Source organism: Panthera pardus, unplaced genomic scaffold, assembly GCF_024362965.1.
Source record: "Panthera pardus isolate Hobbes unplaced genomic scaffold, ASM2436296v1 HiC_scaffold_13, whole genome shotgun sequence".
Lineage (NCBI taxonomy): Eukaryota > Metazoa > Chordata > Mammalia > Carnivora > Felidae > Panthera > Panthera pardus.
In genome coordinates, this window is record NW_026526688.1 from 162,958,690 (window position 1) to 163,102,868 (window position 144,179).

The 144,179-nt window shown below is 44.7% G+C and overlaps 1 protein-coding gene across 1 annotated transcript; it reads left to right on the forward strand.

Moving 5' to 3' along the window:
- Nucleotides 1-4,535: 4,535 nt before the first annotated feature.
- Nucleotides 4,536-66,604, forward strand: USP46 (ubiquitin specific peptidase 46). Its single transcript, XM_019470065.2, has 9 exons — nucleotides 4,536-4,707; nucleotides 29,091-29,171; nucleotides 32,425-32,638; nucleotides 34,069-34,298; nucleotides 47,411-47,487; nucleotides 55,949-56,032; nucleotides 58,090-58,287; nucleotides 61,438-61,516; nucleotides 62,789-66,604. Exons 1-9 carry the CDS (start codon nucleotides 4,672-4,674, stop codon nucleotides 62,888-62,890), a joined length of 1,101 nt encoding a protein of 366 aa, XP_019325610.1. The 5' UTR covers nucleotides 4,536-4,671; the 3' UTR covers nucleotides 62,891-66,604.
- Nucleotides 66,605-144,179: the final 77,575 nt, after the last annotated feature.

Genomic DNA, 144,179 nt, shown 5'->3' on the forward strand with positions numbered 1-144,179 from the left:
AGGTGAAGAAACTTACCCAATGTCATACAGCCAATGCCATACAATGTCCAGGCAGTCTGGATTCAGGGCTCATTTTTTTTTTTAATTTTTTTTTTTAACGTTTATTTTTGAGACAGAGAGAGACAAAGCATGAACGGGGGAGGGTCAGAGAGAGGGAGACACAGAATCTGGAACAGGTTCCAGGCTCTGAGCTGTCAGCCCAGAGCCCGACGCGGGGCTCGAACTCACGGACCGCGAGATCATGACCTGAGCCGAAGTCGAACGCTTAACCGACTGAGCCACCCAGGCGCCCCAAGGGGTCATTTTTTTTAGCCACCCATTCTACTGCCTCCATGCTGTGTGCTATACAGCAAAGACATATTTACAAATATGAGGTCCATGAAGGGAAGATGGATAGTGCTATAAGGACATGTAACAGGGCATCTCAATTTTTCTTGTCTTATCTGAAGGCTGAGTAGTGGTTGTTTTTGAAAATTTTAAAATTTTATTTTTAGATAAAGAGAGTGAGAGAGCACGAGAGGGGATAGAGGGGGAGAGGGAGAGAGAATTCCAAGCAGGCTCCAAGCTCAGTGGCCGAGCCCCATTTGGGGCTCCATCCCATGGTCCTGGGATCATGACCTGAGCCAAAATCAACAGTGGGAGGCTCAACCGAGTGAGTGGCCCAGGCACCCCTGAGGGCTCAGTAGTGTTAACCAAGCAAAAAGGGGAAGTGGGAGAGGGAAAGACATGAAACTGGTCACAACGGAGGGGAGACTATGGAACCACCTGGATATAGTGTGGTTCATTGGTAGCGGTAGTGGGTGGGAGGAAGGGATCTGGAAGGCCTCATGGAGGAGGCAGATCTGAAGGAAGACCTTGAAATATTGGTTTAGTTTGTAGGGCAGGGAAGAAAAGGAAACATGAATTCAGATTGAACCTAATTAATTTGGGGGACAGGAAGACACTGGTTTTTAGGATTCTTTCAGTTGCGAATAGCAGACACTCAATTTAAACTGGCCCAAGAAAGCAATGGCTTTACTAGCCTAAGTTGCTGAATAGTCCAGATTATAGATCTAGCAGCAAGTAGATAAAGATGTTGTTAGGATCTCTCTTACATTCCTCAGTTCCATTTTTCTACATTGGCTTCAGTCTCAGGCATGGAAATATGGAAGCTCTAGACTTTATCCTATCAGTTCAGCAAACTCAGGAAGGGGAGCCCTTATTTTTCCAAAGGCCCGGGGTAGACTCTCATTGGCTCCGCATATATTACATTCTCCTTGTTGAACCAATCACTGTGGCTGGGCCATGAGGCGCTCTCATTGGCCAGCCCTGGATCATGTGCTTTCCTCTGGAGCCAGGGGGCAGGGGCAGCCACACGTGAACCTTAGGTTCTGAAAATGAGAAAGTTTCCCGAAGTAGAATCTAGAAGCTGGACAGGTAAACACTGGGAATGGCACCACAAGTGATTGGCTGGAGCAGTGCTCCTCACACTTCATTTATTTAAAAAAAAATTTTTTTTTTAATGTTTATTTATTTTTGAGAGAGAGGGAGACACAGAATCTGAAGCAGGTTGCATGCTCCGAGCTGTCAGCACAGAGCCTGTCGCGGGGCTCGAACTCACCAACCGGGAGATCATGACTTGAGCAGAAGTTGGACACTTAACCGACTGAGTCACCCAGGCACCCCATCTCCTTGCACTTTATATGAAGAGTCTCATTTAGTAGGTCTGGGATGGGAACCTAGAGTCTACACTTCTTTCTAACAGCCTCCCAGGTGAGACTAGTGCTATTGGTTTATGGACCACACTTTGTGGAGCAGGGCCATACGATCTGGAGTGACTGCCTCCCTCAAATTTACTTAGACTGTTTAGGACTAGCCTGTATCCCATCCTTCCATTTGCCCACTCTCCTGTTTTAACTCCATACCTTCATATTGGCTGGCCTATATGTGAAATGCTTTTCCTCAAATTTCTCTCATTAATTTGTCAACATTTTTATGACTTTACCTCTATCACCTCCAAATGTCTCCTCGATGAGTGACGCTGAGGTTAGGATTCTTCTTCAACTGATGCCTTTTCCAATTTAGACCTGTGAACACTAACCTTGTGGCAGTATAAAAATACATTTAATTATTCATGAGTCTGACAAGATCTGCGGTGTTCATTGATCTGTTGTGTATGTAATTCACTGCCTGAGTTTCAATCTGGGTGTTTGTCTATATCGAACACTTCGGTTTTAGGCTATAGGCTGTTAAAAGGCATGCAAAAGATCCTTGGAACTTGCTGATACAGCACTCAGTAACCGGATGATGTTCAATGCTCATTATGTCATTGGTGTTTTCAATCCTCTGGCCTTTGCAATCCACTGTGCCGATGTTGGCAGAAATAATGCCTCTAGTATGGTATAAAATTTCCATATCATTTAAGGCTTTGGATTAATGCCTTTAGAATGGAATGTCTGTGAAATTGAGTCCTGAGGCCTGAGTTTTAGCCTCAAGTGTGCTTCGTGCACTTATTTTGTGACTTCCTCCAAGCCTTCAAACCTCTTTAGGCCTTTTACCCAACTGGCCATATTGGGTGTCTTGTGGTCCTCTTCTCTCCCATGGTGCTCTGCCAGCTTTTCAGACCTGCTTCATCTGTAACACGTGGGTGACACCATGGCGGTAGGATACTTGACCCTCTGAGTCTTATTTTACCCACCTGCAAGAGGCAATAATAATCATCTGATAGCTATGGTGGTGACTGACGGCCATGACTGCATGGAAGATCATGGCTGATGATGGTACGACGTCATGGTCGGCTATTGCCATCATCAGGATCCGTTTGGAAACAAGATGCTGCCAGGATGACTTAACATAAGCAGGAATATTATTCCTTAAATCCACTGAAATATACAGAGCGGGGGGAGGGGGGGCGCCTGGGTGGCTCAGCTGGTTAAGCATCTGACTTCATCTCAGCTCAGGTCATGATGTCACCACTTTTGAGTCCAACCCCAATGTCCGGCTCTGCCCTGACAGCCTGGAACCTGCTTGGGATTCTGATTCTCCCTCTTTTTCTCTCAAAATAAATAAATAAATAAATAAACTTAAAAGGAAAAAAAAAAAAAAGAGAACTAAACAGAGCCAACAGGATCCCACAGAACTTCAGGCAGCAGTTGTCCGTGTTCTATTTCCACCTCAAGTCCTCGAGATCCCAGCCCTCAATGCTCTCATCCCTGGCAGCGAAACACTACGGAAATAATGGAGGTTTGGAGGCATGGTATTTTGCCAGTATGTCAGCCTTGGTTAGTAAAAAGCTACCTTCAATTGTATTCGTTTCTCTTCTAATTCGATCTGTCATTAAAATACATCGGTTTCAGAATTATCACGGGTTCCACCTCTGTAACTTCTCTGTTGAAAGCACTGAACTGCAACTTTGTAGAATTGTTTCACTCATTCGGAAAGCGGCTCCCCCATTATAGGCGAACAAATCGTCTAAGCGGTGTAGATCCGCATTTTGAGCCATCAGCCACGACCTTTTATGCCGGAAAGGAAAGGAGGCAGCACCCTCACCAAAGCCCAAAGAGGCTGCGTGCCCGAGAGGTCTGTGTTTCCTGAAGATGCGTAAAAGTTTGGTTCCCATTCTATCCGTATTCAAATCGCTCCTTGGGCAGTCTCTAGTCCTCGGCCAGAACCCAGACTTCTCTTTTGTACCTGCTAATGTCACAAATTGCCCGAGCGCGCCGTGGCTGGCCTCCGCCCAGCCCCAGATTCTTGTCCCCTCCCGGCGCCTTTTACCAGGCGGCCGGCCCGCTGCCGGCCAGGGCTTTCCAACAACCCCATGACCTGACCCCATTTACTTCTTGGGTCCCCGCCGGTGCCATCTGGCTGGAACCATGGGGAGAAACCAACAGTTGGACGTGGTCATCCCTGCCCCTGGCTTTCTCCACTCGCCCCAAATGAAAAACCCGGGGCTGTTGGGGGGGGGGGGGGGGGACGAGCGGCAGGAAGGAAAAAGCGAAGACGGGAGACGGCCCCGGGTCCCCGCCGGCCCTCTAGGCAGCCCCCGCCTCCCCGGCCCTCGGACCGCGGGAGGCGCGGCCCCTCCAGGCGCCCAGCGCCCAAGGCGGTCCCCGGTTCCCCGCGGGCCCCGGACGGCCGCCCCCGCGCCGGAGTCAGCCCGGGGGACCCGCGCGGTGTGGTTGCTGCAGCCACGCGAGCCAGGGCCTGGCCGTGCGCTCCAGCCCAGAGAGGGGGAAGCAGGAAATAAAGAGGCCACGAGAAAGGCCGGGCCGGGTGGCCGGGGACGCGGGCGGGCGGGGAAGCGGCGCGGGCGCGGCGGGGGCCGGGGCCGGGCGCGCGGCGGGAGCGCTCGGAGCGCGGGCTGCACGCGGCGCGCTCGGGCCGCCCCTCCTCCCCGCGCCGCCGGCCGCGGCCCAGGCTCCCTCGCTCCGCCACTCCCCGCCCCTCCGCTCTCCCTCCCGCCTCCCCGCCTTCCCCGCCCTCCCCGCCTCCTCCTCCTCCTCCCCCTCCTCCTCCTCCTCCTCCTCCCTCCCGGCCTCCCTCTCCCAGCCAAACTGCTAGCCGGACCCCAGGCCGCCTCCCCGCAGCCGCCGCCGCCCCGCCGCCCGGCCTCCCCGCGAGCGCTCCACCATGGACAGTCCTGTTTTCACCTTATAAAGATGGCGGTGCGGGATCGCTGCAACCTTTAGACTAATGACTGTCCGAAACATCGCCTCCATCTGTAATATGGTGAGTGGCGGCCACCGCCGCCTCGGGGGTCGCGCCCGAGGCGCGACGAGGCGAAGAAAGGGAAGCCCGAGCCGCACACCCGCGGGGCGCCGGGGTGGGGGCGGGGGCGGGGGGGGGCGCGCCGGGGTCCGTGCGGCGCGGCCAGAAGTTCCCGGCCCCTGCTCTCGGCGGGCGGGCCGCAGCCCCCGGGGCGGCCGCGGGGGAGGGGCCCGATCCCCCGCCCCCCTCCCAGCCCGGGGACCCGGGAGCTCGCCCGCGGGTGCCCGGCCGCGCCGCCGTGCCTCCGCCCTCGGGCTGCGGTGGAGGCGTCGGGGGGGGGGGGGGGGGTTGGGGGTTGGGGGGATATGCCGGGGATCGGAGGCACCCATCCTGCCCTTGCGGTAGATAAAGCCCTGCCGGTCTCCCTGACCGCCCTCATCTCATTTTGAGTTCACTCCTTCAACTGTATTTAAAATTCACTTTGCAAAGGCAGCCGGTTGTATCTGGAGAAATTTGAAATGCAATAAAGCTGTAAAGAAGTGCAGAATTGTAGGTACAGAAGTGAACTTCTACCTGGTTGGGAAAGCACGGTAATTTGTGGTGGATGCCTCAATTTCCCCACCTGTGAAGGAGGGTCAAGGTTATTGGCGGTAACGCGTGGAGGCCCAGAGGGTGGGGCGGTCTTTGGGCCTGGAGGAGGTCTCCAGGGTTATCCTGCCAGATGCACTGCCAGACCCAGTAGAGGCTGGTGAGCAGGGGCGCAGGGCAGCAAGGGGACGCCATTGGGCTCTGGTGGGGCTGGGTCCATGATGTGGTGCTCACTTTAACTTGGGTTTCTCCCTTGGCTCTCCCTACCTTTTCAGTTTCTGTGGGAACAGCCTCCAGCCCTTTGGGTGCCCAGGGTGCGTCCTGCTGGCACCCCCCACTTGTCAGAGCTTTGCGAAGCCTCAGCTTGACCCCTGGCATAAAGCATTGCCCTCCTGTGCAGGGTGAGAGACTGTGCTTTGCTTCCATTCTCCAGGGTCCCCTTCCCTTCCATCAAAGCGTCTCACCCCCCCCCCCCCCCCCCAAGCTGGAACATGTGTTCTTTTAATGCCAGTTGGGGGAGAACCTCCCTTGAAGCTAATAATACAGGCCCCTAAAGGGAATCTGAGAAGGCTTGATTGAGAAGCCTTGGGGTAAGGTGATCTGGCTACCCTGCCCCCGTCACACAGCTTTTTAAATCTTCTGTCCCACATTCTCCTACAAGATTAACACATGGTCAAGGAGCATTACGGAGCCCTGGGTTGTTAGCTCAGGACCCACTGGCCCTGGCTTCGGTTTTCAGCACCGTTGGACGTCGCTGCTGCCTTGGCCAGCAGAGCAAAGGCTGGGGCTTCCCAGAGTGATAGCTGCAAAGGTATTGGCGCAGGACCAGTTAGATGTGGTGGGTGGCCCCTGAAGCCGTTCCATTTCCTCCCTTTTCCTTCCTTCTCCACGCAGAGATGGGTCTCCTGCTCCTTCCTGTCTAGTGGCATTAACGTTGCTTGGTGCAGTGGAAAGGTGATGCCTTTCTTCTCTGTTTCTCTCTCTGCGAAGACCAGTTCCTGAGGGGAACTGTGAAACCAGAGCAGCTCTAATACTCTCTCGTGCTTGCTGTGTGGCCTCGGGCTTACAGGGCAGTGAGGCATGGTCCCAGCCCTTGGTGGCGTTCCTCTCCTGCTTGGATATGGTGACACCTCTCTGTATTGAAGTAGGCTGGGAACTTGAGAGCTTACATGTCCCAAGAGGAAGCCAGCCTCCAGCTTTCCTCCCTCCCCCCGCCCCTCCGTGCTGCTGGGGCTTCTTGGCACACCTGGGTGGAATGTCACAACCAGTTTCCAGTAAAACTCAGGGAGGCGGACTGCAGGGAGGACGTGAGAGGTGCAGGCCAGTACTGTGTCTGGAGAGTTGACACCGTAAGTGCAAACAAAGGCATCAGGGTTAGCATCATCACCCGGGTGAAATGAGGATCCGGTAATTCCTAAAAAAAGGATTTTTCCGCTCCTGTTTAGACACTGTCTTGAGCGAGTGCAAGTCCTGGCTCTAACATGTACCCGTTTTTTGTCCTTGAATGAGTTGCTGTCTTCCTTATCTAGCAAAAGGGGATGACAGTGGCTCCTACCTCATCAGGCGTTGTATTAAATGAGCTCCTGCACTACACGGCCTGGTACCTGGCAAGTCCTCAGTGAGGGGCAGCTGCTATTATTAAGCTCTTTGTCGCTATTATGGCACCTTCCAATGGTTTAAAAGACCAATGAAGATGATGCGTTCTTGGACCTGGTGGAAGCAGCCACTACTGTAAACGAGCCCCAGGATCATTTATGCAAACCAAGCCGAGAGACTGTATGGGAAGGCTGGGATGGGAGTCCTTTACCCCGCCCCTTGTAAAAGGCTGCTCAGATCACCCCTGTCCCTCCCAGTCTTCCTTCCCACGCGAAAAGGCTTGCTGATGAGGCGGCTGCTGTCTTTTCACCTGGCCGCACGTACCTTTGCACCGGATCCCCCTTTAAATTCTTCACGATTATGAATTGTTTCCAGGTAGGTGTTGTCTGAATCTCTCTTCACTATTTAGCTTCTCTCTGGGGCTCTGACTGGTCTTTTCCACTCCGAACGTGGCTAGGTCCTCGCTGGTTTGAGTAGTTGTAGTAAGAGCAAGTGGCAGCTTCATTTTTTTTTTTTTTTTTTTTTTTTTTTTTTTAGCAGGTCGTTTGGCATATTTTAAACAGGCTGATGTGTCTAGAAAGGGTGTTAAAAGATACCATCCATCCAGGTAAGACTTGAACAAGCCAAAACCTAGCACTGAAAAGTAGATTTGTTTCCTCTACCAGACAAGAAAGGACCCAACAGAGCAGAAACTAAACTTGGAGCAAATCCTTTATGTGATTGAGAAATGATCACCTTCTCTTTCCCCCCCGCACTTCTCATGCCGGTTTTAGATACAGGCGTTCTGGAGAATATCCGCACCCCTCTGCCTGTCTCCTTGCCCGCTGAAATTTTATTGTCTCTTGCAAGTTTCATGCTAGTTCCTATTTGTTTTCCTTTTACTTCCATGTGAACTCCTGCCGTAGTGATTCTTGATCAGCTTGCTTGTGTCAGCTTCGCCACACCGCGCATCTGGTTCAGAGAGAGTAAAGCTTGTTTGGCTGGTGTGTTGTAATTTTGAAAATGTACTAGCTGCTGCCAAGCATGAGGAAATGTCCCTCGTTGATAATCCTCTGATTTTTATCCAGATCAATGGATTTAACTTCCTGTGTATTTTTATGGCTCTACGAATGGAAAGGTTTGGTGTGGGTTTGTTTTTTTTTTTTTTTTTTTTCCTGTTTTCAGTTTGAAGAGCTTGAGAAATTTTTCTAAAGAGGAAGCATTTGTTAGGAGAAACCAAATGTGCCCTCTAGAAATGGGACTTGTACCGATGCAAATTGGTCTGAATCATTGAATCTTCATTTGTTGGGAGCGCTCTAAGATGTACCATAGAGAAAATGCTGTGTGTCAAATAGACTACAGTTTCGTTCGCATAAGCAGCCATTTGTTGAGGACCTGCTATGTTTGGGTTGGCATAAACTATGTGTTGGTGCTTCATGAATGAGGGGAGTCCCTATCCCCACAGAGCTCAGCAATTTCGTATTTTGTGGGCATAACATTGGTAAAGATGAAACAATTTGCATACGGTGTGGTATCTGCACAGATGAACGTTGAACAGAATCTCAGAAGCAATACAAAGAAAAGGCTGATGAACACAGCAGGATGTTTCTTTAACGTAATTTGCATTTGACCAAAGTTGGGTTATTTTTTATTTTATAGTAGCGTAGCTTAGACCTGGCATCTGTTCCATGGCTGTCTCTTTTTTTAGGCATGAGTCTAAGGGTGCCTTTGGACAAGTTGTCGTATTTCTTGGGACCTTAGTCTTTCTCACCTTGTAAAACTCATACACTTTTTGGGGTTGTCCAAAGCTTCTCAGTGAACGGTATTTCTTAGAGTCTTTATAAAAAATCTCCATCTCCTAATTGGTTAGCAACCATTTGAGGACCGAACCAGCTTATTTAAAACTGTGTGGAATTTACCACATATTAGCATTTTTGTATTCATTCAACAGTCCCAGGATATTATTGGACACCATAGTGAGTGCCGTATTTGAATTGTTTTGAATAAATGAAGTCACCTTGTTATGAAGGGAAAGTAAATTGAGTAGCAATTTGGAACAGAGCTAGAGAATTTTATAGAGATCATTTTATCTTGCTAAGTCAATTGCCTGAGGCAGTATTTTGAGACTAGTTGGAAAAAATTTTTTAAACTATTCAAAAAGTATGTACATCTTATGATATGGGAGAAGACATAACTTATCTCTTCCTCTAGTACTGTTACTGTCGTTTCCCCTTCCCAAAGAGAATTGGAGACTCAGTTTAATGTATCAGCTAGGGGTCTTTAAAGTCATGTGTGAGGGTCTACTCCGATAGTGGTCAGAGTTTAGAAATTGCGGGGTGGGGTGGGGTGGGGTGGGCTGAGGTTTAAAAAAAATTCTCATCTTCTGGCCTCTTGGTCTAGTATGTAGATGTTTGTGTTGGATCAGTACCTGACAATTAGGCCTATAGATTTTTCTCTGTTTTTTCTTGGATTCCTATATGAAAACAAACTTGAATGCCAATATTTAGTTAGCGTTATAGATTATAATATTATTTTCTAAATATCAACTTTGTGTTCCAGTTCACCCACAGAATAAAACCTGTTTTTTCTTTTAATGTTTATTTTGAAAGAGAGAACATGAGTGGGAGAGAGGCAGGAAGGGGGTGGGGGAGAGAGAGAGAATCTCAAGCAGGCTCTGTGCTATCAGCACAGAGCCCAACGTGGGGCCTGAACCCACAAACTCGAGATCATAACCTGAGCCGAAATCAAGAGTCGGTCGCATAACTGACTAAGCCACCCAGCCGCCTCCAAACCTATTTATTTTTTAACTAATGTGGAATTTGGGTATTTGGGGTTGTAATTGAAAGTATTTTTCAATTTTGATTCTCTTAGCAATTAAGAGAAATCTATAGTCACGTTTCCTTTTTCCCCAGCTTGTTTGTTTGAATGACTTCAGGCTTTATAATCGTGTTCAATTCTGTGGTATCAAAAGGTGTCTCTGGGTGGTTTTATCTCTAGCCTTCTCATGGAGCTAGCCCAAAGCAAACAGACTGGAAGAGTTTGGTGTATTTTAGTCTAGTTAGTGCTCTGGACCAAATATTTTAATGCAAATTAAATTGCAATTGTGGTGAAACCAATGCTAATCTAAGGGTTTGAAAGGCCTTGCTGATCTTTTAAGAGAAAAAGCCACTCCAACATGAACAAGCAGATACTTTTTTGAGACAAATAAATTCTGTATCAACAATCAAACCTGGCATTAAAGGCTTTTTAGAATGTTTGTGTTCGGAGATTGTTGCCAAGAATTTTGGGTATGTCATAAGTCCTCTACATGAGATGTTAGTTACTACAGTTTTAAGAATGGTTATTTGTGCTGGATATTTTTAAGAGCGTGTGGATGGAAACCTTGTTGGTTCCCAAAGCTTCACGTTTCACCTGTCGGTCCATTCTTCTCCCGCCCGTCCAGTTTTCATGCCACTTGCAGAGCCTGAAAATGCTTTAAAGTTGTTCAGACTTGGGACTCTTTTTCTGGGTGCTTACCTGGGTGGTAAATTTCAGGCACACAGAAAAATACGGAGAATACTAGAGTGAATGCCCGTGTGTTTCCATCCACCACCCAGTGAAGAAATAAAATATAAATACAGGCGAACCCTTCCTCATTTCACTCCCCCCTGCTCCAGATGGTGACCACTCTTCTGCATTTGGTGTTTATCCCCCGTTTGTATACTTTTACTAGATACGTGTATGTTCATCAACCACATGTAGTGTCACTTCCTCATGTTTTAAACATGCTCCCTGATAGTGAGATTGCTTTTGTTTTAAACTCTGATTTCGAGGGGCGCCTGGGTGGCTCAGTCAGTTAAGCGTCCGAGTTCTGCTCAGGTCGTGATCTCGCGGTTTGTGAGTTCAAGCCCCGTGTCGGGCTCCGTGCTGACAGAGCAGAGCCTGGAGCCTGCTTCAGATTCTGTGTCTCCCTCTCTCTCTGCCCTTCCCTAACTCGTGCTCTTTCTCTCAAAAATAAATAAACATTAAAAACAAAACAAACAAAAAAAATAAACTCTGATTTCGAGATTCATCCATTAAAGTCTACGTGATTCTAGGTTATTAACTGCTCTCCATGCGTATGCTACAATATACTCACTTTATTGTTGATAAGCACTTGGCTTTACACTTTTCTGTGTTTGTCGTGACATTTTGAACTTGTCTCCCTGTGCATATGTTTGAAGTTTCTCTGTGGCATATACGTAGAAGAGAGATTGCTGGGTCAAAGGAAATGGGCATCTTCAACTCTTAATATATTGCCTGGTTGCTCTCCAAAGCAGTCGTGCCGATTTGCATTCCAACCAGCAGCGCTGGGGAGCGCCAGCGGCTGCACGTGCTTTCAAACACCCGACATTGTCAGACTTGATGTTTTGCCAGTCTGAAGTGGGATCTTTGTGGTTTAAAATGTGCACTTTCCTGTTTACTAATGAGGCTGGACATCTTTTCGTGTGTTTATTGTGCTGGGTTGTTTTTCATCCAGCGACTCCGGGGCAGTTTTCCAGGGCTTGAAAGTCAGGATTGCATTGGTTTTGTCTGAAAATAGGGAAAGGGAGGATGCAGGGGGAAAGTGGGGAGACCAGAGAACAAGTTGAGAACGGTACCGGTGAAGTGGAAGATACAGGTTGACGGAATGATAGAAAGGGGCTGAAGACTTGCAGCGACAAGACTACAGACTAGAAGGGAGAAGATACGTTGAGTGTTGAGAGTAAATTCGTGATACGTCGCCGGTGAGAACGACAGCGAGGCTGGACTTACAGAGTTTTCCTGTTTACCCAGTTGCTTTCGGAAGTTCTTTTAGAAAGGCAGTGTATTTCTCTGGAAACAGTGCTGCCGTGAACGTGCTCACGCCTGTCTTCTTTGCACACGTGCCTTCGTTTCTCCAGGATGTAGGCCTCGAAAGGAAAGTGCTGCTCTCGGAGTGTGCCCATCCGGGGCTTTACTAGGTGTCGCCAGATTGCTCCCCAAGGTGGTTGCATGAAATGGAGCTTTTTGGATGTGTAGCTTCTGGGGCCCTAGTCTCAGAGTTTGTGACTGTACAGAGGTGTAGGTAGGTCCGCGGTGGGTTTTAATCACCCGCGAGTTTTTTAAGTGCCACCGCTGATTCTGAGGAACATCCCAAGCTTAGACACCAGGGTGTTAGATTGGCGGCTCCTCAAGGTTATCTTCTTCACCGGCATTCAGCGCAGTGCCTGGCACATACGTGCCAGAGGCTCAACCAATGATTCCTGGCTGATCGAATGAAGAGCTGGAGCCTGGGAGAATGGGAGAATTGCCTCGGAGGGAGGTAGTGCTCCTCGGATTTCGGATTCCGTCGTCCACCGGAATTCACTGGTGAGCTTGTTAAAATGCAGATTCTGATTCAGGAGGCCTCTAGTGGGGCCTAGATTTTGCATTTCTAGCGTGGCCAGATTGTCCTGGTTTGGGAAGCACACGTAGAACGGCAAGTCCCCGGGGAAAAAAAGAAAAAAAAAAAAATTTTTTTTTTTTTTTTCTAAAGTGAGGAGTTTGGGATTCGGAATCCTGCTTGGTAAATTTCAAAGCCTGTCTCCTCATCTCTTGATAACACAAAAAGGCAGGTGATAAAGTACCTTTCTCACAGCATTCTGGGGAAGAATCAAAGACGATCTTGCTGCCTATGGAAGCATTTTGTGAACTGCGATGCCCTCACACATTCTACTTTTCATAATTATTCTCGTTCTTTTAGGGAATTAATGTTTCCCTCAGGTTACCCAAAGCACAAAGCTGTTGTTAAAAGAAGTTGAACGGCTTTAGGGAAAGCAGCTGATAAGTTCAGGTAGTTTATAGATACACTGAAAACCACAAAGGATAACACACTGACGTCTGAGAATCACTGGTTTGATGGAATTCTGCTCTCATTTGACCTGCTGTCTACGTTTAGTGGGCATTTTGGGAGGAGTGGAGTTGGGGGAAGGAGGTCAGGCAAAGAGCAGAGGCAAAATTCACCTTGTGTGGTTCTGACTGCGGTGCTGGGATGTGGGGTTCCCTCTTCACTGGTTTGTGGTAAGGGGAGGAACGGGACTAGAGAGAGGCCCAGAACTCTCTCCCACTCAGCTCTGCACTGTAGCAGGTGATAGGACAGTAGGGAGGCTCTCTAGTTTATTTCCCCAAGTCAGACACTTCTTACAGTGAGAGGGGGATGCTCTAAATAGCTATTAGGCATTAATTGATTTACTGTAGGTGTAATCAAAGCTATTCAGGGCAAACCAGGCCTTGTGGTCAACCCAGGGTTAAGCCACCAAAGGACACTGTCATTTAAATGCAGCATTTCAGGGTGCTTTATTTATTGGGGATACCGCCTCATCCACCTGAGAAGAGGCAGTGTGGTGTAGAGAGAGGAGGGCAAATAACAAATAAAATAAAAGGGACATTCAGAGCTAGTGGGTATTGTATGCTGCAGTTTTTTTTTGTTTTTATTCCCAGTCTTCACTGTATCTTTTTTTTTTTTAATGTTTATTTATTTTTGAGAGAGAAAGAGAGAGCGAGAGAGGCGGTGGGGAGGGGCAGAGAGAGAGGGAGACACAGAATCCAAAGCAGGCTCCAGGCTCTGAGCTGTCAGCACAGAGCCCGACGCGGGGCTTGAACTCACAAACTGCGAGATCATGACCAGAGCTGAAGACAGACGCTTACCAATTGAGCCACCTGGGCACCCCTTCACTGTATCTTTGAACCACTTGAATTTAGTAGTAGTTTTCCTTGAATCTGTCCAACTTTTAATTTGGTCTCATTCTGTGCTAAGACATCTGTGAAGTAATGGGTTTGGTGAGCTAGTTATATGCTTTTGTAATGCATATCAGAAACATAATCACTATAGATACAAATATCAGATCATTATGTTGTACACCTGAAACTAATTTAATGCTGTATGTCGATTATACCTCAATAAAAAATGCATAATTGCTAGAGTTAAAAGTGTTCATAGTTGTGCCACCTAAGATTATCTAACCTCCCACTGGGATTCATGGTTCCTAGTTTGGGAGGCATTGGCTCAGATAAGAGGTTCTTTATGGTGGTTCAAATAACCGACTATTGGAGGAACACTTGTGGTTTTGTTGTTGTTGTTGTTTGTTTGTTTGTTTTTTAAGTAATCGCCATGCCCAATGTGGGTCTCCAACTTATGACCCCAAGATCAAGAGTCCCATGCCCTACCGACTGAGCCAGCCAGGCGCCTCTGGAGGAATACTGTTACAGTGGTTTGTAGGTTACAGGTTGGCGAGCTTCCTTGGGGGGCAGGTTAACAAGTGGAGTAGATCTGGTTGGGGTTTCCACACTGTTGGTGGTTGAGTGTGAGAGTTGCCAATGCTCCCCTTTCAGAGACTCTGCTTGTCACCCATAATGTTGGTGGCAAGAGAACTTCCCTCCCTGTGGTATTGTGGGGCTGAAATGGACTCATTAATGTCTGGTGCTTAGCCCAGAGCCTGACCATTTTACTACTCTTGCCTTCTAGTGCCCCTGTTTTTCCCACTAGCACTGCAGTCCAAAGGATGGAGTGGAGATTGCCTTGGGATCTGAAGTCTCAGGTTCCAGTCTTGATCCTGCCACTTTGTAGCTTTCCTAACATGGGCAGGTGACTTAGACCTCTTTGGGTTTGCACACTGCAATCTAGCACGGCTTCCAGTCAGAGACTGGACTTGTGGGGAAAGCCGGGAGGGGACAAAAGGAGGAAGAAGCTGTGATTTCCCACTGAAAGGTCCTGGGGAGGCACAGTGCAGGCAAAACTTTTGTAATCATCGGTCAGGATACAATGTTTTTCCCTTTCCTGATAATGAGAGCGCGTCATCTAGTCAAAGACTTTTCATCACCTAATAAGTGTCTAACATACCCTCTTGTACTACCTGGCATCTGCAGTTAGGTGTTCCTACCTGAGAAATACATAAGTAACTGAGCTCAGTTTCTTTTTAAAAAAAATTTTTTTTTTAAGTTTTTAAAAAGGTAATATGAGTTCCTATGGTAGAAATTTCAAATTGTACAAAAGGATATATCTTGAAAATATAGCCAGCACCCAGTTGTTATAACTGGCCTGATTAATATTTGCAGTTTCTTCTGCTTCCATTCAGACGTATCCTATGCATATACAAACGAATATGTTTATATTTCTCTCATAGTTTTTATTTTTATTTAAAAAATTTTTTTCAATGTTTATTTATTTTTGAGACTGAGCGAGAGCATGAATGGGGGAGGGTCAGAGAGAGAGGGAGACACAGAATCTGAAGCAGGCTCCAGGCTCTGAGCTGTCAGAACAGAGCCCGACATGGGGCTCGAACTCGTGGACCATGAGATCATGACCCGAGCTGAAGTCGGACACTTAACCGCATGAGTGACCCAGGCCCCCCCCCTTTTTTTTTTTTAATTTTTTTTTAACTTTTATTTATTTTTGAGACAGAGCATGAACGGGGGAGGGTCAGAGAGAGAGAGTATTTTTGTTTTTTAAAAAATGTTTATTTATTTAGAGAAGAGAGAGAGAGAAGGGGCAGGGGAGGGACAGAGAGGAAGAGAGAGAACCCCAAGGGGACTGACTGTGCTGAGCGCGGAGCTGATGCGGGGCTCAGCCCCACGACCTGGAGTTCATGACCTGAGCCGAAATCAAGAGTCGGGCGGTCAACCAACCGACTGAGCCACCCAGGCGCCTCTATATTTCTCTCATAGTTTTTAAAAACACAGGTAGTACCTCCGGCATATACTGATCTATCCTGATCTGCCCCTTGCTTTTATGCCTTGAAGGTGGGTCTGTGCTAGTAGTAAGTGAAGAGCATCCTCATTCTTTTTTAATGGCTACAGAGTATTCAGTTGCTTGAATGTATTGGATTCACTTAAGCACTAATGGGCATAAAGGTAGTTTTCCACCCTTTGGTTTTTACAAACAAGGCTATAGGGAACGTATATCCTTATGTCCATAAATCATTTTACATGTGTGGGAATATAGCTGTCGGCTTACTTCTCAGAAATGGATTTGCATTTGTAACTTTGACGGATTCTGCCAAATTGCCCTCCACCAGCAATATGTGCGACTCTCGTTACCCACAGCCTTGCCAAAGCAGTGTGCTATCCAGAAACCTTTTGATCCTTGCCAGTCAGGGGAAAAATGGAGTCTTAGTATATTTTTAGTTTGCGTCTCTCTTGTTAGAAGTGAGCTTGAGCAGCTATTCACACGTTCAAGAAAACCAGCTCAATTTCATTTAACTGTTTTGTTGTTGGCAATTACTTTCGAAGTCTGTAGAGAAGGACCAGTTTTATTTTTATTTTCAATCTGTGGCAGACTGATATTTTTATAAAATACAATAAAAAAGAATTATTAGCCAAACAGAGTTAAAAACTCCAAAGATACATAAGCACACAAACCCCTATTTTTTTTAATGTTTATTTATTTTTGAGAGACAGAGCACGAGTAGGGGAGGAGCAGAGAGAGAGGGAGATACAGAATCTGAAGCAGGCTTCAGGCTCTGAGCTGTCAGCCCAGAGCCCTATGCAGGGCTCGAATTCACCAACCATGAGATCATGACCTGAGCCGAAGTCGGACACTTAACTGACTAGGCCACCCACGCGCCCTCAAAACCCCTATTTTTTATGATTAACTTGACAGATACAGAATTACTCTATCCATTCATTATATCTGTTTTTACTTTCTGAACTTAGCTCATGGCACTATCAACACTTTGGGTAATATTGCTGTAAAGAACTCCTGTCGTTTCTTTTTTTCCATTGCAGCCCTGTTTGGGGATGAGAGAAGAGAGCACAGAATTCTATATTTTATGTTTCACAATCAGTACTAGATGTTTTCGCTCCATTAGAGTAGAATATCTCTGGTGGTGCAGTACTGATCCAGAAGGGCAGGGTGCCATGCAAACCCATCGGGTACCTTAACCCCTTCGGTTCTCCCAGGCTGTAACATGGAATACTGGTGTCCTGGTTTTTCACTGGATGAAGACCTTGAACTTGAACTACTAGACAGGGTTGGGTGGAGCTCAAAATCACCCGATTAGTCCAATTTGCAGAGTTGACCTCTATGACCTGGGATTTTGCCAGTATCCCATGCCATTCATGCTGCTTTTCTAGGAAGTGATGGGAGGGGTTCCTGGGTGAAGTAAGAGCTTAAGAGACCTCATAATCAAGGTGGCACATTGGTGGCTTTGCAGAACGTTGGATTGGGGATGAGTTTCTCTTCTAGCACACTGAGTTAGTGACTGTGGGTGAAATTTCCTTTTTCTCCCCCTTCAGCCAGAATATAGACACAGACCAGTATCTTTTGTTCTGCTTTTGAGTTGAAATTTTATCTTTGCATGAGGACTTTGTTGCGCTGTCTCTAGGCATGCGGAGAGCTATTTTACAAACCAGAGTCTCTAGCTGCTCTTTAATGTCCCTTCCTGTGATGACTTGGGATCATTATGTATCCCAGGGTCATCTTTCTTCAGTAGCAGACGTTTTTGTTTTGTTGTGTCATGATCATTAAATTAAATCCTGTTGAGATGTTTTTCTGCGTGTTTCCCCCTACCCAATATCATAGAGGGCATGGAAATGTCATGCTATCGTGGTGCAGAATGAAGATGTGTTCTCACTGCCTTCCGTGGATGATGGCTCCCGGGGAAAGCCGGCAGAGGTCCGGGAGGCGGGTTAGTGCTCGTGCCAGGAGTTGGGGCTGCAGCGTGTCAGGATTTAGGTCGTGGGTTCACAGCAGACCTCTGCTTCATACTAACACCTGACCTTGGCGAGTTCCTTAACCCCCCACTAACCACATTTCCCTCACCTATGAAATGTGGTCCCCGGGAGTGGTTTACCTGGAAGGAGAGTTTGGTTCAGTGTTGCTCACTGGGCCTGGGTGACCTGTCTGCTCTCTAAGCAGAGAGGTGTTGCGTAGTCGGTGGTTAGCGTTCGATGGTTAGGTGATGAGGTGATGTGTGACCAAGGGCCAGAGAGCACGTGCTCAGGAACAGCTCTGGCTCCCTGCCTAGTCCCTATAATCTGCAGCTATGGAATTATGAAAAATACAAATGAAAAGATCATCTCCCTTGCCTGGGGGTCAGGAGTTTGGGCTCTGAATCTGAACGGCCTATGTTCAAGTTCTGTCTCCTTTACAGACTGAGTGAAGGTGGGCAAGTTCCCTCCATTTCTTCATAAGTAGAACAGGGGTAATAAACATAATCTGGCTTGGGCTAGTGGACAAAATTAAGTGAATATATAGACATGAAGTTTCTGAATGAGTGGCACCTACCACTTACTCTTCCCCATTTGCCAAATTTATTCAATTAGCAAATTTATTTAAGTGCCTTTTATATGCCAGGTGCTCTGCTAGGTGCTGGCAAAGGAATCAGATGTAATAAGAGTCTGTTCTTGTCGAGTTTATGGTCTAGTGTAGAGATTAGCAAGCTTTTCGGTAAAAGGCTCCATGGTAAATATCTTGGGCTTTCTGGGCCATAATGTCTTTGTCACAACTACTCTACTATCATATTGTGAAAGTAGCTACAATAAGTAAATGGATGACTGTGTCTGTGTTCCAATAAAACTTTATTTACAAAAGCAGTTGTGCCAGATTTGGTCCATTGATCATCACTTGTCAACCTGTGGTTCAGTGGGAAAACATGTTAAGTAAGCACAAATATGTTATCAGAAGTCTTGATAGGTTTTATAAAATGGAAATCTCACAGGATTACATAAGAAAAAGGTCAAGAAAGGTAGCTTTGAAGAAGTGACATTGAAGCAAAATGGTAGGAAGGTAGCCAAAGGAAGAAAGGGCAGCTGCAGCAGGCATAGCTCTAGTGGCCAGTTTTAAACTTGCCACACCAGTTGTTAGCTAAGAGGCTCAGAATTACAGCCTGCATTTCTGTCTTTTGGAGCACATTGGATATTTTGAAGTTTTCTTTGAATTAAAACAGAAATGGGTGTCTGACTTTGGCTCAGGTCATGATCTCACGGCTTGTGGGTTTGAGCCCTGCATCGGTCTCTGCGCTGACAGCTGAGAGCCTGGAGCCTGCTTCCAGTTCTGTGTCTCCCTCTCTGTCTGCCCCTCCCCCACGCATGCTCTGTCTCTTTCTCAAAAACAGGTAAACATTAAAAAAAAATTTAAACAGAAATGGGAAATTTCCCCTGAAATATAATTCATGCCACTTGTCTTCCCCTTCCCACCTCCCTAACTCCTGTTATAATCTTAACACTGAGAGATGAGCTGTATTAATATATTAACACATTTTGGGGCACCTGGAGCATGTGACTCTTGATCTCAGGCTTGTGAGTTTGAGCCCTACATTGGGTGTAGAGATTACTTTAAAAAACTCTAAAAAAAGGGGCGCCTGGGTGGCTCAGTCGGTTAAACGTCCGACTTCAGCTCAGGTCATGATCTCGCGGTCCGTGAGTTCGAGCCCCGCGTCGGGCTCTGTGCTGACAGCTCAGAGCCTGGAGCCTGCTTCTGTTTATGTGTCTCCCTTTCTCTCTGCCCCTCCCCCATTCGCGCTCTGTCTCTGTCTCAAAAATAAATAAATGTTAAAAAAAAAAAACTCTAAAAAAAAAAAAGGTGTAAAAAAAGGTGTGTGTGTGTATATATACACATATATAAGAGATCTATATAAAGTATATATACAAGGTATACATATATACATATAAGGTATATATACACATATAAAAGATATGTCTGTATATATAAACAAACACATTTTGTTATGCATTCTTCTGGTAGGTTATTTTCTCTATGCAGGTGTTTTCATTATATTGTCAGTATCTAAAAATTCAGAAGTTAGAGTAGTAAGATTGCACATTATTTCATTATTAGGTATAAAACGTTTTACCCCTTAGAACTCATTTTTACTTTTTGATGTAGTTTTTCTCTTTTTGCCTGGTTAAACTTAAGATTCTTTTCTTTTCCTATTTGGCTAAAGATTCACAGACCTTAAAACCATTTTGGGAAAAAAAATCTGTTTTCTTATTGACTACATCCTGAGTTTTTCCCGATTTCCAACCTCAATTGTACATTTCCTTTAATTTTTTTTTTTTTAACGTTTATTTATTTTTGAGACAGAGAGAGACAGAGCATGAATGGGGGAGGGCCAGAGAGAGAGGGAGATGCAGAATCTGAAGCAGGCTCCAGGCTCTGAGCTGTCAACACAGAGCCCGACCGACATGGGGCTGGAACTCACAGAGCGGGAGATCATGACCTGAGCCAAAGTCGGACGCTTAACTGACTGAGCCACCCAGGCACCCCTGTACATTTCCTTTAGACGGGTTGTAGCATCTTACAGTATTACGTAGAGATTTTACGGAAAAGGGCACGTATGTTGCTCACTGTGGACTATTTGAAGGGGTGCCTCAGAGTTAGGGGTTTGTCTGTACAACTTTGTGACCCCGTCAAGTTTTCTCTTTCTGCCATTCTGGGATTCCGAGGGGACTCTGCCTGCATGAGAGTCATTGCAGTCCAGTGTTTAGGAGCATACTGGTGTGAGTTAAACCCAGTTCTGTTCCTTGACTGTGTGAACTTGGATCAAGTTACTTACCTTCTCTGGGTCCCAGTTTTCTTCTCTTTAAAATGGGAACAATCGTGGCATTAACCTCATGGAGTTAAATTTAGAGGATTAGAGGAGTAAAATGAGTAAAATACACATCAGGTCCTTGGAGCAGTGACTGCAGTAGGGAGGATGATTTGTGTTATCCGTTGTTATTATTACTAGTTACAGCTGGGGAACCAGTGGCCCTATTCCTCCTTAACCATCCTTGAATTCTGGCAAGTGGCTCCTGACTCATCCTGAGATCTTGGGCTGTATCACTTCATTTTTGTTTCACCCTCTGTGTAAGGCTGTAGGAGTGACTTTAATCAACAGAAGTCAGGGAAACCTAGTTTTTTTGAAATCTAGTTCTTTATGTACTTTTGTACTTGGAAAACTTACTTGATAAGTAGAATAGCCTTTTGAACATAGACCTAAAAGTATGTCTTTGGCAACAACATTATCTTCTTCTGTCACATATTTTATTTTATTTTAAAAAATTTTTTAATGTTTACTTATTATTGAGAGACAGAGAGAGACAGAGCACAGCTGGGGGAGGGACAGAGAGAGGGAGACAGAAACCGAAGCAGGCTCCAGGCTCTGAGCTGTCAGCACAGAGCCCGACGCGGGGCTCGAACTCACAAACTGGGAGATCACGACCTGAGCCAAGTCGGGTGCTTAACCGACTGAGCCACCCAGGAGCCCCTCCTGTCACATACTTTAATTCCGGCTTTATAACTGATGACTTATTCTGTGTATACTTGGAGATTTTTACATGTTCTCTTTGGCCTTTTTTGTGTGTGGCCCTTCTTTACTTTGTAAAAACTTGAAAGAGAGGTTGCCTAACCCAGGATGCCGACAAATGGGCTGTCCTGGGGTTATCTTGGCCAAGTAGGCTTACTTCTCTGGGCCTTGAGTTTTTTCATCTGTGAAATGGGTCTAGATGATCTCCAAGGGCTCTTCCTGGTCTCTGTGGCTTTTGTTCAGGCGCTCCCATAGTCTGGCAATATTCTCATTAGCTTTTATAGACCTTGCAGTGCTGCTGTTCTGAGTATACCATCCTCCTGAGCAAGATTCTATCTCCTTTTTGTCCCCCACTGGAAGAAGTCCTAATATGCTTTCCTTATAAACTGCCTTTAAAATCACTTTAAAAAGAAATGCCTTTCTATATCCATCTATGCATTTACGATTCATCCTTCCCGGTGGCGGTGGTTGTTTATTTGGTGGTTCTGTAGCCCCCCCTCGGCAGGCACAGGATTGCTCTCAGAAGTGCTCTGAAGAGCTAACATTACAGTCTTCTTGTTGGAACTTGTCCCAGTTCAGATTCTATTTTTAATAAAGTGTGGTGCATTGTTTTTCAAAGGTTACCAAATTTTTTACTGATGGAAATAAGATCTTTATGTTTCTATACCTCCAGACCCTGTGATTTACCACCATTGATAAGTTCTTTTGTTCAGCATCTGGTCATGGAGTAATTATTCTCAGTGCCTCCCACTTGCCTTTTGTGCCTGTGGGCTGGGTGCTAGCAGTGGGAGCGTAGGCGTTGGGATTTGTAGTGTACCTTGCAATTTGCATGGTGCTGATGACATTCCCAGTTTTGCTTGATTCTCCCTGTTACCCTGAGTAGTGGGTTGGCCCGATTCCAGCTCCTCCCCCACCCACACCCTCCCCAGCCAGGAAACCAAGGCCAAGAGACAAGAGTGACCAAAACCAAAGGCAAATTCACACTGGGAGGAAAAAATGGCCAAATACAGTCTGAATTGTGTGCTGTGGGCTCGAGATAACTGGTCTGCAGGATATTAGTTTGCTAATTTTCACTAACTTTCTTTTTTTTCTTTTAAAATTTTTTTTCAATGTTTATTTTTGAGAGAAAGAGACAGAGTGTGAGTGGGGGAGGGTCAGAGAGAGAAGGAGACATAGACTCTGAAGCAGGATCCAGGCTCTGACTTGTCAGCACAGAGCCTGATGTGGGGCTTGAACTCACAAACCATGAGATCATGACCTGGGCCTAAGTCAGACACTTAACCGACTGAGCCACCCAGGCGCCCCCATTAACTTTCTTTAATGACAAAAATAACAATGCCCAGTGTAAAAAGGGTGAATAGTTGGGAAGAGAACACGAAAAGCCCCTTGGTGGCCTCCTCAGTTCCCAGCCCTGCTCCTAGACCCTGGTGACTAGTGTTCATAATTTCCCAAGTATTCTTGAAGGGGTTTCTATTAGAATGTAGGCACGGAGGGGTGCCTGGGTGGCTCGGTTGAGCATCTGACTTTTGATTTCATGATCGTGAAATCAAATCAGGTCAAATCGGGACATGATCTCTCAGTTTGTGGGTTTGAGCTTCACGTCGGGCTCTGCGCTGACAGTGGGAGCCTGCTTCGGATCCTCTCTGTGCCTCCCTCGCTCAGGCACGCACATGTGTTCTCTGCCTCTCTCTCTCGTTAACAAAAAAGAAAAAATGTAGGCATTAAACACAGGCCTGGTCTGCGTGTGCTGTGTGCCTCAGATATAAGTGCTGGGCACAAAGCAGGGCTCGGTGTCCGTTGATTAAATGAGTGGCATCTCCAGCATCATCCTGCACATTGTCACTCGCCAGCACGTTTCTACAGATTTTCATAGCGGGACTTGTATGGCAACTTTACTTCTTTAAATAGCTGCATGGTATTCCATTGTATGGATTACTATAGCTTTTTAACCAGTTCAAGCTGTTTCTAACTTTTTCTGTCACAAACCTTGCTCTGAGGGCCCTCTGAGACATTGACTGAGGGCCCTCTGGGAACAACATTGGTTGTTCCCCCGGTATCCATTTTTCAGTTCTTTTTTTTTTTTTTTTTTTTTTTTTTTAACGTTTTTTATTTATTTTTGGGACAGAGAGAGACAGACAGAGCATGAACGGGGGAGGGGCAGAGAGAGAGGGAGACACAGAATCAGAAGCAGGCTCCAGGCTCCGAGCCATCAGCCCAGAGCCCGACGCGGGGCTCGAACTCACGGACCGCGAGATCGTGACCTGGCTGAAGTCGGACGCTCAACCGACTGCGCCACCCAGGCGCCCCTGTTTTTTGTTTTTTAATGTTTACTTATTTTTGAGAGAGAGGAAGAGAGAGAGAGAGAGAGAGACCGAGCAGAGGAGGGACAGAGAGAGAGAAGGGGACAGAGGGTCCAAAGTAGCCTCTGCACTGACAGCAGACAGCCCGATGCAGGGCTTGAACTCACAAGCCGTGAGATCATGGCCTGAGCCGAAGTCAGACTCTCAAACGACTGAGCCACCCAGGCACCCATTTTCCATTTCTGATGTTAGCTGGTCATGGCCACTCACACCTGCCAAGTCCCCTTGAAGTAGGTACGGATACCATACAGGGTCCCCGGGTGGGGGGTGGAGGTTGTGTGGGCGAAGTTTCCTATTGCTGCTGTAAAAAATTACCACAGACTTCAGAGCTTCATTTGAAGCTCCAGAAGTCAAAAATCCTAAAGTCAAGGTTCGGGCTAGCAGCACACCTTCTAGAGGCTCTAGGAGAGAATGCGTTTCCTTGCCTTTTCCAGTTTCTAGAGGCTGCCTACATTCCATCGCCCAGGAACTCTCGGAACTCTGCTTCTGTTGTCATGTCTTCTCACTGACTCTTGCCTCTCACCTCCCTCTCCTGAGGACCCTCCCTTGTGGTTACACTGGGCCCACCCAGATAATCCAGTGTGATGTCCCCATCTCAAGATCCTTACATTAACTGTACCTGCACAGTCCCTTTTGCCGTGTAAGGTAACAGATTCACAGATTCCAGGGATCAGAGTGTGGAGGGGCCATTATTCTTTCTGTCACAGGGACTACCAGAGCCTGGGGGTAGTCAGTGAAGAATGCCCTGAGAAGGATGATGGGGTACAGCCAGGTGAAGAAGCTGAGGAAGAACCTTCAGGTGGTGAGTGGGATGGAATTTGAGGTGTCCTGATCTGTATGAGGAATGGAACGAAAGGCTGTTGTGACAGCCAAGTGTACAAGGGAGTGGGTGGTGAGAGGTGACGCTGGAGACAGCAGGGGAAGTCACTGGAGGGTTTTAGAGTAGCTTTGTATTTACAAAGAACACTTGTGCTGCCATGATGACGGTGGGGTTAGAGGTGGGTATGGAGGGTGTTGGAGGCCACATAGGAGGCTGTCGTAATTCAGGTGAGAGATGCTGGGGGCCTTGCCTTGCTCGTGGCAGAAGATGAAAGAGAAGCGGATGGCTCTGAGAGATTGAAACCACAGACATGGTAGTGGGTGGGTCGGGCAAGACCCCCAGGCTAGACCAAGCGTCGGCCAAGAAGGTGGCAGCATTGTCATTTGTGGGGAAACACCAGGAAAGTGTTGGAATTGGGGGGAAAGAGAAGGGAATGCTCTAATTTGGAGTAGATTGATTTTGAGGGCCTATGAGACAAACCAGTGGAAATGTCAATATTCATCCAGTCTGAATGAGCTCAGAAGTTTTCTGGAATGAAGATGAAATTGGAAATGGTAGCTGCTGATTGATGCCACATGAGTGGTTATTGCCTGGACCCTACAGAGAGGCATGGAGAAGAGGGGAGAGGGCCTCAGTGCTTGTAGAAAGTCCAGGGTAGCTAAAAGCGCCCTCTGTAGTTGGCAATGTTTCGAGCTCATCAGGGGTGAAGTGGCGATAGAATCCAGATGAAGAAATGTGGAGGTGAAGAAACAGAAGAATCTTAAAGAGTATTATGGAAAACTTCCAAAAATTGTATTAGCTTCCTATTGCTGCTATAAGAAATTAGGATTGACTTAGTGCCTTAAACAACACAAATTTATTGTCTTATAGTTCCGGAGGTCAAAGACCTGAAATTGGCCTCCCGGAGCTAACATATAGGATGTATAAGTTTGAGTTCTTCCTGGAGGCTCCAGCAGAGACTGTTTCTTGCCTTTTCCAGCTTCTGGAGGTTGCGTGTGCTCCTTGGCTCCTGGTCCCCTTCCTTCATCTTCAGAACTAGCAAGGGCCAGTTGAGTCCTTCACACATGGCATCACTCTGATCTGTCGGTCTGCGTGTTTCCCACTTTTAAAGATGCTTGTGATAACATTGGGCCCGCCAAGATAATCTGGGACAGTCCTCCTATTTTTTTTTTTTTAATGTTTATTTATTTTTGAGACAGAGAGAGACAGAGCATGAACGGGGGAGGGTCAGAGAGAGGGAGACACAGAATCTGAAACGGGCTCCAGGCTCTGAGCTGTCAGCACAGAGCCCGACGTGGGGCTCGAACTCACGGACTGCGAGATCATGACCTGAGCCGAAGTTGGCCGCTTAACCGACTGAGCCACCCAGGCGCCCCCAGTCCTCCTATTTTAAGGTCAACTCATAAGCAAATTAATCCCATCTACAAGCTGAATTTTCCTTAGCCACGTAAGGTAATGTATTCACAAGTTCTGGGGATTAGGACATAGATATCTTTGGGGGATCATTACTCTGCCAGTACACATGTATGTTAACGTATAAACAGAATAGTATAACGAGCCCCATGTACCCAGCACTCAGCTTCAACAACACAGCATGTCCTCACTTCTCCCCACCTCACCACTGGTTATTTAAAATAAATCTTAGAAGTTATCTGACTCATCTGTAGATGTTTCAGAATAGAGTTCTTTAAAGAAGTTGAGCTTTCATGGGACAGTGATGAGGGGGAGGTCACTGGGGAGATGTGTGGGAGAGTGTGCACGTGTGCGTTTTTAGTGGGGGAGGCAGTTAGGCATGCTAAATTCTTCACTTTGACATTTGCAGCACTGGGCAGAAATCACATCATGTTAACACCCTCTACAGGGCCCTGTAGTAGGCATGTTAAATTCTGACGGGAAGGATCTAACAGTGGAGGAGAGACGGGCTTGGACAAGAGACGTGTCCGTCATTAACAGAGGGAGGCATGTAGGTTTGAAGGTTTGGGAATGAGAGTTCCTCTCTGCTGGTTTAATTTAATCCAATTAAAAAAAATGTTCCCCTATTGAGTAGGAAGCCAGTGAGTGGGGCAGAGGGGAACTAGGGGATGTTGAAGATTTGAGGAGCTCCAGGAAAGTTGGAAACAGTCACTGTGGAGAGAATGAGTGCACTGAAGAGACATTATTGGAGGCGGGACATGTTCGGGGCCTGCTTGGTGAATTCAAGTGAGTCCAGCCGGCATCGTTGTGGGACTTCTTCCGTTAGCATTGCACGTCTCTATGGGTGTATGTTCAGAGATGGCGGACCATTTGGCTCCTACTGGCTTAGTTTTTTGCCAGGTGGTGTGACCAGAGGACAGGGTTTTTAAGAGCAATTGAAGTCATGCTCCCTGGGCTCTATGCTGAATAAGAAAGAAGAGGCATGACAGGATTAGGTGGGGTGAATGTAGCCATGGTGCTGGGATGCTTAAGGAAGCTGGCAGGCAGAGGGGAGCCTGGATTGACTGTAGGGTGGTGACCAGGTCCAGAGGAGCTGGAGTGGAGTGGAATAAAAAGCCAGCTGGTAAAGAGGACATCCAGTTACCGAGAGAGCAGGCTGTGGGAATGCTCCTCCATGGGGGTATTGAGATGACCCCGGATGACAGCAGGAGGCCGAGGGGAGGGTGAGGTCGGCTGTGAATGGAGGTCAGCCAAGAAAAGGAGATGGGAAGGGCCTTGCACAGACCTGAGAGGTGTGGACCTCAGGAGGGCAGGTGTTTAGCACAGGTTATTCCTCTTAAACATTGCCCTCCGTTTGGGTAATCACCTCCCCAACTCTCTCCCTCCAGTGGGAAAATATTAAGTTAGATAGAAAAAAGCAGACTCGATCCAAGAATTCCTAAATAGCGAAAATCATGGATTAACTTGAATATATGGCTACCTCATAAAGAGAGATTTAATGAGCTCTGTCTCCATGTGCTATACTTTTATATCTGAAATTCCTCCCGGGCTCTAAGCCATATATTCTAATGTTGCTTCAGATATGGCCGTGGGTGTATTTAATATGCATTATTTATATTGATTTATGATTGGGATGTGGCTTTTTTGAAAAATTTTAGTGGTTTTTGTCTATACCATAAAATCCTGCTGTAATATTATAACTGCTGTTTAAAAGACTCAGCCTTGTATATGGCGTCGCTTATTGTGAAAGGTGATGAAAACCGCGCGCAGCGCACGAGAAGACAGTGAAACTATCAAATATGCACAAATGACCACTGAGCTCAAAGTCTCAGCTGACAGGAAAGGGAATTTAGATTGGTGGGCTGTATAATGGACCTAGAAAACACATGAAAACAGGATGTTATGATAAGGGAATAGAATTGGCCATTTCTGCTGCAGTCCCGTTTGCTCAAAATTGGGTTATTTTACATTTACCATTTTCTTGCTGACAAGTGACCATTTTTGTCTGGTTCTCAGTCCACCTTTTGGCCATTTCTTCCCATGACAGGAGATGCCAATTATATGGATCAAGAATAGATATTAGCAGCAGATTCATTTTTTTTAGAAAGCACAACGGTGTCTCTTCCTGTCTCCCAGATCTTTGAGATTCTCTGAATGGAGTCCTCTGATGGCCTGAGAACGAGAGAAGGCTATAGAATGATGACAGAGCCACAGGTATATGTGGAGCCTGATCCTCGCACCCCAAACAGCTTACCTTGTCAGACTGGACTTCCGTCACTTTTCCTAATTGCAGCGGGCCCGTCTGGGCCTTCCGGGAGAAATGGGTGTCATGTCGCTAGTGGCCACTTTGCCCTTAGCGGTGCGTTCGATTGCCCTGCATAGCATTTGGTTAAGCTCAGGGGCTCCCAAGCCTGACTCCTGGGTTCAAGTCCTAGCTCTGCCGCTTACTGCCTGTGGTTCTTGGGCAGATTTTTAATCATTGTAAACTTCATGCTCCTATCCGTTAAGTAGGCGTTGTAACAGTACTTACCTCTAGGATTGTTGTGAGAATGAATAGCGCGGTCCCTGGCTCTTAATAGGAGTACCCAGTAACTTCTCATCATCACGTTGGAGCTTTCAACTTGGGTTCACATGGCTTACCAATCTGATGCATTTGGGAAGGGTTTTAAAGTATATCGTTCCATTATTCACAGTATTCCTTGGACGTTTCACTTTCCCAGTTAAGGCATTTCTCTGAGCGCCACATTTAAAGCTTCAACTATGTACACTCCCCCCCCCCCCGCCCCCCACCTTCATTTCTCTCCTCCCTGAGGTCCACACCCTCATTTCCTGATTTGTTGTTCATCACTGCGCTTACCGCCTTCCTGTATACTGTCCATTGTATTTGCTTTTTCTTTCTGGCTGTCTTCACTAAAATGTGAGCTCCGTGAGTGTGGGCTTCCTTGTCTGTTTTGTTCACTGTTAAATTGTCACTGCCTGGAATAGTACCTGGCACATAGTGGGCGTGCAGTAAATCGTTATCAGAATGAAGACGTTGACTTTGAGAGTGGTGATATGATTCTCTACACCACCAAGTATTATAAAAGCTGCTGGGCTTACAATGTTTTATTCACAAGCTCTTAATGATAATTTGCTTATTTGCCTATCTCAAACCAACTTTACTAATAGAAGATCATCGAAGTCAGGTAGAATGGGTTTGAAGGGATGATTACATTGGATGAAGAGAAGAATAAGGCTGACATTATTAATTCCTTTACCGACTTACTTCTGACACTTTTTTTTCCCAGCACAAACAGCACTAACCACCACGAGGGTGAGAGAGATGCTGATCTCAATAGTGGACTCTCTTAAGAGTCTATTGTCCATTTTATGTACAATAGAAACTTTGTTATTTTTCTCTTTCAGGGCACCAATGCCTCTGCTCTGGAAAAAGACATTGGTCCAGAGCAGTTTCCAATCAATGAACACTATTTTGGATTGGTCAATGTAAGTATATAAAGATGTCTTATTTTTATCAAATGTTTTAGAGTACTTGAAGCAACTCCATGGCAGTTTCTCTTATTACCAATTTTTTTTTTTTTTTCAACGTTTATTTATTTTTGGGACAGAGAGAGACAGAGCATGAACGGGGGAGGGACAGAGAGAGAGGGAGACACAGAATCGGAAACAGGCTCCAGGCTCTGAGCCATCAGCCCAGAGCCTGACGCGGGGCTCGAACTCACGGACCGTGAGATCGTGACCTGGCTGAAGTCGGACGCTTAACCGACTGCGCCACCCAGGCGCCCCATCTTATTACCAATTTTTAAATAATTGTTCATGTGCCCTAGTTCCTAGAGATGGCAGGTGTTGGGGAGGAGAAATTTAGTTCAGTTTTTCAAAGTGTCAGTTGTCCCAGAAAAAAGGGTTTAATTACTGCATTGTTGGGTCACATTCTTACTTTTTTCCCCGGTGCTCATGAGATTTCCTTTGTAACTTTTGGAATAATTTTATTAGCCTTTATGGCCAAATCTGCTTGTATCATGTGGGTGAGCTGGTCTTTGGCCAGTCTCTGTTTCAGTATGCATGAGTACAGAGTTTTAAAAGTGTTACCAGCTCATCACCAGGAACTGTTTAACAATCAAACTTGATGCTGGTACTGAAAGCAGGGGTGGATTGTGGGGGGGGGAAGACTGGGACCAATTTATCTCCCAATTCCTGGGCCTTGTCTTATCTGTGCTCAGCAATGCTGCCTTGCATGTGACCACACTTAGGCTCTGCTTCCTTGATGAGTTGGTTATGACTAAGTCGTTAGGCGATGTTATCCAATACCCTTGTGAGCTTTCTTCCTCACCTGATCCGTCCCCTCTGGGGTAAAGGTTTTCCACCTCATAAGCACCTGGTTTTCTGGTACAACCGCTCTGAGCAGAATCTGTCAGTACCCAGGTGTAACAGCTAGTAATTTCCACTGGGGAAGCCAGAAGTATTCTCAGTGAACAAATGCCCCTTGTGGCATAATGGAAAGAACACTGGCTTTGAAGTAATATAGCCCTGAATTCTGCCTGTGCTGCTCACTAGCTGTGTGATCTAGAGCAAGTCACTGGGCCTCTTTGAGCCTCCATTTCTCCATCTGTAAATTGGACACCATAATAATATCTTTCTCTTGGGTTATAATGAAGGATCAGTGAGCAAGCTCCTACTGAAGACCCTGACACAAGGCTGAGGCACATTGTGGACACTCCGTAAACGTTAATTCCTTTTCCTTCCCAGAGTCATCCACTGGATCGGGGCCAAGTATTACTAAAGGGTGTCTAGGCAAAGGCGGATACACTGAGTCAAAGAGAAAAGGATGGAAGAAGGAAGGCTAAAGTACTAGAATATAGGGCATTCTGTTGGCGAAATACGGACTTCCAATTTAAAATGTTTTTTTTTTTAACATTTATTTATTTTTGAGAGACAGAGAGAGACAGTGTGAACAGGGGAGGGGCAGAGAGAGAGGAAGACACAGAATCTGAAGTAGGCTCCAGACACTAAGTTGGCAGCACAGAGCCCGACGCGGGGCCCAAACCCAAGAGCCGTGAGATCATGACCTGAGCCGAAGTTGGACACTCAACCGACTGAGCCACCCAGGCGCCCCTGGACTTCTAATTTTAATACAGTTTTTTTAGCCATTATGCACAGGCCTCTGCTGAGCTCTATGAAGATAGTTGTTCAAGTTGTGGAAAATTCTGCCCTGGCTAGGGAAAATACAAACGAGGAAAAAAAGAATTAAGTCCATTTCCTAGTTTGTGGAAGCATTGTGAGATTACATTTATTAATAGCTTCGTTTATGTTCACTTCAAATGGTAATTCATGAAAGTTCCAGCTTCTCTTTAAAAAGAGGTTTGTCTCCTATTACATAATTATGTCAAAGTAGATTAAAATATGTAAAAATAGGAAATGTTCTCTCTTAGCATACGTAGAAATGTCACATTAAGTATGGCGGAGCATCTGTCTCACCCTTGGGAAAATGACACACAAGCCAACAACCAATCTTGAGAAGATGTTCATGTTCTATTTTAATCTTACAAAGGATTTTGAGATCTATGTTATTAATCTTGTGGTTTCTTTAGATTTTTCCCTTTTTATTTTCCTCTCTGTGAAGATTCCTAAAGTGATAGTCTGGGCTGTGTTCTTCCACAGAGTTGGTGTCACAGTCTGTTGAAAACCACTGAGATGATGACTTTTCCCTTCTTTAATCATAATCTGAGTATCCGTGGTTTTTGAGAGGAACAGAATATTAGGGTGTGAGTCCTAATGTGATTGTAGGAGACCAGGAACTGAGTGCCGTTGTGTTGGGACACTTACCATCATGGCAGAAGAAAGACTGAGGGTGACTCAGGAGTTGGAGGGGAAGAAGCTGGTGGGATGACCTAGGGAGGCACCTCTTTGCCCCATTGCTCTGGAGTAAGTGAGGACATGGGGTCTGAAGCAATGCGCAGGGGTGCCAGAATCTTGGGAGAGTAAGACTAAAACAAGTCCCCATGTAGATGAGGCTGCTTCAGCTGACCAACTGGTTCTTTTTCTTGGATTCTTTCTGATTTGGATTTTTATTTTCCACCATAGGAGTTTAGATATGTCGTAATGTGGCCTCTCTTATTTATTTAATTATTGTTACTTTTCAGTGTTTATTTATTTGGAGAGAGAGAGAGGCATACAAGTGTGAGTGGGGTACGGGTAGCAAGAGAGGGAGACACAGAATCCGGAGCAGGCTCCAGGATCTGAGCTGTTAGCCCAGCACCTGATGCAGGCGCTCGCACCTATGAACCATGAGATTATGACCTGAGCTGAGGCTGGTCGCTCTACTTACTGACTGAGCCACCCAGGCACCCCCTACAACATGGCCTCTCTTATTTAGCCAGCTACTTTCCTTCGTCACCATATTATGTCAAGTTTTCTTCTTTTCTTTTTAAGCACCAGAAGCTCCCCTTAGATTTTTTTTTGTTTTTTTTTTTAATTAAGGCTGAGAGCTTCTTATCTATTTTGGGGACTTTCATGGGCTAGAGAGGCACCAGGCTGATATAAACCTGTATTCGTTTCCCTGTTGCTCAGGTAGTCACTGGTGTGTGTTTAGAGTGGTTTGCTGGTTTTCTAACATGGCGAGCAGGCCTCCGATACTGGGAAATCTGGGCTGGCTCCTGGAGGGTGGGCTTCTCCCTCTTCCCACCGGAGGTGGCGCGTCTCCAGACCATGAACTTGAACCATCCCTGTTGTCCTTTGTCAGTTCGGAAACACGTGCTACTGTAACTCCGTGCTTCAGGCATTATACTTCTGTCGGCCGTTCCGGGAGAATGTGTTGGCATACAAGGCCCAGCAAAAAAAGAAGGAAAACTTACTGACGTGCCTGGCAGACCTTTTCCACAGCATTGCCACGCAGAAGAAGAAGGTTGGCGTGATCCCACCAAAGAAGTTCATTTCGAGGCTGAGAAAAGAGAATGGTGAGTAATGTGTTTGAAGGTCCGAAAAAAGGAGTATTCATAGTTCTGTGTATCCTCAAAATGTACCTCCCCTCTTGCTTTTTTTCATGGGAAAATGGTCTGGCCAACTACTCATAAAGGCAGATATAATTCTCCTTTTCCACCACGTATACGTAAAATAAGACTGGATAAAAAATATGCTTACAAATTCGGATTTATCATTTCGTTTTGGAATGGTCTTTTTATTTGCCGTGCATCAGGAGGGGCTTTTTTCTGGATAGGACCCATGTAAGAGAAAACTTGCCCAAGGCAGCCTTCTAGGCCGGCACACTGATTGGAATAAATAAGTTGATGCAGTAATTGAATAAAATGGTACTCTTATAAAGTTGTCGTAAGTGATTAAAATAAATGTATATTCTCTAATTGGAGACTCTGCTCTTTTAAAAATAATACCTCTGATTTTTATGCCTGAGACAATTGAAGGATATTAAGTTGATATCTGTATACTATAAAAATGCCCGGCTGTCACCTGATTTTTTTTGTCTTCTGATTTTTTTTGTTTTGTTTTGTTTTTTGGGTTTTTTTTTTTTTTTTTTGGTTTTTTTTGGGGGGCGGGGAGTGGTGGTGGGGACTAGGTTATTCCAGAAGATTTGCATTGGTAATTTCTATGACTAGAAATAGTTGGTATGGCAACTTGTGTTTATCCTAGATTTCAGCCTTACTCCAACAGACTTGCACAGTTAATCAGATGTTTGTTTTATAAAGTCTCATTTAATTTGATTGCTGTCTCTTAACGTTGTTGTAGTTTATACGTGCCAGAATAAAAATAATGTGAGCAGGAGGCAGAGCGCCCCCGAGTCTTGTCGCGAACGTGATTAATAACGAAGTTTCACAGCTGCATTCGTCTCTTGATTGTCCCTACGGCAGGGAACAGCAGTAGGCTTCTGGAATCACTCGTATTTGGTTTCAGAACACTATCAGATAGAAACATATATCCCTCATCTCCCATATGTGTTTCGTTTAAGCTGCTTCCAGTCTGGTCCAGGGCTTAATATGATCTTTGGGAAGAGACCCCTTTCGCTCTAGATAAAAACCAAAATGAATAATTGATCATTGGTGGTCACATCATATTAAATATTGATATTTTATCAGGGAGCTTATCAAATAATTTCTTGGGTTTTTTTTTTGTAGAACAAATAAAAATTTTGGTAGCTTTTTATATACATGATGACTTTTAGGAGACATGGGAAATTTAGTTCTTGGTGGGTGGTGAGAAAAATGAACAAGATTCTTTTAAAATGTACCCATTAAAGTTGGAAAATAGAGATGAATATATGTGATACCTGTCCACTGGACATTTCAATATAGAACTGAAGCGTGGTGTGTAAAATGGAGCATCGTGTTTGCTTTTCAAGAACCAGAGACTGAAACGATGACCTTCTCTTTTCCAGATCTCTTTGATAACTACATGCAGCAGGATGCTCACGAGTTTCTAAATTATTTGCTAAACACTATTGCGGACATCCTGCAGGAAGAGAAGAAACAGGAAAAACAAAATGGAAAATTAAAAAATGGCAACATGAATGAACCTGCAGAGAATAATAAACCAGAACTCACCTGGGTCCATGAGATTTTTCAGGGAACGCTCACCAATGAAACTCGATGCTTAAACTGTGAAACTGTGAGCATTATGAGGGCTTTCATGTAATTCGCTTGTGCGTATTTGTACAGGCCGTGGTGTGTGTGAGTGCATTGTCTGTGAGTGTAAGCACCTGGCACTTGTCTTCAGGATATGCAGACAGTTCTATTTATGTATATGAGCAAACTTGTGGAAGCGTGTCTCCATCCAAGATGTCTCAGCTGTGGCTAAAGTAGACTGATGAGGGAAAATCTCAAAACTTGGATGTCTTTGGATCATGGGCAGATTAAGGGTGCACATATTGAACAAACTAAGGGTGCACAAATTAAGGGTGCCAATTAAGGGTTAAACTAGACTTCCACCAGTTACCTTGAAAAGATTTTGCTCGTGCGGAGGTCATGTGAGGCTTAGAACAGACCATCCCTCCAACTTGAAAGGAATCAGCTATGGGATGGTGAACTTGAAGTTGGAAGTCGGACTCGGCTTCTGATCCTGCTGCAGTTAGCTGGGTGTCTTTGGGGCGGGTCCCTCACAGCACTGTTGCAAGGGCTGGGTGGGTTCATCTGTCTGGAGGAGTCTGGCACATGGTGGGCACTTACTGTTAGTTGAATTTGAAGTCATGGTCTCCGGAGTGCGACTCAGGATGTCACATTTGCTTGGTATATTTGACTTAACTCTATGAATGGTCTCATAATTGGGAAGTGAAAAGCCCAGCTCTAGAGCCGGGCTGCTGAGTTTGTATGCTGGTTCTGCCATTCCTCAGTTATGGGACCCTGGGCGTATTATTCAGCCTCTCTATCTTCACTCTCCTCATCTGTAAATTGGGGACGATGAGAGCACCTATGTCATAGGGTTGCGTGGGAGGGTGAAATGAGTTAACAGTTGGAAAGCACATAGGGCCATGCTTGGCATGTAGCAAATATGCCATAAATGTCAGCTGTTATTATTTACTATAACTGCTAACAACGTAGAAGGCCTCCGAGTTCGTTAGGAATCTCAGAGTTTCTTCACATCATATGAAAAATTCTGTAGGATTCTGCATTTTTCTGGGGGGAGAGAGAGAGTCGCTCTCATTAGTTTTTGCTAAGGGGCTAGGACCCAGAAATGGTTAAAAAATGTGGATTTAAGTGGGAGGTTCTTTGGTTTTTTTTGGCAGTCTTTCTTCTGTCCTTTTAAATAATTTTTGAATCAACATTCTGATCTGTTCATTGTAGAAACAACTAGAAAGCATAGCTAAGCAAAAAGAGAAAAGAGACTAAAAGTTACCAGTGATCTCCCTACCCAGAGATGATAAATTTGTAACATTTTCTAAAAATTGTGATCACATTTGCCCAGAGAGAACCACTTGAACATTTTGAGATACATCCTGCCAAAACGTTTTCTACACATACTTTTCTATCTAGAGATCTTTCCTCCCTCCCTTTCTCCTTCTGTCCCTTTATATTTTATATTCCAGTACAATCCAAATGAATACGGAAGTAGAATAGTAGAGTAAATCCCATATGAGTATTACTATGATTGTTAACACGTCGGCCTGTCTTGATCATTTCTTGTTTCATGCCTCCCCTACTCCCCCCCGACCCTTGCCAAACTGGTCATTTTAAAGCAAATCTCAGATAACATATCACTTCCTTTGTAGTTCCTTTACTACTTTGTTACAGATCCCTAGAAGGTAAGAAAAAACATTTTAAACAAAAGTACAATACCGTTATCACACCTAAAAAGAATTCCTTTAAATCATTATTAACTTAGTGTTTAAGTTTCTCAGTTTATGTCTCTGTCTTTTTTTTTTTTTTAAAGCAGTTGGTTAATTCACATCAGGATCCAAATGTCCACACACTGCATTTAGCCAGTATGTGTCTCAATCTATAAATTACCACCCACTGTTCCCCTTCCTTCCTTCTTTCCTTGCAATTTAGTTGTTGAAGAAATCAGGTTTGTCTTGTAGAATTTCCCACATTCTGGAAGCATCCTGGGGTGTTAACAGGTACGGGAAAATGGCAGTAGGTTTCTACCATCCTATTCTTTGTTCTTATTTAACCCTCCTATTTTATATTCCTTTTTCTTCCTTCTGTTCTTTTATATCAATGAATTCTTCTTCCCCACCCCACCCCCCCTTCTGCATCTTTTGTATTGTTAGTTTTAACTTCTCTTAGAGGTTACTCTGGACTCCATGATATACATCTTTGCCTTAATTTTTTACCACTTTCCCAACATGGCTAGAACCTGTGGCATACTTCATTCCCTTTTCCTTCTTTTGTGTTACTGTTTTCTGATGAACTCATGAATTTTAGCATTTTACGTGTTTTAATCCATTGCGGTTTTTTATTCTTCTTGGTAATGTATTTTTAGAATACCTTCATGTCTTTTAAACATCAAAATTAGAGCTATATTGTAAATATTATAATCTGCAGATGTATAGTCTGTTTCTTTCCTTCTTCCCTCTTTTTAATAAGGGAGGATTCCTTGGTACCATCGTCACCTTACCTCTCGTATCTGTTCTGTCATCAGGTTCTGTCTGTTGTATCTCTTTTTTCTTTCTTTTTTTTTTAAAGTTTATTCTGAGAGAGAGAGAGAGAGAGAGTGGGTGAGCAGGGGAGGGGCAGAGAGAGGGGGAGAGAGAGAATCCCAAGCATGCTCCGTACTGTCAGCACAGAGCGTTGTATTATTATTATTTAATTTTGATTTTATCTTATTTATGTAAGTAAATGTATTTATTTATTTATTTATTTTTTAACGTTTATTTTTGAGAGACATCGGGGGGCGGGGTGCAGAGAGGCAGGGGGACAGAGGACCTGAAGCAGGGCTCTATGCTGACAGCGGAGAGCCCGGTGCGGTGCTCGAACTCACGAACCATGAGATCATGACCTGAGTCGAAATCAGATGCTCATCTGACTGACCAGCCAGGAGCCCCAAAATGTTTATTTATTTTTGAGAGAGAGAGAGAAAGACAGAGCATGAGCAGGGGATGGGTAGAGAGAGAGGGAGACACAGAATCTGAAGCAGGCTCCAGGCTCTGAGCTGTCAGCACAGATCCCGACTCAGGGCTCAAACCCACGAACTGTGAGATCATGACCTGAGCCAAAGTCAGACGTACAACCAGCTGAGCCACCCAGGCACTGCTCTTTTTAATCCTCTACTTCTCTCAGCCCCCACTATCACACCCTGGCTCAGGCCCCCTCAGCTCTTGGCAGGCGGTCTCAGTTAAATTGCAGTAACTTCCTATTGGGATTTTCTGCCTTTTCTCTTGCCTCCTGCATGTTACTGTCCTACTAACCTATAGCAGTCTATCGGTGCTTTGAGTGTTTGGTAGAACTTGCAACTTACTTTTGCATCCCTAAAATGTATCATTCCATTTGGCTTTTTTTTTTTTTTTTTTTATCTTGATATGAATGAAATCATACAATATGTATTCTTTTGTGTACTGTTTTTTGGTTTTGCATTGTTGTATCCCTGGTAAGATTCTTTTGTGTTGTTGCAGGATTCTTTAGTTCATTCATTTTCATCACCATATAGTATTCATTCCATTGTATGAATATACCACACACCACACACTTTACTAATTCATTTCACTCTTGGTGGATATTTGGTTGTTTCCAATTTGGGGCAACTCTGAACAATGCTGCTGTGAACCTTACAGTACATATAATCTAGTGGACGTAAATCTCTCTCTCTCTCTCTCTCTCTCTCTCTCTCTCTCTCTCCCTCTCCCTCCCCCCCTCCCCCTCTCTCTCTCTCCCTCCCCCCCTCCCCCTCTCTCCCTCCACACACACACACACACACACACACACACACACACACACGTATATGTATGTATATATCTATGTATTAATCATACGGTATGCTAATCAGAAAATGTTAAATCCCCAAAATGGTTGTACCATTTTACACATCCAGTATATGACCATTCTCCTTTCTCCACATTCTTGTCTATATCTACTATCCTTTGAGAGAGCCTTCCTTAGATGGCTTCACTTTGGATAATACAGTGACTTTGTAGCTGAATACTCTTTTATTACCCTCCCCACCCCACCCCCCCCCCCAACCCACCTCACATCTGCTATGTAAAGTCACAGATACTGAGGATATAATGAGAGCCTTGCCTTTCTGGAACTTTCAACATGGAAGACAGGCATTAATAACAAAATAAATAATTAGTTTTGCAATTAAGATTATAAAATGCTGTGAAGGAGAAGTACCAGATACTCTGCGAACTTATGCTACATGAACCAGAACAGTGGGGCATCGCATGTCTTCATTTAGCCGAGAGGCCTGCAGCAGACAGTGTGGCTGGTCTGGTCCTTTTGGTTATCTTTGAAATTCACACGGTTACTAAATCTATCTTGTGGAAAACTAAGTGAGAGTTTTCAGGAAGGCTCAGATAATAGGCTTAGTCACATTTGTAGTTTCTTTTTTTTCTTTTTGTCTGTGAACAGTTATTTGAGCCCAACAAATGCAAATACCGCACTCTCAGACATTTGTATGGCAGTAACTATCACTTAGCCTGTTATTTCCTAAAGGGTTACCATAGATGTGATGCCTATGCCCAAAGATACCCTTCAGAACTTTTGGGTGATGGGTGCCTGGGTGGCTCAGTCGGTTGGGCGTCTGACTTTGGCTCAGGTCATGATCTCACGGTTTGTGGCTTCAAGCCCTTTGACGGGCTCTGTGATGACAGCTCAGAGCCTGGAGCCTGCTTTGGATTCTGTGCCTCCCTCTCTCCCACTGTTCCTCCCCTGCTCGCACTGTGAGTCTCTCTCTCTCAAAGGTAAATAAAGATTAAAAAACAAATTAAAAAAAAATTTGGGGTGAGATCAAATTTGTTTGGGATAATGGGATTCTAATTATACAACCATTATACTTGGTGGAAGTGAATGTGAATGTGTGAGTGTATCGTTTTGTTTTGTTTTGTTTTGTTTTTGTGTGAGTGTATCTTTATGGAGGATGGCACACTCTGAAAAACCTGTGTTTTTTAAAAAGGGATTCGATTTGTGGGAGGAGTTTTCTGTGGAGTTCCTTAGGTGGTCACCTTCATTTCATAGATCCTTTAACTGGATGGGATCCTAGGAGTCATCTAATCCTTCCCTACCAGTGCCCGAGTCCCTTCTGTGACATCCTAGCCAGTTGGTCACCAGCATCTGCTTGGACTCTGTCCAGAGAAGGGGAACTCAATCTTCCCAGCAGTGCATTCCATTTTTAGAAAGCTTTAATTGTTAGAAAAGCCCTCTACTTTCTAAGAAAATACAAAGCCTGCAGGCTTTTTTGTGTGTGTGTGTGTGTGTCGTGGTCATCGTGTCGTAGTCGTCATCGTTGTAAAATGTCGAGGACTTAGTGTAAAAGAAGACCTAACATTTAAGTTTTCCTTCACTGGCTGAGAAATAGGGGGCAGCCTTTGAGTCAGGTCCTCTGCCCAAGGCAAGCAGCCTTTAGATGGTGCTTGAGTCACATTTGTGAAATCTCACAGTGGGATTCAACTGCACTAGATCCTAAGCGGCAAATGAGCCCCTGGGGGAGCAGGGAGGGAGCCTTGCCATTGTAGCCACCTCAGCCAATTGTGCAAAAAACTCTTTGTGTGGGCTTTCATGCTTTTAGAAAACAGTGATTGTTTTTTTTCTTGGTCTTACCCTTTGTGAATGTTGCTTGTGATTGCAGTGCAAAATGTCAACTGCGAGATTTATGGAGACAAATAGTTTCCCTCTTCAATAGACTTGGAGAAACTGTTTTAAGGGGGGTAATTCAGTGCAGACTTTCCCAGATAACCTTGATCTAGGCACTTCAGAATTGCAGCATGGGGATTTTCCAGCCTAGTCTCAGTGCTCCTTTGGTTGTCCTTTGCTTGGTTTATAAGATTTGCTGGGCCATTTGGAGCTTAATTTTGTTGGTGTTAATTTCCCCCCTTTCCATTTAAGCTGGGGTTTTGCTTTGCAAACTGGTGGTTTTTAGTGCTTCTCGGGGGCTTTAAGGCACATTTATATCTGTCGCTGGAGCCAAAAGGGTGTCTAAAGAACTGCTTTATTAAGTACCAATTGTACGGCTCCTTCTTGCTTATTTGCAGAGGTTAACACTGATTCAGTAGAGCTTCTGAGCTCCTCTGTAAGAGGAGGAGTTGGGGTGGGTGGTGCAGCCAGGTGACATCACTCACTGGTGCTTCTGAGTCCCTCAGGTGGGCTTTTGTTACCACTTTTCCTAAGCCCACTGCTTTGGCACTGCTCTAAGGTAGCACATCTTCAGTTCCTGGCCGATGGGCGTCGAATAGCCCCCTGGCCTTTTCCAACAGGCCAAGGAGAGGCATCTGGGGACTCGAAGCACATTTGAATATGATGTTAATTACTTAGAGCCCTTGGAAAGCTCCTAATTTATATGTATACCTTATATATTAATTTGTTTTATGAATTGATTTGTGATTTGTTAAAACGAAGAGCAGGTAGGGTCACTTAATTTTCCTAGATACCTTTTCAACTAGTTTTTGGGGGAACTCCATGCCCAGAACTAGGGGAGAAGAAAGGAGAAGAAGATGTAGCCTGTGCTTGCTGAGAGTATTGGAGCCTTAGTGACATATATGTTTCCTTGGAGACAAGCTGTATTTTCACTTAGACCACAATGAGATCCTTGTGTGTGGGAAGAAAATGGTTTCATTATCTGGCAGCTTTCTGGGAAGATAGAAAGGGAAAAAAAAAAAATTGCTTGATCACCCATTGCTTTTGAGTATGTCAGTCTGAGTCAGAGGGAAGAAGAATCCTGATGGAAGTGGTTTAGAGCCATTTTTTCATATTCCCCACGGGGATGATCTACCTGAGCAGTGCTTTCTGACACTGTAAATTCTGGAAGCAGGTTACACTGGGAATTGGGAAAGTTACAGTAAGCTTCTTAATTTCTCTAATCAGGCTTGTACCTTTCTCCGCTCCCTAAAATAATTAAGTAGAGAAAAGATTGGCATCCAGCAGGAAACCATGTTTCTTTGTTTTTGCCCCCTTCAAATAAAAGCTTTCTTAGAACCTGATCCTCCCTCTCTAAATGATGTATGATTTCAGTTAGCCGCAAATCTGTTTATTTTCTCCCAGACAAGGACCATTTAGGTTTAAAAAGTTTTACTAATTAAAAAAAAAAATGCAATACCTATGGATTATTATTATTATTTATTTATTTTTTGCAAATCATACACAGGCATGTTTAAAATGAAAATCATTTATAATTCTGTTTTCCAGATGCCACTATTGGCATTTAGATATCTTTCCACTTGTTCAGTTATATATTCATTCATTTAGTGAATATTTATTGGGTAATAAATATAAATATTACCCAATAAATATTTATTGGGTAATAAATGCTGGAAATTATTTTAAGTACTAGGGATATAGCATTTAAAACAAGCTGAAAAGATAGTCCCTGCTCTTTTGTTTACTAAGATGCACATTTAAACCTGTACATTTCCCTTTACTGCTTTAGCTAGATCCCACAAATTCTGATTTTTCTTTGTCATTAGTTGAGAATATTTTCTAATTTCTCTTGTGCTTTTTTCCCTTTGATCCATACATTACTTAGAAATGTGCTGTTTAACTTGCAATTATTTAGAATTTTCCTGGACACCTTCATTTTATTGATTCAAAACTCAATTCTCTGTGGTTAACGGGAAGATAGCCTGTGTCATTTCAGTCTTTTAAAATTAATGTGACATGTTTTGTATCCTAACACATGGTCTATCCTAGTAAATGTACCTGAAAACGAGTCTCTCAACCTTGGAACTATTACTATTTAAAGTCAGATAACTCTTTGGGTGCTACCCTGTGTATCATGGGATGTTTAACAGCATCCCTGGCTTCTACCTGCCAGATGCCAGTAGCATTCCCCAAGATGTGACAGTGGAAATGTGTCCAGATGTTGCCAAGTGTTCCCGGGAAGGAAAAGTTTCCCTTGCTGAGAACTACTGGGTTGAACAGGATATAGATATTGCAGTTATTGGATACATTATTCACATAACAGAGTTCTTCACATTTTCTATGATTTTTCTTGATTTTCCCGACTAACCTTTCTATCAGCTGCTGAGAAAAGGGGTTTAAAATATCTATGATTATGGGGTTATTTTATTTCTTCCTCTAATTCTGTCAGCTTTTGCTTCATAAGTCTTTTACTTTTTAAAAAACTTTATTGAGGTATAACATGTGCCATAAAGTTCATCCATTCAGTAATTTTTAAAGTAATTTGGTGAGTTGGGGTACCTGGGTGGCTCATTCGGTTGAGCATCCGACTTTGGCTCAGGTCATGATCTCGCGGTCCGTGAGTTCAAGAGCCTCGTCAGGCTCTGTGCTGACAGCTCGGAACCTGGAGCCTGTTTCAGATTCTGTGTCTCCCTCTCTCTCTGCCCCTCCCCCACTCATGCTCCGTCTCTGTCAAAAATATATAAACATTAAAAAAATTTTTTTTTTAAGTAATTTGGTGAGTTGTGCAGCTATCATCATAATCTGGTTTTAAAGCATTTCTGTCACACTAGTAAGATCCCTTGTGTACCCAGCAATTAATCTCTGTTGCAAGCCCCAGGCCACCACTAATGTTTAATGTAATTATTGGTGTGGTTGGGTTTGGGGCTCCCATTTTATTATTTGTTTTCCATTTATCTCCCCTCAGTTTTTTATTCTTCTGTTCCTCCTCTGCTTTTTTTTCTTTTTAATTTTTTTTTTTTTTTTTAACATTTACTTATTTTTGAGACAGAGAGAGACACAGCATGAACGGGGGAGGGGCAGAGAGAGAGGGAGACACAGAATCGGAAGCAGGCTCCAGGCTCTGAATCATCAGCCCAGAGCCCGACGCGGGGCTCGAACTCACGGACCGCGAGATCGTGACCTGAGCTGAAGTCGGAAGCTTAACCGACTGAGCCCCCCAGGCGCCCCCCTCCTCTGCTTTTAAAAAAAAAGTATTTTAATACATGTATATGTTGAGTATATGTACATATACTCATATGTTCATATATGCTTATATGAACAATTCCATTTTAATCTTCCTCTTAGTGTGCACTTGTGTGTGTATTATGGTTTGGTTGTTTCTCTAGAGATTACAATATATAATCTTTACTTTTCACAGTCCACTTACGACTAATAATGTCACTGTGCACATAAAACATAGCTTGTTACTGTACAGGCATATGCCTTCCGCCTACCCCCACCATACCTTGTCCTTATGCTGTAGTTGTTATATGTTTTACATTTATGCACATTATAAACCCCACAGGGCAATGTCAAAATTAGTATATATTTTTTTAATGTTTATTTTTGAGAGAGAGAGGGAGCGGACAAGGGACAGAGAGAGGGAGACAGAAAATCTGAAGCCGGCTCTGCGCTGAGAGCAGAGAGCCCGACGTGGGGCTTGAACTCATGAACTGCGAGGTCACGACCTGAGCTGAGGTCGGACGCTTAACTGAATGGAGCCCCCCAGGCGCCCCCAAAATTATTGATGCTCTTCACTCTGTCTTGAGGCTCTGGATTTCCATCTGGTATCATCTCCCTTCGGCCTGAAGAACTTCCTTTAGCCTTTGTTGCAGTGCAGGTCTGTAAATAATGAATTCTCTTTGTTTTACCTTCATTCTTGAAAGATCTGTTTTTGGACTCTTAAGAGTTCTGCGTTGACAGTTTTTTCTTTTAGCACGTTAAAGATGTTGTTCCACTGTCTCTGGCCTCCGTAATATCTGATGAGAGAGCAGCTTCCAATTGAATCATTATTTTGTAATGTGTCATCTTTCTCTAGATGTTTTTAAGATTTGCTTTTTACCTTTGGCTTGTAATGGTTTGACTGGGATGTGCCTTGGCTGGCCTTCTCTGTATTTATCCTACGTGGTCTTTGTTGAGCATCTTGAGTCTATAAATGTATATCTTTTACCCAGTCAGGAAATATTTAGCCATTATTTTTTAAATAGCTTTTCTGCCCTATTCTCTCTCCTTCCTTCTGGGACTCCAGTTATATGTATGATATTTTCTAACAGTTCTCTGAGTATCTGTTAATTTTTTATTCCAATCTACTTTTTCTTTATTCTTCTCATTGGGTAATTTTCATTGATTTGTCTTCAAATCCACTTTTTCTTTCTTCTGTCATCTCCGGTTCATTGTTAGGTCCATCTCACATATTAATTTTTCAGTTCTGGAATTTCCATTTGATTCCTTTTTTTTCTTATTTCTCTGCTGAGATGTCTTGGTTTTTTTCGTTCATTGTGAGTATATTTTACTTTACTGAGGATAGTTAGAAGAGCTTCTTAAAAATTCTTATCTGCTAAAAAAAAATTCTTGTCTGCTAATTTTAACATCTGCGTCATCTAAGGATCGGTGTTAGTTGTCTTAAGAATGTCTCCCATTTTCCTGGTTCTTCACACACATTGTAAGTTTGAGTGATATCTAGGACACTAAGGATGTAAAATTTGAGAGTCCTTGGGTTCTATTATTTTTTCTTCAGTGATTATCGTGTTTCTTGAACTTCAGCAGGCAGTTTTTCTTGGTTGGACTCCAACTACCGATCTGTTTCTTACAGCCACTTGAATCTTGGGTCAGCCCTTTTGTCTGTAGCCGAGTTGCTGAGAGTGTATCCTGTGCATAATGTGCTCAGGAGTCAGGCAGAGATGAGGACAGACAGAGTCGGGGATACCTTCCCAGACTCATTCCCTTCTTGCCAGTAGACATGGCTTCCCAGATTCAGTTTTCTGGTTCCAAAACCAAACAGACTGCATTTGTTTCCCAGATAAAGGCTGTGAAACCATAAGGTTATTGTATACAACTGTCTTCCTTCAGGTACGGACTTCCCTGTGTTTACTCTCTTAACACTTTCAGGTAGCTTCTTTTATTTATAGTTCTCTGAGCTTTATATAGTTTTCTGGAGGAGCGTTGAAATCATAAGATTTTAGTCATTACTAGAGCCAGTCTTGAACTTTCATTTTAGTGAGGGAGAGTCAGACAATAAAAAAAAAATACAAATAAAACATTTATAATGTGAAGCAGTTGTATCAGTTATCTATTGCTTTGTTACAAACCACCCCAAAACTGAGACTTGAATCAACTCTTGTTCATTGTAATTCATTCAACTGTGGGTTGGCTGAGGGTCACCTGATCTAGGCTGGACCTGGCTGAACCCGGGTATTTCTGTTTCAGCTGACTCACTTGTATGTCTACAGGCTAGCTACACGTTTTGTTCTAGCCTGGTCTTGTCTGGGGCACCTTAGTGAGAACGGCTCTCTTCCATGGGTCAGTCTCTCATCTTCTTCCTGGGGATGGTGGGCTACCCTGGGCTTATCTTTCTTATGGCGCTGACAGAAATGAAGTGAGTGATTTCATAAGTCCTTGTTCAGGCTTCTGCTCATAACGTGTCCTCTAATATCCCACTGGCCAAAGCATTCAGATGGCTGAACTCAGAATCAAGGATAGGGAAGCTTGTCTCTTGATGGGAGGATCTGTAAAGTCATATGGCGAAGAAGCCAGTATAGGCAGTGGTGAAGATCTGGGGCTTTTTATGCATCCTACCGTAGCAGTAACAAGTGCCATTAAAAAACAAAGGGGGGGGGGCAGAATGACGTAGTGTGTGTATATGTAGAAGGGCATGTATATGTGTGTAGATGTATATGTGCCTTTTTTATACAAAATTGGAATTAGCCTATAGATGGTAGTATAGCCTACTTATTCATTTAATGTGGTACGCACCATGCAGTAAACCTTTCCCAGCTCTTAGACCATGTTAGGCCATTTATAGTTTTTATACCCCTCTCTGACTTAGTGACTGCTTTCCTTTTTTTTTTTTTTTTTTTTTTTGTAAGTTTATTTATTTATTTTGAGAGAGAAGGAGCACAAGCACGGGAGGGGCAGAGATAGAGAGGGAGACAGACTCCCAAACAGGTTCCGTGCAGTCAGCGTAGAGCCTGACGTGGGGCTTGAACTCCTGAACCGTGAGATCATGACCTGAGCCGAAATCAAGAGTTGGACACTTAACCAACTAAGCCACTCAGGTGCCCCGACTTTTACTTTTGAAAGCACTTTATGTGTGTTGTTTTATCCTTTCGACAGCCCTATGAGATTGATATTCTTACTGTCCCCACTTTACAGATGAGGAAACTGAGCTACACCGAGGCTAAGTGGCCTTAAGTCATCCACTGCATGGTGGCAGAGACAGGATATGGAACTGGAAAGTTCATATCTTGCCTCAATACCCTTCCTTGTGTATACTAATGGAAATATAAAAGAGTGTGCCCACACTCTGAATATTTCTGTAGAGAATGGCCTAGCGGTAGAGTGTTGGGTCATAGGGTAAATGCCACACTTAAAGGAGTGTTTTCTCATTTGGTTGCCAATTGGCGGAACACTTCAAGGTTGTTGCTGAGCTAGTTTGCTCCTCCCACTGCAGAGAGTAAAATGCCAGGCTGCCAGTGAACTTCTGGCAAGTGCAAGCACTTACTCGGTGAGCTTGGATAGTACGAGAGCCAAGATCGGTGTGGTGTGAACCGTAGGGGCTGACAAACAGCTGGGCCAGGGAGCCAGCCCCTGAGAGCAGGCCGCAGCACGGGGCCCGTGTGAGCCAGGGCCCCCGGCCAGCTCCGGGCCCAGCTGTTACCACAGACAGCACAGGGCTCTGCAAATGATGGCCACTTCCCAAGCTGAGAGACAGGTGCACGTGCCGTTAGTGTGACTGTCCAGCCCGGCTCACACTAGGCTCCCTGGCCGCAGACACAGTTTGGATGACGAGGTGCAGGAGCGAGTGATTTCAAGGGATTGGCAGTTAAGCGCAGACAGCGTCACGAAGAGGTGACCCTCTGAGCCGGGGGTTTTCAAAGTCTCTTGTCCTTTCTCCATTTCCGTTTTTATCATTGTGCCAGTCTTGGCCATGCGGGTGTTTATTTGATAACTTCCTACTTTGAAATGATGGGGAAAATGAATAGAGAGGAAGAGACATCTGGTTGAGTGTTCCCTGCTAAAAGTTCTAGATCAAAGCTGGAATGGGACCGTGGGTAAATTGAGAATTTGCGATTTTCTCTAGGTCGTCTTCAGCGTAGCTGGTTGCCAGCGACTGTACAAAACCGTACGTGGCTGTTTCTGCAGTCGTGGGGTTTGGTTGCCTAGGAGCATTCAAAATTTTATCTATGTCTATTATGTATTTTCTACCTAATACTTTTTTTTTTTCTTATTTTGCTTCAGGTTAGTAGCAAAGATGAAGATTTTCTTGACCTCTCTGTCGATGTGGAGCAGAATACATCTATTACCCACTGTCTGAGGTAACCTCATGAATTCTGACTGTGATCTGAGATTTGGATCAGACCGGTAAATAAGTGGGGGGGAGGGGGGGGAGCGGGGAATCCTGTATTTGCTCAGGAGGTAATCTTCCTTTCTGTTAAACCCATATAATCCTATTATTTTCTGTTTCTTCTTTCCCAAGAGAGATTAAAAATAAATATATGTGGTCTAGAGAAGGATCCTGCTCAGAAGAAAGAGGATCAAGTGGAAGTCATTAGTCATTAAGTTTAAAAATAAGTTTTAGTCTTTAACACAGATGTGGGCTTTCGGCTTTCATCAGTTTCTCTCTCTCTCCTCTTTGTCTCCTTGACACAATCACACAATTAATAAATGCTGCACATACCTACCGTTACCCTTTTTTTTGTTTTTGTTTTTGTAAGCTAATATTAAAAATTATGTACTTTTGAGCGGAGACCCGGTGAGGGGAACTGCCTCTCCTCCACCTTTCGGCATTCTGTGGAGATCTTTAATAGAAGGAATTCTTCCTTGTTAGGGTTGAGAGAAGGTACGAGCCTGGAATGCAGGAACAGCTCATGTCCAGGGTTCCATGCGTGTCGTGTATTGACTTGAACATTGGAAATGTGCCCAGAGTTGACACGGAGACACGATTCCCTTTTCCCTACTCCATCCCTTCTTTCCTGTCCTGTTTTCAGTAGGTCGGGAGAGCTTAGCAGCAGCCTAGCCCTGCTATAGCCACTAGGCATGGAGGAGTGAGTGGCAGACACATTCCGGGCCCTCACAGCACTTACATCCTGGGGGGGATCCACAGGCAACGCTTGGTGCCTCGAAGAAATTTAACAGGTCCACAGAGTGCGTGGTCATGGGGGTGCCAGTGTAGATAGACCTCGTGGTCAGGGCAGGCTTCCCCGTTGCTTAGGAGCCCAGAGCTCTGAGACATTTTATAGTGTCTAACAAGGCACTGTTGATTTTTACCAATGGTGATTGGGTGACAGAGGTGTTAGTCCAGGTTACTTGGGACCTTTTAGAAGGATAGGTTAAGGGGACTCGCTGTGGTGGTTGGCTGTTAGAAAGTCATCTTGCAGGGCAAAGGCACCAACGTCAACATGGGAGAGTTTCTTGCTTCATCTGGGTTTCATGTTTTGTGTGAGCGGGTGGGGAGCTGATTGCTTTCTGATTTCCCAGGGCCCCAGGTTCCCCTCCGCTCCCGCATGAGTGACCAGTTACCCAGCCCTTCCTGTTGGTGTGGCCCACCGGCCCTTGTTCCAAGTGCCTCAGGCCCAGATGTCTAGGACAAGTGTGTTAACTCTTTATTTGCAAAGTGTTTTGTAGGCCAGGGTGGCCTCTTTCTTCTGAATGGTTCTGTTTATAGCATGGGTTCCTAATATTCCTGTGACAAGGAGCCATTTTTTATTTCCCCAAGGTCTTATGATCACAGGGAGTGGGGAAAGTTATGATTTTGCCAATGTCAGTTGCAGACGAAGGACTGGGAGGAAACGTATCACTTGCCCATCCCGCCCCTTTTTATTTTATTTTTTTACGTTTACTTAATTTTGAGAGGGAGAGAGAGCACAAGCAGGGAAGGTGCAGAGAGAGAGGGAAACACAGAAACCGAAGCAGGTTCCAGCCTCTGGGCTGTCACCACAGAACCAGGGCTGTCAAACCTACAAACCCTGAGATCATAACTTGAGCCCAAGTCAGACGCTTAACCACCTGAGCCACCCAGGTGCCCCTCATTCCCTGCCTCTTTTTTTTTTTTTTTTTTTAAACAAGTGGACGTTAGGGAGCATTTGGAGTTAGATTGACTGCTTCCCCTTCTTAGAAATTCCTGGGCTGCTCAGAAGGGCAGATGGCAGTGTCTGTAGCTTTGAGATCTCAGTCAACCAGCTAGAGGAGGGCTAACTTGTTAGTTACAATTTTAATCTTTGGGGAACCTTGTTATAAAGAAATGTAACCCAGATTACGTTTCTATTATTATCATTATTATTTTGAGAAATGTGTATGTTAGTCATGCATACCTGATGTAGAGGTGTTTGGAGATGTTAAAGCTGGGATGGATGAGCATGAAATAGCTTCAGAATGCCTTTTTAAACATTAGATTCCCATCCGATTGGGCTTTCCGGGCTGACATTCCCGAATTGCCTGCCCTGCCGCCATTTTACATCATCCCTAAAGTAGACCTTGACTGACTTCCCCACGACTGACTTCCCCACACCTGCTCTCACGCAGGCAGGCCTGACATCACCCCCACAACAGGAAGACAGGCCCTGCCAGGCCCACCCACCCCCACCCTCACCCTCCCAGAGAGTATTGTGCTGGGACTGGCGGCTTTCTCATCTGCCCCAGAGGAGTGAAGGGGGGAGCCAAGGCCCCAGGGGAATAAATGATATCAGCTGATCGTTCGCATTTTCTGTCTGAGACAAGGGAGAAGGAATGATTACAGATCTTGATCTTTTGGGCCCCATTCATGGTTTAATTTCGTTTGCATTCTTAAAGGTTTGTTTTTAAAATTAGAACTATGAATTTTCTTTTTATGTTTGCACCTCTTCTGATATTTTATCTTTCCTTCATTTTGATGGCCAAAAAAAAGTTAAAAATCAAGCTAAAATTGTAGGACTTTTTTTTAATGTTTGTTTATTTTTGAGAGAGAAAGAGCGTGAATGGGGGAGGGGCAGAGAGGGAAGGGGACCGAGGATCTGAAGTGGGCTCTGTGCTGACAGCTGGGAGCTCCACTTGGGGGAGGGGGGGCTTGAACCCAGGAGCTGTGAGATCATGACCTGATCCGAAGTAAGACCCCTAAAATTATAGGATTTGAATGTAGGGCCTTTGCCACCTCCTTTCAAGGGACTTTAGATGACTGATTACGGTGTGTTTTCACTGCTTTTGTTGCAGAGAAATGATGAAATAGTGGTTCTATTCAGGGTACAGGCCTACAGAAGCCATTAAATCCATACTGTAACTGACCTATATTCCAAATATTTCATATGTCAGTGCTTTGTCTTAGGCCCGGGGAGCCATCGGTATCAGAAGTGAATACCAAGATAGTTTTTTCTTCTTTTGAAAAGTTCAGGGATGGCCTCAGGCAAAAACTTCAAATACGTGAAGTTTATCTTAATTACCCTTCTATGGCCTTTTGGGTAGTTTTTGTCTTTCACTTCAGTGCCTTAGTCTCCCCTGTGGCTCCTTTACGGAAACGTTCTCTTGAAGCGGTCCACTCTCTGAAGCACCTTTTTTCCCTTCCCCTGTCCTCCTCTCATATTAAATGTCCATTCTTCCAGCGCTGCCGAGGTCAGCTGGGAGGAAAGTAGCTTTTCATTCTCCCGTAGCTGTTTTAAAAATGTATCCTCTCTAAAACGAATTATTTTTCTACTTCTTTTGGAAAATTTCTTTTAAGTACTAAGTTCATATATCTCCTGTCCCCACCACACATCCATTGCTGCATGCTTGTTTATTGGTTTCTCTGTTTTGTTTCTCTGACCTGTGTTGGGTTATTACTGATATAAAGTATTTTCTAATAGTTGACATCTAAGTGTTTCTTGTGGATTTCTTTTTTCAGTCTTCTTTAATACTCTGCTCATTGGTTCTCAAACTTTGGTGTGTATGAAAATCACCTTGGGGAAGTTTATAAAAATGGGGGCCTAGCCAGTATTCAACTTCAGTGAACCCAGGCCTCTCTCTCCCTCTTTTTTTTTTTTTTTTTTTCCTTTTCAGAGCCAGGGCCCAACAATGATTTATTTGTTTTGGTCATCATATCCTTTTTTTTTTTTTTTTTTAAGTTTTTAATTTTAATTCCAGTAGAGTTCACATCTAGTATTATATTAGTTTCGGGTGTACAATATAGTGACTAAGCAATTACACAACACCCAGTGCTCATCACAACACTTGCACTCCTTAACCCCCATCACCTATTTCACCCAGCCCCCCACCAACCTCCCCTTAGTAACCATCAGTTTGTTCTCTGTAGTTGTGTCTTTTTTTCCTTCCTTTGTTTTGTTTGAGTGAAATCATATGGTATTTGTCTTTTTTGACTTATTTCGCTTAGCATAATACACTCTAGCTCCATCCATGTTGTTGCAAATGGCAAGATTTCACTCTTTTTTATGGCTGAATACTATTTATGGCAGAAATACACACATACACACACACACACACACACACACACACACACACACCACATCTTCTTTATCCTTCATCAATCGTTGGACACTTAGGCTGCTCCCATAATTTGGCCCTGGCCCTATTCACCTTCAGTGAGCCTTGGCCACTATTTTTAATTAATTTTCTTGGTGATCCTAACACCACCAAAGTTTGAGATCCGCTGCTCTAAATCTTTGCTACTCAAACAGTGGTCTGTGGGCTAGCGCCATTGACATCACCTGGGATCTCATTAGAACAGCATCTCAGGTCTCCCCCAAGAATGAATGAATGAACCAGAATCTTCATTTTAACAGGATCTCCATGTGATTCAAGTGCATGTTAAGGTATACAAAGCACAGACCACAGTGGCTCTCAGACTTCGAAGCATATTCTTAAAGGGAAACTTTAAGAACAATAATGCCCGGATTCTACCTGGAGAGATTCTGGTGTAATCAAGTGGGGGCCAGGGGGAGGAATTAGGCATTGAGTGTGTTTCGAAAGCTCCCCGGGTAACTCTAATGGGCAGCCCGGAGACCCGCTGATGTTGCCGATGTCAACCCCAGAACAAAGTTTCCCAGCTGGTGTGCACCAGGAAATAGGTTATAGGTGTGGATTGATCCCCTTGGCTCCTGGGAGGTCAGGCACAGCCTGGAGCTGCTCTGGGCTAACTCTTCTACAGGGTAACCTTTTCTGTGGGGATCATGACAGGACACTTATCGGGAAGTGTTGTTTGAGAATTAAAAAAAAAAAATCAATTTCTGAACTATTGCATTGAGTGGAAAAGTTAAGACTGTACTAAAAAATGTGTCAAACATGGACATAACCTTGGACACAACGGCTGTCTTTACAACAGTCTTTCCACCCGGAAACATAGTCTTTCTTCAGGTTTTCAAGTTTTCTTTCATACATTTTTCTAGAATTTCATAGTTTTCTTTATAAAGACTTCTATTTCTTACTAGATTCATTTCCAAAGTGTATTTCTGAATGATGTTTTATTGCTATTGTAACTCTTTGTAAAGAAATACAGAGTTTTGTGCTTTCCCCTAACCTTACCTCTGTGCTTTGGTCATTTATCCTGAGCATCAGAAAGGCCTCTCTACTCTCTCCCTCCTCTTTGACTTTCTCCTTGAAAGGTTTCCTCACCCCTTGTTGCCTGCTTTGATTCCAACAACTGTACAGCCTCTATTGACAGACCTGCTCTGCCTCCGAGTCTCCTGCTGGGGTCAGCCCTTTTCCCTGATGTAGCCTCATTTTCCACTTCTCAACTCACAGATGCCCCGGAAGCATTGCCCTGTGTCTCGTGGCAGTAAGCCCCCAGCCAGCCGGGGTGTGGCAGGATGGAGGTGAATTTTAAATCAGGTCTTTATATTAAGTACTAACTTTTGCTATATTTCCACTCGTGTGGGTCTGCAATCACTTCAGAAAACTTTCTTTGAAAAGTAAGAGTAGAAAGTATTTAATTCCTTATTCACTGCTGTGCTTGCCTTGGTTATTCTGGCTCTTGAGCTGGATAAAGAGCTGTATCTGTGGTAGAAATCCCATGGATATGAACCTCCACCATCACCTACCCATACTCTCCTCCCCCCCTTCCTTGTCTACCCCAGCCCCATTCCACCCCAACCCTGTGCAGGCCAAGAAAGGATTTCACATCAGTTACTTCATTAAAGAGTTAGTCTGGGGGCGCCTGAGTGGCTCCTTTGGTTGAACATCAGACTCTTGACCTCGGCTCAAGTCATGACCTCACGGTTCGTGAGTTTGAGCTCCACGCCGGGCTCTGCGCTGACAGTGCGGAGCCTGCTTGGGATTCTCTCTCCCTCTCTCTGCCCCTCCCCTCCTCATGCTCGCTCTCACACTCTCTCCAAATAAATACATAAACTTAAAAAAAAATAAAATAAAAAGGAGTTAGCCTGTGTTCATTCAGTTAAGTGTGAGTTTGTATTACGCACCGAGCAGCTGAGATCTGAGATTTGAGTATAATTGTCTTCTAAATCATTTTCTTGCCTCTCAACACCTCCTGTCCTTCCTCTGTAGTGCTGCCAGAAATGGTTACTCTAGAAAGCACTGTCTGGTTACATCTTTTCCTTGCTGAGCCCCATCAGTGGATTTCCAGAGTCACAGGGTCCACACCAGCTTCTAAGACACACCCACACCTTGCTTCCGTCTCCCTATGCTGGAGCGTTCCCTCTGTCTGGAATGCTTACCTCTTACCCACCTGCACACTTTCCTTCTTCGAGAGCCTGACTTCCACATCACCGCTTGGAAACAACTCACATTACCCCAAGTTCATTTCTCCCTCCTCTGTGCTTTCCCCTGGACTTTATACACGTGCTTCTGTCTTCACTCAGCCAACAAATATTATGGAATGCCGTGCTGCATTGGGCCTCTTCATGGTGCTGGGGCTGCGGCAGTGAGTGAGACAGAGTCATTGCCCACATAGAGGGAAGGCATGTAATCAAATAGGAGGATGGTTTCAGATAAGGGTAAGTGCTCAGAAGAAAACAAGACTGCAAACCAGATAGAGGCTGAGTGGGTTTGGAGAAGGTGGACAAAGAAGTCTCCCAGGAGGTGACATTTGTGCTGAGCTCTGAGCAATGGGCAGAGGCAGCCATGGAAGCATCTGGAAATGAGCTGTTAGTGCAGAGGAAGCAGCACCTGCAGAAGCCCTGAAGCAGAAAGGGTATGGCATTCTGGAGGGACAGGAGAAAGCTGCTGGTGTGGCCTAAGCCAGGTGAAGGAGGTGAGGCAGGGTAGGAGATGAGGTCAGAACAGCTAGGGGTATGGGGACTGAGGGCCTACTGGCCATGGCAAAGAATTCGAGTTTCATTCTGAATTGCACTAAGGAACTGTTGAAGCATTTTAGGCAGGAGAATTGTATGAAATTATTATTATTATTTTTTTTTTTGAGAGAGAGATGGGGGGGGGGGGGGCAGAGAGAGAGAGAGAGAGAGATACCACAAGTGTGGAGCCTGACTTGGGGCTTGATCTCACAAACTGTGAGATCATGACCTGAGCCAAAATCAAGAGTCTGACACTTAACCAGGTGCCCCTGAAATGATTTTTCTTTTTTAATGTTTACTTATTTTTGAGAGAGAGAGAATGAGTGGGGGAGGGACAGAGAGAGAGGGAGAGAAAATCTGAAGCAGACTCTTTGATGACTGCAGAGAGCCTGACACGGAGCTTGAACCCGCAAACCTTGGGATCATGACCTGAGCTGAAGTCGGACACTTACCCGACTGAGCCACCCAGGCGCCCCTGAAATGACTTGTTGACCTGCACTGAACACATAAGCGGCTCGCTCTCATGTGTGCGTGTTAGACTGTGAGCAGTGTGAGGGCAGGTGCCTCTGTGAACCCCTGGCACCAAGCCCAGAGTGCTGTCAGTAAACATTTGAGTAGTGAATAAATGAGCAATCTATGTTTTCTTTTGGTAAGCTCTGTTTATGTGTGTGAGTCCATAACACCATGTAAATAACACTTTCTGTTTAATAAAATCTGATCATTCTGGTGCTAGGATACTCCCTATGAATAAAGAAACATCACAGGCTTTCTCAAGACTCTAGGGTATTATTATATTCTGGATGTTCTTCTCAGCCTTTGAAGCGGTACCACAGGAATGTTAAGTAGAATCTCAATGACCAGAAAAGAATGAAAAGCCATGACATTTAAAAAAATGAAAACTTATAAGTAGTGCAGTAAGTCTCATGATAGGGGTGAATACAGATATAACATCACAATGACATTTGTTCTCAAAGGGAGCCGGGTGGGGGGGGTGGGGGCGGGGAGCTGGGGATTGTAGAAAGCTGGCATCTCCTGCTAATTTGGGATTTTCTTAGTTCAATATAAGGGCAGTTGTATGTGATTTAAATTTCATTATCTTTACTTTCGTAATCTTAGAAAATACAGACTCCTGAGATACCCTGTTTTTCATTAACTACACAATAATGTCACCTTGCATTTTATGTGATTGAGGTTTTTGGACCTGACTTACAGTGTAATGATGGACGTTTACAATAGTATTTTCTGTTATAATTTTTAATCTCCAATTTATAGGTAGTCTTGTTAAAACTTGATATTTTTTTTAATCAGTTGGAAACTCTAATTTATATCTATTTGTGTCCCACTTAATAAAGCTATCCTTGGAAATCTCCAAAGGTGAAACCATATCCCAGTCCAGCAGACATGCTGTAATGGCAATCATAGCCCCTACTCATAAGAAAAGTCTTTTCTCATTACTTCTTTCCCTGCATTCACTTAAAAATTACCCTGCAGGTGATAAAGGGTTTAAAACATGGTGTATACTAAGTACATTTTGGACTGTTTTTTGAGTTGAAAATATTTTTCTCTGCAGAGACTTCAGCAACACAGAAACACTGTGTAGTGAACAGAAATATTATTGTGAAACGTGCTGCAGCAAACAGGAGGCCCAGAAAAGGTGTGTAAAAGGGTTTAGCCCAGAGGGTGGCTTGGTTTTGAGGGAAGGAACCATACCTGATTTTGAATCCCAGTTCTGTGGGCTCGTGGCCAAGTAGCTTTGAAGAAGTCAATTGCCTTCCTCCCTGGATAAACTAGGATAAGAGTGCCTGCCTTGGAAAGTTGTCCATTTGTCTGATCGTTTGATCATTTGTTCATTCGTTCAACAAATATTTATTGTGTGCTGTGTATCAGATACTATGCTGGGTAAATGAGTGGTGGTCAGATATAATTACTATTTTCTTGTGATTAAAGACAGATTATAAAAAGGATTTAGCATAGAGTATAACACATAGTAGACATCTAGTAGAATTGTTACTTCATATTGGAACTTCTTATTTAGAGGCACAAGAGGTTTAAAAAGTTAATGATTTAATGTGGAAACACGAGGAAATCAATAACACATCAGTTGCATGGATAGGTGATAAGAAGCATCACATTCTGAATTGATACAGGATCCATGGTTGCCTTTTTACCAGCACCGGCAAGTTAGAGCCCCTGGACAATGTGTGCGAATCAGTGATTCTCTGTTATCTGCCCCCGGAAGCCAAGAAACTTGACATTTTAATTATCGTGTGAAGCCTTACTGTGAATTGAATTTACCCTGCCCATGGTTGTGGAATATTCAGAATAGTTCACAGAAGCTCATTACCATCATCTAAAACCTTCAGGGGTCTTGAGCTGAGGTTGAAATCATTTCTCTGCTCAGCCTTCCCTGCTCTTCCCCCCTAGACATGCACACATGCACATCTTTCCTTGCTGCATCAAAACTTACAAAAGGTGAATCCTTGTGGCAGATGGGAGTGCAGTGATAGCTGGTTAACTTTTGTGAGTCATCAGGGGAGCTCACTTCTCCCTGTCCTTACAATCTCAGTCAACCCAAGGCCAGCCCAGGCCTTCCTATATGGCATGAAGGCATATTCATTAAAATAATGTGTGTTCCTGTAAAACATCAGGCTTCCCATGATTCTTCTGTTTCTGCAGACGTTATTTTGCTTATTTTTACAAACAGGGTTTTACCTCAATAGATTCCTGAACAACAGTCTCTTAAAATTTGTCCTTTTCAAATAATATGCATTGAAAATGTGTGCATGCTGAACAGCATTGACACTGACTCAGGGCATTCCTAGAATGGGGGTCCCGGAAGGGGACCAAAGGTCTCTATTCCAGCAGAGTTGGTCTCCATAAACTATTTTTTATGAATTTTTTTTTTACCAAGGAATATTAATGGTCACCTAGTGAAAAAAGATTTCTGTGTTCATGTAAGTTTGGGAACTGCTACATCAGACAAAGAGAACAGTTCCTTTACTGTAGGATTTCTCAGAACCTCTCTGCCAGTGCACAGGGAGGAACTTTGAAATAGAAAGTAGCTGTCCAAACTTGGCCCCAGGAACCCCGCCTCTGCTGATGTCTCCAGTGCTCCACAAGCCCAGTTTGAGAAGTGTGGCCCTTAAGCCAACCCCTACATTTTACGAGTGGGGAAACCAAGAGCTAGACGAGGGGAAGGACCGACACAAGAGTGAGTGAGCATGAGCCCAGCGTGCTTGGTTTCCCTAAGCGCCCCCCGTGGTCCTCAGACCCCAGAAGTCCATACCGCAGCCTTCTGCTTGTCCTCTTCCCAAAAGTGGTCACCCCTCCTCTCCATTATCTTCAGGCGGGGTGGAGGGGGGGTGTGGCTGTCCAAATATTGTTCCTTTCTGGAAGGCAGGGGGCAGTAATGGAGAGCAGTTACACACCGTATTTGCATTGGTATAAAACTTCAGGACTGTCTCCTTTGGCCAGAGAGAAACAGAGCTGCTGTTGTCCTCCTCTCCTGCTGGCTGTGCCCGGTTAGCCGAGCAAGCAGGTTAACCAGCTGTATGTGTGCAAGCATCCTTTTATTCTTGCGGGCGGTGTGGTTACTTGCTGACCTGAAGTCTGTTAGACCCCTTCTGCTCTCCGTTTGTGTGGCAGCAGTGTATTCTGCCCCCCAACAGCTCTTAGGGGGTACAACTTCTTTTCTATTTCGTGGTTTCTTAGGATGAGAGTAAAAAAGCTGCCCATGATTTTGGCCCTGCACCTAAAGCGGTTCAAGTACATGGAACAGCTGCACAGGTACACCAAGCTGTCTTACCGGGTGGTCTTCCCGCTGGAGCTCCGGCTCTTCAACACCTCCAGCGACGCCGTGAACCTGGACCGCATGTACGACCTGGTCGCTGTGGTGGTTCACTGTGGCAGGTGAGGGCAGGCGGAAAAGCGGGCGCACGGTGGGGTGCACGCGAGAAGGGTGCCGAAACAGAGGCAGCTATGCCTTTCCTGGGCTGTGAGACTCCGTAGTAATGGGACTTCTGAGAACGTCTTCCAGGCTCTTATCTATCATCTCAAAATAAATCCAAAATGTACTCTTCAAGATATTCTTCATGCAGTTTTTAGCCCTTCCCCAACCAGAAAAAAGAGAGTAAGAGAGAAGGCTCCTAGATACGGAGAAGAAAAGTGTTTTGCTGAAAGTCCTTTGAGCAGATATTTTTTTCTTCCATAGCTATAGATACAAGCATGGAAAAGTCCACTGAAAATACACCTGTTTGTTATCCTTTGCTCAGCTGGAAGAGATTTGTGTTCTGTCATTCCCCTACCCTTCTGGGTTTTAGGTAGGGATGTGTCACTGAGCAGGATTATTTTCCTCTCCATCTGCCTGGATTGGATTTTCGTGCACAGACCATAACAAGAGGATGCGTGGTTCCATGCAGAGGAGTAGACTGATTTCCTTTTCCCCCTGCACGGCGGCGGATGCTTCGCCTCTGAAGCACCTTATTTGTCCCATGCAGAGCGGACTTGAAGTCACAGGATCCTTTCTTACATTCCCAGTGTTCTGTGTTTTGGTCTGTTATAAGCCAGCTCTGTGGTTTTCCTGAAGAGGAATTCCACCAGTTATTTTTCTAAAGAACACATGAGGCCCGTGATCTGGAAACTAGCTGTGAATGCTGGGTGGGACCTCGTGGCAGGAACTGGAAGGTCTTAGGGCTGGCAGAGCCCGGTACCTGGAGGGCATTGTGGCCGAGGCTGGCAGTGGGCTGATGTGGGCAGGTGATGGGGAGACAGAAGGTGCTCAGAAGTATATACCCGTTTTCAGTACGGATCTCTGTGGGTGATGACTAATCCCTAGAGCATTGGTGAGGATAAGGCGGCGACCCCTATAGGGGACCTGGAGGACAAGTGAGGTTGGGTTGCAGAATAGTGACTTTCTGTAATGAGGGCTCAAGGTCAGAGCGGTCCTGGCAGCGAGGGCCAACTGGTGCCGAGTCACACGTGCTACTAACTAGCATTCATTAAATTCTCCCCCACTAGAGACAGGACTGTCCTCCTACACAGAGCAGGGCTGGCCTTGCACACGGGGATCAGGTGGCTCTGGGCCGTGGACGCTGGGGATCTCCGAGGCTGGGGAGCTGAGCGTTCCCTCATCCACGCCAGGACCTCCTGGCCCATGGATGCAGCTGGTGCGGTCTCATTCTCTGATTTCGACTGCAGTTATTCTCTGAACCCTTGTTTCTTGGGTTCGTAGCAGAGTCTGAAGGTACAGCAGTGATGAAGATCCACGGGCCCTGTTCTCATGAAGCTGAGCCTCTGGCGAGAAAGATAGATAATTAGCAAGTAAGCACACCGCCTGTCAGCACCAAAACAAAAGCACTGGGAGATGACTTCGAGTTTGAGGAACGCTATGAGGAATGAACAGGGCGCTGAGAGAGAGCAGTTGAAGGTTCCTCTGCAGGGATGGGGACTGGTGAAGTGAAGCTACCAAGGTGACATTGGGGTTGAGGCCTAAGGGCTAAAATGAGCCAGGAAGGCCCACATCGGAAGAGGATCATTTCGGGCAGAGTGTCTCCAGGGCAAAGGCCTGCCGTGTGAAGAACGGGAAACCTGGGGTCCAGAGCCCAGGGAGGGGAGAGAGTGGCTGGATGGCGTCGGAGAAAGGCAGGAACAGTTCGCATGGCTCGTCTTGTATTTAAAGAAAGCGGACAGGGTCACCTGGCTGGTTCAGTCAGTACAGCATGTGACTCTTGGTCTTTGGGTTGTGAGTCGAGCCCCACATTGGGCACAGAGGTTACTTAAAAAAATTAAAAAAAAAAAAAAAAAAAGAAAACAAAGGCAAATTTGGCTTTTGAACTTTAGTGGTACATTGCAAAAACAAAACGGAACTCTAGATTTGGGGTTAAATTCCCTCAGTCGTGCAGATCTAACTAATAGTAACAGCTGTGTAGTTCTACTTTTTCCCATATTATGTGATACATACCTTTTCCTTTGAGCACGTGTTATTCTATATTATAGTTTAATATATTTCTAAAACTTAGATGATGCCACTCCTCAGAGTTCCCCAGTGTCTTCCTGACTGACTCACCGCAGAGTCCAAAATCCAAACCACAATACCCCATGCCCCACCTCTGTGGCCTCCTTCCTCCCCCCGCCACCCCCCGCCCCCCCTGGGCTCAGGCTTCCTTGCTCTTCAGTGAACCCCGCAGGAACCCCCCCACCCCCCACCCCTGCCATGCCCAGTACCTTTGCACCTGCTGTAAACTTCCATCACATGGTCACATGGCTCGTCACCATCACCTCGTCTCTCAGGGAAAGTTCCTTCTGCTCAGATCTTGGGTTAGCAGAGGACTGTCACCATTGTGTATCAAATAGTACTTCCCTCTGTCACTCACCATGCTTTATTCTGCTTTATGTTTCATGGCACTTTTTTTTTTTTTTGAGTTTATTTATTTTGAGAGAGAGCAAGCGAGAGGGAGGTGGTAGGGGCAGAGAGAGAAGGAGGGAGAGAATCCCAGACAGGCTCTGCGTTGACTGTCCGTGCAGAGCCCGACGCGGGGCTCAAACTCATGAACTGTGAGATGGTGACCTGAGTCAAAATCAAGAAGCAGACACTAGACTGACTGAGGCACCCAGGCGCCCCTTCATCACACTTAGTATACATTGAAATCTATTTTAGTTTGTTCAGTGCCTCTCCAGCCCTCATCCCAAGAAAGTGGGGACACTGTTTTCTTCACTGCTTTTTTGTCTGACGGCCAAAAGAGAGTCTGGCACATAGTAGGTGTACGGTAATTATTCATTTATATCTGTTGAATTTGAATATCTGCTTTCCCCACTGGACTGTGGGTCTTTAGAAGCCTCACTTTTTTGCATCTTTGCAGAAGATTCCTTTATGCTCACCACAGCACCACCACGTGGGTCTTCCTCCATAAATTGTGGCCAAATAAATGTGGATATAGACGTGACCTATACCCATTCTCCTGCTGAGGGAGGTTGTTCAGGTAGATCACTGCCTAAAAAGAAGTACCTAGTTTTTGAAAGAAGTTAATGTTAACTTGATAACTTGTGTTTGTTCTTTTCCAGTGGTCCTAATCGTGGGCATTATATTACTATTGTGAAGAGTCATGGCTTCTGGCTTTTGTTTGATGATGACATTGTAGAGGTTGGTATGCAGATCACTCTATAATGGGGCTGCAGCGTAGACTGTATTTGGGGGAATGTGTGTGTGCGGACATTTCCTAAAATAGGCCTGTTTTCCCATAACCTGGCTTAAAAACCATTTACATTTCTCTCAAGACTAAATTCTGCTGTTCTTTATTCTCTATAGAAAGGGAGAAAGGGGTGTGACTGGGGACTAATGAGTTAACTGCGTTCTTGTTAACTGATCAGCCATAGATGTGGGATCTCTTTGTCCCCTGAAACCGTATTCATATGTAAGTCTCATTTTCCACTGTGACTAAAGCCCTCTCTACTACAGACCAAATAATAAACTCTTTATTTTCATTTTTTAAATTTTCATTTTTTTTTTAACGTTTATTTATTTTGGAGAGAGAGGCAGACAGGGTGCGAGCAGGGGAGGGGCAGAGGGAGAGGGAGACACAGAATCCGGCTCCAGGCTCCAGGCTCCGAGCTGTCAGCACACAGCCCAATAATAAACTTAATAAAAAGCTCTGTAAGCACTCTTTCATTATGCCAGATTCTTCTTGTATGGATTGATATTTAAAAATATGTTTTCAGGGGCGCCTGGGTGGCGCAGTCGGTTGAGCGTCCGACTTCAGCCAGGTCACGATCTCGCGGTCCGTGAGTTCGAGCCCCGCGTCCGGCTCTGGGCTGACGGCTCGGAGCCTGGAGCCTGTTTCCGATTCTGTGTCTCCCTCTCTCTCTGCCCCTCCCCCGTTCATGCTCTGCCTCTCTCTGTCCCAAAAATAAATAAAAAAACGTTGAAAAAAAATTTTTAAATATGTTTTCAGTCTGTTGGACCTGGAAATCTTTATATTACACTCAAGTGTTCCCATATATTGATTTTGTTGTAAAGGAATACTAGCCAGAGAGAATTCCACACTCAGACAAGGTCCGTTTTAGCTCAGAGGGTGACACTAATGGGAATGAAGTCTGACGACCTGCAAGAATTAAGGTTATTCCCCAGACCCCCCAGTTTACCATTTGAAAGACGGGCATCCTGGCTGCTTCAGAGCATGCCCACATGTTTGCCGATAGCTTGAAGGCTGGCCTCCCTCCTCCAGGATTTGCAACATATGTAATCATGCCCCATTGCCAGGTCTGTGGAATTAGCTGTTTGCTGTTGAAAGTTCCCAGTTGTGATTTTGTAGCAAACAGTGTTTGTTTCAGTCTTCTCGTTCATTCCATTTGTTTTTCTTCCCTTCTCTCAGTCATCCCATTAAACAGTTGTATTGTTTTCTTTCTCTTATTGCAGAAAATAGATGCCCAAGCTATTGAAGAATTCTATGGCCTGACGTCAGATATATCAAAAAATTCAGAGTCCGGATATATTTTATTCTATCAGTCAAGAGAATAACTTGAAGAACTGTGGGACGAATTCACATGGGGGGAACTGTTCACAGCACTATTCCCTGGTTTCTCTGCAGACTTTCCTCCCCAGTGGCCCCGCCAGTGGTACTACGCCAAGTGTAATGGTCTGGCTGGGTTAGACTTTCTCTCCCTTTGGTTTTTTACATGCAGCACTACTTGTGGTTTTATTTTAGTCTGAGGTAGAGTTAACTGCAATCAGATTGTAGTAAGATTTGTATGAGTAACAGTTGCTAATTTTAGGATTGGGTAAACGCTACGCCACCGGCTATGTCTGGCTGAATTAGAGTGACATTTCCTACGGGAAGGTCTACAGTCTGTTTTGGGTCCCTGCTAAACGTCCCAAGTGGCTTCCGGGATCTCATGTCAATGCATTCCTTTAACTTGTCCCGGGAAGCACTGCTACCCATTTGTAGCTTCTCTGCCTCTTTTCTGACGCAAGGACAGAATCGGGTGGAAGTTCACCTGTTAGGGCTGCCGCTATAGCTTTAAGTTTGTGCAAGTGAAAACGTTTAAAAGTGAGTAACCTCAATACTAAAATCATCCTCCAGGCGGAACAGGGTGGAGAGAAACTGTTCACGGTGGCTAGCGCCTGCCTGGGGCTGTGCTCCCCTCGCCGCCCGCCGCCGTTAGGACCCCAGAGGCTAAGAAGGCACGGAGCTCAGGGCAGGCAGAGCCCAGAGGAGGACGCTTTTGTGGACAGTGAAAACTTACTTTTCTTACCTTTCTACCAAAACCACGTTTCAGGAAGATACCCCTACGCCATTTGTTTTTAGTGATGCTCTACTTCCGTAAGGTCCTGTGAGTTGTATCTGTCCTTTATCTGGCGCTGCTAAGCTTTCCAAGGCATCTGCCCGGGCCGGCTGGTGTTGTGCAGGCTGTGGCCGCAGGGCTGGGCTACCGTGGTGACTGCTTCCGGCACAGCTCTCCTTAGCCAGTCAGTACCCACCACCTTCTCGGTCAGGAAGGACCCAGACACTGCAGTGTCACCACCATTGGCCGCATTGTACAGCTGTTCACCTTTTAACATTTCAGTCTGTTGACTGAGGCGCTGGCGAGTCCCAGGACTAATAAGGAACCATCCCTAGAGGGACCACTGGAGTCAGCTGGGGGTGAAGGTGGGTCAAAGGAAGTGGGAGCGGGTGGGCGGAGGAATGAACAAAATGGCAACTTTTCTTTGGCTCAGACTCCTAGAACGCTTGACAAGACCGTTTTTTGGAAGAACCTCATCTCACTGTAGTTACTTTTACTTTTTTCACTTTTGTTATGTATGTATTTATTAGATCACTTGAGTATTGGTACCTTTTATTAAAAGGGTCAATTTGGCGTTTTGCTGTTGAGCTGGTTTTTGGATTCTTACAAATACTATGAGGCATAGATCTTGGCTTCCTTTGGGAAGTCGGTTGACTTCCATACACTTCTAAGATACTGTGAACATACTATTTTGTTACCTAATAAATCAGCGAATGAACATGCAAATGTTTGGCATAATGTGAACTAAAATTGAAATTGGAAATGTTAGCAGCCATTTTGTAACAATTAAGAGCATAGCACTTTATCTAGATGAAAACTGGATTTCTTGTCTTTAAGATATCTTGAACTGTTTATTGCTCAGAACTTAAATAAGCATGCCAACACTTCATTTGTTCATGCTTGAAGTGAAATGTTTTACTTTTCACTGGAGAAGACAAAAACAGGGTGATCTTCACGTTATTTTATACAAGTGATGAAAATATACCTTGCCTTATTTAGAGGCAAATTCATATTTATAAATATTTTGTCTTTTTTTTTTTTTTTTTTCCTCATGAAACATATGCAGTAATCACTTACCTGGAAGGTGAGTATTTATTCCGTTTTTAAGAGGAGACACTTTGCAATTGAAGGCAACTGATCCGAGGAACTGTTTGTACTATATATAACCCATATATTTGACTGTAGGTTGCAAAGTTTTTTTTTAAAAAATGATGGTTCATATCTAATATATTTGGAGCTGGTTCATAAGAAAAACTATTAAAATTATCTTTGGAATGACTCTTGAGGCTAATTTGTTAGAGAAAGAAAGTTTCAATTGGAAGCCTACAGAGGTAACATCTAAATGCTAAGTCACAGATTCACTACTGTTTTTGTTTGTTTGTTTGTTTGGATTTTTTTGTTTTGTTTGGTTTGGTTTTGGGTGTTTTGTTTTGTTTTGTTTTGTTTTTGGTCTGTATGTGTGAAGAGTTTTTCCCAGTGACTTAACAGAAGTAATTGAAAGGGTCAGTTAAAATTCTGAATTCATGGATACAGTTTAGGAATAAAAACAAGTATGGAAGATAAAATGCGAAGGCATTAAAATGGTTGTGTGATGCAGGAGAAGAAGCTTGGAGAAAGACCAAAACACACTTATCCACCAACACTCCATCAGAGCTTTTAAACTTAGAGCTATCTGGTAATTTCTTTCCTCTTCAGTAAATGGAACAAACACTAGGCAGCTACGTTTCCCCAGAATCATTTCACTTTATGTAAAGACAGTAGCATGCAAACACTTTCTCTTTCACCCTTGTTCATCGTGCAGGGCAGGGAATGGTGTGAGGTAGGTGAGACCATTCTGAGGTCAACGATAGCACAAAGGCTCAGCAATATTCCCTCAAATGGCAGGGTTTTTGTGGGTCCTTTTCTGGCAGGAGTGAGTAGGCCTGCTGTATTTCTTTTAACTGCTGCAGGGTTTTAAAATAAGTTACAATGTTTTACACCTAGAGAAGAGAAGAGTATTTGCTCTATTGGTGACTTACTGGCTGAGCATCTAGATTATGGTACAGTTTGCTAAAAAGGCATTTGTTTAAAAGTCACTTTTTGGCAAAATGAGCTGACATCCAGTCCTGTTACGTGGATGCATTTTTCCTTCCAAGGCAACATCAAATGGACTGGTTCTCAGAGAGCCAAGGAACACAATGCAGGAGGGTGTTGGTTTGACTCAGAAGCCAGTCATATTTGGTTTTACCGCCTGGTATATTTTGGATTTCAGATGAAATGGGAAAAAAAAAAAAATGACAGGAGTGGTCCCTATGCATTTATTTTCATGGATATGCTTAATTTCATGGGCATGCCTAACAATGAACTATGTTCTAACTGGAGCTTAGGGCTTATTTTAGATATTGGAGTGTAGCTTTATTACAGATGGATTTTATCTTTAAACATTGCATTTTGATCAACTTTGTATATTTACGTGTATTAAAATATTGTGCACTAAATGTTTTGCCCTCATTTGCTATTATATGGTCAAGGCATTTATCGGCACTATTGTGATTAACTCATGTAAATGGCATGGGTCAGGGAAAATTATTTCCTACTTTTCTGCCTAATTAAATTTCTGTTTTCCAGTATTACATTAATTTATTTTTGGCTTCCATTTCTTTGTAACCAAAATAGTTACTGTATTTGTGTGGCATTCATTTCATTTTGTTGCTAAAGAAAACAAGTTTAGTTTTTATTTAAAATGATCTGTACCTTAATCTTTTTTTTTTTTTTTTTGTAACCAAGTCAAGCACTTTAAGCAATAATGTCAATCTTGTGAAATTTCAATCAGTTTAACACCCTGCCTCTAAAATTGTTTGCAAAAAAAATAAATAAATAAAATAGGAATTCCCTTCCTAGAGAATTATATCTTGGTAATGTTACACACATGGACTTAAAATCCTTTTTATAAAATGTGAGTTATTGGCAAGTCTCATGTCTGGCTAATCATTCCAAATGTAATTTTGAAGCGGTGGAAATGTATAGAACATTCTGGTCATTGTGACGTATAAAGGCAATGCTACTGTCAAGGTTCTGGAGGTAACTCATCCCTTGCGCCGAGTAAAAAAAGATCAACAGAAGTAATCCAGAAACCTGTATTTGGGGAATAGCAAATTGAGGGTATCAGTGGGTAGGGGGTGGGTAGAATTGGGGGCAGTATATTAGGCATCACAGTGAATTCCTTAGCTGGGACTCTGCATATCAACACGTCCTTTCCCAGTTAGGAAATAAAAGGTCCGTTCCTTAAGTAAGAAAGTAGCTTCCGGCTTCTGGCTTCTAGGCAAGAGCGGGCAGTGTGGCCCTGGCCCTGTTGTATTGACAGCCAGCCCCGGACCTCTAGGTGGTTTCCAAGCTGAGGTGGGAGGGACCCCAGGGAGGTGCACACCACTGCCTACACTGGCCTGCCAGAGTAGGGGCAGTATGTGGCTTCCAGCCCCAGACTCAAGGTTACTGTTAAAAAGCTCAAGGCTTCCCCACCGCACCCCAGCCCCCCGCCCCCAGCCAGTCACTTCAAGGGGCCATGTGTGGGCAGGAACTTGTCATCTGAATGCATCTGTCTGGGCCCAATTATGAGAAATGCAAACCCACAGGCCAAGAGTGGGACAGTGTGCCATTAAGTCTCTCAGCTTCTGTCCCTCTTCTCTCAGGTCAAGTCAGCTGAGTGACCGAGCTGGAACAACAGAGGCTTGTGGGAAAGTCATCTGTATCCTCCATGAAGGCTGTAGGAAGGAAAGACCTCGGGAAAGCCTTTTTCTTTTCTAGGCCTGGTGTTGGCCAACTGTTAAATGGGGTCTGTAGGATAGGTCTGTCACCGCCAGAGGAACCCAGTTCCTGGGGAATAAGGAGTGTTCTCCATTTATCCTCCATTTCTGTATTTTGATTCCTAAAACACCTTTAACAGAGAAAGAAGTCTCCCTTTGCCTCCTATTTACATGAAGATAATATCTGCTAAGTAGGGAGGGTTTTGATTGTGGGGGTAGTACTAAAAACAAACCACTTAGACCTGTCCTAGAGATGCCCCCAGTGGAGAGATTTCTAATGAAGCCATCATTTAGCACCTGTTACATGCCAGGTGTGTTGGGAGTTAGGGGACAAAAGGAGGAAACAGAGGATCTCCTTTCTCATTTCTTAACCTCAGAAAGAAAAGATTTGTGGAAAAGAGATTTAAATTGTGGAAGTACTGTGTGTGAGGGGAATTCACAACTGAGCACAGTTTGGCTTTTGGCCTGGGTCTCCAGGAGCAGGGGGGCAGTTAGATAAGGCAGGCGGGTTCCTCTCTCCCCTGGGTCCCATTCTCGGAGTCCCAGGTTCCTCTCTGCCTGCTCCTTTGAGGGAGGGACAGCACATCTTTAATTTTTTTTTTTTAATGTTTATTTATTTTGGGGAGAGACAGAGACAGAATGCGAGTGGGCTAGGGGCAGAGAGAGAGGGAGACAGAATCGGAAGCAGGCTCCAGGCTCCGAGCTGTCAGCACAGAGCCTGATGCGGGGCTCGAACTCAAGAGCCGTGAGATCATGACCTGAGCCAAAGTTGGACACTCAACCAACTAAGCCACCCAGGTGTCCCAGCACATCTTTAAAAACAGTGTATAAATCTGTTATGTTGCAGCAATGGACTTGAACATTTTGCCTCTTAATTTCATGTCAAAAGAGCCAGAATTTTGAAAGTCTTAACAGGATTTTTGAATAAGATAAACAATCCCTTTACATTATTACCAAATAATTGGAGCCTGTCTGAACTTAGCAAGACCGATCAGGGCAGGAGAGTTTCTAAGCTATGCGACTAATGACTTTATTGACTTATCAACTGTGTTCCCTTTTTTGAGTTCCTTTATGTTTTATTATTTTTTTAATGTTTATTTATTTTGAGAGCAAGGGAGCACAAGCAGGGGAGGGACAGAGAGCAAGGGAGAGAGAATTCCAAGCAGGGCTTCGTGTTCAGCGTGGAGCCCAACGTGGGGCTCGATCCCATGACTGCAAGATCATGACATGAGCCGACATCAAGAATTGGACACTAAACCAACTGAGCCACCCACGCGTCCCAAGTTCCCTTCTGTTTTACAAGTGCTTTGAACAAAGCACATTAGGTGGGAGCTTACAAACAAATGAAAAGCTCCATTTTGGTTGTGAGACACCAGAGTCAGAAACGACATTAAATGTTGTAAAAAGGATTCCTAATTTTGTGCTTATTTCCCACATGATCATTCATGATAAAGTTTTTATTGATGACCCTGGCGTCGCATATCCGCATCGTAAGTTAACGTGGACACATCTTCACAAGCGAGCACACAGGTTCTACTAAGGCAGTGTGGGATTCCACAGAAACTCCGAGAAGGTTGGGCGCTTGTGTTGTGGGTTGAGTTCTTACTTTGTTTTTACCTCCTCCTTCTCACAGGAGGGAGCTTGGAGAAGAAAACAGATGTAGATTTGACTTGGCAAGAGGCAATGTAATTTAATAGTTGAAGCCACCATTTCTGTGTATTTAACCAAGTCCTCCTGAGATCCAACTCAACTGTATTTGTATTCAAGAGGCTCTTAATCCACCTTACCTGAGAGAACATTCTGTACTGGGATAACTGAAAATAAACACACAATTTAAGAGTGAGCCTTCATCCTTCCTGTAGCAAGCTGAGTCTCTTCACCAAGGAGGTCTTTTCCAGGTGAAAATTCCCTGTTTCCCATGCTGAGGGGTAGAAAAATATCTTTTTTTTTTTAAGTTTATTTATTTATTTGGAGAGAGAGAATTCCAAGCTGGCTCCGCTCTGTTAGTGTGGAGCCGGACGCGAGACTGACCCACCCAGGCACACTGGAAAATATTTTTAATGGGTGATAAAAGCTGCGGGAAGACACATTCACCCCTACCCCCAGAATAAATTGTTTGGGAAAACTCTGAAAAGAGGTTGCTTCTGCTCATTTTTCCATCTCTGCAACCCCAAAGCCCAGAGAACAAAAATGAGTATGAGCTGCCAACCTAAGTTGGTCCTCTGTGCCAATCTGGACTTTGAACAGAAGGAGGGGTGAAGGCTGTGGAGACGATCCCTCTTCCTGGATGTTCATTGATTGACCTGGTCCCTCAATTATGTCCTCTGAGGAGTCTGGAAGTTTGTGAAACTTACCTCAGAATCTGTCTTCAAGTGGGAATTTGTACAGAATGTAGAAGAATAAGGGGGTGTGGCTCTCAGGAGGGGAATAAGACCCATCTACCAGTCTTCCAGCCTGGGTCTCACTGCTGCACCTGCCCCAATCTGCATTTGCCATGCAGGATTAGATGAGCCCCAGGGAACCCTACAGGTGCCTCTGGCCCATGTACAGCCTACAGATGCTACGCCATTTTCGTTACTGTCCTGATCTCTGACGAGAGAATTTTAGGCTCAGTTCAGTGGCAATGTGGAAAGTCCTCCCGGACTCGGAATCCGCTCCAGGTTCTTGTGCGGGTTGGTCGCCAGTTGGTGCCCTCGGCAGAGCATGTGGGGAGAGCAAGGGATCAAAAGCCATCAAATCTTTTTTTTTTTAATGTTATTATTATTTTTTTAATATATGAAATTTATTGTCAAATTGGTTTCCATACAACACCCAATGCTCATCCCAAAAGATGCCCTTTTCAATACCCATCACCTACCCTCCCCTCCCTCCCACCTCCCATCAACCCTCAGTTTGTTCTCAGTTTTTTTTTTTCTGACAAATATGATCTTTTTTTTTCAATATATGAAATTTATTGTCAAATTGGTTTCCATACAACACCCAGTGCTCATCCCAAAAGGTGCCCTCCTCAATACCCATCACCCACCCTCCCCTCCCTCCCACCCTCCACCAGCCCTCAGTTTGTTCTCAGTTTTTAAGAGTCTCTTATGCTTTGGCTCTCTCCCACTCTAACCTCTTTTTTTTTTTCCTTCCCCTCCCCCATGGGTTTCTGTTAAGTTTCTCAGGATCCACCTAAGAGTGAAAACATACAGTATCTGTCTTTCTTTGTATGGCTTATTTCACTTAGCATCACACTCTCCAGTTCCATCCACGTTGCTACAAAGGGCCATATTTCATTCTTTCTCATTGCCACGTAGTACTCCATTGTGTGTATAAACCACAATTTCTTTATCCATTCATCAGTTGATGGACATTTAGGCTCTTTCCATAATTTGGCTATTGTTGAGAGTGCTGCTATAAACATTGGGGTACAAGTGTCCCTATGCATCAGCCCTCCTGTATCCCTTGGGTAAATTCTTAGCAGTGCTATTGCTGGGTCATAGGGTAGATCTATTTTTAATTTTTTGAGGAACCTCCACACTGTTTTCCAGAGTAAAAGCCATAAAATCTGAGTTCAAGTCCTAACTGCCATCCTAGTTGGATGGTGCTAGAGATCTGTCGCCTAAGTCAGACGTTGGACACAATGTTGGGGTTAGGGTGCTAATGAATGGTATTTGCAAAGGGGCCCTTCTCCACAGGCCTCTAAGGCAGATAAAAACACAACTGCTGACAACAATGGAAAGCATGTAATTGCTAGTTTAAAATTTTTTTTTAATGTTTATTTATTTTTGAGAGAGACAGAGACAGAGCACAAGTGGGGGAGGAGCAGAGACCGAGGGAAACAGAATCCGAAACAGGCTCCAGTCTCTGAGCTGTCAGCACAGAGCCCAACGCGGGGCTTGAACCCACGAACTGTGAGATCATGACCTGAGCTGAAGGCAGATGCTTAACCGACTGAGCCACCCAGTTTCAATAATTAAGTTCTGGGATACCATGCTGTACTACTTTTTTTTTTTTTATCTAACCACATCTTCCAGACGTGAAAGACAAGACTAAACAGAGCTGAGAACAAGAAAAACAGCCCGGACAGGCGGGAGCTAGCTTGCGACAGATAGCATTTTAGATGTTGTTAGGAGCTGACCTGGCACTCCGGCTGGGCCACCGTGTTTTCTGGTTGGACGCACCCAATGTCACAAAACACCAACCTCAAACAAGGTTATGCCGTGACCGCGATGAAGTGACACAAAAAACAAGACCACGTCATAATTTTATCTAAGCCCAGGCAAAAACAAGGTCACTGCAAGCCACAAACTACCAAACATTCATTTCTCCCACCGAAGTCTGAGTCACTGCCGCTGCTCTACTGGTGACAGCATTAGCTTTGCTCTCATCTGTCCTAGGTGAGATTTATTGTGATACGCCATCAAAGAATTATCCCCACTTCCCGACAGCACTCGTTCCAGAGCAAACCCCTGTTCCTTGGACCTTCCCCCAAATTACCAGACCAAAGCCCCAATCCCACTGGATCTTTCTACACGCTGTTCCTGAGGGCCCCACGCTTCCGCACCATGTGTGGTCTTGCTGCTGTGAACATTAAACACGATCCATTCGGCTTCAGTCGTGTTCCTGGTGGTCCGGCTGGAGAGCATCCACACAGGAGTGTCCTACACTGACAGATACGCCACTTCCTGGGGTTGGCCTGCATCGGCTAGCCTCCTGGCTGGCGAAAATGAGCCACACACGTTCAAGGTTGTCATTACGGGAACTTAACAGTTCCTATAGAGGCTTCTTACAAGTGACTTCGGATAAATCTAGACCTCAGTTTTTCCTAACCTGTAAAATGAAGTTAGAGCAGGACTGTGATGAGCAGAAAACCACTGGAGAGTATGGTAGGCATACAACGTGGGGATTATGAGCAGGATAGGATATATATTGCTCATTGTTCATGGATCCCTGGTACCTGCATATTTGCCCACACTTAGAATTTCTCAGGCTCAGGTATGACTCTCTCCAGAGCCCCCTTGAGTTCACCCAAGTGTCAGAACCCCTATTTTGAGGCAGGGTCTGAAAACTCGTGAGATGGGCCTGAGTTCCATCTGCAGGGAGGGTGCAAACTCTACTTGAGGAATTCCCATTCTCACCAACGAAGAAGGCCTCAGTTCTGTCTGGACCTTGTTATGTATGCTGAATAGCTTTTTAGAATTACAGAGGCAGTGAGGGGTGAGGGCCACTGAGAGGTGGGGAAGCCCAGGGTCCTAGAGGTGATTGAGAACCTGGTGCAGGGTCCAGTGCCCCCTAATGGGAATGACCTAAAAATACCCCTGAATTTTCTCAAAAGAATTACTGTTTGTCTGCTTTTATTTTATATACGTTATTTGTCCATGGGTTTTTGTTAATTACAAACAAACCCTAAACCTGACAACAGTTACGTTGAATCCACATCGAGGCTTTAGTTAAACAGGCCCTCACTTTTCTGCAAGATGGCGCAGTGGAGCAAGGTATGGGCGGGGTCACAGGAGAGAAGAAAATGATCTCTTTGGAGACAGAGGAGTGTTGCTTTCACATCCGAAGCTTCGTGCCTGGAAAAGGCTGTAGAGTGAAAACAAGCGCTTGATATCAGGCAGGAGCTAGAGGAGAGGAACCTAAGACAGGAGAGCAGAGGGCAGTTGATTCCTGGTCCTATGTAGCTTGTTAATGTTACTAAGCAGGAAGGGAAGAATAGAAAAAGAAGAAAGGAAAAAATATGGCATCACTGAGGAACTGATATAAAGAGTTCAGTGAAACATCTGACGGCTACTTTCATGTTTGGAAGGTAAAAGGACGGAGTGCCCCACAGCAAGCCAGCTAAGGTGACAAGGCGTAATTTTAATCCTTACAGTTTTGCCCAAGGGAAAAGATACTGTTCTCTTTTTTCTGCTATTCACATTTTGGTGAACGTTCTTTGCAAGCTATTGATTTTTGTGCACAAACACTGTAAGACCTCTGCAAGGGTGATATGGGGGTAGGGATTCATTTATGGTTTTAGAGTTTCTGGAAAACTCTTTTGCATTTGGGGGCAGGCTTACATTATTTTTTCTGGAGGTGTGTATTTGTAATCATGTCTGCTGACTCTCAACTATAGGGTATAGACAACAGAACTTTAATTACAATTAGGCTCAGGGTTTTTCTCTTCTGCATTTAGACAAATGAGGGAGTGACGTATGGACAGAACGTCTATAGTGACATTCTATATGTCAGGAGGGCATATAGGGACAGGAGACAGGAGCTGTGAATAAGAGAATGAGGTGTGAGAAGAACATCCAGGAAGAAAAATTGCATCGCGGAGCCAGAGGGAACAGGGAGAGATAAAGGTTATTCCTCTCAGGCATGGCTGGTCAGTGTGTGACTTCTGTCACACTGAGATTCAGATGAAGGTGACTGATAGGACCTATTCTAAAAGAGATTTCAGGGAGGATCTATTCTAAAATAGATTTCAGATTTATTTCAGTACAAATAAATACATTTATTTAAACTTTATTATAAGAAAACTTAAAGATGTATAAAAGTAGGATAGAATACTGAACCTCCATGAACCCACGACCGGTCTTCAGCAGTTAGTTATGGCTGGTCTTGTGTTAGACTGATAGAGTTTTCAGATCGTACTGGAAAGTTACCCAAACTCACAAGCCTCCAACTCTTCTGGATATCTAATAAATATATGAGGCATTAGTACAGTTCAGATTAACAACCTGCTCTAAGGGATTACCTGTCTATCTTGTCATTCTTCTAACGTCATTCCTTGAACCTGAAATGTTTCTGCATACAAGTGGAGACATTTTTGCAATACAGAGATTTATGGTGGAGGTAGGCTTAACTTGTATATAATGGCTAAATAATATGAAATATAATGCTGAAGCTGCAGGGTTTGAGGGTGACCACATTTATTTGGAAAATAATGATGAAAATAATGGTCCTTCTATTAGTTATAAACTAATCTAGATTTTAGAAGACGGTCCTCCGTATGTTTATGCAAAAGTGAAAAGTTTTATGGCTCCGATCTCTCTCATACGCCTTCTCTTCTAGGTCTTCACTTTTCCATCTACCCCTTCTCTTTCTGGAATTTTCCAGAGAAATGGGGCCAGGCTCAACATTTCTATTTGCCTCCATCCTTTCCTGTTGGTATTTTCCCTCCCACAAGCTCAAGAACACATCTCGCCGATAAGTGGAGTAAACGGATGAACGCTAACGTGGAAAGGAAGTTCCGGGTTAACAAGAACTGGAAGCCCTGAGCTCTTAGCAAGACTTGCTTGGTTTGCTTTCCAAGCCGGTGTGGCCTAGCGTCAGGCAGGAGGGGCTGGCCGCAGACAGGACCTCAGAGCTGCAGGGTCTGAGCAGGGAAAGAGAAACAGGTGGTCTTAGCAGTCGGGGTAGAGCAGAGACCTGAGGGTCTTGTGCATGAGATTTCTCCCTCCCCACCCCTTGTCCAAATGGGCTAGGGCTGAGGTTTTCAAACTTTTCACTTAGTAGCACGATCTTTTCTGAAAAATAAAATCTTATGTAGAACCTCACTGTGGGTGTATATAGTAGTTTATATCACATTTTATTAGTCTACATTCCTTTTATAAGTTAGCTTTATAAAGCTAATGAGAACAATGAGACTACTTGATGAACCTGGGATTTCGAAAGTGGCCGCATTTTATTGGTCCCGGGACCCAGCTTTATGAATTTTGTTTTGCTTGCATAGGATTAAGAAAATCCAAGCTCACACAGATATATGATTACAAATAATGTTTTGGGTTTTGTTTTTGTTTCTTTGTTTCTGTTGTTTTTTAAAAAGCTGTCTTGCAAATTCCAGTATTCTTTTCAGTAAAGAAAGTGAGGGAATTTTATTTTTGAAATCTTCATAAAAATAAGTTAACCTCTGAAGTTATTTCAGCTGGAAGTCTCCAGTGAATTTAAATTTGATTTATAACACACTTGAGTATGTCTGTTGATTATTAAACCACATTATATTTAAAAAGTAAAATCCTAATGGGGTGCCTGGGTGGCTCAGTGGGTTAAGCATCTGACTTCAGCTTAGGTCATGATCTTGGGGTGAGCTCAGGCCCCCATCTGGTCTCACACACTCTCTCTCTCCCTCTCCCTCTCTCTCTGCAACTCATGGGATTCTCTCTCTCTTCCTCTCTCTGCCCCTTGCTCACTTGTGCCTTCTCTCTGTCTCTCAAGAAAAAAAAAAAAAAAAAAAAAAAAAGGAAAATCCTAATGAAAACATTTCTGGAACCCCTGAAAACAGGGTTGTGTGGAACACAGTTTGAAAACTACCAATCTGGTCTTCAAAAAGTAAGGCTTCCTTTATTTCCTTACCCAAACGTCTTTCAGCCTTTAATGCTGCCCTTTCATGGCTCTCACCCCCCCCCCCCCCAAGATTAGCACATTGAGCTGATTTTCCCCCAAGCTTTATTGAAATGTAAATGACGCACAACACTGTATCCATTTAAAGTATACCAGGTAAGGGGCGCCTGGGTGACTCAGTGGGTTGTCAGACTTTGGCTCAGGTCATGATCTCACACTCTGTGAGTTTGAGTCCCACATCAGACTCAGTGCTGACAGCTCAGATTCTGTCTCCCTCTCTCTGCCCCTCCCCCACCTACGCTTTGTCTATCTCTTAAAAATAAACATTTAAAGAAAAAAGTGTACCAGGTAATGATATAATACACATATATGTGGCAAAATGATGACCACCATTACCTTAGTTAACATCCATCACCTCAAATAGTTAGTGTTTGTTTGTTGTTGTGAGAACTTAAGATCTACTCTCTTAGCAACTTTCAGATAAGGTTGATTGAGCTCATTTTGACTGTTTCCCTAAGATAGCGCTGTTGGTCAGAGGATGGAAAGGAGGATAAAGTAGTCAGCTTGTTCTGCCTGGGTGGGTTCCAGGGCCAAATAAATCAAGTAGGTGAACTTGATTCCCATGGCTTCTTCAGTCCTTCCATCAAGACTTCTCTCTGTTCAGTATTCCCTGACTCAGACCCTATTTCTGCACAGAGTTTGTTGGCTATCCTGGTAAACCCATTTGGCTGCTGTGTCTACTGGTACCCTTTTGTAAGTACTAGTTATTTGTATTACATATTTATTGAGCAACTGCTATGTGCAAGATACTAAGCCAAGCACATTACATGAGTTACCGCCTTGGGTTCCCACAACAACCCTGTGAGATGGGGTCTAGTATTATTCCCATCTAGGGATGGGAAAACTGAGGCAGGCACTTCTGAAGCTTGCTGTTCTGCCACCAAAGCTACCTGGTTCGAATTCCAGGTACAAATAATGAGGTGGTTTAGAACCAAGCTTTTGTTCATCTGAAGAACAGATTTTCTTTCAGTAACAGAGCAGTTAAGAGCACAGGCGTTGAAATCAAATTACCATGAATTTGAATATAGGCTCTGCCACCTACCTGCGGTGTGTTCTTTGTCAATCTCAGTTTCCTTATCTGTAAAATGGGGATGAGGATAATAATAGTACTTATGTGTAAACATTATGCAGATTAACTGAGATGAAATATGTCAGACAGGTAACACAACTCTTGCCTCTGAGTTCAGTGCATTCAATACATTCGATGCTATAAGTGTTCAGAGTATTAGTTATTATTTTGTCATTATTAATTCATTAATAGGTCTGGACTGGCTGAACACGATGGTACCAGTCAAGTCTTCCACTTACGCACATATTTAAAATAGGAACAAACGAAGTTGCCTGGATTAATTTCAGAGAAGAAGTGAGACTATGCTAATACCATTTAGATGACTGGTTTTATTCTTTTAAGGTATGATGGCCTCTGAGAGATGCTAGCTCATGTTTGGTGTCTTCTGTGGCCTAGTTCCTTTTTGTCCTTATAGTTTTTTTTTTAACATTTATTTATTTTTGAGAGGGAGAGACAGAGCATGAGCAGGGAAGGGGCAGAGAGCAAGGGAGACACAGAATCAGAAGCAGGCTCCAGGCTCTGAGCTGTCAGCATAGATCCCAACGCGGGGCTCGAACACATGAACTGCAAGATCATGACCTGAGCCGAAGTCGGATGCTTACCGACTGAGCCATCCAGGTGCCCCTGCTGTGCCCTAATTCCAAGGTTACTGCTCCTCCTCCATACCCGCCATGTAAACCTTTTGTTTTAATAAATAAAACATATTCATAGCTCAGATTTTATTTATTCATTTTTAAAATATTTATTTTTTGAGACAGAGAGAGAGTGTGAGTAGGAGAGGAGCAGAGAGAGAGGAGAGGGAGACACAGAATCCAAAGCAGGCTCCAGGCTCTGAGCTGTCAACACAGAGCCCGACGCGGGACTCAAACTCACAAACCACGAGATCATGACGTGAGCCAAAGTTGGACACTTAACTGACTGAGCCCCTCATAGTTCAGATTTTAAATCACATTTACAGATGAGGAACACTTCTGGGCCCAAACAGGTTAACAGTGAAGCTACTATTACTAGAAGGAACGCATGCCCCTTCCCCCGACCCAGTGCAGTTTAAGCCTAAAGAGCAGAGACTTAATGTCAGAAAACATAAGGTTAGTGTTTTATGTCTTCTTTTCCTTTAGGGCAACAAAGTCAGCAGATCAGCGTCTGAGCATAGGTGCTTGCTGCTCTGGCCAATCCGTGGAAAGAAAGGGCAGAAGGAGCTGAGGTCATCAACTCATCATTCCTGTACTTGAAGTGAACTTGGTCCGTGAGCAGCTTTGGGACAAATTTTGCGCCCCTGAGAGCTGTTCGTGCTGCTGGTGTCTAAATAAGTCAGCATTTTCTCCATAAGTGCCGTTTCTGCACTTGGGAAAGGACAAGGGGCCTGCCGGTTGCTGGCTGCCCTCGTGCATGCAGCTGAGCCTCAGCGGGGCTTGCAGAGGCCCTGACTCACAGATACTGGGATCTCTCCCTGGCCTAAAGGGACAGTCACGGGGGCCCACGTGGAAAGGCTTCTCACTTCCTGTCCATCCACTGAAGACTGGCCCAGCTGCTCCAAATCTATAGCAATTTTGCAGCCCCTTTTCTGAGCCATTTAGGGATCTCCTACTGGGCTTTTTTTTTTTTTTTTTTTTTTTTTTTTTTATTAAATTCAGAAACACCCTTGCTTTCCCTAGCTCCGGTCAGATGTGTTTATTGTTTTTTTAAAGAGATACTTTACCTTGGGGCACCTGGGTGGCTCAGTCAGTTAGTTCAGTGTCCAACTTTGTCTCAGGTCATGATCTTGTGGTTCGTGAGTGCAAGGCCCTCATTGGGCTCTGTGCTGACAGCTCGGAGCCTGGAGCCTGCTTCAAATTCTGTCTCCTCCTCTCTCTGCCCCTCCCATGCTCATGCTGTGTCTCTTTCTGTCTCTCAATAATAAATAAATGTTAAAAAATTTTTTTAAAAAGTCATTTCCTATAATTCTACAACATGGATATATCATAACTTATTTAAAGAACAGTTATGTTCTTTACTTGCTATTATAAGCAACCTTGTAGTAAGTATCTTTGCAAGGGACTCATTAAACTTTTTTTTTTTTAAAGAGATCTCTATGCCCCACATGGGACTTGAACTCATGACCCCTGAGATCAAGTGTTGCATGGTCTACGGCCTGAGCCAGCCAGATGCCCCCTGTGAAACCTTTTGGACAAGAGCTCACACTGAACTTCAGAACTATTTGGGCTTACGAATGCCCAAAGAGATATTTTAGTTTCATGTTTGTTTGACATACACAGACCCTGGAGCTATCATCTAAGGGTAGTAACCGCAGACATAATTTTAAGATTACTGGAACACAGTATAAAATGGGCTTGATGTCTATTCTCATCTGGTGTTTTGGATTCTTTCAAGTGTCCTAGAGCCAAAAGAGGCTTGAAAGTTGATTATGTGTGTTTTTCCATTGTTACCCTTTCACCAGGGTCTAGAATTTCCAACTGGTTCAATTGTGAGACTTATCTTTTTGCTGAAATGTTTTTCCTTGATTTGGGAGTGGGTTTTAACAGTTGCCAAAGTCACACGATTTAAATTACAAATGCCGCAGAGTGTATTCTCATCCTGCTATTCTTGAGATAAAATGTGGGGGATCTGAAATTTGAAGAGTAGGCCTTGGAAAGGAGCAGGTAGGACTTCAGAAGCTACAGTTTCAAAGTCTTCATGCAAGTGATGCCATCACACGTTGCTTTGACTTTAGACTCTCTTGAATAATCTTGTTTGTCTGTCAGACCATCACTGGGACAACGATTAATAAACCCCGTCCAGCCCGAGTGGAGGGTTACTCCCAAACACTGAGGGAGGTGAACACAACAGGAGTCAGAGACTGAAGTCCAAAGCCAAGACTATGCCTGGAGCAATGGCTCTCCCACTGACTGCGTCTCAGGGCCAGTGGGAAGCTTTCAGCAGCACCTTGTCCTGGGTCTTACCCTCACATACCCCACGTCTAACTAATCACAGACTCCAGGAGTGGTTATGGCTCCTCCATGAACATGTGTTACATCAGTGGGAACAAGTTATGAGTATGTAGTCTGCAATAATTACATGAATGATAACACTACATTTATGTTTACGGTGACCTTAAGGATTATCGTAATATATTGAAAGATAATATTATGCTGATGGGTCAGCTCGAAAGAAACTGACATGTAGACTTGCGTGACGATGACAAGTGTAAATCTGATACCTCTGTCTCCTCATGCCGCAGGCCTATTCCTTCACCTTCAAGAAAAATGTCAACCACATGGGCGTCCTTTCACGTCCATTGTCAAATGCCTAGACCAAGCCACGTTTCTGTTTGCCTGGACCAACCTTCTGGATTGCTCCCTCCAGTCTATTCATGGCACAGCAGCCTGAGGGATTGCCTTTACCTTTTTACTTTGAAAAATGGCAAACCTGCAGAAAACTTGCAAGAATAGAATAATAAGCACATATATACCTTTACCTAGATTTATTGATTGTAATATTTTACCATATTTGCTTTATCTCTTTATATATGTGTATCTTTTTTTAAGTTTATTTATTTATTTTGAGAGAGAGAGAAAGAGACAGAGAGAGAATGAGCAGGGGAGGAGCAGAGAACAGGGGAGAGAGAGAGAGAATCCCAAGCAGGCTCCGCGTTATCAGTACAGAGTCAGATGTGGGGCCTGAACTCACCAAGCGGGGAGATCATGACCCGAGCCGAAATTAAGAGTCAGATGCTTAACCGACTGGGCCACCCAGATGCCGCTATATATGTGTATCTTATTGCTATCACTATTACAATTATTTATTTATTTATTTATTTATTTATTTATTATTTATTTATTTATTTCTTGCTGCTCTACTTCGAGTATGCAGGAGACATCATGGCCCTTCACCTCTAAATATTTCAGTCTGTATCCTCCAAGGACAAGGGCATCCTCTTCATACCAACTACATACAGCCCAATGATCAAATTCGGGAAATTTGACATCGATTCAATACCATTATTAATAAACGGTCCACATTTAAATTTCACCGATTGTCCCCAGAATAGCCTTTATAATTTTTTTCTTCTAGGATCCAATCCCCAACGTACATTTAGTGGCCATGTCTTTAGGCTTTCTTAACCTCAGACTTTGTCTTTCATAAATTAGGATTTTTGAAGAGTGCAGGCCAATCATTTATAGAGCACCCCTCCTTTTGGATTTGTCTGAGATTTCCTCACGAGTAAATGCAGGTGATTCATTTGGGTAGGCTCCTTCCCAGAGCATCACAGCAGGGATCCGACAGACCGTTGGACAGCTGGTGCTTCTGTGGGTTTGTCACCCTCCGGTGGCCTCTCCCTCAGGTAACCTTTCCACGCCCTGGCCACAGAGCCTCGCACGGCCTCATGGCCACTTCTCTTTACCTTCCCTCCCACTCCACTCCCATCCTCTCCCTGCTCTCCCGCCTCACTGGGCTTCTTCGAGTTCCTTGAGCCAGTCACCCCTGTCCCTGGGAAGCTCTTCCCACCCCATTCTACTTGCATTTGGTCAGTCTGTACATTCCAGGAGTTCAACTATAGCAGAGAGAGACAGAGAGAGAGAGAGAGAGAGAGAGAGAGAGAGAAGGAATCACCATTATTTTGAAATGGAAGTCACAGCAAGACGATTTTTGTCAAAAACATTTTACCTCCCTAAGGCTACTTGTCTTTTGTTCTCTTCGCTTCAGTTTTTAATGCCAGATTGCCCAAAAGGCAGGCTGAGCTATAACTGGGACTTGGCACACGCTGATGTACAACCCCAACTCCGTGTGACAGGCTTAGGTTTTGGTGGAGTGTTTTTTTTTTTTTTTTTTAACAACAAGAGAATCTAAAAGGCAGCATTTTAAAAATCAACTTTTAATTGGACTTACAGCAAGGTTGCAAAGATTGTCGAGAGTTCCTGTAAATCCCCTCACTCCTTCCCTCTGTTAACATCTCACCTTCCCTTGGTACTTTGTCAAAACTAAGGAATCAAGACGGCCATGTTATTTTTTGTTTTTTTAATGTTCATTTATTCTTGAGAGAGTGGGAGAATGCGAGTGGGGGAGGGGCAGAGAGAGAGAGAGAGAGAGAGAGGGAGACAGAGGATCTGATGCGGGCTCTGCGAGGACAGCAGAGAGCCTGATGCGGGGCTCGAATCCACAACCTTCGAGATCACGACCTGAGCAACAGTCTGACACTCAACTGACTGAGCCACCCAGGCGCCCCTGGCCTATTATTAGTAACTAACCTCCTGACTTCATTCAGATTTCCCCACTTGTGCCACTAATGTTCTCTTCCTGTCCTAGGATCTCATCTAGGACAGGACAACACATTCAGTTGACATGTCTCCACAGCCTACTCTGATCTGGAGTAGTTTTGCGTTTATTCCTTGTTTTTCATGATTTTTTTTTTTTTTAAATCATTCAACAAACTTTTACTGATACTTTTTACAGAGTACAACATGGGGACTCAATATATGTATGCATTGTGAAATAATTACCACGGTCAAGTTAATTACCATGTTTTTCATGATCTCGACAGTTTTGAGGAGTACTGATCAGATATTTTATACAATGTCTTTCGATTTCAGTTTTCTGATGTTTTTCTTTTTATTAAAAAAATTTTTTTTAACATTTATTTATTTTTGAGAGACAGAGAGAGACAGAAAATGAGCAGGGGAGGGGCAGAGAGAGAGGGAGACACAGAATCGGAAGCAGGCTCCAGGTTCTGAGCTGTCAGTACAGAGCCTGATGCGGGGCTCGAACCCAGGAACCGTGAGATCGTGACCTGAGCCGAAGTCAGTTGCTTAACCGACTGAGCCACCCAGGTGCCCCTGTCTGATGCTTTTCTCATCATGGGATCAACGATATGAATTTTTGGAAAGAAAACCTCAGAGGTGAGGGGTCTTCTTATTGTCTCCAGTCAATGGGTGTGTCCTACCAACTGGACTTACCACTGTCGTATTAATCTTGGTCCCTTGGCTAAGGTCATATCTGCACCCTTCACCACTATAACATTATTTTTCCCATTCCATACTCCATTCTTTGGAAACAAGTCACCAAATCCAGCTCACATTTGGGGGTGGGGGTGGGGACAAAGGCAGCTTCAAAATTGTGAGCGTACGTGCTAGTTTCGCCATTTAGAATTAATTTTTTTTTTTTTTCAACTGCTTCTGGGGTCAGAGGGGCTATATTCTTTTGAAGTGTTGTGATCAGACCCTGCTCCAATACCTCCCTGATGCTAATTCCAAATGCTTTAATATGATTTGGCATTTCCAAGCTGGTTCATAGCCAGAACTAACAAGGTTTGGCCGGGAAGTTTATATTGAAACAGTTTTAATTTTGTAAAGATACCTCTATATTCACATACTTATTTAATAAGTAGATATTTATTGAGTGCATCCTATGTGCCAGGCGGTGCTGGGGAGTCATGGACACATTTCTTCACCCTGCAATTTGGCATGGGGGAATAAATAGAATCACAACTACTTATGGGGGGCCTGGGACAACCTAGACATTGGGTTTGGGTGCCCTATATCCCTAATGAAATCTTTTCGCAGTCCTGCCAAAAGTAAGGTTTCACTATCCCTGGTTGATTTTATTTTAAAAATTAATTTATTTTTTAATCAGAAAAGCTCAGCATCAAAGATTTATGATGAAATATAGGAATTCATCACCCATAAGCCATGCAACCCCCAGAAGTAATCCACACTCACCTGTTCTAGCCATTTCTCTTGGTGTTTACCTCTGGATTTGTAAATAATACGCTTGCATTATCATTAAAATTTAAAAGATGCATTTAAGGCAAAATAGAATACAGACACAGAGCACCACACAAAGTCAATGAATGGTTTAATGGGATATAGTGAGCCGAGCACCTGGTAACTACCAACCAAGACACGAAACGGAACTTTGAGACACATCCCTCCATGTGCCCCAGCCTTATTGTCCCTCTTTTTCAAGAAGTAACCACTCTGCTGACTTCTCTTGCTATCACTTTCTTGTGTTTTTAAAATAGTTTCATCACCTGGTGTGCATCCTTGGGCACTATGGTTTGTTTATTTTTCATCATTTAAAAAAAATCGTTACATCTTTTGAGTTTCTTTTAATCTAAAGTTTCTTCTTATCCTTTTTTTCCTCCCCACCAAAATCCACAGTCAGGATTTTCTTGGTTTTAATCTTGGAGGGTGTCTTTGACATGACATTGCCCCAGTGCCTGGACTCCCTTGTATACCAGCTAGCTATGCAAATAGAGACAACCTGCCCTAAGAGACATTTTTGCACCTATCATTTTTTGGAGAAAGACATAAAATATAGTCCAGTGATCATTTTGGAAGGTAGGAAAATGAGGGTGAAATAGAAGTGTGGGTGCTCAGTAGAGGCCAGCGGGGGTTTACCCAACATTTTGCCTTTAGCAGAAAAATAACCACTATTACACGTATAGTTTTGAAATAACAAAGGCCTTAAAAATGGCATACTGGGTGCCTGGGTGGCTCAGTCTGTTGAGCATCCGACTTCGGCCCAGGTCATGATCTCGCAGTTCACGAGTTCGGGTCCCACGTCCGGCTCTGTGCTGACAGCTCAGAGCCTGCAGCCTGCTTCTGATTCTGTGTCTCCCTCTCTCTCTGCTCCTCCCTCAGCTCATACTCTATCTCTCTCTCTCAAAAATAAATAAAAACATTAAAATAAATAAATAAATAAAAATAAAATCACCGTTTAAAAAAAAAGTTGCATACTGATTAAAAGTAGGTGCTCTGATATGTGCTTGAGTTCCAATCCCGGCCTCTACTGTCTGGCAGCTTTGTGACCTTGGGCAAGTTACTTAATTCCCTGTGGCCTCAATAGTCTCCTCTGCAATATGGGGTGATAACTGTCAGGGTTGTGGTATGCTTTGAGCTCTTATTATTCTTTGCAGTGGGAAATAGATTGAAAATGATCAGCTTAAGTATGATGTACATGGCCAGGATTTTCAACTCATTTGCTTTTCCTCCTGGTACATTTCCAGATCTTGCTCTTGTGACTGGGGATAAAATTAATTCATCCACAGCTGTTCTTTAATCTCTGGTTATTTTCTGACTCCTTGGCAAGTAAATTATCAACCTTTAAACTAAACAATTAGTCCTAGCTTGAAAAAATTTGTATATATCTCCAAGGCTATGCACAATGAAATAAATCTTTTGTTTCCTCTGTTTATACATAAACTGTGGCTTGTAACTTACTGAAATCTCTGCTCTTCTCTATGGTATTTCGGGAAGGAGAAAAAGACTATCATAATTAATGTTTAGCAACAAAGAGAAAACTGATGCATTTCTGCGTACATCCTTAAAACCCAGAAAGTCTTTCCCTGCAATCACATTTTCTAATATGAGTATCTATTCTCTTGTAGTGGATTGAATGTATCTCCCCAAAAGATGTGTCTGAGTCCTAACGCTCTGGTACCTGTGAATGTGAACTTATTTGGAAATAGGGTCTCAGCAGATATAATTAAGCTAGGGAGCTAAAGGTGAGATCATCCAGGATGTAGGGTGGGCTCTAAATCCAATGACTGGTCCTTATAAGGGACAGAAAAAGAGACACAGACACAAGGGGAAAGACAGTGGAGACTGAAGTAAAGCTTGGAGTGACATGTCAGCAAGTTAGGGAACATCAGGGATTTCCAGAACCTAGCAGCGGGGCTCTGGGGGTGGATTCTCTCAGAACTTCCAGAAAGAACCAACTCTGCCAGCGTTCTGATTTCCGACTTCTGGCTTCTGTAACTCTGAGAGAATAAATGTCTCTTCTTTCAAGCTGCCACATTTGTGGTAATTTGTTATGGCAGCACTGGGAAACTAACCCTCATGATAATAAAAAGCATTCTGAAAAAATTTCATTTTAGTGTATGTGCTGCCGAAGTGAGCACTCTTCTGGAAATTTTTAAATCAGAAACTGAAGAAAACTACAGTGTAGACCTAGATATTCTACTTCTGCTAGGACAAATGACACCCCTTCCTCACACACTCACCTTTTATTTATCCTAAATAAAACATAGCTAGAAAAAGAGCAGGTTCTGGTTCAGACGGTGTCCCATACCAGTATCTGTACATTTAAGGAATCCAAATATTTAAACTACGCTGCACATAAACGATTCGCTCTTGGATGATTCAGAAGGCACTGCATATTTTTGGAGGCCCAGAAGTTACCTGTGATGTCCCCATCACATTCACCCAGAAGTTACCTGCGGCCTCCCCATCACATTCACCCTGATGTCCAGTTAATCGCACGGGCCTTGGACGTTACCTTCGAAATACCTCTCGAATGCACCCACTTCTTTCCAGTCCTCTGTCACACTCGCTATCTCCCGCCTGAAAGTCCCCCCTAGGCATCTGGGGCTCTTTGGACAAGAGATCAAACTCCTTGACAGGAGAGACTTTGTTTTCTTTTCTTCCTTTTTAATTTTTTTAAAAAAGTTTATGTATTTATGTATTTATTTATTTATTTAGAGCGGACACATGAGCAGAGAGAGAGGGAGAGAGAATCCCAAACGGGCTCCGAGCTGTCAGGGGAGAGCCTGATGCGGGGGCTCAATCAATTTCACAAACCGTGAGATCATGACCTGAGCCGAAATCAAGAGTCTGACGCTTAACCCACTGAGCCATCCGAGCGTCCCGAGACTTTGTTTCCTTTTCTTCTCTATTTCAAAGCCTAAAACAGTGCGTGGCCACAATAGGTACTCAATAAATGTCCATGGAATGAATGACTTAAACGATGCTTTGCATAATCTAGCTCAGAATCTAGCCAGGCCCCACGTGTGCTGGCTGCGTGACTTTGGGAAGAATCACTTTAGGAAGAAATTCTCAGGCTCCCTCCGGGGCCCTGCTGTGCCTGGCTCACTATGCCTTAGCCACACTGAGCCTCTTGGGTCTTTGCATATGTTGGCTTTCTTCCGTCCTAAAGAGTTTTTACCAGGCAGTTCCCCCCTCTTTCTCATACCTCCTCTCTTACTTAGCATCTACATACCAAATGACACTTCCCAGGTGAGGTGACCTCTCCTTATTACAGAATCTCATAGGACTTTATACATTTCCTCCACCTTGCGTATGACTGTATTTACGGCTAACCCTTGAACAGCGTGGGTTTGAACTGTGTGGGTCCACCTATATGCAGACGTTTTCCCCATAAACACAGTACGGTGCTGTAGATATATTTTCTCTCCCTTATGATGCTCCTAATAACATTTTCTTTTCTCTAGCTTACTTTCTTATAAGAATACAGTTTATAATGCATATGACATACAGAATCTGTGTTAATTGACCACTTACGTCATTGGTAAGGCTTCCAGTCGACAGTAGGCTATGAGTAGTTACATTTGGGGGGAAGTCAAGAGTTCTGTGTGGGTTTTTGACTGCACAGTAGGTTGGCACCCCTGACCCCCGCGTTATTCAAAGGTCAACCACACATATTTATTTGCTGATTACTTGTTTGCTCTCTGCCTACCCACGAGGCTTCAGGTTCCATAAGAGGAGAGATAGGCTCCACCATATTTACCACTGTATCCCCAGAGGCAGGCACGGTGCCTGGCATATAAAAGTTGCTCCATAAAGGTTTGTGGAATGAGCGGGTTGCTTCGTGGTGTCTCAGCCTTGTCATGATGACTTGCAATGTGCACAGCATGCTTCTGGCTTTGGGGTTCATGATACATGAGCATTCACAGTAATGTTCACTGGGACCCAACATGGGTAGAAGATTCTATGTGATATGAGGTCCCCCGTGGGCTCTCTGATGGTGTATGACAAGCGGTGGTGGAGGGGGAGGCGGGGAGGCAGGGGTGGTGTGTGGCAAGCAAGCAGGATGGAAGAGGAAAGGTACAGAAAGCAGCAAGAAAATCAGGGCTTTTGTCCCACCCCTGCCTTTTGCACCTGGCGGTCCTGGGCAGATAAACTACTGGTCCCGGTAGAAGGAACAACAGGACAGGGTCAGAGGGAGGAGAGAGGGCAAATCCACACAATGTTTCACAGAGAGACAAGCTAGAGAGACATTGAGCCTCTTGGGAAACACTTTTCCAAGTCGATACTTCATGGTTCCCCTGAAAAATGAAACTACGTTTAATGGTGCTTAAAACTTTCATTTTCTCCCTGATTCAGCTGTTATGATGTTGTAGTATATCACCAGGCCAAGAAACTGCAAGGCAGGTTGGGAAACAACACTTTTTGAGAAACTTTAGAGGATCAGGTTCTGTGCTGACATTTGTCAGCTTCTTTCTCTTCCTTCTTTCTTTTTTCTTTCTTTCTTTCTTTCTTTCTTTCTTTCTTTCTTTCTTTCTTCTTTCTTTCTTTCTTTTCTTTCTTTCTTTTCTTTTATTTTCTTTTCATCTTTCTTTCTTTCTCTTTCTTTCTTTCTTTCTTTCTTTCTTTCTTTCTTTCTTCCCTTTCTTTCTTTCTTCCTTCCTCCCTCCCTCCTTCCCTTCGTCTTCTTTCCTTCCTTCCTCTTTCTTTTTCTTTCTTTCTTTCTTTCTTTCTTTCTTTTCTTTTATTTTCTTTTCATCTTTCTTTCTCTTTCTTTCTTTCTTTCTTTCTTCCCTTTCTTTCTTTCTTCCTTCCTCCCTCCCTCCTTCCCTTCATCTTCTTTCCTTCCTTCCTTCCTCTTTCTTTCTTTCTTTCTTTCTCCCTCCCTTCCTCCTCTTTCCTTCCTTTTTTCTTTCTTTCTTTTCTTTTCATCTTGCTTTCTTTCTTCCCTTTCTTTCTTCCTCCCTCCCTCCTTCCCTTCGTCTTCTTTCCTTCCTTCCTCTTTCTCTTTCTTTCTTTCTTTTCTTTTCTTTTCATCTTTCTTTCTTTCGCTTTCTTTCTTTCTTTCTTTCTTTCTTTCTTTCTTCCCTTTCTTTCTTTCTTTCTTTCTTCCTCCCTCCCTCCTTCCCTTCGTCTTCGTTCCTTCCTTCCTTCCTCTTTCTTTCTTTCTTTCTTTCTCCCTCCCTTCCTCCTCTTTCCTTCTTTCTTTATTTCTTTCTTTCTCTTTCTTTCTTTCTTTCTTTCTCCCTTCCTCTTCTTTTCTTTCTTTCTTTCTTTCTTTCTTTCTTTCTTTCTTTCTTTCTCCCTTCCTCCTCTTTTCTTTCTTTCTTTCTTTCTTTCTTTCTTTCTTTCTTTCTCTCCCTTCCCCTTCCTTCCTTCCTTCCTTCCTTCCTTCCTTCCTTCCTTCCTTCCTTCCTCCCATTACCCAGCACTGTGTTAAGTCCTGGGAATGCACTGATAATTAAGACACGCACAGTTCCTGCTGCCATTGGGCTCACCCTTTAGCTTTTATAAATTTAATTCTCCCAACCATCCACTGCAATATATATTGTTTTCCTGGTGGGGAAATAGGCACTAATAGGTTAGGGGTCTTTACCTTAGAAAATGGCAGAACCGGATTCAGTCTTGGACCTACATCCCTATCGTAAGCTATTTCTAACCCCTTCCCTCTCAGGCAACATGTGGTGCCCTTGGGAAAGTCATAGTCCTCACCAGGGCTGCACCATGAGGAGTCAGTGACAATAGGTTGGGGTGATATTGGGGTGAGGGAGGGGCTCCTGCAGGAGCCTCTGGTCCCACACAGGAGCCTGGCAGATGCTGTTGGCGCCCCACCCAAATCCCCTCCACGCTCACCATCCAGACTCGTGGCAGAAGCATCCTACTGCCAGCCCCGGGGATTCTCCACACAAAGGTCTGCTCTCAGTCTGGGCATGAGGTAGGTTGAGCGGGCCAGGGAGCTCATGCCCTTGGAAGATCCCTCAGCCAATAACAGAGGTTAGAGGATAAACATCCCTCAGTGTCTCCCAGAGCTTCCCAGCAGGATGAGCCTCAGTTGCCCACGGGGGACACTTTACTGGCTTCCTTCCCTTTCCTCTCTCATTTCTCCACTTCCTGGGATCACCTCTAACCACTTGCTTTCAAACCCTCATCTCAGAATCTGCTTCTGAGGATTCCATACCGAGAAAGGCAGTAACACTTCATATTCTGGCATATTCCAGTACTGACCAGGCTCTTCAGTAGCCGTATAGTTTTGGAAAAAGTGATTTTTTCAAGGTTCTGTTTCCTTAGCCTTAGAAATGGGGAGTAATAACATCTTCCATGTCTCCCTCTTGGGGGACTTGTGGGACAGTCAAATGAGAAATGCCTTTGTAAGTGACAGAGTTCACAGAAACTTGGTGTAGCCTTGGTATAGTTAAAAGTTACCTGTGGTGTTGAAACAGTTGAAGTGTTTGTACGCCCCAAGTTCAAAGGCCCCCTTGGGTCCCCGGAAAGGGTTCCTTGTTCAATGGCCCCTCAGAAGTAGTTTCCAGTTTTGTAGCCTCCCTGTCTGGGGCGGTGGGGGGCAGAGCATATCGTGACCATTGCGGAAGGACTGACATGACTGATGGTCTGGGGAGAGGGCCCTAGCCCCTGGGTCCCTCACCAAGTGACAGAGGGCCCCCTTTTGTGGTCATGAAAATGAAAATGCAGCCAGAAATGCTTTCTCTCCATGTTAAAATGAAATTCGAGAAAATGTTCTGCAGTAGGAAACCCTGGAGGTGTAAGCAGGGGCCCTACGAGAGTCTGGATGTTTTTAGTCTCCTTCCCACAGCGGCTGTCAGCAAGTCACTGTGGATGTTTCTTAGAAGCCGGGTGCTTTGCTGGGCCCGTGGCCATCACCACCCATGCCCCCACCAGAGCCCTATGAGGGAGACACCTCTCCATGGCCCTGTGCTGCAAGGCTGGTGCCAGAGAGGTCCCCAGCACGCCCCGATCGCTGGTCAGCTAGCGCCGGGGCCCCCATTTCGGCCAGGCACTCTGGCACCACAGCCAGGTCCCTCAGCCTGGTCACCGCGCTGCCTCCCTGGGGGACAGTGCAGTTGGAGCCAGAAGACCTGGGTTCGACACCCAGTGGAGATTACTGTTTGGTGCTCCTGGGCTGCTGGGGAGGATTAACTGAAAGAATGCGCAGGCAAGGGCTTTATACAGTGCGGGGTATTATGCAAATACTGTGATGTTGACGAGGAATACGTGGAAGATGGAGGGAGAAGGCAAGCCATTGTACTGACATGGAGTGCCGAGCAAAACAGAGGTAGCAGAATCAGCTAGAGCTCCCCAAACCCAAACCTCCTCTTCTGGGGACAGAGCAGGGTGCATTTCTCAGTCTCATCTGTGGGTAGAGAGACTTCTGCCTCTAAATCGTCCTGCGCATGTGTCCTTAGTCTCCTGCCTTCCATGTCTGCTGGCCAGGGCCAGAGGGGTCTAGTGACAACTCTAAGGCTCAGCCAGAAGACCATGGCACCCACGAGACTGCCTGCCCAATAGTCAGTTGAGCTTTGCATGAGTAAGAAATAAAATGGTCTCAAGTTAAGTCACTAAGATGGGGGTTATTTCCTGCTATTGTGCGTGTGCCCTTCATAACAGAGAGGATGAGAATATTTGCCTTGTTTCCTTCTCTTTTATTCTTTTTTTTTTTTTTTTTTTTAACCTTTTTGCTCAGACCAGTAGAAATCACACTCTGGAACTCAAGGGGTACATCCGTTGGCTACAGAATGCTTTGTTCAAACTGACCCAAGACGGAATTCTCGCTTCATATTGTTCTAATTAACAAACAAGCCAACAAGTAATTTGCACTCCCTTTAACGTCATTTTCTAACGAAATGAAAAATGGGATTTAAATAATAGTACTTCTTAGAAACTTGGGGAACACATATTCTGGTTATTAATCCTATTCCCAAATCTCATTATCCATGGAGAATCCCTGACAAAATTTACAGGAGCTTGAGCTCTACTTAAAAGACAAAAGTGCAATCATCTCCTTAGAACAGAGGCTTCTCCTGGGGGGTTGTGATTTGTGGAATGTGGTTTAAGTTAAGCTTTCACGGCGGGGGTCTCTCATATGAGCAAGGATTACTCTGTCGGCTAAGCTCCTTTGGAAGGTCACCACGGTCAGCGGCCAAGGGCATCATACCCATTTTAGAAACCGGGCCCAAACCTGGAATCACAGGAAAACACAAGAGGAAACCTGACCACTCCAGGAGAACTGGGGCACGTTGGTTCTGGATGCTAGACCAAAATGGAGGTTCTGGAATCTCGGCTATAAAGATCGCCACAGCAGCCTCTGGAAAACCAGAAAGGTTTGGTCATAGCATGAAAGTTAAGTAGCCACAACATGGCAGGAGCCCTCTGAATATCAGCAGCGCGGTGGTGATTGTTAGGGACTGAATATTGCCCCCTCCGCCCCCTTCCCCGTATATTGAAGCCCCAAACCCCAAAGGGATGGTGTTAGGAGCTGGGGCCTGTGGGAGGTAATTAGGTTTACATGTGATCATGCAAGTGATGCCCCCATGGTGGGAGCGGGGGGGGGCAGTACAAGGAGCGGGGAGAGACACCAGAACTTCCACCTTCTCCATCGAGTGGGGACCCGGTGAGAAGGCCCCATCTGCAAGCCAGGAAGAGGGCCCTCCCCGACCCCGACCATGCTGGCTTCCTGATCTGGGACTTCTCACCTTCCAGAATGTAGAGCAATAAATGTCCGTTTAAGTCCCAGCCTGTGGTGTTTTGATATAACAGCCTGAGTTAATACAGGGGTTTACTTTGTACCTCAGTTTAAAAAGAGGGTTGTTTGGAGGGTGCCTGGGTGGCTCTGTTGGTTAAACATCCGACTGTGACTCAGGTCCATGACCTCAAGGTTCATGAGTTCAAGCCCCACATTGGGCTGTCCGTGCAAAGCCTGCTTCGGATCCTCTGTCCCCCTCTCCCTCTGCCGCTCCCCCAGCTCGTGTGCTCTCTTTCTCTCTCTCAAAAATAAATAAACATTAAAAAAATTAAAAAGAGGGTTGTTTGGGATTTACAGTGCAGGAGCTGGGTTCTTTCTCTTGACTCAATGATCTTTTGATGAATCCATAGAATTGAACCCTATGAGAGTCATTTCCTTTCTGGAATCTGAGAGACCCAGGAAATCTACCCTATTAGGCAGTTGTTATTCTTCTAAACGTTTTTTTAAATCTTTATTTATTTTTGAGAGACGGAGAGACAGAGTGCGAGCAGGAGGAAAAGAGAGAGAGGGAGGCACAGAATCCAAAGCAGGCTCCAGGCTCCAAGCTGTCAGCACAAAGCCCGACGCGGGGCTCGAACTCACAAACCGCCATTTGTGACCTGAGCCGAAGTCGGACACTTCACCCACGGAGCCACCCAGGCGCCGCTGTTATTCTAATTGCAATTTCTCAAATCCCATGTCCTCCCACACTTACAAACGAGTAGGCGCGGTGTTGCACGACACCCACAGAGGTATCTTCTTTCCAAGCTCTCAGTCCCAACTCGCGGAGCACGACCGGGGGAGTCCTGCCGCTTGCACATCGTCTCTCCCATCCCACCCGGCTGTCCTGGACCTGTTCTCCTTCAAGTCACATCAGCGAGGCATCCATTCCCCCTACTCTGTGTGGTAGGTAGCTGCCACTCAGCTCAACAACTAGGCTTCTTTCTTTGCAAGTGACCATAAATACAGTGCCAACTGGCTCAAGTAGAAACGGGAGATCGTTGCCTCACGTGATGGAAACGTCAGGGCTCTATCTTCGGCTTCTAGCACGTTTGGCCTAGGGTTCAAAATAATACCACCAAGATCCCATCTGGTGATCCCTCTTTCCTTTTATATCTTTCATCTCTCTTACTCGTCCAGCTTTTTTCTCTCGGAGTTAGCTCTGTTTTCAGTGCCCACCTGTTTCAAAGATGGCTGTGGCCCTCCAGCTTCCAATGTGAAGTTCAGCTTCAGGAGGAAAGAGCTCGTGCTTCCTTGCAGCATTTCCCCAAAAGGTCTCATTGTGTCCCCTCCCCCCCCAGCACTGATTAGAACACCTGTTGATACCTTAGACCAGTCACTGTGGGGAGCGGGTGGGGGGAGCTGAATGAGCTCCTTGAATGAAGTCACGTGTTTCATCATTGGTGCTTTGGGGGGTGATGGGGTTAGGTGTAAATGAAGGGCGGTGTGCATCTGAGCCCCAGGGCGTAAGAATGAGAACAGAGCCTGTTAATGGAAGTAGCTTGAACAGACACCGGATGACCCCAGATCAGCAAATGGCTATTGCCGTTCCTGTCTAAACCTGTCCTCTACATTAAGATCACCAAAGAGGTCTGTAATTCCCCAAATGGTAAAAGGAGACTTCGTTTCCCGATATTTTTGGCTCAGGGTTGTCTGAGAAGTTTTATCTAGAGTGTAAAATCCGAGTGCTTTGGGAGAATAAAGTTCCGGACAAGCAGGGTGTTTCTGGGAATGTGTGCGCGTACTGACTGACAGCCTCGAACGACGAAAGGCAGAAAAGAGGACAGATAATTACAACAGCTGTAATATCAGCCCTTAGACTTTGAGCACTGTGTTCAGCCCTTTATACGTGTTTCTGTAATAGAGAAAATGCAGACATTAGAAATTAGGACCTTAGATCTCCAGCTCTGCAATGGATGGGGAGGGACATCTAGTCCAGACCTCCTTGGGGGTCAGGGAACATTGCTGGATCTTGCTGTGCCGCTCACCTGGCCTTCTGCTTCCACGGGGCCATTGCCTTTACTCTTCTTGAGTTTCTTACGACTTACAAGCCCAAATGAATCTCTTCTTATCAAATTAGAATGCATGGGTAGATCTTTCCTAAAATTGGTCCTGCTGCCTTTCAAGATAAGCTCTGCGTCATTCCCACTAGAATGTAAGATGTGGAAACCCTGCTCCCTGCTCATCTCCACCTTAAGTGATGAATATTCCTCCCCCCGTTAACAACTTTCATCAGAAGGTAGAGACCCAAACCCCAGGTTCAGCTCTCTTTTGAGCTCACCCGTTCTCACATTTCCAGAGTGTACTTTCGATTTAATAAACTTTCCTGCTTGTACTGCTAATCCACTGTGTTGGGTCTGTCCTTGAATTCTTTCTCATGACCAAAAAAGGCCTTTGAGGACATCTTCTGGACAGGCTGGGTCGAGGCCTCAGGGCCTGAGGTCTCCCCAGTCCACCTGCTAACAAAATCTTTCCGGGTTTGAGTCTGCTTGGGGGTCAGCTTGGAAGGCTGTCACTCTCTGAGGACACTGGAGGGACTTTCCAGAGATGATGACCACAGAGAAGGACATGAGGCACCCTTAGCAGGACCCTAGCCTTTACTCTAATCTGGAGTAGCCCTTTTGAGGAGGGGGACCAGACCATCCTGGCATGCTCCCATACCTCTCCCAACAGTGGTTCCAAAGACTGTGACATCTCTAGTGATTGGGAGTGGCTTAGAATCTAAATGGACCTTTTCTGCAACTCTCAATGATGGATCCTTTTAATCCCTTGGGAAAATACTAGGTTAATACAGTCCAAGGAACTACAGGTAAGCTGAAGAATAATAGCTTTGGTTCTAGTACAGAAAGTTAATCGTGTATTCTCTAGGTCATATGGCTATTTGACATTCCTGCTCATAGAATCACTTACAGGAGGCTAACTTCTCCCAGACATCACTGCAAAGACTTGCCATTAGTCACAGAGTGTTGAACACATACACTTACCTCATTCTACCACCCCCACCCTGTCACCAATATCTTGTGAAGGGACAACGAAAGGTGAAATTGCAGGAAGACACCAAGTGAACAGTGAATACCTTCAATCGCAAACAAGTTCCCTTTCCCCACTGGGTTCTGACAGGGAAAGAGGCTTTGTACCCTTTTCTGTCCTACGGCAGAAAATTGGAGGATTCCTGTCTGGTAAAACCAAGCAGCTCAAGAGAAAAGAATTGATGATCTCTAGCCTGATATCCTACGAGAGAAGCCCACCCGTCAACAAACGTTGTGTTCAGAGTTTCCGTTTTTTTCTCACTTCGTTCCCGAATGAAGTTTTGAGGACTTGAAAAGAATAAGGCAGAGATGTAAAAGGGGTCAGCAAAGAGGCTGTGCACAAATCGTAAAGGCACCCTTGCCATGGGTGGGTCACAAATTTGGCTCTCTCAAAAGCCAACCCTGAAATAGCCACAAGCTAAAAGCCAATCTGTTGCTCCTGGCTCCCTTCTCTTTTACTATCCCCCTATCTCCTAGGGATGGTCGCCATGGACTCTCTTCTGGACTCCACTTTTGTAGATTGAGTGTCTGTCCTTGGGGGCATCTCAACAAAATGCCCGTAGCTCGGGTTCTGTTTGAACGGAAGTCGCCCTGGCCGTGTCTGTCACTCCCACGCCCAACACACACACACTTCCGATTTCATAACAGCTGATGAACGTACCTCCTGGGAAAATGCTGTCACGGCTATTGACTTCTAACCCACCCATCCAGTAGGTCCCCAAAGAAGATTAAAGGGATGATGGGGATTAATTTTTAAAAAAGAAAGAAAATTTCATTTTAAGGGTTGACTTCTAAAGCTTTCGTACCCCACGGGCAGGAGGTGGGGAGGCGTATTGGCTCAGATACCTGCCTCTCCATGGAAATCGTCCTAAAGGGGCATGGGTTATTTGCATTCTCTGGGCCTTTGGTTTGGAACTTCAGAGTGCCCTTATGGAAGCAATCATGCTATTAAACTCAATTCAAGGTCTACGCTGTGCTCTGCAAATTTCTTACATGGAAGCCTAAAACCTGTATCTTCTTTCTCAAAAGCCTGCAAGGACTCCCTTCCAGTATTCCCCAAATATGTATAATGTGTAAGTACAGTCATCTTTTCTTGCCCCAACGCGACCCACGAAAACAGAGCTTTATCCCTTTATTAAAAATGGATGGAAAAGGAATCCTGTGTTCAAATAAGGTAATTTTATTTTAGATATTTTATTGCACTTACCCGTAACAGATGTTGAATATCCACTATGTGCCAGGCGTGATGCTAGATGCTGGGATACAATAACAAATGAGACTTTCCTCAAGGGGTTCATGGTCTCCTGGGGAAATAGACAGACAGAAACTTCACCATCATATACATCTTGATCAGTACTTTGAGATAGGCTTGTACAAAGTGCTGTGGAAAGTACGTGAAGGGTCAGTGAATTCTTTCCCACAGGGATGGGGGGTGAGAATGAGGAAGGGTGATATTAGGGAAGACGTTGTGAAGCTCATGCTTATCTTTTCATTTTTATACAAGGACGGGAAAAGAATAGCCAAAAGAGTTTAATTTGAGCATCCATTGAGTGCTGGAAGTGGATATAGACAAAATAACATGGAGTTTTTGGCCCTGAGAAATGTCTTACTTCTTTTGGGTCTGAAATCTATTTGGTTTCCTATAAACAGCATTCACTAGGAAAATACGTACGTCACATGCGTTGAAAGTATCCAGATGCTTGATCTAAAGACTAAAGGGGAGATGATCGGCCCCGTCTGGAAAGGGAGAGTGTGACTCCTCATGATCAAGGAGTCATTGATGGAACAGGCATCGGGCTTATTAAGTGCAGCTTGGGGGAAACTACCTGAAGGCAGTTGTGAGTCCATTCTAAGAAAGATTTATTTTTCTGACATTTAGAACTCTCTAAATCTGGAAGAAGATGTCTGGTGGAGTGGTGAGTGCCTTGTAAAACAAATATAAAATAATATTCAGGTGCTATAAAAGACTGAGCCAGGGGCGCCTGGGTGGCTCAGTCGGCTAAGCGTCCAACTCTTGATTTTGGCTCAGGTCATGATCTTGCGGTTCATGAGACTGAACCCTGTGTCGGGCTCCACACTGGCAGTGCAGAGCCTGCTTGGGACTCTCTCTCTCCCTCTCTCTCTGCCCCACCTCCACTCATGCTCTCTTTCTCTCTCTCTCTCTCAAAATAAATAAATAAACTTAAAAAAAAAAGATTGAGCCAAATTCATTTGTTTAACAATTATCTGCCATGTGCGCAGCATGCTGCCGGTATCCAGGCATTTAATAATGAGTAAATCATAAACCTTGCCCTCAAGGAAACCGACAGGTATACAGGCAGTACATAGAGTATGGTACATAGCAGTAAATTTAACGTACTGGAGGGGATTATGGAAAGCTGGAGGCATCACACTTCTGATGTCAAACTGTATCACATCATAATCAAAACAGTATAGTATTAGAATGAAAATGGACACCTAGACCAGTGGAACAGAATCAAGACTCTAGAAATAAACCTCTGCATATATGTGAGCTAATATTTGACAAGGGAGCCAAGACTGCTTAATGGGGAAAGTGTAGTTGCTCAATAAATGGTGTTGGGAAAACTGATACTCACTTGCAGAAGAATGAAATTGGACCCTGATTTTACACGGCTCACAAAAATTAACTCAAAATAGATTACAGACTTAAAGACAAGATCTGAAATGGTAAAATTCCCAGAAGAAAACCTAGAGGGAACGGTCCCTGACATTGGTCTTGGCAATGATTTTCTTTTTCTTTTTCTTTTTTTCCCCCCTTTTTTGCATATGACACCAAAAACACAAGAGCCAAAGACAAAAATAAAGAAATGTGACTGTATCAAACTAGACAGTTTCTGCACAGCAAAAGAACCAACAAAATGAAAAGGCAACCTACCAAATGGGAAAAAATGATTACAAACCACCTATCTGCTAAGGGGTTAATATGCAAAATGTATAAGGAACTCCTACAACTCAGTTTCAGGAAGACCTAACAATCTAATTTAAAAACAGGCAGAGGGATTGACTAGACATTTTCCCAAAGAAGACATACAAGACCACCTGGTGCATGAATAGATGCTCAACATCACTCATCATCAGGGAAATGCAGATTAAAGCTATGAGATATCACCACCTCACACCTGTTATAATGGTTCTAATTAAGACAGGAAGGAAGGAAGGAAGGAAGAAAGAAAAAGAAGGAAGGAAGGAAGGAAGGAAGGAAGGAAGGAGGGAAGGAGGGAAGGAAGGAAGGAAGGAAGGAAGGAAAGAAGGAAGGAAGACAGGGGCACCTGGGTGGCTCAGTCAGTTAAGCGTCCAACTTTGCCTCAGGTCATGATAACACAGGTCATGAGTTCAAGCTCCATGTTGGGCTCTGTGCGGACAGCCCGGAGCCTGGAGCCTGCTTCAGATTCTGTGTCTCCCTCTCTCTCTACCCCTCCCCAGGGCATGCTCTCTCTCTCTCTCTCTCTCTCTCTAAGAAAAAAAAAAGACAAAGGAAATAACAAGTGTTGGTGAGAATGTGGGGAAAAGGGAACCCTGTGGGCTGTTGGTGGGAATGCAAACTGGTGCAGCCACCATGGAAAACAGTATGGAGGTTCCCCCCAAATTAAAATTAGAACTAACTTATGATCCATCAATCCCACTTCTGGGTGTAGATTCAAAGGAAATGAAATCAGGATCTTGAGACATCTGTACTCCCGTGTTAACTGCAGCCTTATTCACAATAGCCAAGATATGGAAACAACCTAAGTGTCTGTCTGTGGATGATTGGATAAAGAAGATGTGATATATATAGGTAATAAAATATTACATATGTCATATATATGAATATTATTCAGTCGCTTGAAACAGTATGGATGGATCTTGAGGGCGTTATGCCAAGTGAATGAAGTCAGACAGAAAAAGAGAAATACTTTCTGATATCCCTCATATATGAAATCTAAAAAAATCGTAGAAATCTAAAAATCATAGAAACAAGAGTAGAACAGTGGTTGCTGGGGCGGGGAAGTGTGGAGTGAATGGAGACCTGTTGTCACAGGGTAAAAACTTCCAGTTATGAGATGAATAAGCTCTGGGGATCTAATGTGCAGCATGGTGACTAGAGCTAACAATACTGTATTATATCCTTGAAAATTGCTAAGAGGTATATCTTATTTAAAATTTTTTTTTTAATGTTTATTCATTTTTGAGACACAGAGAGAGACAGAGCGTGAGCGGGGAGGGGCAGAGAGAGAGGGAGACACAGAACCCGAAGCAGGCTCCAGCTCTCGGCTGTCAGCACAGAGCCGGACGCGGGGCTCGAACCCACGGACTGCAAGATCATGACCTGAGCCGAGTCGGCTGCTTAACCGATCGAGCCACTCAGGTGCCCCAAAAAGGTATATCTTAAATATTCTCACTACAGAAATGGTAATTACATGAGGTGATGGAGGTGTTAGCCAACCAACTGTAGCAATCATTTTGCAATCTACGTGTATCAGCATCATGTTGTACGTCTTACCTTACACAATGTTATCTCAACTATATCTATAAATTTGGGGAAAAAAGAAATAAAGCACCACCGCAATAAAGAAGATGAGTGAGTCAAATAAATTTTTGGGTTTCCCAGTGCATACAAAACTTCGTTTACGCTATGCTGCCGTCTATTACGTGTGTAATAACACTGTGTCTAAAAAAATCCTTTGTGTCCATTGTGTCGTTAAAAAATCCTTTATTTTTATACTAAAACTGCTAACCATCACCTGGGCTTTCAGCAAGTTGAGATCACTGACCATGGATCACCATAACAAATATGATAATAATGAGAAAGTTTGAAATATTGTGTGTCAAAATGTGACGCTAAGTGAGCAAATTCTGCTTGGGAAAATGGGGCCAATAGACTGGCTCCACACAGGGCTGCCACAAACCTGCAATTAATACAACACACACACACACACACACACGCACACGCACACGCACGCACACACACGCACACACATGCACACACACACATACACACACATACACACACATACACACGCACACACAGTATCTGCAAAGCCCAATAAAGTGAAGTAACATAACACGAGGTCTGTCTAAAAAACAGATTGAAGTTCCCCAGACACTTTCCTAATCCCCTGCTCTCCCCCCACCCCAGAAGTAGCCATTTCCCTGGACTTGGTATTTATCTTTAGTGTGTATATGTTAAGACCAGGGTTGTTATGTATGTATCCATAAACAAAAGTAGTTTTGCCTTGCGTGTTTTTTTAAAATGATACAAGAGGACTTGCTATTTTTTTTTACTCACCGTTACAGTTTCGGATCTATGTTGACACATACATGTTTCATTCATTTTAATCTATGTACAGAATTCCATTTTGCAAATACACCACAGTTTATTTTTCCATTCTCTGGTTGCAGCAACCATTTTAACATGTCTTTTTGTTTGCAAAAGTGCAGAACTCTTTAGTGTTATGAACCAAATGTTTGTGTCCCCCCAAAATTCATATGTTGAAGCCCTAGTCCCCAGTGTGATGTTATTTGGAGGTGGGAACTTTTGGAGGTGAGGTTATGAGGGTAGAGCCCCCATGATGGGATTAGTGCCCTTCTAAGATGTGGAAGAGACCACCCTTCTCTCTCTCTCTCTCTCTCTCTCTCTCTCTCTCTCTCGTGAAAACATAACAAGAAGGCAGCCTTTTGATGAAGGAAGAGGGCTTTCACCAGACATTGAATCTGTTGGCACCTTGATCTTGGACTTCCCAACTTCCAGAATTGTGAGGAATAAATGTTTGTAGCTCAGCCCCCAGTCTGTGACACTTTGTTATAGCAACCCAGATGGACCAAGACACCCAGAGAAGCCTCTGATCATCAGAGAATGAAGAACTGAGGCGTTCAACCCAACACTTCCTTGGACTTTCTTGGTGTTCTTGGTTGCAAAAATATAGACTCCACTCTAGCTGGTTTTGGCATGCATAAAAGGGATCTATTAGAGGATTTTGAATCAAACAGAAGCTTGAGATGGGGCAAAGCAGCAGATTTGGAAGCCTGTAGTGAGGAAACATATCCACTGTCTTTAGGGGTGCTGCTGTTTGCCCGTGATGCCAGGCTGGGATGTCATCACTAGGAATTCTACGTCTACTGCCTCCAAAGGGCCCATGTCACATCATCCCCCATGCCAGAATCAGTGTCACCCTATTCTTTTCTCAATCACAGGTTCATCTGGGTGCATCTGAATGGGGAAGACTGGGTCATATCCCTCAGCTTTAGCAGCAAGGGAGTCTGGGAAAGAGAAGGCAGGCTTTTGCCCAAGGGACATGGAGCTAAGGGTAGGAAATTCCTCCAGTGGAGGACAGTTTTCAAAGAGTGTTTGGTGGCTAAAAAGCATAATAACTGTTCACTATGATACCCTAAATTAGAACTTTGTGTTCGAAGGCAGGCATAGCTTCTGCCTAGTAGATATTGCTGAATTGCTTTCCAAGTGGTTGTGTTACCATTAGAAATGTATTAGTCATCTATGGCTGTGTAACAAATTACTCCAAAATTAACAGCTTAGCACAACAAATATCCATGGTTTCACAGTTTCTGCAGGTCACGGTGTTACTCATGTGAGGTCCTCTTGGTCAGGATCTCTCACGCGATTGCAGTCAAGCTGTTGGCCTGGGCTGTTGAAGCACTGACTGCAAGACGGTCTTCTAAGCCCACTTGGGGTCATTGCTGGCAGGCTACAGAATGTTCATTTCTAAGCCAACTCACATGCCTATTGTCAGGTCTCAGAACTTCTCTGGAGGCTGGCTAGAGGTCTCAGTTTCTTGCCCTGATGGGTGTCTCCATAGGGCTACTTCCAACATGGCTGCTTGCTTCCCCTAGCATGACAGATGACAGCAACAGAGTGAGGGCTTTTTAAGGAATGGATTCACACAATAGTGGAGGTTGGCAAGTCCAAAATCTGTATGGTGGCTGGAGACCCAGGAAAGGGTTGCAGCTTGAGTCCAAAGGTGGGCTACTGGCAGAATTCCCTCTTCTTCTTCGTTCTATTAAGGCCTTCAACTGATTGGACGAGACCCACCTGCATTATGGAGGGTAATCTGCTTTACTCAAAGTCTCTGGTTTAAAATGTTAATCTCGGGGTGCCTGGGTGGCTCAGTTGGTTAGGCGGCTGCCTTCAGCTCAGGTCATGATCTCACAGTCCGTGAGTTCGAGCCCTGCATCGGGCTCTGTGCTGATAGCCTGGAGCCTGCTTCTGTTTCTGTGTCTCCCTCTCTCTCTGCCCCGCCCCCATTCACACTCTGTCTCTCTCTGCCTTTCAAAAATGAATAAATGTTTAAAAAAAAATTTAATAAAATAAAATGTTAATCTCTTCTAAAAAATGCCTTCACAGAACTATTTGGAACAGTGTTTGGCCCAACATCTGGAGAGTGTGGCCTAGCTAAGTTGACACATAAAATTAGTCATCACAATGTGTGTGTGTGTGTGTGTGTGTGTGTGTGTGTGGTGGGGGGAGGGGCAGAGGGAGACAAAGTGTGGAAGAGCAAGAGGGGGTATAGTTTCTCTGTAACTCCTCTCTCCCCTTTTCTCTTATTTCCCAACCATACACGTCACTGTCTCACCTGTACCATGCTCCTGCCGGGATTGGGCAACAACTGGGCATGGACTGACTCCAAGCAATGGCTGGAGAGTCGGTGGCGGGGGAGGGGAGGTGCAAAGTGTGGCTCCATCAGGCTTCGGCAGCCGCCAAGAAACTTGGGCAACGGAGAAATGTGTATTTGCTCTGCTTACTCAGACCTCCCCCTCACTGCACCCGGGGGGCTTTCTCATTTCATCTAAGGTCACACCTGGCTGGGGCAACTCGGTGATGAAGAGAATTCCAAAGGGGGCCTTAAGTGTCTTAGATGGACTCCTCCACCCCCCTTTCCACCCTCCACCGACGAGCTATATTCAATCCCCTCGCAAAATCCATAGACATACACTTACCTATTGTCCTCTGTCATTCCTACAGATCCTTCAAATCTCCTGGCTGAACACTCGTTTGGGAGAAACACAGCACCTAATTGTTGGATTCGCTTTTCCTCGAAAAAGGTTAACCTCTCCTGGTAGAATAATCCAGTTTACCTTTATGTTCAGTTTATCCTTCCTGTTCAGTCTTGCTCTCCACACGCCTTTTGAATATTAACACCCAGAGCCTTCGGGTAATCATGTATATTTTTTTATCCATTGAAAAATGCTTAGAGACCCTTTCCGCTTAGAGCAATTGTCTATGCGGCTTTATTATTTTGGAATATCTTAGAGCCATTTCTTATTTGAACACTTTCTATCTATCAAGCCCAGGACTGAATTGGAGAAGAGAAAATGGGGTTTGACAGTTCAGTGAAAAATTGGTAGCATTTTCCCCTCCTGCCCGGGAGAGAGGAGCGCTGTGCTAGGGAGGGGCTGGGCATTGTCTCTGGCGCGGATACTTCTTTGTGTTATAAGGTTACTTTGTTCCATTTTAATGCACTGGAAACTTTTTTGAATCTGAAGAAATTTACTTCTGCCTTCACCCTCTCCCTTCACCCTATTTCTCTGGATATTTAAAACACTGAAATTTAAGGGAGTTCTGGAGAAGGTAGTCTTTATGTTTCTGCAGATCATACAGTAACCAAGTAGGATTTTCAAACTTACCTTCCAATTTCTGTTTTGAAACCAAGGCGGATTTGGGGGGAAAGTCTAGTTTCCCTGCCTCTGACCTAGTCCTATCCAATCCATTTCCCACAAGCACCAGCGTTTTCTAATAGGCCCTAGTATTTTTATTGAATTAAACAGTAATTAGGTGGCTGCGTGTGTATGTGTATGTGTGTGCGTGTGTGTGTGCACGCGTGTGTGTGCGTGTGATTAGTGACAGTTGTGAAGATGTGGCATAGGAATTACTACGCTCTCATTCGCCTTCTTTCTCTGTCCTCTGCTTTCCGTGTTACTGACCAAATCAGTGTGTTAGCTGCAGTGTTTCCACGACTTTCTACGGCTCTGAGTTGCATAACCTGGTGCTGCCTCCATTGGCAACCTCATCTGGCATCCTGAAAGGACATGATGTCTAAAGCGCTTTGCTGTGCCGAGCTGTGGTAGGCACTGCTGGTGGTCTTCCCCCAACTTTTCCCAAGCCCCCTTTCCCTTGCCTGTGTCTCAGATCCTCACTTTCCCAGCATCCTCCTTTCCTGCTCCCATCCCAGCTGGGGTGGCCATGTGACTCACTTATGGTAACTTCCCGCCTTTGGGTGTGGTAGGAGAGAATGTGGTGCTTGTGATGCTTGGAGCCATTGCAGCCATTTTGCAACCACGAGGCATCGAGATGAAAAACCAACATTTGGAGTTCAGTGTATTAGAAGGATGGCAAGAGACTGGCTGGAGATGGCAAACCATTTCTGAGACTGCCCACCTCTGATTTTCTCACTAAGGAAACGAGTCCCTATTGTTTAAGCCGAATTTTTCTGGAGGTGGGATTTGCAGCCAAAAGCAATTCTAACTGATACACAAGTGGAGCAGGACAGGACTCAATATATACTTTTTGGATGAATGAGTAAAAACCAATGAATGAAACTCCTACCTTTACCATACCCACTTGCACTCCAGTTGTACCTGACTGCTGACAGTTCCCAGATTAGCCCTTGCTCTCTGGCCTCGGTATTTTCCACACTCTATTCTGTTTCTGGTAGACTATCTATCTCCTCCTTGTTCCTATGTATCATCCTTCAGGATTGAGTTCAAATATTAGCAGCTCTTCACAATCTTATATGACTTCCCTAGGAAGGCTGAGAATTCCCTCTATGATCCCAGAGTGGCTATTCCAATTTTAACAATCTACCTTAAAACCTAGTGGTGAGAACAACCATTTATTATGCTCCTGGATTCTATGGGTCTGGAATTTGAACACAGCATAGCAGGAACAGCTTCTCTCTCCTTAGCTGGACACTTGAAGACTGGGCTGGGATCATCTGAGGACTTGTTTATTCACTTGGCTGGTAGTTGTTGCAGGGGAAGGGCTGAACACCTCGACGCTAAAACAGCAGGAGCCCCGAGGCTCTTTCTATATATCTCTGTTGCTTCCCTACATTCAGCATTGCAATTTTAAGGAAGCTGGACTTTCTACAAAGTGACTCAGGGTTCCAAAGGTGCACACTGAGAGAGCGAGAGAGAGAGAGAGGAGAGGAATTGAGAAAGCTTGTATTCTTTAAATGATCTGGTCTTAGAAGTCCCTGAACATCACTTCTGCTTTATTATATTGGTCAGAACAGTCACAAGCCCATCTAAGTTAAAGAAGAGAGGAACTAGATGTCCCCTATTGATGAAGAGTGGAAGGTCCTGGGTGGTTCTGGAAAAGCATGTGGAACTAAAAATACTGCCAGACCATTTTTGGAAAATCCAATCTGCTACCATGCCCTATGCATACCTCTATTATAAAATTTACCTTTTAATATAATTAGTTTCTTTCATGTTATCATTTTAACTAAAATGTGAACACCTTGAAGAAACAAAAATAATATAAAAACAGGGAGGGGGACAAAACTTAAGAGACTCTTAAATGCGGAGAACAAACAGAGGGTTACTGGAGGGGTTGTGGGAGGGTAGATGGGCTAAATGGGTAAGGGGCATTAAGGAATCTACTCCTGAAATCACTGTTGCACTATATGCTAACTAACTTGGATGTGAATTAAAAAAATAAATTAAATTTAAAAAATGTGAACACCTTGAGGTTTTGACTGCGTTTCATTCACTTTAATGTCTGTGGCACCTTTTAAAATACATGTTCAACGAATGGCTTAAGCTAACCTCTCTCGGCCTCATCTGATTTTAAAAAAAGCATCAGGAAGAGTAAGAACGTTGATGTAGCTTGCCAAGGTCCTTGCCAACTAGGACATTGTGCGAGTGCCTCTCTTTAGGAGCGTACGAGAAGAACAGGTCTAGCTGGTGTAGATATTGATGGGTATTTGCTTTTCCACCTGTCAAGCTCTATAGCCGTGCTGCCCTACAGAGCTTTCTGGGATGATGGAAACACGAAATATCTGCACAGGCCTCTACGTCACATGTGGCTATTGAGCCCTTGATGTGTGTATAGTGTGACTGAGGAACTGACTTTTAAAGTCTATTTAATTTCAATTCATTTTAGCTAATTCTAGATAACGCATGTGGCTAGTGGCTGCCTTATGGGACAGCTTAGTTGTAGAGGGTCAGGTTTGGTCATTCGGTCTTGACTGCGGACCGGTACCACTGGCTTTCAGCAAAGTGCCAAAAGTCACAAAGCCTTTTTGTGCGTCCGTCCCTCCCCACTCCCTGCCACCAAAACACTCCTTTAAATTCCCAAGGTAGCTCTTAGTAGCTGGTTTCAGCAACTTTCCCCCACTCACATTCTGTCTTTATTTCTCTAGCCTTTGGGGGTGCCTGGGTGATTCAGTTGGTTAAGCGTCCGACATGACCTTAGGTCATGATCTCGCAGTTCGTGGGTTCGAGCCCCGTGTGGGGCTCTGCGCTGGCAGCTCGGAGCCTGGAGCCTACTTTGTTCAGATTCTGTCTGTCTGTCTCTCTCTCTCAAAAATGAATAACTATTTTTTTAAAATATCTATTTCTCCAGTCTTTCAACCAGTTGGTCATGACATACAATGCCTTTTGTCCCCATTTTCTTTTTGGTACTTGGAAAAATACTTCCTCGGGTCTAATCTGCATCAGTAGCACATACACTAATGTGATTATCTGTGGAGAAAGGTGGTTGATGTTACATAAGCTGGTTACTGCATTCCTGCACTTTAATGAAACCCTTTAAACGTTCGCGATTGGTTGTTGTTAATTGTGTTCCTGTCATCTGGCTTCTCCAGCCACCTTGTCTGATTCCAGTTGGCATTCTCTGTGCGCTTCCCTTTGGCATGTCCTGTGTTTTTAATAAACTGTTACTGGAATGTTCTTCCTCTTAATGTGGCTTTTGGGGAGTAGCCAGCGTTGTGTCTTTCATAGTAAAGAAAGGGGGCGGGTGGTAATCTTTACTGACAAACGTGTGTAGCCTTATAACCCATTTCTGAACATTTTGTGAGTGAAAACAGGCAGGTGTTCTGCCCGAAGCCCAGAGGTACTGACACGAAGAGAGTCTAGGAAGCATGACTGGGGCTCTGGAATGTTTACATTTGGAAGGCAAACTTTATTTTCCTAAGAACAAGTGTGAAATTGGAATCTGGAGTGACCTGGGGATTTAGGTTTTGCAGCAAAGGCACTTTGGCTGCTCTGGAAAGGAGATGCCACAGCTTGCTGGAGGCCCCTGCAGGAAAAAACTGGAAGATCAGGACAGGATACCTGCATCATCGTTGGACTGAACCCAGAGAATGGCGACGGTATGCTTGGATGGGGAGAGCGGGAGAGAGAAAGATAAACACGCAGAAGACAGAACTTTGTTCTATTCACTCTTGTACCCCAGCACCCCAGCACTCATTCATTCATTCACCAGATATTTAGTATGGATTACGGGCCAGGCACTGCGTCAGTGAAAAAAACAAACAAACAAACAAACAAAAACCAGATGAAGATTCCTGCCCTTGTGGAGCTGAAATTCTGGCCCGGCATGCGGGTGTGGGAGAAAGACACAAATTAAAGACAATAAGGAACTACATTGTAGTATGTTAGCGGGTAACACTAACATAATTTGTTACAATACTTTTAATACTTGCTAGTGCTGGGAAACAAAGCCTACAGCAGAGTAAGATATGTGGGGAGGCTGTGCTTTAAATCGCAATTTTATTTAAAAAAATTTTTTTAATGCTTATTTAGTTTTCAAGGAGAGAGAGAGACCTAGGGTGAGTGGGGGAGGGGCGGAGAGAGAGGGAGACACACAATCTGAGGCAGACTCCAGGCTCTGAGCTGTCAGCACAGAGCCCGATGCGGGGGCTTGAACTCATGAGCCGTGAGATCATGACCTGAGCAGAGGTCGGATGCCCAACCGACTGAGCCACCCAGGCACCCCAAGATTTGGTGATGTGTTTCAAAGCCAGAGGAAAAAAACTGACCTTGCTGAATTTACTTAACCACGCACTTACACAGTATTACCATCTCCAACCGGAACTTTCTCAAAGTGTGTGAAAGCGAGTCCTGCAAAATGCACGTCTGTGTCCACTAAACTGGATACTGCACAGTGAGGTGACGGTGGTGGGGGGAGGGCCGTGGAGATTTGCAGAGTCAAATTAGAAAAGCCAAGCTTCCCTGGCTTCACAGTTTTGCCTGGGGCCAGGCCTGTGGGACAGTTTTAATAATGAACATTCTTCATGGCTCTGAAGTTATTTAATTTCATGGTGATTTTACAACTCCCATTTTCAGGCTCGAGACACAATGAAAGTAGATCATTTGTCTGAGGTTCTCCAGGGTGAAAACACTAAAGCCCATAAAAAGTTTTGTGTTGCCAGAAGCCTAAGCTCTTGTGCTAAATACTAGATCCAAATGGACTGGGTTTAGAGAAACACGGAGTTGATTAAGTAATTCATTCATTGATTTGAAAAGTATATTTGAGCCCTGTGTTTGAGCCTCCGAGACGGCTGCCAAAGATTCTTGCCTCCTGCTATTCGTGTTCTGTGTCGTTCCTGGCTACAAACACTAGGGCGGACCTGGGAAACCCACAGGACATTGTGGAAATGACACGGTGTGACTTATGAGGCCCAGACACAAAACACATTATAGCTTTCATCTTGCTTTCCGGGGGCACTTGCTGGGAGGGGAGCCATTATGTCCCAAGCAGCCCCCTGGAGAGGTTCAAGTGGCAAGGAAGAGAGGCCTCTTGCCAACAACCAGCACCAACTTGGCAACGGTGAAGTGGAGCTTTGGAGGTGGACTTCTGGGCCCAGTCACGCCTTCTGGTGGCCGCCGCCTGGCTGACGTCTTGACTGTGACCTCACAGAAAGACTCCCATCCAGAACCATCCAGGTAAGCGGCTCCCTAAGTCCTTCCTCACAGAAACTATGCGGTAGTAAACGTCGATTGTTGACTTGTTTTCACTCACAACGCTTCTGAGGCCAAATGTGTGTGGGTTTTCCATACCAACACCAGTTCTCCCGTTCTCTGCACACCAGGCGGGTGTTGAACCGTTCGCACTTCAGACGCCAGCCCCAAGTCTGGGCCTCTCATACTTCTGACCCATCAGCTTATAAATTGGGGTTCCCACAACCCCCTCCTCAGGCTTCATAACATGCTCGAACTGCTCACAGAACTCAGGAACACCCTTTACTTGTTATTTTTGGTTTATTATAAAGGATACAACTCAGGAACAGCCAAGTGGAAGAGATCCACAGGTCAATGTATAGGGGAGGGGATGGTAGGAAAAGCCTTCATCCTCTGCCTGGGGACGTCACCCGCCCGGCAACCTTGTTGTGTGTAACAACCTAGAAGCTCTGAACCCCATTGTTCAGGGGGTTTTATGGAGGTCTCGTTATATAGACATGATTGATTAGATCATTGGCCATTGGTGATTGAACTCAACCTTCAGCCCTTCCCCCTCTTGCCCCCCCACTGGTTGGCATTGGGGTATAGGAGGGGCTGAGCCAACTTGCTAATTATGCCTTGGTGTTTTTGGGGCCAGCTACCATTCTGAAGCTATCTAGGGGTTCCCCGGGCCACCCCTCATCTCATTAGCATATAAAGACACTTATCACTCAGTACATTCCAAGAGTTTTAAGAGCTATGTGTCGGGGACTGGGGGCAAAGACCAGATATATATTTCCCATTATACCATGATTGTTTTAAGCCACTAAACTCTGAGGTGATGTTTTTACTCAGCAATTGGCAACCAATGTAGCTATCGGTACTTGGAAGAGGGATGACGTCATAACAAAATCCTGAAAATAGGAGTGTGATTTTTGAGTGGGGTGGTGGGCCAAAGGACGTGGAGAGGAATGTTAGCGAAAGCCCGAAGAATGACCAGAGACACTTGAAGTCAGGCTCCACTGACATCAGGCCGTAACTACATTTTCGGAGCATTTATTCCACCGAACCCCAGATGGCTGCTCCTTTCTCAATGATCCTCTCGTTTGTCAGGGAAAAGCTTTCTTAGATAATTTCCAGATGGGTTCCCAAAATGAAGGACTCCTAAGCACCCGGACTGGTACAAAGCCGAAAACTATCCCCATCCTTCTCTTTGCTTTGTTCATGCGTTCCACAGATAACTGTTCAGCACCAAACACATGCCAGGAGTGATTTTAGGCACTGGAGATAGAACTGTGAATGAGACAGGCAGAGGCACCCATCTCATGAAGCATACATCCCATTGGGAGGAGACAGAGACAAAAAGAAGCTCTTGGTCACAGTGACTTCAGGGGGTGATGTAAATGCCCTGAAGAAACAGTCTATGACAAGAGTAACCCTGATAAATGGCCCCCTTTGATCTCTGATGACCCCTTTGTCTCCCGCTGTTACAACTTCTAGATTCCAAGACATCTGCCCACATCCCACTTTTTATCCTACAGTGCACCAATTGCCAAAATCTGGAAGCAACCGAGATGTCCTTGGCCATAAATGAGAAAGTTGACTCTGTCTGGGAATAGAACTCTTGAATTAGCTGGTTCTTATGGAAGCAGTCCACTTCTGGAAGAAGTCTGCACTTCTGTCCAAGTGCAGACAGAAGAATTTGGCTCTAGGGCATGAAGACAATGGGTGGGCAGGCAGCAGGGACAAGCTACTTAAAAGACTTTACAAGTAGCCTGTTCTGTTAAGTCCCAAGGGTATTCCAAAGGCTACCTTATTGAAAACCATTAAAAAATCATCCTCCTACCCTCCCCCCCTCCCCCATCCCTGACAACCACCGATCTTTTTACTGTCTCCACAGTTCTGCCTTTTCTAGAATGTCATATGGTTGAAATCATCCCATATCCAGCCTTTTCAGACTGGCTTCTTTCACTTAGTAATTTGCATTTAAGGCCTCTGCCTACCTTTTCATGACTTTACAGCTCTCTTCTTTTCAGCCCAGGATAATATTTATTGCCTAGACATACCACAGCTTATTCATTTATTCATCTACTCAAGGACATCTTGGTTGCTTCCAAGTTTCAGCAACTATGAGTAAAGCTGCTGCAGACATCTGTGTGCAGGTTTTTGAATGAACATACGTTTTCTTTCTTTCTTTCTTTCTTTTCAAATTTTTATTTAAATTCTAGCTAGCTAACATACAGTGCAATATTGGTTGCAGGAGTAGAATTCAGATCATCCCTTACAGACAACACCCAGGGCTCGTCACAAGTGCCCTCCTTAATTCCCATCACCCATCTAGCCCATCTCCCATCCCCCTCCCTCCGTCAACCCTCAGTTTGTTCTCTATCTTTAAGAGTCTCTTATGGTTTGTTTCCCTCCCTCCCTCTCTCTCTTTTACTCCCCCCCATATGTTCACCAGTTTTGTTTCTTAAATTCCCCATATGAATGAAATCATGCGGTATGTGTCTTTCTCTGACTGACTCATTTCGCTTAGCATAATACCTTCTAGCTCCATCCACCTTGCAAATGGACATACGTTTTCAATTCCTTTGGGTAAATGGCAAGGAGCACAACTGCTGGGTTGTATGGTTTAGCTTTGTAGGCTTTGTTAGAAACGGCCAAATTGTCTTCCAAAGTGGCTGCACTATTTTGCATTCCCACTGGCAATGGGTGAGAGTTCTGGTTGCTGTCTTCTCCAACATTTGGTGTTGTTAATGTTCTGGATTTTGGCCAGACACTGTACCGGTATCTTATTGTTATTTTAATGACCCTAATTAGAAAAATTAATATAATTTATGTCGTAGTGCATCTTAACTTTTAATCCATCCCATACGTGTTTGAGTACCCGTGATACGGACGTCACTCATATTTAGCTTGATAGGAAGATAACAGGAGTCCACAGGTAAAATAGACATTAAAAAATGTAGCCAGATCCCGAATGCTGGGCACTAAGAACTAGTGGCTGTCGTGTGGGTCATCTTGCTTCAAAACAACAAAGAGAAGGCTCTGTCACATACCAGGCATGCCCTACACGGCAGGTTTAATTCATGCTGGGTGATGGCTGTATCCTGGGATTAGTGCATGAAGGGGTCGGAGAATTGCTTTTTTTTCCTATTTTCTGCTTTACAGAAAGGAGAGTCCCACCCCCTGCCTCCTGCCTCTCTAACAGTTGACAATCTCCAATGCATACGGATAAGTTTAAAAAAAAAAAAAAGCGACATGCAGAACGGCACATATTGCAAGTAAATGCATAAAATGGGGGAAACTATTTATGCATAGCTATACATCCATCATTAATATTACCGAATCCTACCATGTAATAGGCGTTTCACTAGGTGTTCAGGATGCAGAAGTAAATACAACAGATGACACTGCTATCCTCGGGGTGCTTTTACCCTAGGAGTGTAAACAGAATTGGTTTATTTTAGAAGCAGCTAGTTGAAGTATGGTACCTAGTTTGTAAGAACCAAGTAAAGGAACCTTCTTCCAGTTGGGTGAACCAGGGGAGAAGGGTTTTTGGAATGATGAAATGAAAGCTAGTGCCACTACTGTTTTGACTATATGGGACTCTTACTAAATGTATCGAAAAGACAACTCAAGCTCTCTTAACCGACAGCAAGTAGCAGGGTTGGGAGAGGGGAACGCAATGGATTTCTCTCAGATTTCAAGGAGAAGCTGAACAGCCGATCCCGAGGCCTGTGTGGTTCACCAGCGATGACATTAGTGAAACTCAGGTCTCAGCTCCCAGTTTCTGTGTCCCTTCATTTAAATTTTTCAGAGAGAAAAATCATTGCACTGCGACGCAGAGCAAGACTGGTCCACTTGCTCGGGAGCTAGACTCCCCCATTTCTCCTGAGAGAGTGGGATGAGCCTCACTTACTTCTAGGTATGAAGAATGGATCAGGTGGGGTCTGTCAGACTCTTCTTTTAAAGATCTGAACCCTTTCACCCCCACCCCCCCTTCATTTAGCCAAAGCAGCCCAGAATGGCTTCCGTACCTGTCCACCCTCTTCCCGTGGTCATGGTAGAGCCTGAGGTGGTCCAGGGCGGTGCTGGGGAAGCGGCCTCAAGCACTTGGCAAAGTTTCTAAGTCCTTTTTCCCCACTCCTGGTATTAGCCTGGTTCCACTGGGTACAAATGACCAGTATCGCTCCCTTCCAAGGGCTAATATGACATAGAATCAACAATACCAAAAAATTGTGCAGCCTTGGAAAGTGTGGCCTTTCCTGAATTCCGGGAACTTGCTTTAATTTAAAGACGTTGTATAGTTTAGTGGTTAACAACTAGGATACTGGAGCCAAATAGCAGTGGGTTCAAATTTCAATTCTGCCAATCACTACCTGTGTAGACCTGGGTGGGTTTCATGACTTCTGTGTGCTTTAGTTTCCTCAGGGGTAAGTTCGACGTGGAAATAGCAATGCTTATCTCACAGGGCTGCATAGCACACACTTGCCTCTTGGATGCTACAGCTGGACAGTCTGGGGTGGCTTTGTTACTGGCCAGCCATATGACCTTGGCAAGTCATTTCCTCTGTCTGTGTCTCAGGTGTCTTATGCAAATGGGGATAAATCTTCTAAGAACGTATCTCAGAGGGCTTTGGGGAAGATGAAATGAGTTAAAATATATGAAATGGGTTGGATTTGGTCCCCCAAACAAGAGATGTTGAAGTCCTAACCCCTAATATCTCAGAATGTGACCTTATTAGAAAATAGGGTCACCGTAGATGCAATTAATTGAGATGAGGTGATTAAGGTGGGCCTTAATCCAGTGTGAAGGGTGTCCTTATAGATGGGGGGGAAGCGCGGACATAGATATTCACGGGGAGAACGCATGTGAAAATGAAAGCAGAGATTGGGCTGATGTACCTACAAGCTAGGGAACGCCAAGGATTGCCAGCAAACCACCAGAAGCTAGGGGAGAGACAAGGAGCTGATTCTCTCTGGAAACATTTAGAAGAAACCAACCCTGTCAATACCTTGACCTTGGACTTTCATAAAACTCTGTGGTGTAAGCCACCCTGTCTGTGATCCTTTGTTAGCCCCATAAAACTGATACAGTAAGTAAAGCACTTGGACAGAAAAAGGGCATTAAGTGAGTTACTACGCGAACCCCAGGCGACTGTAGTTAAGTGGTCAGGGAAGGTCAATCATTATTGTTAGAACAGAAGACTCAGAGGCTGGGAATGACAAATATCCTCATCACAGATTCTTCCATGGAAGGAAGACTCCATCAATAAAGGGATGACACTGCCTCCTTTTAGGGGGCATGCTTGTACTTCAATGCAGTTAGGATGAGGCTGGGTCAAGGTGTGCCTGCAGCGCGGCTCACTGTTGAGTGAGAAACCCTCACCTCAGAGGTCACTGCCAAGGGCTTTGAGGAAGACAGGGAAGCAGCAGCCCCAGGGAGAGGTGGTTGGAGGTGTGCACAAACATTGTGCCTGTCTCCATGCCAGACAACAATAACGAACAAATCTCAAAGGCTGCTGCTGAGGAGAGCAGAGTGTGAAACATCCACTCCCCAAAAGGGACACTGGCGTGCACCTCCATCTTTACTGGGAAGGAGGGGCTTGGGGAATTCTGAATCCACTCCTTGCTGTGCCCCGGTTGGCTTTGACTGTCCGCCATTTTGATGGCAAGTTTAAACTGCCATTCTTTCCTGAGCACTTGAAAGTGACTTGAAACTCTGAAAGCTGTTTTGCTTATTCGAAAGAGCAATCTGCCTGACGTGCTCTATTTGTCCTCAAATAACACACTGTGATTACGGCCTGCCTCTCCCATCACCTCCTATGAAAAAGGGAGGGCAGCTGTACAAAAATTGTCGCTGGTGTTTGCAGTACTGGGGAAAAAAAATATCCATTTGTTCTCAGCTGGCTTGATGAGATCTTATGAAACCCTCTGGCTCATGGAGTGGGTGGTCCCTCTGGGAGTAAAACAGAAGGCCTCTTCCACCAAATTCCCATTGGCATTGACCGGACAATGTCAACTTCAGTTCATTGTTTAGGAATAATAATGTTGCAATTATCATGCGTCCTTCTGGGGTTTCTCTGAAGAGGAGAGGGGAAGTTAAAAGCAGGTTCTTTTGAAACAGGAAGCTCCTTCTGATCAAAAGTTATCAGTCCATTATAGTCTATTTGTATAAAACATTTCTCCAGGGGGCTCTGGAGTGAGTGTAAATGTCTGTGCAGTGTCTTTGCAAGGTCTAGAAGGAATGTGTTGTTCAGTTCTGTTCTGTCCAATACGGTGGCCATTCCCTGCGTCCCTGCGTGTGGCTACCAAGCACTTGAGATGTGGCTAGTCAGAACTGAGATGTGCTCTAAGTATAAGATACATACCGGCGATCAAAGACTTGGTATGAAAAAAGCACGTGAAAGATACCATTCATAATTTTTTTATTGACTACATGGCAAAATAATATTTCCGATATATGGGTTAAAAATTAAAGTACCATTAAAATTAATTTCACCTGTTGATTTTTACCTTTAAAAAAGTTTCTAGCAACCACTTTAAAATTGGACACCAATTTGACAATAAATTTCATATCAGAAAATTACAAAAAATTACCTCTATGACTTAACATCTGGCTTACATCATATTTCTGTTGCCCAGTGCGTGTCCAAAACGTTTGTGCACATGTTTCCTCTTAAAGGCTATTTGGGTATTTTTTTGACAAGTTGTCTTCTTGTTGAAAGTTTAGTCCTGCCTTCTAGAAACTGATACCCAATATTTCATTCAGATATTTTATTTCTCCTTCGTTGCTTTTTAAGTTTGATTCAGGTGACTTGGCAATTTGCTACCAAATGTTGAAATATGTATTTGAGTCTCTTTTCCTGTATAGGGCCTATTTATTCATTTTTAAACTGGAGTGCTAGATAGGATATAATCCGAAAGTCTCCTTCTGGCGTTGGGGTATTATGACTGTTTTAAAATTATTATTTTTTTAATGTTTATTTACTCATTTTTGAGAGAGAGAGAGAGAGCATGAGCAGGGGAGGGGCAGAGAGAGAGAGAGGAAGACAGAGAATCCCAAGCAGGCTCAGTGCTGTCAGCGCAGAGCCTGATGTGGGGCTCGAACTCATGAACGTGAGATCATGTCCTGAGTCAAGAGTTAGTCACTTAACCTACTGAGCCACCCAGGTGCCCCTAAAAGGTGAGACCTTAAAAGGAGGAAGAAAATCTAGATTGACCTCAGAGAGTCTTGACATTGGCGGCATGATGGTTTTCCTAAGATAAAATCTTTTTTCCATTTCTAGTCCTGCTGAGACAGAAGCCTGGAATCCCAGCCAGTGGGGAGGCCAGGCCTAGCAGGCAGAGGGAGACAATGGTGCCCCCTTCTGGGCTGGAGGGGAGCTGCAGGTGTGTGTGCATCCACACACAGCTGCTGCTGTGCTGGTCACAGCCCAGAGTGAGACCCCCAGGCCCCGCAACAGACACAGTGTGTGTGTGGGGGGGTCCCAACAACCCCCGGCAGTTTGCCCAGTCTGCCCCCCACGCCTTGCCACGGGTCTAACATTTGACACAAATAGGAGCTGATGGCTCCCTTCTGGTTACATCGCTCGCTCTAGGGATGTCTGGGGTCCAGGCTGGTGAAGCCGCAGGGATGTGAGTGAGGGCGGGACCCACCCCCTCACGGTTCCTGCCTCCGGCAGACAGCAGGCCTGTGAGAAGATACCCGACGAGCCATCGGAGACCAGCCCCAGAGGTTAGCCCGAACTGAGCTCCTGCCCTTTTCCACCGAGAGTCCTGAGCAATCAGCGCAGGAAGTGCTTCCTTAGAAGAAGATGAGCTGACTTTCTGAGTAAATATAATAGATAAAGGATGTGAATGGAAGGGATATGGGCCCTTTTCTCTTTGCATGCAATATATTTAGGAGACAGGGAATCTGACGGACACAGGAAGCCAGACTGGTGCCAGACAAAGTGTGAAAAGGCGCCAATGAGTTTGTCCATTTCTGTTTTACCCCCATTACCAGGGTCTCCTCCCCTAGAACCCTGCTGTCCCAAATTTATCACTGCTCTGCTGCCCGCAACATCCTTTTACGTCTCATCTCATCTTGCCAACCCACTGCACGCTGATGCACATTGTACACACACACGCACGCACACACACACACACTCCACTCTTCAATAGCAAGGAATACAAAGGAATATACTTACCTGTGTCACTTCAAGTTAAGGTGGGTATTGCTCGTGTCTTCATGGGAATAAGAAAGACCGGAATCTCAAGCTTGTTGCCGGGCCATTTGGGAATCGAAGTAAAGCCATGCAACCTGTCTAGAGGAGTAAGAGCCACCAGGAAGCACAGCATCACAGAGCCCAGAATGGATTATGGCACCAGGAAGGTCATTCAGTACTCACATCGTCCTTGAGACCAGTTACCCTGTTTCTAGACTCAGCTCCTGTCTTCTCCTTCTGAGAAGCTGGAATGTGTTGATCTTCAAGTGGTCAACTATTCTGGGGCACCCCTCCCGTTTGTATCTCCAACCCACTGTGAATAGCTACTTACTTCTCTATGTGCATATATCTTGACTTTTGTGTCCCCATAGCTTCTGCTTCCTCGAGTTTCACAATTTCTGCTTTCCCTTGACCTTCTAATATTTGTTTCCAATCCTGTTTGTCCTTTCCCTGTGTTGTTTGTTATCCTTCTCTCTTGCGACCAAAGACAGACTCTCTTCTTGGCTTCATTTCATATTGCTGAGAAAGATAATTTGATGCCTTAATCACCATCATCTCTGAGGGAAGCCATTTCTCACCAGGCTTTCCCATAGACTGCTGGTCAACCCTAAGTTGACTACGTTGGGTTGGATGTCCATTTCTGGTTCGATAAGCTGTGAGTCTGGAGGCAGGGCACAGACATGGCCATTTATGCTTATGGACCAGCATCTCAGTGAAGTGAGGAACCTTGTGTATAACCCTTTATGAGGGGTCAGTGGGAGTGGTGCGTTCCAAGACTTCTCCTGTCCCATATACACCCATAGACTGCCTCTAACTCCCACCTACAATGACATTTTCCTGTCTAATGCTCATCTTCTTGGTCTAAGATCAAATTTTTAAAAATTATTTATTTATTTTTATATCTTAGACAAGGAGAGAGAGTGTGAGTGGGAGGGAGGGGCAGAGGGAAAAAGAGAGAATCCCAAGCTCCACACTAAGCATAGAGTCCGACACGGGGCTCGATCCCACAACCCTGGGATCATGACTTGAGCCGAAACCAAAAGTCAGATGCTCAACCCACTGAGCAACGCAGGTGTCCCCCAAGATCACATTTTATAGGTTGCCACCTGCATTACTTGGACAGAGCCCAAGTGTTACTTTTCTCTTTAACTGGGAGTAACAGATGGGGTGGTGGAGAGCTGGTATGATTTTGCTTCTTTAATAAAATAAAAAAAAAAAAAAAAAACTTTGAGAAGAAGGAAGTGTTTCATGGTGGTGTGAAACAACACACACATCTTGTGCACCATCGGTGGCAAATGCAGTATGCTGGGACTCTTCCCAGAGGAAGAACTTTCTGGGGAATGTGGAGAAGTGGAGCGGGGTGGGAGGTATTTGAAAAGAAACCTTAGGCGTCTATCCAAACACTGTTCTTTTCCCTCAGGCATCTATCCAGACACTGCTGGTATCCCGGGACAGTGCCAGTCTGGGGGGTCACATGGTTCAGTCAGTCTTTTTATTTAGTGCAAACCTAGAGTTTCTCCCATCTATTCAATATCAATTTTCCATCTCTTTAAATAGCTGTCAGTGATTGTGCAAAGAAGAATCTTCTCAGAGCGTGGCTGCTCTCCTCACACGTACATGGCCTGGTTTCTACTGTTTCTAAGTGAAATCACTTCTGGTCATTCTGGATCTGGATGATCTGATTTGTGAAATCTAAGGAGAACTGAAATTGGAGAAAAATGCTTTATATTTTCTTCCTGGACGTAACATTCTTATGTTTTGGAAATTTCAATCACTACATTTGTCTGTAAATTTCCGGAGTTTGTCTCCTGCATGTTTTTTTTATTTAAAAAAAAATTTTTTTTAATGTTTATTTATTTTTGAGACAGAGAGAGACAGAGCATGAATGGGGGGGGCAGAGAGAGAGGGAGACACAGAATCAGAAGCAGGCTCCAGGCTCTGAGCCATCATAAGCCCAGAGCCCGATGCGGGGCTCGAACTCGTGGACCGCGAGATCATGACCTGAGTTGAAGTCGGACGCTTAACCGACTGAGCCACCCAGGCGCCCCTCCTGCATGTTAATGATGACCCTTACTCTGCTGTTTAAACACCAGGCTCCGTTTTCTAGTGAAATCTGGGGTTCTGTGGCCATGAGTTCCTACTATGTACCCGGCACTGCTGTAGGAACTGTAAGTTCACGATAATAAAGACAGATGTATTTGTTGATGTAATTATTCAATGTGTAGCAAATATACCAAATATGCTCAAGAGTATGTAATGGCTCAGATATGATGGAAGTTCATTTCTTCCTCATATGAAGTTCACGGTGGGCATTGCTGATGAGTAGATGCCTCATTCAAGTAGAAATTTGAGGACCCGGATTTCTTCTTCTTGTGGCTGTGACATTTTCAATATGCGGCTTTCAAAGTCTCAATGAGTGTGGAGGATTGCTTGGGGGGAGTTTCTATGCGCCAGGCCAGGACGGGCACACACGACTTCCATTCACATTGCATTGGCTAGTGCCCAGTCACACGACCTCCCCTAACTGCAAGGAAAGCTGGGAGATGAGACAGGAGGTTAGGTATGTGCCTGGTAAGAAGAGTCTTTGATGCAAACACAGCAGTTTCTGCTACAATAAATGAGTTCCTTTTTTTCAAGAAGCATGCACCTGTGATTTCAAAGAAGGAAAGATGCTTCAGAGTGTGACAACTAGAACCAATGGACCAACTAACATCCCTGGCTTTGGCTGCTGTTTGCCAGGGACATAGCCATTGATCATTTGGCTTCCACAGATTTCCCGTGGGGAAAGAATGCATTGATGAAGAACACCAGAACTCTAGTCCGGCATTCAGAGAGCACCATAAGGACAGGGATCAGGTATCCACAACTTTAGTTCTGATAACAATAGCTAATATTTGGAAACTTCTTCCTGGATGCTAATCTAAGGATGTTACAAACATAGACAGAATAGAAGATTGAGACTCTACAGGAGGGGGAACACAATCTTCGCTTTGTGCTAAAGGACTAAATAAACAGGCTGACTGAGTCTGTGGCCCCAGTCGCACAGCTAGTGAATGGCTCATGCCCGGATAGTTTGACTCGGGAACTGGTGTTAACCTTTTGCTGTATGTCCTTGTTAAATGGGTGAATCAGTTATAAACCAAACCAACCCCTGCCATTGTGTTTTATGCACTGATCTCTTATGAGTTTAGTTAGGGTGAAGCTTGACCTTCCAAACTTAGTTGTCCTGTATACACAGATGACATTACGTTTCCGGATGTGCAAAGTGGGAAAACTGACTGTCTCCTGCCAGTGGAAAGGCTTCCTCCTCCCAGGGGGCAAGAGCTTCCTTCAAGGACCTCCTTCTCTGGTCTATTCCGTTGTCCAAGCTTTGGTTCCTTCAAGACTTTCTCCCTACTTCTTTAATAAAAGTCTAGATTGAAACTCAAAGCTAAGAAATGAATCATTTGTTATAGGTCAAAGCTGCCTTCCCACTCCTTGGTCCTAGCCAACGAATTAAAAAGAAAAACAAAAATGCAACCCCTTCTGAATTATTAAGAAGGGAAAATACTTAGATCCCACAAAAAATGATACTGTCGTTCTGTGACTTCAAGAAAAATTTCAATTATCTTTGCTTTTAAAGGGAAGCACAAAAAGTCAACTATAAGATTGTTTTCTGTTTGTTAACAAGTTCTGACTATGTGTTAGGCATGACAGCAGATTCTGGAAATATAAAGAGGACAATGATGTGGGCTAGGCAGGGAGGGAATGATGAGTTGCTATACATGTTAAGCGCCAAGCAAGTGTAGTGGGGGGCTAGAAGGCAGAGCGACTGCTTCCATCTGGGAGAAGGATATACCCAGGGTAAATGATAAAAACCAGACCATGTTCGATAATACCATTATTAGGCATCATTTTTGCTTCTTGATCTTAGTGGGTATGCCCCCAATATTTCACTGTTAAATATTTGTTAAGATGTTTCCTCTCTCCCGCATTCAGAGAGTATTGATGTAGTCCGTCCATGGCTTGTTTTTGAAGGAGACAAATTGAGTGGCATTTAGAGAATGATTGGGTATGCGAGGGAGTTAGTGTGTGGGGCATGAGGCGACAAATAGAGGCCATTTCCTTCAAGCAGCCTGAAGTAAGGAGGACCAGAACCAAAGCAGAGGCAGTAGGGGGCTGGGGCAGATAGGTGGAGATGCAAATCTAGAAACAAGATTGGACAGAGAGCTCTGGGCATCATCAGTGTGTGCGTTGTCTGTGGTAGGCAGTGAAAGTCATGGGACTGGGTGAGGTTCCCTGGGTAAGAGTGCAAAACAGGGGGATAAATGAAACCCGATGTCAACGGTTCAGGCAGAAAGGGCCAGCCAGGCAATGAAACCAACAGGGTGCTTATCAAGTCTGATAACATCTGGGAGAGTGTAAGAATAGCTACCATTGTTTTGAGTGCTTACTATATGCTTGGCACTATGCTAAATACTTTTTCATGTGGTATGTGATTTGATTCTCACAACAACAAAATGGTTATAAAGTTGGAATTATGCCCATTTTATAGATGAGGCGATCGAGGTCTAGAGAGAGTAAATAACTCACCAAAGGCCACACCGTTAGCCTGTGGCAGACCTAAGATTTGAACCCAGATTGGTTATACTTCAGAGTCTTTGTTCTTACCTCATATGGCTTGCAGTGCTAGCATCTGGGAAATTGAGCAAGGAGGGAGTTCAAGAAATACGGGGGGTGGGTGTTGGAGACATTGGCGGGAGAACATATTTGCTTGTCCAATTCTGTCTTGTCCGGACTAATATCAACAACAGTATGCAGACTCCTGTCTTTGGATAGTTGAGTAAAAGAATAAAGACCCCTAATGTGAAGGTGTCATGAGATCCCATGAGACCCTCAGTTTGGAAAGGAACTTGAGGGCAATTCGATCCCTGAAAATTCAGGCACCAAAGAGGCTGGAGGCAGGCGGTAGGTGAAAGAAACTAGAGCCTCTGACCAAGTTCCAGATTCCACTCTTGAAACACGTCACGATTGCAGCCAAGTCTTTCTTCCCATGGCTACCAATTCAGATTTCTCTTTTCATTGATTTCCTAATTCAGAAAAACCACGGTCCCTATCCTACCCTCAACACAAAAATACTAAAAGGTGTGAAACATCTACTCTGTTAGTGCCCTGAAAGTTAAATTTGCTGAAATGATTCTTCATCTCTAGGCCAGTAATAACTCTTAATGGTCATTGAGTCTTTACTTTGTCTTTTCTAGAGAATGATTAAAGGGTTTTATGTGCATGATCATTTTTAAGACACATCAATCCTGACAGATAAGCATGACTTTTAGGCTCATTTTACCAATAAAGTCAGTCTCTGGGGTCTGCCCTCTTAACCCCTGCATCCCCAGGACAAAGGATACTGACTGGCAGCTGGGTGTTTTGCAAAGCCAAGGAATCTTCTCTTGCTTCTCACTGAATGAGTTAATGTTGATTCACTGTATGTAGAGGAGAATTTGCCATAACAGTTGTAATCTACATGCATCAGAAAAAGTTGAGTTTTGTTTTCAGCTCTTTCATGAACTTTGTACTTGGGTCACTTTGCAGACTTCTTTGTATCTTAATGTTCCTACTGTTTTTATTTCAAAAACATTATTGTAAAACATACCTTACATACAAGAGTGTATAAAACATACCTGTACAGGGGCGCCTGCGTGGCTCAGTCGGTGAAGCATCTGACTCTTGATTTCGAGTCAGGTCATGATCTTGTGGTTCGTGAGGTTGAGCCCCACGTTGGGCCCTGAGCTGACTGTGGGGAACTTGCTTGGGATTTTCCCTGTCTCTGTGCCTCTCCCCTGCTTTTGCTCTCTCTCGCTCTCTCTGAAAATAAATAAATAAACTTAACAAAATACTTCTACAATGTGAAGAATAGTAACACAACATAGAAGCGTCTCCTACCTGGGCCAGGAAATACTATGTTCTAAAGCCCAGAAGCTTCCTGTGCAGTTTTCCTGATTGAATTTCCCTCCCTTCCTCTGGAGGTGACCATTGTCTGAATTCTCTGTTGATTAAGTCTTTGCTTTTCCTTATAGCCTTATCACCTGTGATTGTCTCTAAACAGTGTATATTTTAGTTTTCAATGTTGTAAACTTAGGTTAAATGGAACCATACTCTCATTCTTGCTTCTCTCCCACCATCACGTTCTCGAGATTTCTTCATCATTGCGTGTGCTGTGACTCACTGTCTTTCACTGGCCTGCACTGCACAGCTGTTGGAAGGCCCCATCATTTATTTATCCATTCTTCCATCACGGGCTGTTTCTGGCTCTTGCCCTCACTGACAATGGTACTTTCTACATTCTGGGACAAAGTTCCTGTGCGTAGGTACGTGAGTTTCTTTAGGGGTGGAATGGTTGGATGTAACTGCCCTTCTGCCTGTAACCTTTGTGATTTCTCTTCTACGGGGATGTTAGGAAAACTGATGGATGGGGGCAGTTACAATTAAGTGATTTAGGCTTGCCTGCTCTAGCATCAGACTGGCTTGGTTCAAATTCTGGTGCCGCCACTCACTGGCCATAGGTTCTTGGGCATCTCTCTGAGCCAGTTTCCAGATTTGCCCATCTGGTTAAATGAGAGAGCCTAATTCACAAGGTTATTCGGGGAATTACGTGAATTAATGCTTGTTAAGGAGACGATTAGCACAGTGCTCCAAGACAAGAAATGTTGGGGAAATGTCACTTTTTGTATTACCAGGTGAAGGGACTTCAGGAATCTTTCCTCAGTCACTACTTTTTCCCCTCCCCCTCCACCGCCCAACCCCTATCCAGAAAGACAGCAGAGTGACTTCTCCAATACGGAGTCGGGGAGAAGAAATGAGCCTAATGGCTCAGTCACTGTCATTTCAAACAAGCCAGGCCACAGAGGGATGAGTTCTGGTCTGTCTCCGCATGAGGTAGGTTAAGGGGGACTAGCTCTGCCCTCAGGGGGAGGGGTCTGTGGTTGTGGAGTGTTGTCTGTAATTGGCGATCCAGTCCAATTCAGGGATCAAATATATACATTTGCTTACTTGTGTATGAGCTAAAGCCTTGTCCTGTGGCCACTTCATCAGTAGTAGGGCTGTGTTCTGGTCTCCATCTGTCCTTCCATGTTTCACTGCTCAGGTTCCAAGCTCTGGAATGGGAAGAAAGAGGGTATCATTTCTAGACTCCCAAGACATCAATGCTGAATGCTCCATACACATTACTTATGACAATGCAAAATGTTTGGGGAGCCTCTTAAGTGTAAGATGCAGGGCAAACTCCCTTGTGTGCAGGACCAGAGTTGAGCTGTTCAGGTAGGTTCTAAGACCCAAGTCCCATCTGGAAATAATCAAAGATACCCAAAGAATCTGGTTAGTTCATTTCATGGTATGAATGAAACAGTGTTGCCCAAGGACAGGCAGCTGATCTGGGGATTAAAGCTTCCCCAGCTATCAGTACATCTAGCTTTCAGAAAGGGATACATCCTGGCAGGCTGCTGCCTTCCTGATTTGGCAGTCAGCTGAAGATCTCCAGTCCCGAAGTCACAGTTGGCAGTGTGGTCCTGTAGATCATACGGGGATCAAGCTGATGTGTGTGTGTGTGTGTGTGTGTGTGTGTGTGTGTGTGTAATGTACATGAAGGGAAGAAGAAGTGAATGAATGCTGAACATATTGAATGTCTGTTGCTATTGAAAAGCATTATTGTTTTGAATCTTTTACAAATAGTAGAGCTTTCTAGATTTGCATGATTCAAACAGTGAGAGACAGAGAGAGAGAGAGAGAGCACAGAGCACAATAGAAAGAGATGGGGAGAGCGGGGTAGGGAGTCCTCAAAGCCTCTGGATGCTCTGGTCCTGCTTTTACCTCCTGTTACATGCAATTTCCCTAATGACATTTATAAGATGAATGAGTTCTTTTCAAAGAGACCGAAAACATCTTTGGGGGAAACACAGATGGAGATCTGGGTTTCTAAGTGCTGCATAAGCTAAAAGCACTCCTGCTCCCACTGCCTTCCCTGGCCGCTTTCCAACATGTTCCTCCGGCATCTGAAGGCAGAAGGTCATCTCGGTTCTACTGGGAAGTGCAGCTGCAGACTGACGGCTGCAAACAGCCGGTGTGTGTGGGCAGATGCTGTCGGTCCTTCTTCCTTGCTTCGGGTTCCAGGGACCCTGGCTCTCCTGCTGGTGTTTTCCATCACTGTTGTTTCAAAGAGCAACGCGGTATCAGGAGAGCAGGATCCCGCCACGTGAAAAGCTGTGTTTCAGATCTGCTCCCAACTGGTTGGTGACAGTGAAGTTCCTTCCGTAACGGGGGCCTCTCTCGCTCCCCTATCCGAGTTCTGGCTCCAATAACTGGTGTCTTGCCATCTCCTCCTGTCTTGCGGACTGGAGTCCGACGCGGGCCCCGTGGCTGGGCTGTGATTTGCTGCCCGGCATGGCTGTGCTGCCGGTTTGAGTATCCGTGGGTGGGACACCCAATCCATCTTGGCCCTGTCGCCCACCTGTGGGGCCTCTCTCTCTGGCAGAGATCAAGGACAAAACCCTACAAGGAGTGTGGCGGGGTTGGATCACAAGGAGGTCAGATAAGTGAGGCTGCCAAAGAGGCTAAAATACTGAAATATTTCCATAGCTACTATCCCAGGTCCCTCGGTGTCCTTCCACTGTTCCCTGCTGCCCTCAGCTGCCCAGGCCCCTGCCTCCGGACTCCCAGGATCCAGCAACCAAAAGGGTAGAACCCATACAGTCTGGGCCTCTGAGACCTCACTCCAGGTCCTGGCACGGACAGTTCTGACCGCTCATTTGCCCGTAAGTAGGGCAGGGAAGGCTGGGGTGTCAGACTGGCTACAGGTTGGTGAGGTGCCCAGACAGAGACGGGGGGCTGGCAAGGCCCTGCAGTGGACAGCTGGGAGCAAGCAGAGGTGGCCACAAACACTCCTGCAGTTGGCACGCCCTGGACGACACTGTCACCCACTGGGGAGACAGCCTGCTCCTCGGGAACCAGTCACCTCTGCAAACCAGAGCTCCCCACAATGAATTATCACAGATTTAGGTTGAGAATAACACAGATTTCTTCCCTCGCAGTGCTGGAGGTCAAAGTCTAAAATCAACGTGTCAGCAGAGCTATGGTGCTCTGGAAGCTTCCGGAAAGAATGTTGCCTTGCCCTTTTCTGCATTCCTTGGCTCATGGCTCCCTTTTCACATCATGTTGACCTCTTGCTTCCACCATTACATCCCTTATTCCCCACTCTGACCCTCCTGCTTCCTTCTTATAAGGACCCCTGTCAATCCATTGGATCCACCTGGATGATCCAGGATCACCCTCTATCCCAAGACGCTTACCCTAACCACACTTGCAAGGTCCCTTTTACCATTTTCACAGGTTCCGGGGATTAGGGGGTGGACATCTTTTTTTTTTTTTAATTTTTTAAAAATGTTTTATTTATTTTTGAAACAGGGAGAGACAGAGCATGAACAGGGGAGGGTCAGAGAGAGGGAGACACAGAATCTGAAACAGGCTCCAGGCTCTGAGCTGTCAGCACAGAGCCCGACGCGGGGCTCGAACTCACGGACCGTGAGATCATGACCTGAGCCGAAGTTGGCCGCTTAACCACCCAGGCGCCCCATAGGTGTGGACCTCTTTGAGGGGCTGTTATTCTGCACAGCACGCTCCTCCTCAAGCTGCACAGTTCCCCAGGCATGCCAGATGACAGAGTGGTCCCCACGTGTGGTGGCTTCGCGTGAGCCTCACGTACAGGCGCACCTGTTAGCTCCCAGAGGGGAGACTGGAGTATGAGTCAAAATTCATACGGCGGTATGACAAATAGATTCACAAAGTGCGTCACGTGAAAAATGTGAACTTCCACATGTGAAAGTATGAGAATGACACATGCCAGCTGTGCATTGAATAGTTTTATTGAATGTAATAATAATGAGGTGGAATTGGGGGGCACTCCTGGAAAACAGCAGCGTATTTGTAGAGTATGGTTTGCTCACGGCACAAGTTCCTTTTACCGCAGTGTGCCAGGCTGCCAGAACAAAATACCACAGACTGGGGGGGCTTGGCACCATTCATTTTCCTACACTTCTGGAGGCTGGATGTCTGAGATCAACGTGTCAACAGGGTTGGTTTCTCTTAAGACGTCTCTCTTTGGTTTGCAGAGGACTGTCGTCTCCTTGTGTTTTCACCTGGTCGCCCCCTTATCCACACGCCTCTGGAGTCATCCTTTTATAAGGATACCAGTCATATCGCATTAGGGTCCTACCCCAAAGGCATCATTTTAACTTTATCACCGTCTTTAATGTTTTTTAAGTGTTTATTTATTTATTTTGAGACAGAGAGAGAGCAAGTGGGGAAGCAGCAGGCAGAGGCGGACAGAGAGGGAGAGAGAGAATCCCAAGCAGGCTCTGTGATGCCAGCACAGAGCCCGAGGCGGGACTCGATCTCACCAACCGTGAGATCGTGACTTGAGTCACAATCAAGAGACGCTTAACCGACTGAGCCACCCAGGTGCTCCTTCATCACCTTCTTTAAAGATCTTATTTCTAAACTTGTTATATTCTCAAGTACTTGTTATATTCTTGTGGGACTTCAACATTTGAATTTTGGGGGTATATAATTCATCCCACAGCATCCACTCTGCCCAGATTCCTACCACTGATCCTTCCTAATGGTCTTTTTCAGGAGATTCATGTTTAACTGGGTTTAGACATTAGATAAACCCAGGAAAGGTTGTCACATGAGGAACTGTGACTTATTAATCTGATTTGTGAATATAGTACATGTTTTCTTTAAAAAAAATTGGAATGTACTGAAACGCTTATAATAGTGAAATAAAAAATATCTTTAAAAAATCGTAATATTAAAAATTTTTTTAATGTTTATTTATTTTTGAGAGAGCGAGAGAGAGAGAGAGAGAGAGAGAATGAACAGGGGAGGGGCAGAGAGAGAGGGAGAAAGAATCCAAAGCAGGCTCCAGGCTCTGAGCTGTCAGCACAGAGCCCAACGCAGGGCTCGAACTCATGAACTGTGAGATCATGACCTGAGCTGAAGTCGGATGCCCAACCCACTGAGCCACCCAGGGGCCCCCTTTTTAAAAAAAAATGTTTTTACTAACATTTGAAATATATCAATTATGGACCTTGCATGGCACATGATCTGATTTAATTTTCTTAACTCCGTGAGACAGGTCTACTGTACAGACAAGGAAACTGAAGCCCGGAGAGATTATGGGACTCATCTAAAGTGCCACAACTGGAAAACAATGACTCTGTCAAACCTTGGAGCCCACCTTCTCAATCACCCATGAAGTGATGCTGCCCTTTGTAATTTAGAGTGTTGTTACTTTCCATCTCCTCACCTGATTCTGCCAACAACATGGAGGGTTGGGCATTAGTATACCCACATTATAGACGAAGAAACTGAGGCATAGCTTCTTAAGTATCCTGCCCAAGGTTGTTCATGGGAAACAGGCAGTGAAAATGGGACATGAAGCCAAACTTGTAACTTCGAAACCCTCATCACTATTTTCAGAATGCTGCTAGTTTCTGAAAGGGCTGTGGCCAAATCAGTTACCATAATGTTCCAGATGCAGGCATGTCAGTAAGAGGATACATGGGTTCACAGAAGCCAGAGACCAGGTCCTTCAGTTGTGAGACACATAGAGAACTCCAGAATGGACCTAAAGCTCTAGGCCCTTCTTGCTCAAAGTGTGGACCAAGCATCAGCAGCCAGTATCACCCAGGAGCTTGTTGGAACCACAGAAGGTCACGACCCACCCTAGACCCATTGAACCAGAATCTGATTTTAACAAGATCCCCAGGTAAGCCTTGCACGCATGAAAAGCACACACACATACACACACGCACACACATTGATACCCCATATCATAGGACAATCTGTGGTCATTTAAACTTCTCTTCTAAAGAAGAGATAACTGGCTTGGTGGCCAGTATCACGGGGGTGGCATCCCAGGTTGTAGGTTGTTTTTGTGGTGGTTGTTTTGTTTTGTTTTAAGTAGACTATTTTTCAGAGCAGTTTTAGGTTCACAGCAAAATCGAGGAGAAGGTGCAGAGATTTCACATATGCTCCTTGCCCCCCCACATGCACAGTCCCCTATTAGCAACATCCCCAACAGATGGTACCTCTGCTACAACCGATGAGCCCACATTGACTCATTGTAACCCAGAGTTCATAGTCTACATCAGGGTTCACTCTTGGTGTTGAACATTCTGTGGGTGTGGACAAGTAAAGTCTCCCAAACTGGAAAATCCTATTCAATTGTCTAATTGATGCCGACATTTACATGTCTAGTGTGCACCTCAGACTTCGTGTGGCCCACACTGCATGCCATCACCCAAGGACGATCCCCCCAGAGGCCTCCCATCTCCATAGTGCGACTCCACTGGAGTGGTGGCAGTCGTGGAGACAAGCCACGCCCCTCCTCCTCAGAGCCCACGTTGGTCAACCAGAAAAGCTCCTCTGCCTTGTCCTCAAATATATCAGAAACCTGAGGACTTCTTTCTGTTGTCTTCTTTAGCTGTTGTTAAAATTGAACGGTCAGACCTCAGTTTTGTTTAGGCCAAGGAAGCCGGACAAATGGTTCTCAAATTCATTGTGCTTTAGAATCACTCAGGACACCCGCTAAAAGCCCACAAGGCCAAGTCCCGTTCTCACAGATTCTGACTTGGTAGCTCTGACGTTGGGCCCAGGAATCTGCGTTTTTGCGAGGACCACGCCCCCACCCCCAGTGGATTTTGGATGACGGTTGTTCGTGGGTCGTGTTTTGGGAATTATATCTTTACAAACGCTATTTTGTGACCGCGGTGGGGGATTTTAAGTACACATTTCAGAAGCAGAAAATGTTAAAGAGACGAGAGCGTGGCATCTGATGCAGAAAACTTAAGAAAAGAAGAGAGGGTGGTGTTAAATGTCGCCATTTCCTTCAGATCTCTGAGCTCTATTGAAGATTGTGATCAGTGTCCGCTGAGACCAAATCACCATTTTCAAGGTCAACTGTGGTCAAAGCATGTTGCCTTCTGTCTTCCTGCTGGTTCCCCACTAAAAGAAAGAACGTTTTATGATGAAGAGAGGCTATTTCACTCTCTCAGCCTAGCAGACTTGTGTCAAATGTCTTCCCGGTTAACTTGAATGATAAAGTACAGGTAGCGATACCATCTTCAGCCAGGCAGTCCTGGGAAAAAAGACAATTTCATTTGAAAAAGAATCTTGAGTCAGAAACTTGTTGGACTAATCCAAAGTTAAACACCTGCTGTATTGAATTCATGCGCTGTGAATTGTTTCTGTGTCACAGACATTTTGCAGGTTTGGTCTAAACTTGAGGGCAGCAAAAACTTGAGATCCAGCATGATGTAAATGCAGAATAAACATCTGCCTTGTCTTTTGTGTGTAGCATGACACTCATCTGTTTTCAGATTTCCCAGAGTCTGCCTTGGAGGCCCAGTGGAGAAATCCTGGCAGGACTGTGGAGCGTCCAGCCCCCTTCCCTTGTGGCTGGTAGGTTTCCGTGTTCCGGGTCTCAAAGGGAGGGAACTGCGGCCATGATTATGTTCTCCTCTCTATGAGGGTAGATGAAAGTCATGTGAATAGACGAAAATTGCTCTTCTAGTGGTCCCCTATTTGGGGCCCCCGAGACTGTGCAGGAAAAGAAATAGAACAAGGGTGGTTGATGTTCTGAGTTGAGGCTGATGATAATCGAGAAGCTGTCATTTGGAAGAGCCTCTATGTAGAGAGGAAAAGTACCCAAATGAAACCAGCTCACAAAAGATGTTCAAAGGAGCAAAATGTCACATTACCAGAAGCTTAGCCCTTCAAGCACCAACCTTCATTTTTAAAGCATGTCTGAGGGGCGCCTGGATGGCTCAGCTGGTTAAGTGTCCGACTCTTGATTTTGGCTCAGGTTATGATCTCAACGGTTTGTGAGTTCGAGCCCTGCACCAACATCCTCTAAGCCCTGAGATCCTCTCTCTCGCTCTCTCTCTGCCCCTCCCCTGCTCATGCTCTTTCTCTTTCTCTCTTTCCCTCAAAATAAACAAATAAAACTGTGAAGCATATTTGATGAACATCTTTCTGAAACCTTATCACATGTTTTCCAAAAGTGCTTTAAATGGGGAATATGGAGCACAATTTAACGTCAGGGCGGGGAGGGCTGATAGAAACTCAGACTCTAACTCAGTCCCTCTGTTTTGCAAGTGCAGAGCTCAACCCCCCGAAATGCTGGGGGACTCACACCAGGCCACATAACCCATTCACAGTAGAACCAGGCTTTGAGAAATACTTGGAAAAGTCTTTCAGTTCCACAATTCCACTCTTCCCTCCCCCTTTAAAGTGTTATTACTCTCTTATCTAATATTTTTAAAAAATAAATAATGGGGGGCGCCTGGGTGGCTCAGTCGGTTAAGCATCCGACTTCAGCTCAGGTCACGATCTCGCGGTCTGTGAGTTCGAGCCCCGCGTCGGGCTCTGGGCTGACGGCTCAGAGCCTGGAGCCTGTTTCAGATTCTGTGTCTCCCTCTCTCTCTGCCCCTCCCCCGTTCATGCTCTATCTCTCTCTGTCTCAAAAATAAATAAACGTTAAAAAAAATTAAAACAAATTAAAAATAAAAATAAAATAAATAAAATAAATAATGGCTAAGGAAACTTATGCAGACTTTCCCGTCAGGTGCAAATCTAGTGTTTGGAAGGTCAGCACAGACGCACTAAGGACGAAGGTAAGCTATCACTCAGACCCACGTGTTCTGTCTGCTCAAGCTTATTGATGCTTTTCTGCACACTGCTTCCAGATAAAGCCTCTTGCTTCCCAGACTTTATCTCCGTGTGCACACCACCCTCCCTTTGCCCCTTCAGTCCTGAACCGGCGGCTGCTTCTATTACTTTTGTTTGGAGCAGAGTTCTGCTCAAGATTTATCTTCCCAGTGTTCACATCTTGTTTCTTATTTTCCTAACAAACAGGAGACCGAGTGTGGGAAGTACTTGTACAGTGATTGCATTGCCCGCCAGAGAGGCCATTGCACACATGGTTAATAGCACGAACAACCCATTCTATTCTTTCTTTATAGAAACCCCCTTAGGGTTTTGTGTTTTGTTTTTTTTTTTTTTTCAGATGGAGAAGATAAAAACTGTTTTCCCTGCTTCATTTTTCCTAACCCACCAGATTTCCGGAGTGGTGTAAGGGTAGCTGATGAGAAAAGTTAAGACTGCCTGGAACATGTAAAATGTATTTTTTTTTCCATATGAGAGAAAATATAGATTTCTGGACAAATGATTTTAAGACCCCTAATATGGTGATGTGATGATTCTTTTAAAGACTATTCATGATTCATTACTGTGGCAGTGCTATTAATTTCCACTCCCCTAGGGGCGCCTGGGAGGCTCAGTTGGTTGAGCGTCCGACTTCAGCTCAGGTCATGATCTCGCGGTCCGTGAGTTCAAGCCCCGCGTCGGACTCTGTGCTGACAGCCCAGAGCCTGGAGCCTGTTTCAGACTCTGTGTCTCCCTCTCTCTAACCCTCCCCCATTCATGCTCTGTCTCTCTCTGTCTCAAAAATAAAATAAATGTTAAAAAAAAAAATTAAAAAAAAAATTTCCACTCCCCTATTTCATGGTGGCTTTGAGCCTAGTCTAGAAAAGACAAAAAATGAGAAGAACCATTGCTTCCACCACTTAGGCTTTTACTTGGAATGGCTGCATTTACTTTTCTATTGTGGCACAAAAATGAGCGCCTGCTGAAGTAGACAAAGCAAGACGTACAATTGTAAGTAGGGAGCTCCATACATTTTGACATACGTGTGCACTCACGTAGCTATCGCTCAGATCAAGAGAGAAAAATCTGCAGCACGTCAGATCGGTTCCTTATGCTCTCCCCTGCCCGTGTGCAGCCCCCTACTAGACGTGACTACTCCTGATTTTTATCACCGTCCGTTAGTTTTGCCTTCTGGTGGACTTCATATCGACGGGAGCACACAGGGTGTGTCTTTTGTGTCTAGCATCTGTCGCTCCACATGTCTGTGAGGCTCATTCGTGCTGGTGCTTGCATCAGTGGATTTTTCTTTCTTAAACTAGGTAATGCATTTCATTAGCTGACTATATCAGAATTCAACCATTCTCCGGTTGATGGACATGTGGGTTGTTTTCCATCTTGGGTCATTATAAATAAGGTTGCTAAGGACACACTGGCATATGTCTTTTAGTTGGCACAAGAACTCATTTCTCTTTGGTACATACCCGGGAGCAGAATTCCTGGCTCAGAGGGTATATGCTTGTTTAACTTTAGTGCTCATGGCCAAATGGTTTTCTAAAATGGCTGAGATCCCATCAACGGTGCGTAAGAATTCCAGTTGTATCCATAGTACATCTCAAATTAACTTTTGAGTGTGACCTGAGGTAGGGGTCAGGGTTTATTCCTTTTCCTTCCCTGCCGTATGAATATCGAATTGTTCCAGCACTACTTAATGCAAAGGCCATCCCATTTCACCGCGGTATGGTGGCATTTTTGTCGGAAAGCAAGCGACAGCGTATCTGTGGGTCTATTTCTGGATGGAGGAATTCTACTGTTAGTGTATTCACTGCATATGTTGTAGTGGGTGCAGCACTGAATGGGCATCAGGAGCCTCGGCCTCCAGGGCTGGTGTCTCCAGGGGGAGCCAGGAGACTTGGAAGTAGAGAACAGATTGATCCATTTGCTGCCACCCAACCCTCCCTCTTGGCTTCTTGCGCCCCATCCTATGTGAGAGGTGAGCACGTCTACCTTCGTCAATGCTGATTACACCATGGGGGACGCCTGATGCAGACCTATCCAGCTACCTGATGGCCTTCAGATTCTCTCCCTCTTGGTAATTTGGCCTGGGAGTAACAGAGACTAGTAATTTGCACTGACAGGTGCTACAGAATAAGTTTTGTGGCCCAGTGAAGAGATGCCAAGGCCACAGGGCAAGTTTCAGTTAAGGGAGAAGGTGCAGAAATGGCCCAGTGAGAAAGCCAGCTGAGCGAGAGAGAGAGCGAGGGAAAGAACGGAAGCAAGGTACAAAGAGAAATGGTGGAGACACCAGACGAGAAGGCGACATTCAGAGAAAGATTACTTGAAAGCTCTGTGAGAGACCCTCTTAATCAATCTTCCAACAGTTCCTGGAGAAAGAACAGGAAAGATGCACAGAGGGGGTCTTTGCCATCAAAACACCCTCTCATCCTGAGGCACAGCAGAATGCTTTCTATAATTGAACAAAAATCATGTACAGATATATTTTAATGATTTCCTTTTCTTCTTAGACCCCCAAGTAACTTTGAAGGGTGTTTTACACAAGATCTCACGGATTTTGGATCCATCGCTGCAGGCCTGGGAAAACCCTGCTCTTACAGCTCTCCCTTCCTCCCACCCCTGCACTGGAGTCAGACTGGATGTGCTTTGCCTGGGTGAGGTTTGGACGTAAAAGCTTCAGTTTCCCATAGGTTGTGTATCTTTGTTAGGAAGTCTTATTTTTATTCAAACTAGCTTGGGTATTTCTTGCAACCAAACAAATTCTGGCTAGATCCCTTGAAGTGTTTGTTACTTCTATTGTCCTAGGTACTCAAGAGGGATGTTGGCCGCCATAAGTGGAACTTGCCAGAGAAGCTAAACACACACATGACAGGGCAGGAAGCAGGGGAAGAGCAGCAAAAGGAGGCTTCGGTTTGGGTTGTCACCCCCCACCCCCCCAGGAATTGAAAAAGGGGAATAAAATAAACAATAACACCCAGAACATATTTTTTTTCCTACTGAAAACCAGGTATTATTATCCATTCATGAAACTGTCGTGCTAACGTGCTCCCTAAAACCTGGAGAAATGGCTGCCCTCAGTGTTTCTCTAATAAAATCCACGTGCAATGAACATGACTGTTGTCTCTGAGGGTAAAGCAAGAAACTGTAAGTGAGGGCTCAGAGAATTTGGGAACAGCTAAAACTCCAACTCCAATGTGATTTGTCATGAGAAAAAGGAAGTCGAATCAATCACATAGTGTCCTGTGAGGAGAAAGGGTAGGTAAACAGGAAAGGGCGGGATCAGCTTGGAGTGTGCAAAGTTGTCCGTGTGTACCTGGTGCTGTCCGGATGAGGGAGATGCTCTGGGGCAGCACCAACTTTCTGGTTCCTGGAGAAGGGCTCTCTCCTGGCACAGGGACCATGACCTGGAAAAACATCTGGGTGACTATCCACTACCTTCCTTTGATCTGATGCCACACACATGGCTCACTTCTGATCACCAGTTGCCAATATGTCTCGCCAATATGTTCTGTGAGTGGGAACACCATGCCTCAGATAGGAGTAGCAGTATTTTAGCCACTAGCGAGAGATAACTCCCACTGTCAAGTAATACGTCTGTAGTTTGGTTCATATATTTCAGTGAGTTTCAGCGGTAAAAGTCAGCATTCTTGTTCTCACCCAATTCTGGTACACTAACAAAATTAAGAGCACGATTCCAGTCAGCTTTTTCCTGCAAATCACCTACGTGGTTGTCCCTAAGTTACTCTATATCGCCATGAGAGTTAAGGGCCATAGGAATCATCTTGCGGGCTATAATTTCTAAAGGCATTTACAAGAACTTTGCAGTGGGTACGTAAGAAATGCCTTTGCAGGGGTGCCTAGGTGGCTCAGTGGGTTAGGTGTCCAACTTTTGATTTCGGCTCAGGTCATGATCTCACAGTTCGTGAGATCGAGCCCCACATCGGGCTCTGGGCTGACAGAGTAGAGCCCGCTTGGGATTCTCACTCTCTGCCTCTCACTCGTGCTCTCTCTCTGTCAAAAATAAATAAATAAATAAACATTAAGGAAAAAAAAAAGAAATGCATTTGCATCAGAAAGCCCTCATATCTTCAGAATTTTCAGCATTTTGTGATTTTGATGGATCAGATAGGAACAGAAATAGAGCATGAGAAATAAGGTCATGTCTTAGTTTGCTAGGGTCTGCCATAATAAAATATCACAGACTGGCGGGCTTAAACACCAAAGATTTACTTTCTCACAGTTCTGGAGGCTGGAAGTCCAAGATCAAGGTGCCAGAAGGGTGAGTTTCTTGTGAGGCTCTTTTCCTTGGTTTGGAGATGGCCACCTTCTCACTGTATCCTCACATGATCACCCCCGTGTGCACTCACCCTGTCCTTTTCTTATGGTCACCAGTCATACTGGATTAGGGCCTCACCTAATGGCCTCATTTTAACTTAATCACCTCTTTAAGACATTATCCCTACATACAGTTATATTCTGAGGTACCAGGCTTGGGATTTCCAACATATGACTTTGGGAAGATACAGTCCAGCCCATACAATGTGGTAAAAATCTATCCTGTCAAGGCAGCAAGCCTTCTTGACTAACCTTTCTATTGTTTTGGTGAGTTAGAGTAAGGAAGAATTTCTGGGGATTGGTAGACTCCCCCAATGTTAGCACTCACACCAGGCAGGCAAGGTTACCTTACCTGTCCTAGAATGTCCACCCCCCGCCCCCACCCCACGCCAGAGTCTGTTCTTACAGAAAGCATCATCAAAAGTCAACTTGTAATTATTGCGTTTCATGGACAGATGCACAGCCAACATAAGATGTCATGGTTTTAATCTCAAAACCAGTGGGTAGGTGAAGAATATACATATCCTAAGCAGTGCAGGGGTATTGGTCTGATTTTAGTGAAATAGTTGTTGTTTAGGAAGAAGAACTTTTCTGTGGGGAATGACCAGTCAGCAGGCCAAGAAAGGGAGAATTAGTACTTCCTGTGCTGAGACACAGCTTCCCAGAATTCTGAGGATTTGCCAGAGTCCAGCTGGTTCTCGGACGAGGTTGTTAGACTTCTCGGGGGGGGGGGGGGTACCTATCAAAGGTCCCTCCTCTAACTGCTGGGCAGCCAGAGTCCACTTGTTCTCTGCCAATCTCAGCTCCAGATTTATGAATGATGAGAGGAAGCAGTTGAGTCCAAACTAGCTGAACCATAATCTCTGTTGCCCTAGCAATGCCCCTAGGGGTTCCGATGATGGACTGTGTTTTTCCAAGCACGATTTCCTTCACATGCCACTGTCAGCTGCCAGGATAGGGTCGCTGTGAAGAGGGTTGTAAATAAACTGAGGTTTGGCAGGATAAATGGCCTCAAATAAGAGTTAGAATGACCAATGCATTTATTTGTTTATTTATTGAGCACCTGGTAGGGTCAGGTGTTGTTAGCGGAGCTAGGGATATGCTTCTGATAAAATAGATAACAATCCCTGCTCTGGTGGGGCTTTCACTCTATTGGGAAGAAACAGATAACAAAATAAAACCATTAAATGAAATATATCCTATGTCAGATGATAATGTATGGTTAGAGAAAAATGAAGCAGGAAAAGGGAAGGGTCCCAGGTGGTTGAGAGTTTCACAGTGGTAAAGGGTGTCCAGAGAAGGTTTCACAGAGAAAGTGACATTTGTGCAAAATCTTGATGAAATCAAGGAAGGAAGCTGTACAGCTATCTGGGGGAAGAATGTAGTAGGCAGAGGAGATGCCCAGCTCCATGACATGAGACACATGCAGGAAAAGTAAGGAACCCAGTGTGACTAAGTGAAGAGAAGGGGGGGGGACAACAGTAGGAGATGAGGCGGTAAGGCGGGGCTAGGGCAGGCCAATCCCATAGAGCTTTGTGGGCCATTGTAAGGACTATAACTTTCCCTTTGAGTGAAATGGAAGCTGTTGAAGACTTTTCCCCCTTAGCTTTATTGAGGTGTAATTGACAAATAAAATTATGAGATATTTAAAGCATACCCTACGTTTGGTACATGTATACATCGCGGAAGGGTTCTCCCTTTGAGTTAACACATCCATGAAGGTCAACTGGTGCAGCCACTATGGAAAACGGTATGGAGGTTTCTCAAGGAATTAAAAATAGGACTACCATATGATCCAGCAATCCCACTTCTGGATGTTTATCCAAAGGAAATGAAATAATTATGTGGAAGAGACATCTGTACTCACATGTTTGTAGCGGCATTATTCAAAGTAGCCAAGATATGGAAACAACTGAAGGTTTTGGGCAGGAGTAGCATGACCTGAAAACTTTAAGAACAGTTGAGCACAATTCGAAGGGAGGAAAGCATGGAGGCAGGGAGATCAATAAAGAAGCTACCGCAATTATCCAGGAAACAGATGGTGTTGGCTGGGACTGGGGTGGTAGCCGTGGACTGGTGAGAAGTGGTTGGATTCTGGATACGTTTTTTTTTTTATAAATTTTTTTTATGTTTGAGAGACAGAGAGAGACAGAGTGTGAGTGGGGGAGGGGCAGAGAGAGAGGGAGACACAGAATCTGAAGCAGGCTCCAGGCTCCAAGCTGTCAGCACAGAGCCCGACGCGGGGCTCGAACTCACGAACTGTGAGATCATGACCTGAGCGAAGTCGGACGCTTAACCAACTGAGCCACCCAGGGGCCCCGGATTCTGGATATGTTTTGAAGGTAGACTCACTGGGATTTACTGACAGCTGGGATGTTGGGTATGAGAGGAAAAGAGGATACAAGACTGACCTCAAGGTTTTAGACTGATGAAAACTTGAAATCTGGTGCTAAAGTGCCTAGAAGTATTATCGGAGGTATTCTAATCAAATGGATAGACTTTGGAGTGTCTGATACTCAGACATCATCGTAGACTCCTCTGGGATTACTGAAGTATATAAAATGCTAAAATTCTCCATTCTCACTTCAAGGTGACACCTCTAACTCCATTCATTCTTTCATTTCCTCATTCATTCCATTTATTCAACCTTATCTCAGATGCCAACCAGGAACTCCCTATTATTCTTTGAGATCTACATGAGCTTTATTTGAACACCACCATCCCATGCTATGTGCAAGTCCAATGGTTTTCCAGGGATTTCCATCAAGTATCAGGGGAACTCTGGCTCTTCTGGCCTCCTCTGAATCCTGGATACCAGCTGCCCCCAATGCTGCATTGGTTGTGCCCTCACACTAAACATCTGTGGGTGTTAGGCACTCTACTGATGATTTGGGATGGGACACCCGTTTCTCCATCTTTTCTAGGAGTAAGAATTATTTCCTTCATTGTCTTCTGCATAGCAGTTTAGTGGACATGTTTGTGACTTAAGCTTGGACTTCATCCCAAGATCTTATCTTAGAAAAACCATGTCCTTAGATTAATCTGAAAGGTTCTAGGCAAAACTTGTTTGTTTTCTCGAGGTTTCTCTGGCTGTTGGTTGGAATAGGGACTGAAGGTAGATGAAAGTGTGGGAAGGCCCATGCTCCTTGCCACCCCCGTCACCGCCCCCCCCACCCCCAGTGTCGTTGTCTGTACTTGCATTGTGCTACACTCTTTGTTTTGTTTTTAATTTTTGTTGTGCATTTATTTTGAGAGAGAAAGAGAGCACAAGAAGGGGAGGGGCAGAGAGAGAGGGAATGAAAGGATCTTAAGCAGGCTCCGTGCGCTCAGTGAAGAACCTGACGCAGGGCTTGAACCCATGAACCATGAGATCGTGACCTGAGCTGAAATCAAGAGTCAGACGCTTTACGGACTGAGCCACCCAGGCACCCCTATGTTACACTCTGTTAAAGGTGCCCTATACTAGTGCTGCTTGGGGTCCAACTACACATCAGCCAAGTAGCTATTATGGCTTTTACTTTGCTCTCTATAACCCTGGCACCCAGCTATGGGTTTGGATCAGAGAGGGAACCAAGTTACAACCACCGTGCTGTAAACAGCCTCCTTTCCCTCTACTCACAGGTGTGTTTATTAAGCCCTGCTAGTTTTATCCAGTATCTTCTTCTGCCAGTCAGTATTTGGCAGACCCACACGGCCACTTTACCAAATGTGCCCAGACATATCCGGCTGTCATTTAGACTCCATCTGGGACCTAAGATCTTATGAATAAGCTTCTTCATGACACTTTGACCTCAGTCAATGACATTTATATTGGTCTCGAGTAAAACTACTTTTGCGTAGAAAGGATATCCAGAACCTGAGATGAACATGGTCATAGTTAAAAAAACCATGTGTGATCATTTGTTGTGTCTTTTCGTTTCCATACTCAAAACAATCCCCTTACAAAGTAGTTTCTAAGTATCCTGGCATTGCCAGTGAAGGAAGCCAGAATATCCTTGAATTCATGCATCACTCAGTCAATGCTAATTTCGGCAGGTACCTGAAGACACGGGCTCCATCCAGTCACTGCCCTGTTGGTTTGTGGCCAATATGGAGAGTCTGGTCGGAATGCACTGAAACCCACCGAAAGCTTGGTCAGACTTCTTTGTCAGACAGGAGGCCTTTGTGTAAAAAGAACAGGGGAAAAAATGCTATTATACTTACTAAAATATAAAGCTTTTTCCATTAAAACCACTAATTACTTATAAAATGCAATAGGAGGAAGAGTGATAAGTGAGTAACAACATAAGCTTGCAAGCTGCAAAGAATATTTTTAGTGTTATATTTTTGTACAATATTCTACATAATAACGCTTTATTAATGTGAGAACTTGATCATAAGATTTTTCTTTCCTGGCTCAGTTTTCTGTAAATGTATTAGCTCATCACAATTTATACTTTTAGCAGCTTTATTTTCAATTGATATAATTGAAAGACCTCAGTTGCTTTCGACCAATGCGAGATTGTAAATCATTTTTTTTTTATCATTTTCCATTTTGAGAAGGTTCTTTCTGCGGACAACCATGATCGCAGTTACTAAGATTCCTTTATAGTTTGAACAATGTGACCTATGTGTTGAGAATTCTTTCAAAATAGAATTTTTAGCACATCTAGAGCTGATGGTTCTTGCCGACCTATTTTTCTAAAGGGATTTGACCCTTCATCCAAATCTGCGTTGAGTAAGTCTGAAATGATTTAATTTTCACTGTTAATTTGTACAATAGCATTTTAGTCTTTCTCCTGGTGGTTCCTGTAGCACGTGGAGGCAGGGCAAGAAACAGAAAGTGTTGTCGTGATACAGACATCATTCCAAAAGCCTGTTTTGCTTCAGTGCAGCAAAAGTTCATTCTAAAATCGTCTTCCTCAAAGATTGGTTCTTCTGAAACTTTATCTGAAAATTTCTCTCTTTTCTATCAGCTGTGATGATCTTTACATCTTAATTTCTAAGCTTGTGCGTATTTGCTTTGTGATGTTGCGTTAGGTTTTTTTTTTTTCACATTTATTTATTTTTGAGAGACAGAGAGAGACAGAGCATGAGTGGGGGAGGGGCAGAGAGAGAGAGGGAGACACAGAATCCGAAGCGGGCTCCAGGCTCCGAGCTGTCAGCACAGAGCCCGACGTGGGGCTCCAACTCACGAACCGTGAGATCATGACCCGGGCGAAAGTAGGACGCTTCACTGACGGAGCCACCCAGGCGCCCTGATGTTGCATTGGGTTTTAAAACTGGAGTTTCTTTCAAGAATTAGAATAACTCCCTGCTTATCTTTATTGCAATATCCATGTGTATGTCTCTGTTTTGTAATAAGTTATTGGCAGAGGTCACTGCCCAAGAGCTAGCAGTTCCGGTCCTGGTGCTCAGGTCCAGAAGTTGTCTGTGCTGATGTTGCAGGGGTGGGCTCCGGAGGTTGGATGGACCAGCCGGCCTCCCCCTAAGGGTCTCATTGTTGCCCTTCTTCCTCCCTCGGCCACATGCACTGTTGCTGCTGCTGCCTCAGTTACCGCAGTCAACCTGTGGCCAGGTCCCACCTCCCTGAGGTACGCACATGCGCTCCAGGCTGCAAGGCCAATTGCTCAGACCCCAGCTTCCCCCCTGTGCCTGGGAGTGAGTGTGGCCGTCTGGTGCATCTCTGCAGCTCACAGGCATGCCCCATTTCCCCATCGGACTTCACCTACAAAGCACAAGTTCAAGGATAAAATTCTTAGAAGTCTCAAGGCAGTGATGGCTGAACATTAAATTAAGAATGGGATCTTTTCAAGGGTGGGTCCTGTCCCACTACACAGATTGTGTGCCTGTAAAACCGGCCCTGGTGTCATGTGACGTAAAGCAACTCTATGTTGCAAGGTGACTACAGGGAGGAAAGAGTAAGGGAGCTTGGATGGCCGAAGGTATCTCATGCTTAAGATGTCCAAAATGGAGCTCTTTGTCTCCTCTGGCCTCCAAATTCCGACCTTCAGCAGGCTTCCCTGTCTCCATAAATGGCTATCCCATTTTTCTAGCTATCCAGGCCCAAGTCTTGGGGTTAAATGCCACCCCTTTCTCTTATACTATATGACTAGCTCTTCTTTTAAAGTATATCCCTAATCTGACTGCTTCTCACCTCTTCTGCAGCTCCTGCTCTGGCCTGGTGCTTGGGGTTCCATGCTTCTGTCTGTACCTTCTAATGTCCATTCTTAAAACATCAACTAGAAGGGTCCTTAGAAAACATTCAGTGGATCATGTTATTCATTCACTGGGTCAAAGTCATTTGATGACTTCCCATCCTATGCAGCTTAAAACCCACTGGCCCACAAAACTCTACATGGTATGCTCCCTCCTCACTTCTGATACTACATTTTCCTCTCCTCACCTACCGTCCTCCAGTCACACATCCTGCTTGAGGTCCTTCCAATGAGCCAAGCATCTAGTGCATTTGCACTTGCTCCTCTCCGAAGAAATGCTCCTCCCACAGATATTGCCCAGTCAGCTTTTTCACTTTCTTTAAGCTTTACCTCAAGCATCTTATCAGGGGGGCTTTCCTGACGCTCTGTTAATGGAGGTTCCCTCCTCGTATCTCCATCTCCCAACTGTGTTTTTCTGCATGACACTTATCATCGGGCATCCTAATTATTTATTTTTTGTTTGTTTCTGGTCTGTCTCCCCCCCTCCCCCGAATATAAGATCTAAGGGGGCAAGGCTTATGTTTCCTTCACGCTCTTCTCAGCACCTAGAATTGGAGCTGGCCCAAAGTAATCACTCAGTAAATATGTACGAGATGAACGAGTAGGACTCTGGAAGCTTGACTGGTTTTAAGGGCACACTGATTTCTAGGCAGGATGATGAGAGTCAAGCACAAGCATTGTAATTTCAGTCTAGGGAAGCAGTTCTTAAAATGTGGTCTGTGCTCCCATAGGGGTCCCAGAGACCCCTTTTCCCTGTGTTAACATTTGGACACAAAGTTCAGAAACAGTGGGGAGTAAACCTGCAATGGCATAGTACACATTAGAGCAGTGGCACCAAACTATTAGCAGAGCACTCAATGTCCAATTCCCTGTCATGCCCTCACCAAAATAGAAGGACCAGTGTCACTTAAGAATGTTCTTGATGTGAGGGGGCCCCCCGGGTGGCTCAGTCGGTTAAGCGTCCAACTTTGGCTTAGGTCATGATCTTGCGGTTCACGAGTTCGAGCCCTGCATGGGGCTCTGTGCTGATGGCTCAGAGCCTGGAGCCTGCTTCAGATTCTGTGTCTCCCTCTCTCTCTGCCCCTCCCCTACTCGCACTCTGTCTCTCTCTCTCAAAAATAAGTGAACATTTAAAAAAATTTAAAAAAAAAGAATGTTCTTGATGTGAAAACTTCCTCTACTCAGTCTCAAATCCTTGGAAAAGAACATTTTAATATGTGGTGTGATGGGATGAGAGGTATGCATGAAGCACTTTTGCTGTCTACCAAAGGAAGATGGCCGTCTCCAAAAAAGCCCTTGTGAAATGGTGGAGTTGCAAGCTGAACTCGCCACTAGCCTTAGGGGAAACCATTTTTTTAAGAGAATAAGTGACATAGAAACTATGGGTATTTACACAATGGAGTACTACAT

Coding starts and splice junctions, on each gene's coding strand:
- USP46 (XM_019470065.2), top strand. CDS start 4,672: ATGACTGTCCGAAACATCGCCTCCATCTGTAATATG. Junction 32,639..34,068: donor GAGGCTGAGAAAAGAGAATG/GTGAGTAATGTG, acceptor TCTCTTTTCCAG/ATCTCTTTGATAACTACATG. Junction 56,033..58,089: donor AAACAGGAGGCCCAGAAAAG/GTGTGTAAAAGG, acceptor GTGGTTTCTTAG/GATGAGAGTAAAAAAGCTGC.